General features: G+C 43.1%; 1 protein-coding gene across 1 annotated transcript; it reads left to right on the top strand.

The window, feature by feature from the left end:
* The first annotated feature begins 13,677 nt into the window (after positions 1–13,677).
* On the top strand, positions 13,678–93,479 carry LOC108680244 (reelin). The gene is made up of 69 exons (XM_047879756.1): positions 13,678–14,323; positions 15,795–15,992; positions 16,731–16,842; positions 18,771–18,881; positions 20,309–20,376; positions 21,346–21,460; positions 22,318–22,436; positions 22,673–23,033; positions 23,806–24,067; positions 24,942–25,132; positions 25,689–25,802; positions 28,649–28,757; positions 29,453–29,655; positions 30,228–30,416; positions 30,573–30,684; positions 30,791–30,965; positions 31,501–31,600; positions 32,675–32,818; positions 33,205–33,390; positions 33,648–33,894; positions 34,062–34,231; positions 34,507–34,680; positions 38,011–38,269; positions 38,465–38,591; positions 38,852–38,951; positions 39,914–40,070; positions 41,772–41,982; positions 42,285–42,436; positions 46,111–46,151; positions 46,604–46,764; positions 49,367–49,473; positions 49,861–50,060; positions 50,459–50,620; positions 51,012–51,131; positions 52,173–52,402; positions 52,821–53,163; positions 53,925–54,095; positions 54,468–54,738; positions 56,228–56,325; positions 57,063–57,237; positions 57,783–58,054; positions 58,465–58,570; positions 58,843–59,297; positions 59,870–60,090; positions 60,205–60,349; positions 61,981–62,198; positions 62,905–63,006; positions 64,001–64,030; positions 67,762–67,872; positions 68,336–68,513; positions 69,014–69,171; positions 71,269–71,426; positions 73,915–74,411; positions 74,769–74,865; positions 75,409–75,550; positions 75,977–76,062; positions 79,419–79,441; positions 81,771–81,932; positions 82,633–82,828; positions 83,247–83,577; positions 83,863–83,971; positions 84,550–84,667; positions 84,810–84,971; positions 85,232–85,473; positions 85,845–85,996; positions 89,587–89,878; positions 90,417–90,531; positions 91,292–91,416; positions 91,709–93,479. The coding sequence occupies exons 1-69, from the start codon at positions 13,678–13,680 to the stop codon at positions 91,764–91,766; spliced, it is 12,252 nt and encodes a 4,083-aa protein (XP_047735712.1). The 3' UTR covers positions 91,767–93,479.
* The last annotated feature ends 9,552 nt before the right edge of the window (positions 93,480–103,031 follow it).

Below are 103,031 nucleotides of genomic sequence, written 5' to 3'. Positions count from 1 at the left end.
GGGGACATCCCCCGTAGCTGGCTGTGTGTGCACCTCCACAGTTGCAACATCTCGGTGCTTGAGTTCTAGAGGAAGAGCAGTCCCTAACACTGTGAGGGCCCCCGCAAGCAACACAACGGGTTGGACCCCTGCAATCACTAGCATTGTGCCCAAAATTTTGGCATTTGAAACATTGCCATGGCTTACTAACATATGTTTCCACTTTGAAACGCTGGTAGCCCAAGTATACAAAGGGAGGGAGAGATTTAGTTGCAAAGATCACTTTGAACATTGATGTTAGGACCCTGTCCCTACCTTTGTGTATTCTTTCTGCCGAGGCGTCACAGTATCCCGCCAGTTGCAACTCATGAGTTAGATCCTCATCTGAGGTCTCACTACCAAAAGGACCCATCACCCCTGTTGACATTACTTGATTGAGTGGGAGACGGCATTTAACCTTCCAAGTCCCAATTTCTGTTGTGGAAAGGAGCTGAGGTATGCATGGTTTAGATGGGTTATGTTTTCCCATGTTAACAATCACAAGTCCTCTACTAATATTCTTTTGCATTCCCTTTATACCAATTTTACCAAAGTATGAGTTAGCTAAAGCTTTACTGAGAGATATGTCATTGGCAAAGAATTTTGATACTGGCCGTTCATCTGGAAGGGGCTCCACAACAATGACCAGATCATGGTTACCATTACCATCTGTAGGGTCTTCAGATAGATCTGGTTCTGGAGAGCATGACAAGGAAAGGACCCTCTGAGCAGCTGTAAGGACAGACTCTGCATCACTTGCATCATTCAGGCCTGATGAAGGCATAAATGATGGATCTGATGGCGATAGGCATGAGGGAGGGTCACGAGAGTGGAACCTCTGACCAGCTGTAATGACTGATTCCGCATCACTCGTATTGTTTAGATCTGATGGCTCCAATGAAGGATTGAAGCCCTCAAAATTTGCATCAGCACCTACATCATGCACATTCAAGTTCATTTTTTCCACCATTTTCACCATCTCCAAGCCCACCCCCAAGCTAGGGCCTTCAAATTCTACTGAACTGAGGGCATTGTTTGTCCTATTTGAGTACTGGATCTGTGAGTCTGAGCGAACATTGATCATCTGACCCCCTGGCAACACCGACATTGGTATTGGCTGGGACATATCCGACTCAGCCTCGTCATCAGTTGATCCAGATAATGAATTAACTATTTGCTTTTTTCCTACGTTTTCCCTTTCCCATTTTCCCAGTCTAAGTTAATTGGACCTACAAAACAAACTAAGAGATATTATATCAAAATTTCTATTTCAAGAGAGCCTTCAGATAGGTTACTCACCGATTTTCAAAGTGTCACAGCTCCTACCAACGTCCGTCGTCGACCGCAGCTCGAACCGGAATCTTAAACCGGAATCCTCGTGCTTGTATTTCACATCGGAGACTTGTGAAAACACTCGCTCCGCGAATGCATTAGAGACAGGTCAAAGAACACAAGTGATGCAGTAGGCAGCCAGTTCTATGAATGAGTGATGATTTTGAATATTAAATGGCACCTCAGAATTAAAGTGGCAGTCTCTAGAATTAAAAACCACCCAACCAAAAATGGTGGAGCTTGCGTCGCAGAGATCGGTTCGGCCATGGTTTTGAAAATCTCACTCGTCCTAGGTCATATCATAACTGATCAGTAATCAATCAAGGATCATCGCTCTCGTGCTTATATTGTACTAAGCACTTTTGTTAAATGTTAAAAATTAGATTGGGGTTATTTCATCAAGCGTTTAAACTTGTGGTTCCAAAAATGTCGGGAAACGTCTAGTCGCGCCACTGAAGGTAATCTATATAATCCACTCCTACACTGAAGGAAGTTCAAACTTTAGAGGTTCAACTTAATGCAGTAAATTTGCAATAAGCCAGAAAATACCAGATTTGATCTGGTATAGAAATATACCACCTGGCAACACTGAATTTGTTTTGGGAGCTGACCAAAACGGGAACGCAGCCGTGCACCACCAATTTTGTGCACCAATAAGCCCTGAATCGAACGCCTTGGATCTCTCCGGATATCCACCAATCAGCCGTGAACCACTCGGCTTTGTCTTCCTCCGGCCTCGCATAGGACCTGCCGTGCACCATCAGGCCGCGGATCGAATCTGACTTCCGGGCATCGTTAAATTACGCAACTTTACGTTCACCGCATCTGAGGTTAGGTTTCACATAGCATAGTTCCGTTCCAAAATTTATCGTATTTCGACAAGTGGCCGTTCGACCGAGGGCTGGTTCGACCCACGGCCTAGATACTGACAGCTTGAAGTGTTGAAGGCTACGTTCCGGAAAGCAGGACTCATGATGGTCCATTACATCCAGGGCAGTGGTGGTCTCCGGCAGGCGACCCACTAAAACCCAGCATCAAACTGGTTTGTCGGAACAGAACTTGATTAACAAATGAACAAAAACTTGAGCCAGACTGTACTTCCGTAGTCCGTACCAAGATCTTGAATTAGGTGCCCGGCCGGGAGCGCAGCCGTGCACCAATAAGTCCTGAATCGAACGCCTTGGATCTCTCCGGACATCCACCAATCAGCCATGAACCACTCTGCTTTGTCCTCCTCCGGCCTTGCATAAAACCTGCCGTGCACCACCAAGCCGCGAATCGAATATGACTTGCGGTCATCGTTAAATTACGTAATTTTACGTTCGCCGCATCTGAGGCTAGGTTTCAGATAGCATAGTTATGTTCCAAAATTCCTCGTCCTTCGACGAGTGGCAGTTCGACCGAGGGCTGGTTCGACGCACCGCCTAGATATGATTGTCCAGACTCCAGAAGTGTTGAAGGCTACGTTCTGCCGACGGCAGGAATCATGATGGTCCATTTACATCCAGGGCAGTGGTGGTCTTCGCCAGGGGACTCGCCCGGCCCCGTCCGTGGCCTAATCAACGTTTCTTCACCCTTCCAAGTTCCAACTGACCGGCGAAGCCCCAGCGAACTCATGGTGCCTAAAGTATAACTCCCTCAATTATGAATAAGTCAGCAGGAAAGACTTATCAAGAAGACTTATTAACTACTATGAATAAATAGTTGTGAAATTTTTACCATTTTTTCGCGTCGATTATTTTTCGATTAAAACGAAACATTAAGAAGATGGGACGCAGTATAGACCAATACATAGCCCTTGCCCGCAATTCAATATCTATTCCTTTCCGCTCGTAATAACGCTAGACTTAGAGGGCATATTAGCCTGTGTGATTAAGTGCCTAAAGCCATAGGTGCCATTTCCTTTCCTGGAAATGAATCAATCAGCCAGATAACATCAAGCCACCGAAGCAACAGCCGTGGGCAAATAGCCAAACTGTTGCGTGCTTGTATTAAACACAGCCTGGAGTCTTCGCGGCTTTTGAAAACATGCGCCCGACATAACAGCGCCGTTACGCCACAGCCACTGCTTCACCGCGCTCTACTCCACAGGCAGAAGCGCAAACCGCCGTTCCTATAACGCCATGCCCCGGCTCTCCCCCTTCGCAGCCAGCAGAAGGCTTTTCTCGTTGCCCGATCAGTAATGCGTCTGGCGCGATGGAGGGACCTAACCTAACCTAACTGATCAGCAATTGAAGAAAGCCTTATGGCTGCGAAGGGAGAGAGCCGGGGCATGGCGTTATAGGGACGGCGGTTTGCGCTTTTGCCCGTGGAGTGCGGCGGGATTACGCCAGTCCTGCAAATAGCAGAGCAGGTTTACGGTGATCCGGCGTGGTCTGCGGCCAGTAAGGCTTACGGCGTGTGTAAGAAGTGATAGTATGGGGTAAAATTCTGTGGAGTAGAACCTGTTGACAATTGACTATTTGATTCAACAGGCTGTGGAGTGAGGTAGGTGTTGCTTAAAGTTGGTGTGGGGAGATGACTCAGTTACCTACAGCTTCTTGGGTATGAGCTGAGTTTAGTTATTGCATTACAGGGTAGGCGTTGGCCCTAGGGCTTGTTTACGAGCTAAATTTGTGGTGCAGGGCTGCGCTCCCAAGAAGGGTGGATAGCTAGAGGTCAGCATAGCCCAAGTCCACAGTGCGATTCATATACCTTCCCGAGCGTAACGCAGCAAGGCATCTTCACGGCTTTCGACACATAGCGCCCACCACAACAGCGCCGTTCAGTCACAGGCACTGGTTCACAGCGCCGGAGCGCAACAGGCTACTCCTAACGTAACCAAACCTAACCTAACCTGCGCCTGTTGCGATAGGTCCTGTTGCGCTCCGGCGCTGTGAAGCAGTGGCTGTGTTGTGCTAAGCGAATTTACTGTTAGCCGGAGTTACACACAGCTCATTGATCCGAGGCTATGAGTAGATATTGCATGCTGATGGTTGGCGTTGGGCTCAGGGCCTGTATACTAGTCAATTTTGTTACCCACGGCTGCGCTCCCATTGTGGGTGGATAGCTAGAGGTCAGCATTGCGCAAGTCTACAGTGTGATTCATATACCTTCCCGAGCGTAACGCAGCCGGGCATCTTCTTATTTTGACACAAAGCGCCCACCACAACAGCGCCGTTCAGTCAGAGGCCGGAGCGTATACAGGCCGGAGCACAACTGGCCGGGGCGCAAAAGGCCCTACCGCAACAGCTACTCCTAAAGGCCCATTTACACTAGTGGCAACGACATGCGCTTTGAGTCGTTTGCTGCAGTGCCTCACCGCGCACAACCGTTCACACTACTTTTCTACTCGGTTGTTTGAGACCGCGCGCTTTGAACACTAGTTGCCACCTAGACGTCAATGTGGATGGATGTAACCGAATTTCAGCTGTGGGCCATTGTTCTCGGGTGTGCTGCGATCCGTCATTCTTCGCACTATGCCAGTTGTAAACGAGAATTTAGCATAGGCATCATAATTAGAGAACTAGCACATTCAAAAAGATACAGTTTATAAAAAATATAGTATTTTCTTAAATAAAAAGTTCCAATATTCGTACCGATATTATATCATCCTTTGAAATCGCTAAACGGTAATGCCTAAATTGTCAGGAGTTGCTAAAATCACATAAACTAAACACGTCATGTAAAAATAACTTACATCATTTGCATTTCGATTTTTGTAGTCCTTTGACCGAACACTATATGCATTCGTGTTTTCTATAAAGATCAATTAGGCGCTCTACTAAAGAGTGACTCCAAACGAGAGTGGTGTTAGGTAGTCGACATTTGGTGTGCCGGACCAGCGTACACAATAAACCTTACTAGACCACAGACAGCTATTTACTAACTAAGAATTTAAAAGCAAAGAATAGTCCACAAAAATTCATATCTTTATAGAAAACGTTTCGGAGACCAGCTCCATCGTCAGTTTGTAGAATCTAGAATCACAAATTAATACATTGGAACCATAGAACGAATTGAATTTCTTTAATTGAATTATTTAGATTTTTATTCGGATTTAAATTTTTATTTTAATTTAAATTCTTATTTAATATGCGATATAAGCATACAAGGGATATCAATTCCTTAATAGCTATCTACTAAGCGCCGCGCTTGTGTTGCATGAGGCATGGCCCCTGTCAATCGCTAGCTCGTCAATCGGTCAAGAAGCGCATGCAGAGGCTGCAAAGCGCCTCTGCAGGTGCTTTGAGGCACTTGACTCTCGTGTGTTGCCCCAAGTGTGAACGGGCCTTTACGTAACCTGCGCCGCCTGTTGCGGTAGGGCCTGTTGCGCTCCGGCCAGTTGCGCTGCGGCGCTGTGGAGCAGTGGCTGTGTTGTGCAAAGCGGATTTACTGTTAGCAGGAGTTGCCCACAGCTCATTGGTCTGAGGCTAAGTGTAGATATTGCATGCTGATGGTTGGCGTTAGGCCCAGGGTCTGTTTACGAGTCAATTTTGTTACCCACGGCTTCTCTCCCAAGCTAACCGAAATCGAAAAAAATTGGAAGTTTCGTTTTGTGGTGCCCAGTGGCAACACGTCTAGCGCATTGGAAAACTCAAATCGACAGTCTTGGGCGCATTATTGTTCAAGCGAGTGGCTAGAGCGGTCAGCCCATACTCCCACATTTGCTTCTTTTAAACTCGGCTGAGGTGAGGTGAGCTCTAATGATAGAAATCACTTGTGATAGGTTGGAGTTGAGTGCGAATAATAAATTTATATGCAGGAACATAATAAAGTTAAAATAATAAATGTAATTCTTTTCATTCTAGATTTAAGATTTTGGTGAATAAAAATGTAATGGTTAAAGGATTATTCATCTTACAACCTTTAATTTTAATAGCAAAAACTAAGCAACTAGCAATTCCCAACGACTGCCATCATTGCTATTAAGAATCATTTCAGGTTACGTTTTGAAAACTCCTGTACCATCGACATGTATTTGACAGATTTTATCTGTATCAGACTCGATATTATTCTGTTATATTGTATTATATTCTGTGTTTCAGACTCATTATTATTCTGTTGTATCAGACTCAATATTATTATTCTTATTATTATATTCAATATTATTGTTTTATCTGTATCAGACTCACTTAGTTGCTGCCCAATTCTTCGTCAGTATCTCCCATGAATAACATTCAGCTCGGTGCAGCGGGCACGCTCGTCCTGACAGCGACGTTGCTGCCTCACCAGCGTCCCACATGAAGCAATTTAAACGCGAACAAAAAATGACTATCTTGCAGAAGGCTTAATTTGAATCACAAGGCGCATGTTCTCAAGCATAAAAATTTAATTGAAGCTCTTAAGTATTACGTTACATGACCATTACCTGATTGTTGCGTGGAATGTCCAAAATATGTCTGCGACCTCAAGTCAGTTGATTACTGTTTTTAATTATAGAATTTGAATATGTGAGTTAGAATTTAATTATAGAATATATAGAATTCATTTTGTTGGCATTGAAGAGACTGCAGATGCACAGCCTTGAATCCACTTTCAAAGTGTTGGGCCTTAAGAAACATTCACTCTTTAAGTAGTGAGCAATTAAAACGAAGTCATCAAGGAAATTTAAAAAATTGTATACATTTCACCGCGCATTCCAGATTGTCTGACAGCATTCAAAAGTTGATAAGCGAGTCCGCAATGTAGTAGCTGTTCTGGATAGATGATTTGTTCGCACCCAATACACTATGAGGTAAGCTTTAGGTTCAATTTCATATATATTTCATTGCAGTATAAACTATGCAGATTTGCAATGGGCTCCAATACTAGCTTTGCAGAAATTTGCAACTGACCTCAAACTACTGAACAAGAATGAAATTAGTGCCGCTGAAAACGGTTGTATATATACTTAACTAGACTATTTTCATTTCACGGCGTTCTAACTCCATTGCTCTAAGCCTAATTAAAATCATGATGGAATCGAATTATTGAATTGACATACAATTAACCATTTTATCAAATTAAAGCTTTAATGGCTGTGACTTATGAAAAAATTCGCGTGTTGCCATGTTTGATTCGTTGGCTATGTTGAAAAATAAGTGAGCGAGTTTCCATTAAAATGCGTATAATTACTGGAATGTTGCCTATCCGATTGGCAAGTACAGTTTGGTCGCGTCTGCGTAATAAGAGATCTAATGGTTTCAAAGGTTGCAGGGTTTGACAAGAAATTACCTCCGAACATTTATCACGTGACTTATTTTTTCAATTTTGAGAACCGCGACATGATTAAAGCACACAAGCAATGTACCCTAGCATGAAAAATTGTAGATCTCTTGGCCAAGTTAACTTGCTTAGATGATTTGTTCAGCCGTCATAAAAAGCTTTAAATTGAAACACAGCAAGTGCACTATTATATGTTCATGGTTAGGTGGGTCGTCCTCAACCTTCTCCGGTCTTATCAATGTTTCTGATTATAAAATTACTCTCTAAATAAAATCCTTCGTTGTCTGCATGAAATTCCACTACAGCTACGTTGAATTCATGACCAAAATTTACTATATATTGGGGTTTTAGCAGTTGTGCCCGAAAAAGCGTGTACTCCACAAGTTGTAAGCCATTTTACAGTCAGGAAGGAAACAAAATCTAATCAATCCGAAGCGCATCCACGTGATGAGACAACAGGCAGATTACGCATGCAATCGCATGGAACCACGACAGAGATCGTTTACTTTCTGAATCGCCATTGCGGCTAATATAATGATAAAAACTTTTAACAGATATTTATTTTAATTTTCTCACAACAATTAATGTATACTCCCATGTGATCTGTAACTACTGAACACTACATGTGAAATCAGCTTATCAGAAAACGGTTGTGTTCCTAACTGAACTATTTTCAAACAACGGCGTTTAACGTGACCTCATGTGAATTGTCAATATTGTTTATGATAATGTTTTATGTATAGCAATGTAGACAGACATACGGTGAGTAGCATAAATACGCGAGAACTAAAAATTTGCCGATGAAAAGTTACACGTAATCGTGGAGTCAAACGTCAAAAAGGATTAAAGTGAAGTAATCTAAGCTCCCGCGTTAAAATATCAAAACTCACCTCTTAAAAAGAATTAAACTCCCATTTGAAGATGTTATCTCGAGAATGCCAATGATCGATTAGCATTAAAAATTGCAATACAATATTCTTTCATATTGTCGTATTGAACTGCGTCTCGAACAAAGAGAGTTGCGAGTTTTAGGGTAAACAATTATCATGCCACCCTAATCTAAGGAAGCACTAATTCTATCAATCAAAAATTTTTAGGTCGTCTTTCTTTGACCAATTTCAAAACACTGCTCATCTTCATAAAATAAAATATATATGATCGGTATATATTACATCGAGATGAATAAATATATTTTAACGTTCTGTATAACGCATAGCAAGGCCGGGTTCTACCGAAGTTTTATCAACCTCGTGAGCAATGCTGAGCGAGACATCCGAGTTGGTAATGTCGATATTGCTGGAGTAAACGCTGATAAAATGCAGGCCTTAGCAAACGGGGAGAATACGGCTATACTTCCGTATATAGACTGTAGCCTCGCTTGCGTCGCCGTATTACCGAGTTAACATTGTTAACATCTTCATTAGCATTTTTTAAATTATCGTATTGCGGTTTATAAATGCAGCATTTAGGGTGGATAAATTAAACTAAAAAACAGATTCAGTCATCCTTTTCTATAAACCATTCGAGAAGTATGGTAAACTTATTTTTTTTAATAACTAATATCCGTGAGGCTGACTAGGGAACCAAATTCTTTGATGACGGCTACGCTGAAAAGAATTTATGGCAATTACAAGACAAATAATAAAAACAATACCTAAAATATTATATTGGTGATATTTCTTCTGTACTGTCAGCGCTATATTATTAAGTCGCGTTGAAACTCAACATGTTTATTGAAACTCAAACACTGAGTCTAAAAAACTTTTAGACTAAAATTTTACCATATCTTGCGCTGAAGCGTGAATCAAACTTCGAATTCACGAGAAGTCTTCGCGCAGTTGATTGGTTGAATTAAAGAATCAGGAGGTCATATGTACATTCAACTATCGCAAACATGCATGTTTGAACACATGATAGAATAAAGTTAATAAGGGCTTGGAACATGCAGCCTATGCGGCCACGGATGTTAAAAAACATAACGAATTTTATTTGCAGTGCACACAGTGCTGACCGACGTTGCTCGTATGAGGCCAGTCCGGCAAATACACTCTTTGAATATTTCATCGTAGTTCTCTCAGTGTGACCATTACTGAATCTAGCGTTTCAGTAACGTAGAAGAATTCGATTTATGACTTACCAAACATGACATCGCGTGAGGATATAAATGGAGTCGCGGCATGAACTGCGTTTTTCAAATATTGCTGTGGATTAGTCGGTACTGCAAGTGGAGCCAGAGTGAAGCTAACGAACAGTTATCGAAGTTAGGTGCCACAGCTTTCTTACTTTATTTTAGCCAATGACGCAAATTCGGTACAAACCGCTTTACTGATAATTAGGTTTAAAATCAGGTGAGAAGATATTAAATCTTGTACAAGAGCTCACAGGAATTCACTTAAGATCTGCCTTTTCTTCGGTAACTTATTCGTTATACCTCGATATTGTATATTGATACAGTATATACAGGGATAGGACAAAATAAGGGAAACACCTGACACTTTGATATTGTAATTTTTAAAAATGTTGAACATGCGGATCTGTGATGATCTGGGGTGCTATTTCCTGGAAATCCGGCGGACCAATGATTTCTCTTAATTCGAGAATCAACAGCCGTGACTATGTAGGAATTTTGGAGAACCAAGTTCATCCAATGGTTAAGGCACTGTTTCCGGAGGGAACGCCGTCTTTCAAGATGATAAAGCATCGATCGCTACATTTTGAATTATTAAAAAATGACACGAGGAACATTCAATGAGCATCTCATTTGGCCACCACAATCACAAGACCTGAATATTATCGAGCATTTATGGCCGATTTCAGAGATGCAAGTCAGAAGTCGACTCCCGCCGCCATCGTCTTTAAAAGAGCTGGAGGGAGTTTTAGCTGAAGAATGGGCTGAAATTATTTTGGAAACAATTCACAACTTGTATGAATCAATACCTCGATATAAGGAGGCTGTAATTGCCGCAAAAGGTCAGGGGGGAATTGCCTACCTACGTCATACTAAAATATATTATGTTGATATTTCAGGTGTTTCCCTTATTTTGAGGGAACCCTGTATATATTAATAATACCATATTAATCCTAAAAATAATATTATTGCTAATGACATATTGCGCCGACCTGAGTGTCGTGATGTTTCAACTCGAAGTTATTCTTCAATGTACGGACTGCCGATGGCAGTTGAGCGGATGTCAACTACATAATTTGAGTTTTTCGTTACAGATTTTGGCACTGAATTCAAATTCAAGTTTTATACGTTAATATTTTTTTACTATTTTCAGCTTCACACCAAAATGACGGCAGGATTTAGTGAGCTGTTCGCCCTCGTCAGGGTACTTGCTTTCCCTCTGTGGACCATCACAAGCCCGGAGGTGGGGACTGTGACATCCTGCGCCCGTCAGTGCGCATACAGCGATGTCTGCGGGGGGTTCGTGTGGAACAAGTCAGTGGTGAGTTTGATATACGGTGACTGTAGTGAGTCAGTGCTGAGTTCAATGCATGGTGACTGTAACTAGTCAGCATTGAGTTCGATATCAGGTGACTGTAGCAAGCCATAGGTAATTTTGATATTAGGTGACGGTAGCGAGTCATCAGTGAGTTCGGTATAAGGAGACTGTAGCGAGTTAGTGGTAAGTTTGATGTATAATGAATATAATGAATTAGCGGTGAGTTCGATATATGATATGCCTGTAACGAGTCAGTGGCGAGTTCGATACATGATGACTGTAACGACTCAGTGGTGAGTTTTAAATATGATGACTGTAACGAGTCAGCGGTGAGTTCGAAATTAGGCGACTAGCGAGTCAGTGGTAAGTTTGATATGTGATGAATGTAATGAGGCAGTGGCTAATTTGATAAACGATAACTGTAACGAGTCAGTGGTCAGTTTGATATATGATGACTGTAACGAGTCAACGGGGAATTTGATATATGATGAGTGTAACGAGTCAGGGATGAATCCGATATACTGTGGCTGTAAAGACTCAGTGGCGAATTTGATATTTGGTGACTGTAACGAGTCAGTGGTGAGTTCGTTATATGGTGACTGAAACGAGACAGTAGTGAGTCCGAAATCAGGTGGTAGTGGCAAATTAGTTGTGAGTTCGATGTATGCATGGTGACTGTAACGAATCAGCGGTGAGGTCGATATATGGTGATTTTATCGAATCAGTGGTGTGTTTGATATATGATTACTGTAACGAATCAGTGGTGAGTTTGATATAAGAATACTGTAAGAAGTAAGTGGTGAATTCGACATAAATGACTGATCGAGTCAGAGGTGAGTTCGATATTAGGTGACTTTAGCTCATCAGTTGAGAATTCGATATATTATGGCTGTATCAGGTCAGGGGTTAATTTGATATATGGTGACTGTAACGAGTCAGTGGTGTGTTCGATATAAGTTGACTTTAGCAAGTCAGTGGTGAATTCGATATAAGTTGACTTTAGCGAGTCAGCGGTTAGTTAGATATAAGTTTTCTGTTACGAGTCAGCGGAGAGTTCGATATGAGGAGGGTGTAGCGAGTGGTGAGTTCGATAACTGGTGACTAAAGAATCAGTCGTGAATCCGATGTAAGGTAACTATCCAAGGTGAGTTCAATGGATGGTGACTGTAACAAGTGAGCGGTGAGTTCGATAAATGACGACTTTACCGAATCAGTGGTGAGTTTGATATATGATGACTCTAACGAGTCAGAGGTAATTTGATATATGGTGACTGTAACGAGTCATTGGTGAGTTTGACTTTTAATGAAAATGAGATTATACTGAAAACTTTCTTCAAAAAGATATGACAATTTTACATTCATATCATTTGCTGTTAAAAGCCTTGTTTATTTGCGAGTAAGGCAATCGAGGTACTTTAAATTTCGGAGAAGTCCTATATAGTCATGAAGCACATTTGGATCACCGGCATTTATATGGCAGGATAATGTTCGAATGACAATACTTTGGAGTGTAAATTCGTTGCAGATACTTGAACAAAGAAAACGTGTTTAGCGGTGATGTCCATACGGGACATGGGAGTAAAATGCATAATTAAAATGTGTATTTTTTATATATATCTGTGAGTATTTATGAACAAAAATTATTGTGATACAAATATTAGACAATTACATTTATTTTACTTCATGACTGTCCACGAATAGCCACTGTGCCTCCTGGTGGTGGACTCTTCCATCTCTGGGGCAGTGCTGGCCACGCGTTCAGCGGCCTACCGCCGCAGACGGTATCGGGATGACCTGTACATGTACGAGTCCAGCGCGACTAACTCCACTGCCATGTGAGTTACACTGTTGTAGGGTGTAAATTTTAACATTTGTATATTGTATTATTGTGAGTTCGCCTGTCTCACGCTAGCCTTGTATTAATTATTTCCTTAATTCATTAGGTTTTGTCATGTTTTCTCGTGTTTAATATAGCGGATTTCTCGCTGTGACGATGTGTCGTTAGTCAGTGGCGGGTTGATCCGGCAGTCTTTTAGCAATGTTACACGTGTGCGGATTTTTTAACCACGTTATGCTGGTCGTGCCGCCCGAACACTCGTTATCTGTGTAACTCTGCTTGTTAATGTTCTCTGAATAAAGCCCGTTAACTGTTATTTGTGCCACGTTTCATTGAACCAACGGAACGAACGACCCGACAACAATTGGCGCCCAACGTGTTTAACATTTCGAACTTTCGTTCTGTGGTTTTATTGGTTCAGATTAGTGAAGTGGTGGGCTTGTGATGTCAGAGACTAACGATAATTCACCGCAGTGTGAAGTGACTGGTAAAAGTAGTCGGAGTGCGGAACCTACTGATGATGTAGACCTCAGTAAAGTGATCAGAATTCAGAGTTTGCTTCTTCAGTTCAGCCATCCTCAAGTGAGAAGTGCACTTTTGCAGGGGAAGTTTAATGTCCCGGCTGATGAGACTACTCTACTCCAACAGATCGACCAATTAAGATGGAACCTGCTACCCGCGCATGATGTGAGTTCTTCCAAATGCTGTGATATAGCCGCCGGTCATTTTGCTGAACTTTTGGCCAGATCTCCACGTAGATTTGCGATTGGTGAGGGTGATGTCATGCGCAAAGCCTACAGTGCATGGTACGATATCCTTGAATTGCTCTCAGACGCAGATTTTTGGAGAAGTACGCCAATGGCTGACCGCTGTGTTCATTTTGAGAGTGAGAACAGTGATGACTCACCTGTGCTGGAACCTGACACGTTGAGCAAAGAAAGCCATGGAGGTGCCAGGAAGAAAATCCCTTTAGTCAAGAAGGAGGCTGGCCGCGGTATCTCGTCACAGAAAGTTTCTCGGAGGGCGGTTATCGAGACCATAACCATCTCGGATTCAGACGAAGATGCGTCTTCTTCGGAAGAAGAAATAGTGTTTAATTATAACCATAATGTCGTTTCAACAAAGGTAGTGAAACCTAACATTTTTGTTGTCGATGGTCAACAACATCTGAAAGATTTCTTATCTGACTACGAGCATTATTTCAACCGCAAGTTTGTTGGTGGCAGCTCGAGGGAGTGTGCGAGACATTTAGGAGACTTCCTGTCAGGTGAAGTGAAGGAAGTTTACAGCCGCTTGTGTACGTCGAGTTGCCAGTACTCGTATCTGAAGAGTGAGCTCTTACGTTGGTACAGGACGCAAAAGATCGGCAAGAGATCTTATTGGCGGCGTGAACTCAGGAAAGCCTCAATTGAACCCGGAGAGAAGCTTTACCTCTATGGAATGCGCTTGATGAACATGGCCCAGCAAGGATACGACAACGACAAGGAGTGCGCCCGTGAAGCACGTGAGCAATTCTTACGATCAGTGCCGGGTCAGTTTTCGCGAGAAGTACGAACCATCGAACGCCATAGTCGTATCGAAAGAGATTATTCATTCAAACTTCCCTGGAAATCGTTGATGGGATTGGCACGCGACATGGATGAAACCAGCGGAAAGACTGCACGTGTCGACCTGGATGACGTCAAAACGTTGGGTGTAAGATTCGCAGCCTGTCGAGTTGAGGATAATGTCTCTGCAACTCATGGTAATAGGCCTGAGGTCATCTCAAACAGCCGCGAGTCGACTACAAATCTGCGTTCTCCTCACGTGTACGGCGCCTGACCCGCAACGATAATTTTTGTACGTGGTGCGGGAAATCAGGACACCTTGAAGATAAGTGTCGAACCAGACAGTCGTGCTACAACTGCGGCGAAGTTGGACATTTTGCGGCGAAGTTGGACATTTTTCCGCTCAGTGTCCGAAGAGAAACCGATCTTTACGTTGTCCGCAATGCCAAGGCAATCACTTGGGAAAAGATTGTTCGAACGGACGTTTAAACAAAGACGCCCTGAACAATCGGAGTGCTCTTCAGGGCTACAAACATTAACTCCACCTCAGAAGACCTTAGTAAGATATTGGTCGGACTCAATCCACAGAGTACAAAATTGAACTGATGAACGATACTCCCATTTACGAGCGCCCAAGACGTTTTCCTAAACCAATTGAAGACGAAATTAACAAACAATGTGAGGATTTGCACGCATTAGGAATCATAGAACCTAGCGTTTCTCCGTGGGCGTTTCCTATTGTTCCCATCCGCAAACCTGATAAGACCATTAGAATGTGCATTGACTATCGTAAACTCAATAAAGTAATTAAAGCTGACAACCACCCGATTCCCAATTTAACGGATTCTTTGTATAGTTTGGGCGGTGCTAAGTTCTTTACGTGCCTTGATTTGATAAAGGGTTATTATCAGGTACCTTAGCATGAATCCAGCAAGGAAATTACAGCATTCACTACGAATAATAATCAATGGCAGTTCAGACGGTTGCCATTTGGGCTAAAGACGGCTCCTTCGGCCTTTCAGCGAACTTTGCAGAATATTTTATACAAAGAAGTTTCTAGCGATAAGGTTAAAATTTACATTGATGATATTCTCATTGTCGAATCTGATTTCATGTCTCATGTATCCCTCGTGCATAAAGTTTTATCTATTCTGGCAGACAGTGGCATTAAGGTAAAGCCATCAAAATGTACGTGGGTATCACGCGAGGTGGAATTTTTGGGTCATGTTGTGAGTGAGTCTGGCATTCGAAAGACACCAAAATTCGTTGAAGCAGTACTATCCTAGATCCTATCCTATAGGATCTATCCTATTATTACACTACTATCCTATTCGTCGGTCTAGTATCCTAGACCGACGACAGTTAGAGACCTGCAGAAATTCTTAGGTTTGATTAATTTTCAACGGAAATTTGTGCCATTTTGTTCAGACCTAATGCAACCTCTTTCTAAATTTACTGGCAAGCGAGGCTCGGTTAAACTCAAATGGTCCGATCAGATGCTTGAGTCGTTCGAGACCTTGAAGAAGCTCGTCGCCGAGGAATGCATATTAGCTTACCCAGACTATTCACCCAATGCTGAAAAGCTTGAGCTCTGGGTTGATGCTTCGGCCACAGGAGCAGGAGCCTGTTTGATGCAGAAGCAGGGGGGCGTTTCGAAGGTCATTGTGTATGCTTCTACGACGTTTCTTAAAAACCAGAAGAATTATTCCACAATTGAGAGGGAATTAGCTGCGTTGCGTTGGGCAGTTAAGAATTTGCGACCTTTCTTGTACGGGATTGATTTTATTGTGCATACTGACCACCAAGCTCTTGTGTATTTACATAACATGAAGTTGGTAAGTAGCCGACTTGCTCGTACTGTAGAGGATTTAGCAGAATTCAGCTTTGAAATACGGTTCACCCCTGGTAGGTTGAATGTTGCTGCGGACCGACTATGTCGATGGACCTCTGCTCCTGGTATCGAGACTGAGGGTGAATGTGACCAGTCATTACCTGCAGGATTAATTTTAGATGGTTCGCCTGCGCCAGGTGGTGGAGACTCTCTTTTCATTAGCCTGCAAAGAGTATTGTTTAAGAGTCACCGAGTGAAAGGTTGCCCTCAATCCCATGTAGAACTACGGCGGGTGCTTGTCGAGGATATTCTCTCAGATTTGAAAGGTTATAAATTGTCTGCCAACTCAGAGACGAAACTTGCTTTGAAATTAATGCAAATTCCAGGAAATTTGCCGTGTTTAGAAGTGTTATACGTTGCCAGCAAATTGTTCAATGTAAGGATAGACGTGTATTATTGTTGTAAGTCACCTGTAATTTATAGACATGACATGTGTAATAGCGAGGAGGTATTGTCTTTGCAATGTTTGGCAGGTATCCATTATAATCCTTTGATCGAATTGAAATATTTTTCTCCTCCTAAATTGGAACTTGCTGAGGAAACCGTTGCGGTTGATAGCGTGGCTGAACCCATTGAGGACGAAGAGTACGATCTTGACCTATTGTTTTGTAAGGTGGACGATTGCAGCGTCCCAACACTTAATGACATTCGCGTCCAGGGTGCGTCATGTTGCGCTCTCGTTGATACGGGAGCTCAAGTAAGTCTAATTGCTAAAGGTTTCGTGCAAACCCTTGCTTTAGGGGCTGATAAGATCTTAAATGATCATTCAATTGAGTTGGTAGGATTGACTGGTGCGAAACATGTTGTAACTGTTGCAACTAAACTCCAGATAGAACTGTGCGAGTTTATAGTTGTGCATGATTTTTGTATTGTCCCACCAATAAGCCTTTCTGAACTGAGCCGGCTGGCTCACAGACGTGGTCCATTTAATCGCCGAGGTTAGAGTTGTTGCTGTATTTATAATAAGGATGTTGCTGTGAAAGCAACATCCTTATATAGAGTCGGCGGTCTTGTTCCGACACTACCAGGGAAGAGTTGGAGCATCTTACTTAAATTGCGATTAACGGTGATAACTGTTTTACGACTGTCGATGACCCAGGGGTGTCGTAATCCCGAGTCATATACAAACGAAGATGCAGAGATTAGGAGCTTGCTGGTGATCCCGCTTACGAATTGAGCAATGATTTATTATTGAGCAAATTATTGGCACATCCACAATGATGAGCAAATTATTGGCACAGCCACAAATACAACAAAGCTTCAATCTCTTGCGACAGTGTTTTATATATGTGTCGCATACGGCTGCAGTGTTTATAGAACAAGGAACACCAAAGTGTACCAGATGGCCTCTAAGTGGCGCGTGCATTTGAGATTTACTTTCAACACATAGTACGAGTCGTGTCGTCCGGTTAATGAAGTGCCACATAGTCTTCTTTGCAAGGAAGACCTATTGAGAAGTCCAGGGTCGTTATTGCTGCCATGTCAGGTTCCAGACTCCAGGTAGGAAATAACCAAAACTCGTTGAATATCACCTTAATCGTTTGATCTCTAAATTGTAGTTGAAAGTTATATGCACAACGTTTACTATGCTCAGACTAAATCACACTATGCAAAACCCTTAAAAAATAAATGACGTGAACTAATTTCAGAATAGCTTACACACCTTGCCAGTCCGAGTTGCTGGGCACAAATCAGCACCAGTGGAACCTATTGTACGGATTAACCTACAAATTTCTCTGAAATTGTTCTGTTGTAGGGTGTAATTTTTAACATTTGTATATTGTATTATTATGAGTTCGCCTGTCTCACGCTAGCCTTGTATTATTTAAGTATTTCCTCGTTATTGCATTAGGTTTTGTCATGTTTTCTCATGTTTAATTTAGCGGATTTCTCGCTGTGACAATGCGTCGTCAGTCAGTGGCGGGTTGATCCGGGAGTCTTTTAGCAGTGTTACACGTGTGCGGACCTTTTAACCAAGTTATGCTGGTCGTGCCGCCCGAACACTCTTTATCTGTGTAACTCTGCTTGTTAATGTTCTCTGAATAAAGCCTGTTAACTGTTATTTGTGCCACGTTTCATTGAACCAACGGAACGAGCGACCCGACAACTGTTCCAAATGAAATGGTTGTTCAATTGTTTCAAAGCAATCAGACGGGCAGTTTCTTTTTCAATTTCCAAGCATCGATTGTAGCAATGTTAGTATGCAACGATTGTAGTCATGCTACAAGAGAGCAAGTGTAACAATGTAACCCGGGAACAACTGTTGACATGTTACGACGAGACATGTGAACATATTCTACTATAGAATAATTGTACCAATGATACAATGGACTGATTATAGCCATGCCACCCTGAACTGCCTGTACCTCTGTTACACTGAACTGACAGTACCCATATTGCACTCAACTGATTGTACACATGTTACACTGAACTAATTGTACCCATGTAACACCGAACTGACTGTACCCATGTTACACTGAACTGACTGTACCCATGTTAAACTGAACTGACAGTACCCATATTGCACTCACTGTGCTGCACCAGCAGTCGGCGGCCGCCCCTCAGCGGGAGCACACGTTTCTCTGGGTCGCACCTGCCGCTGGCTCAGGCTGCGTCGCCTTCCTGTAAGACAATATACCTAAGCTAATTCATTATTCTTAGTTATTTCCTTCCTATACTCTATAATCAGCATATACATAGTTCCATCTTTGACAGAGAAATCCCTATCCACTTTATATATCTTTTCCTTATTGGAGCAAAACTTGTATCCAGTTCATTTTTTCCACCTATCGTATTACCGGTAACCATTATCTTATATTGACTAAACCTGACCGCATGAGAACGTGTTTAATTTATATACCGACTCGTATTACTCGTGTCCAAATTGCCATACAGACTCGAATTGCTCGTGTCCAAGTGTCATACAGACTCGCATTACTCGAGTCCAAGTATATGGGCCCAGTGGTTACAGTTCAGAGTACCCGGATTGGAGCAGAGAGGCGCGGGTTCGATCCCAGCTCTGTGCGCCAGTTTCTGGTCAGAATCGGCGAGGAGGCCGGGCTATTAAGCACAGCAGAATTGGAGCAGTGAGCTGCGAGTTCGAGACCTCGACAAGCTGTGAATGTTCTGCGATGTTAAGAATCGGCGACAGGCCTACGGCCTAATAAACGCTGAAACCGCTATTATTATTATTATAAGTTGTCATACAGACTCGCATTACTCGTGTCCAAGTTGTCATACAGGCCTTACTTTCAAAACTGGCTAAGTGAACGTAAGTACTCACGCTCTATTTTCTTGTCTATGATTGGTGGATTTTGCTTGAAAGGCCGTCAATTATTGGCTGATGGAATTACGATCTCTTAACTTTTTTGAAAGTATAGGCCCAGACTCGCATTACTCGTGTTCAAGTTATCATACAGACTCGCAGTACCCGCAACCTTCCTTCGAAGAGCGATTTGGAGCTAAATATCGTTTTATATTTCATTACTAGTATACTGGAACTAAATATGGTAAATTATGTCATTTCATGGTAGAGCATTTTCGTGATTAAATATTGTTATCTTAGTTAATGATCGAATATTCTCGCGGTTGAATATTGTTAATTATCTTAGTCGCTGATCGAACAGTCTCGAAGAAAAATGTTGTTAATTACATCAGTAGTTGATCGAACATTTTCATCTTAGATAATTATCGAAAATTCTCGATCCTTTACATCGTCATTTATCTTAATCAACCATCAAACATTTTCGGATTCAAATATCATTAGTTATTTTTGTTGTTGATCGAACATTATCTTTGATAATGATCATTAATTATCATAGTAATCACCGTTAATTATTCATGATAATTTCTGTTAATTGTTGCACCATCGTCAAAGAATAAAAGATCAATTGCTATGTTGAAAATTTTCATCAAGAAAGTGCAAAAATTTTGAAAAAAATTTGTCTGTCGTGAAGCGCATTGATGAAATCTGAATTAATGTTCATGTGTTTGATGATCACGTTCATGATGTTGTTGGATGTGAGTTGTTTCAATGTTTGGTGTGGCCCAGGGCTACCGGGTCTGTCGGGGGCACGCTGGTCTACAGAGATATCAACATCTTCGAGGTCTGCGAGCAAGGTAACTCACAAAACCCTGGTAGATTGTACCCATGCATGTATAGGTACAGTAGACCCCATGTAGATCCCCAAGTAGACCTCTAAATATACCATTAAGTAGATCCCTAAACTGACCCCTATGTAGACTCCAGAGTAGTGCCCCCAAGTAGACCCCAACTTGACCACCATTTAGACCCAAAGACAGGGAGCTTAACACCCGAGTGTACCGATTCATGATATATATGTAAAGGGTCTTCAAGTAAAATTCAGCAAGGCTCATTTAAAGGCAAAGGTTTGAAGAACCAGACGATTTATTACAAGTTTGTGCCGTATTTTTTTTATTGTCAGTGCGCCGTGCGTTGCAGCCACGGCCACGAATCGCAGTTCGCCTAATGTTAGAGATTTGGGCAACCAAAGTTTAAAACAAAAGAGAAACATCTTGTCTGACTCAGTTTACCGATTTTTCAAACACTTTGACACTTAGTTTACTGTACAAACATGTTGACTGACTCATTTCACTATACAAATACTGATGATTATTTTTTTCAAAAACACATTTAATATACACATAAGCGTTCGCCTATAGCAAGCGTTCGCCTTTAGCAAGCGTGTCATGAACAAAGTCCCTCCCTATATTAGGTTGTGCTAGCTTATTTAGTTATAGTTTCATGCTCTGGAGTTAAGAGAAGGAAATATTTGCTACCAATGTTTTAATTCTGAAGATTAGTCTTACTACGTTCAACTGCTTATATATTTTGGCATGTGTTAAGAATAAATGATTTTACTCGTTAGTCATAACTGGCGTGCCACATAACTGACGTGCCACATTAGACTGATTCAATTTGCTGATAATAAAATTTCAATGAATATGATAATAGTAACAGTATAGCAATGAAAAATTACCAGTATAACAATAGCAACATAACTATAGCAAAATAACATTAATAAGATAACAATAACAGTATAACAATAACCGTAACTTGTGCTGCAGAGAGCGGTCCCGCTGAGCTGCAGGCGGCGCCCGGCCTCGCGTCAGGCTGGCGGCCGCAGTCCCACGTACTCCTGAGGGACTCCTTCGTCGCGTCCCAGCCCGACCCTGACGTGTGGTGGGTGTCTGGGACGTGTGGTGGGTGTCTGGGACGTGTGGTGGGTGTCTGGGACGTGTGGTGGTGTCTGGGACGTGTGGTGGGTGTCTGGGACGTGTGGTGGGTGTCTGGGACGTGTGGTGGGTGTCTGGGACGTGTGGTGGGTGTCTGGGACGTGCGGTGGGTGTCTGGGACGTGTGGTGGGTGTCTGGGACACGGCGTGTGGTGGATATTGGTGCGTGAATCTTATTGTATTCACCGCAGGCAAACCCAACCTTAAAGTTCGGCTTTGTAATCGCACAGCAACTGTAAACTTCACTGCGTATGTTTGTACTGCTACCCTTGCGAAATCCCTTCAAGCGTGCTTGGCCTAGAAAGTAAGTCACAGCAACAGCGATCATTATGCGCGCATTACCGTACGATTATAATGCGCGCATTACCGTACGATTATAATGCGCGCATTACCGTACGATTATAATGCGCGCATTACCGTACGATTATAATGCGCGCATTACCGTACGCACGCTCCCACTTCTGCGCACGACGCTCCATGGCCGAGTATGTAATCAACTGTGAAGAAGAATGCGATATTTTTATCGGCTTGTAAATTATGTGGTCGTATGTTACAAGACAACCGGGAATTGCTATTCCAGTTCTGCTATATATTTGCTATTCCCTTCTGCTATAGGCCGATTCACTATTGGCTGATTGACTATAGGCTGATGCACTATAGGCTGATGCACTATAGGCTGATGCACTATAGGCTGATTCACTATAGGCCAATTCACTATAGGCTGATTCATTATAGTCAGACGCTCGACTTTCTGGCTTGGCAGCCCAACTATTGCGATGAGTTCTCCCCTCCTCCCCCCCACCAGGTCGTCGGTGTCGGGGGGCGCCGTGCAGGAGGTCTTCGGCTCAGGCTCCGGCTCAGCCCTCGTCCTCAGCAGCGCCTCCGCCAGCCACGCTGAGACCACGCCCTTTGATTTCACTGATGGTAAAGCGGCAGAGGGAATGTGATTATGTTGTCAGGAATTGCAATTATAATTTATTTAGAATAATTATGAAGTTATTTTTTTGGTGTTCTTGCAAAGGTTTCCCTTACATAACAAAAGAATGAAGTATTTCGACTAAGAAATTTTTCAATTCCGTATAACAAACTAATAGCTTATTCACTTGTAATTATTTGTAACTTTCTGAATTGACAACTGGACAGAAAATTCACTCCCACAGCCGTGGACCTGCACTTCACGCTGACGTCAGGCCCGTGCAAGGAAGGCTCTGTGGTGCAGCTCTACTTCGGTCTGGTCGAGGCAGGCGAGCGCAACGAGCTACAGGCGAGCCCGTGGGACGAGAGTCCCCCGCCCCCGGCGTCTGGCCCCCCACAGGCGAGCAGTCCGGACACTTCCAGGTCCTCGAGAGCGCAGCAATTAAACGACGCCGAGAATTTGGAAATTAATTCGGCAAATAAAGCTTTTGCTGACGGTGTTCGTCCACCGCACGTCAGCGACAGTGAACTTGGGACGACTTACAACCATGCGAACTCTGACGATGGCCGACGGTGCGGCAGCTGGGTGCTGGAAAACGAATTCAGGTACAGCGCGCATTACCTTCCATGCTTGCCAGTTGCGCTTCATACTTCACATGTTTCCGGTGATGGAAAATATCATTGATTTTCTTCACTTGATTTTCTTCATTTGACAACCAATCAGCTCTGATCACTAAATTAACGATAACCAATCAACTTTGATTCTTTCGTGGACGATGGTACAGCAGCTCTGATTATTATAATATTTTAATCGAAAATCAAACGCATCTGAATCCATTCATATGGAGTCAGAGGCTTACTCATCAATTTTTCTGCACGTTACTCACCAAGTACTCACCAAGTAGTCTCCAAGTACTCACCAAGTACTCGCCAAGTACTCACCAAGTAGTCACCAAGTATATAGGCACCAAGTAGTCTTCAAGTACTCACCAAGTACTCACCAAGTAGTCACCAAGTAGTCACCAAGTAGTCACCAAGTACTCACCAAGTACTCACCAAGTACTCTCCAAGTACTCACCAAATACTCACCAAGTACTCGTTAAATACTCAAGGCTTTCTCGACGAGTAACATGAATTTTTTGGGATGGTTCTCACCGACACGAGTAGCCCATGAGAGTACGGCACACTTTATTCCATGACAGACACTCATCTAATCATCCTATATTCTTTCTCATGAATTCGACCAAATAGGCCTTTACCTGTAATTACCAACTAAATTAACACAGAAATGTTTTTCTCTTAATATTATTATCATATTGTAGAAATAGTTTTATCGTATAGTTTTATTTGTTATCGCAACACTCGCCTGTCTCGCCAGCGCCACGGCGCAGGGGGTGGAGCACGTGGTCTTCACCCCGCTGCAGCTGCGCCGTCCACGCGCCTGCATCAAATTTGTGGTCTTGCCTCACCAAGACCACAAGCTCGGCACCACCAAGTCCACCGACCTCTGCCTCGTCATTGATGACGTCATCCTCGGTGCCCAGACCAAAGCTTTGTCCGCCCACAACACCGATTTTGTTGAGGACTTCGACTCCTTCAGTCCCTCCAACTGGTTCTCCTTCCCACAGGGCTTGGTCGAGGTGAGATCTTCTAATTAAACATAATTGATTGAATTTAGTAATTCATACTATAGGTCCGCAAATAAATTATATTCAATTTACTAACCAATAATTTAATATACACAATTGAGTTGAAGTTTTTTTTTTGCACTCTATTCTACTCTATTCTACTCTATTCTACTCTATTCTACTCTATTCTACTCTATTCCACTCTATTCTACTCTATTCTACTCTATTCTACTCTAACTAGGCATCTGTTGAAGAGTCGCTACACTCGGATTAGAGTTATTGTCGGTCTGCTTGACCCCTCGATGAAAATCCGCTTCTAGTCATAATCTCCTTTCCGACTCAATAGAAACGTGAGAGTATGAAAGGCTTGACAAAGCCAAGTCTTCCTAAGCTTGCTAGCTGGGCCCGGCTGAAATGGGTTCTAGAGTTCTAGACGACGCCTGTTGCAGTCGGGGCGACATCGAAATTTTGTTAGGGTGGTAGCGCGACACGGCGAGCATCATTTGGTCCTGGTACAATTGATTCAATAAGTACTTTTTATTCTTTTCACAATGACGGAATCTTGCGGTTAAATTTACGAAACTAGAAATTTAAGCCACTGTTTATTGTGCAGGAGTTTCCAGAATATGTTATTTTTTCCTTACGTTCGCCTCTGTTAAGTATTGTTGGCTCAATTATGAATGCTGTTTCTATAGGGAGCATTCAGTTCTGGACAAGGAACATATTCAAGTATTTATAGAATAAATGGAAATAATGTTTAGAGATCCGCCCGATGCACATTGTGTGCAGTATTTCTAAGCAAGATTCACATTATAAACGTTTCATGACAATAAATATGATACTGGTAGAAATAGATCTAACTTCATATACCATTTTTCCACGTCAGCGCTCGTGTTCGTCAGACAGTGCGTCGCTGACGTTCCCTGAGGTAGCGTCTGGCACCGCGGCGCAGCAGCAGCAGCACCAGCAGCAGCTGCGGCTCAGGGTCGCCACCACGTCCCTGATGGACCTCTACGGCGACCCTCCTGACGCGGACCTCCTCTTGCATCAGAGCTTCGGGCAACCCTTGGGCGAAGGGTGAGGCTGGAACTGAACAATGGCGGCCCAGCATTTTGATCACGAATGTCAATAGGTGATGCAAAACTGCACTACAGCACGTGATTAGGCTGGTACAGCACGTTATTAGGCTGGTGCAGCACGTTATTAGGCTGGTGCAGCACGTTATTAGGCTGGTACAGCACGTTATTAGGCTGGTACAGCACGTTATTAGGCTGGTGCAGCATGTTATTAGGCTGGTGCAGCACGTGATTAGGCTGGTACAGCATGTTATTAGGCTGGTACAGCAGGCGCCGCCGCAACTCTACGGACTATGCGTCTCAGGTTTATTTTACTCTGCACCGCGAAAAGAAGTTACTTCTAAATTTCAGTTTCCTTCAGAAACGTGGCGGTAGTTTCCATATAATTGCTACAAATTCCTTGATATGATATAATTTTAATTATAATGTGTAGTAGACAGCGAGTTTGAGTTAATTGGTAAAATATCACGAGTAAAATACAATATTTAATAAAAGAATATAACAGATTATTATCGTGGGGTTTTAATTAATTTTCCATGTGGTGTCTATTGCATCAGCTGGAGGTTGACTGGGGGTGCGGTGACGTCATGTGGGGGGAGCGGCAGCCCCCCGCTGCTCGTCATGGAGGGGGAGGGGGTCAGGAAGATCTGCACGCCCCCAATTGACGCCACGTGCGTATTTGTGATCGTTTGCCGCAAGTTTTTTTGCATGAAATACAGTACCGCTAAACGTTATACCATGAAAACGACTATCTTTTTAACCTTAATTGGTCATTAAAATTATTTTGAAATCAATCAAATTGGCAGGAAATAATCAATTGAACTGATATATATTTTATTATAAATTGCCCTCGGCTGCTTTTCTTGACTCTGATGAAATACTTCGGTCCCTGCCTTCCAAAGAGGCTCCAATTTTAAGCGGTGATCTCATTTGTATTCAAAAGGCTCCTCTTTAATGGTGGTGGTCATTTTTTGCGGCAAATTAATTTTTTCTGCGGACTGCATTGTTAGGGTACGTAGTGTAATAGCGTGTTTTTACAGTTAGACATTTGGATTTTTTGGTTTTAAGTCACCTCGGACGTGACCTCGTTCAGGTAAGCACCGAAACTTGTTCATTGCTACATGATCCACCACGGAGGTACGCGTTACTTTATAATTTGGTCTGCTTATTTTTGTGATCATTTCCTGTTGCAATTCAGTGGTGATGTTTAGATTTGTTCTTGATTATGGTTATCAGTCGATAGTTTATTTATCTGGCTTACGTAATATTCGGCTTTTGGTTGCTCAAATATTGCTAGTTCTAAATTTTCACTTATTTCTTAATTTCAGAAAGGCTCCGAATCTTGAGACCGAAAGTAAGAACTTGAGCAAAGGGAACACACGGTTATATAGTTTTGTCTTTATTTGTATTTGTCGTTTGCTTATTATAGTTTCCATTTATCGTTCTTATTCATCCCGTTTTTACCACTATACCCACGACAGCATATTTTATTATAGTGGGTTTTCTATCTCTTTTTGGATACCTTTTAGGGGCTGGAGAGGCTCGTTACATTCGGCTTAATGGCGTTCATCGGTTACCTCCTCAAATTAGCTGCTAATTTGAAATATATTTGGAGTGTTTTTGTATAAAAATATGAATACAAGCGTTGAGTGACACTGAAAATAAGCCGCTGATCAAGCCCTGTGCTAACTCTGCTCAGACGCTGGCATGATGCCTCAGCAGGACCGTTACAAGCCCCTACCCTAGTAATGCAAACAATGCACGTGTAGGGAAACGTGTAGGGTTGTAACTCATGTATGCGTGGGTAATTTCTTGTGTTGGAACTAAACCGAGACTTTAAGTAGCCTCTAGACGATCAATATTATTGGTTTTTAGCTACGCAATTTGTTCTCTGTTGGCAATAATAGAAAAGTGGCCTAATATATTGCATGATTTAATTTTTTTTTCACTGAGCTGTCATTTGGCATCGTTGCTCAATATTCAGCCAGTTGATCTCTAGTGGCCGGATGAACAGTGTGCAACCACACGTGATCATCAGGGTGACACTTATGCAAAATATATATTTGTTGTTGTAGCCACTTAAGTGTATCGTGGCAGTCCGGCTCTGTGTAAAGTGAAGTGCTAGGTTATTATATTCCGCCTTATTCTCTGGTTATAACTGTAAGTAATTAACGTGTAGATGTTAACTTAAACGATTAAAAAAACCTAATTTTTTAGCTCAGTAACTCCAATGCACCGGCCGGCGATGAAACAAGAAATAACCTCATGACGAACCTCATCACCTGTAAGGTTGTTGCAGTCAAGTTACGGCACTAAGTTCATTTGTTAAGATTGACACGCGCTTCTCTATTTTTTTATGTTGTCTAGCCTTATGCAATGAAGTGTACGACTTAAAAAATTCATTTTCAAAGGCAAATTTCTTTGCTTTTACTCTCTAGTACTTTTGAAAATGAAGTTGAATGTTGTGCATCTCCTCATCACATATTTAAGAACACAACAGCAGGATATTGCAAGATTTAGGAAGAGATAAAAATTGTCTGCTTAAGGCATGCGCATTGCCTCAGTTGTCACTTGAGCTACCTATATTCAATTGCCTTGAGTTCTAATTTTTAATTCATCTCGAAAATTTGATCAATTTGTAGAACAGAAGGTTCTGCATTCTGCATTATCTGTTTAACAGTCATGCACGGTTAGGCCAAGCGGGGGGCACTCGGCCGTCGGCACCGAATGGCTTGTAAGTTGAACTCGTTTCAACTGCAAAGCCTTAATGACAAAGCAAATTAAAAATGGCTACTATAATAGCAACATAAATTTTGAAGATAGTTATGGTCGAGTTCTTTCGGTAATATTTTAACGCAGAGTTTTGAGGCTTAGGCAAAACAATTTGCTCGATATAAATTTAAGGTGACTTAAGCTTCATGACATCTGACAAGTAATTTAACAGATACACACAGATACACTAAGCGCACAACCTAGTTTTTTTCAGATGGAAATACTGTATGGATGGAACCTGGGAAATATATAAAAATAAAATAAAAAATTGTATTACCTCAGAGAATTTACTTTCGCAAAGTGACTGGAAATGGATATTTTGCCACCATTTTACATCTATCCCATATCCAAATGGTTCCTGATTGCTACCCGAGTCCATGTATAAATATTAAGTTTTTGATAGGATTCACTCTGAATTTCTTGAACAAAACTGTTCTTAATAGGGAGCGATAAGCAGTAGTCAAATATATAGATTTTATACATATATCCATGTGTACAACGAATATAGCGTATTCATTTGAAAAACCATTCCCATTCTCTCATTAAGAAGGGGGAAATTTCTAACGACATTTCAGATTCGGCCGTGTCTACCCTGGGAAGCCGGTTAGAAGCCGGTATCAAATACGCTCGATGTATGACTTCATTTGCTTGTAATTGTAGAGCTTGTAAGTTCTATTTTACCTCAGATGATTTGATAGTTCAAGAATTTCCCGCATTTACACGTCGCTCACGCTGCCCCGCGCAGGCTGTGCGTGGAGCAGACGACGCTGGGCAGCGCCGGGGCCGCCGTGTGGTCCGTGGCGGCACTCACGCTACTCCCCCACTTGCCGTCCGCCCCAACCAAGTACTTCCAGGTGAGTTCAGTGATGACATACCATTGTATTGTGAGTAATGTAATGCGTAGTGATGTTATGTATACTGTGCTGCGTGGTGATGTTACTAGTACTGTGCTGTGTTGTGATGGTATGAAGTGTAATGCGTTACTAGTACTGTGCTGCGTGGTGATGGTACGTATGAAGTGTACTGTGTTACTAGTACTGTGCTTAGTGGTGATGGTATGATTAGTATGAAGTGTACTGTGTTACTAGTACTGTGCTGCATAAAGTACTTCCAGGTGAGTTCAGTGATGACATACCATTGTATTGTGAGTAATGTAATGCGTAGTGATGTTATGTGTACTGTGCTGCGTGGTGATGGTGTGAAGTGTACCGTGTTACTAGTACAGTGCTGGCATCAACGCTGCTGGCAAGGCTCAGTCCGACTCGAGTATTCTGTTAAATATTCAATGATTTAGTTTCATGAGTTCTAATGAAGCAAATAGACAACCTAGCAGAGCTAAAGCGCAGGGCACTGCATTATTATTTTCTTGAAAGCTATTATTTACATTTTCCTTATCATTGCTCTCTGTCCCATTTTTTGTTTGCATCCCAGACTCTAACTTTATGTATATTATGACTTTATTTGCACATCCTTCTCAAGTATTATACATATTTAGGTTGTCAATTGTCTCATCTTATCATCCCGCACATCTCTCCCCCCTCTCCCCCAGGCGCGTGTGAACCTTGGATGCTCTTCGCTGCCCCGCCCCCTCTACGGGCGCCGGCCGTACCAGGCGCCCGTGCTGATCGTCCTCGAGGGCTCCACTGACTACGGCCGCACGTGGACGCCCCTGCACCAACCCTGCCTTCCTGGGGCCTGTGATGGAGCCGTACAGAGCCTCACGGCCGTCGTAGGGCCTGCCTACGAGCAAGGGTGGGTCGAACGGGCCCAGTGGAGCTGTGCCCAAGCTATGGCGGGTAAGGCCTGATACAAATTTGACTCCGAGATTGCTTACGCCGCTGCAAATTTGCGTTACGTTAGCGCCAGTGAAGTGCCGAAAGGCGCCTTGGGCGCCATCATAAGGGCCTCACGTGGCGCTGAACGGACACTACAGGAGGACGCTCGCAGCCACGGCTGGTACGTACGGCAGTGGCTGCACTAACTGCTTCAAGTTGTGTGTGCACTAACCGCCCAGCAGAGGGCTTATCTCTCTCACAGGTGGTCGCCATGGTACTACCTCACTCCTCCTGCAGGTGGTCGCCACAGTATATGGTACTACCTCATTCCTCCTGCAGGTGGTCACCGCAATATATGGTACTACCTCACTCCTCCTGCAGGTGGTCGCCACAATATATGGTACTGCCTCATTCCTCCTGCAGGTGGTCGCCACAATATATGGTACTGCCTCATTCCTCCTGCAGGTGGTCGCCACAGTATATGGTACTACCTCATTCCTACTGCAGGTGGTCGCCACAATATATGGTACTACCTCACTCCTCCTGCAGGTGGTCGCTGGTGACGATGCCGCTGCCGTACGCCGTCCTCGGCCCCCACACGCGCCTCCGCCTCGCCCTCCACGACGACGCGTCGGGCCGCGTCAGCGCCGCCGCCTGGGCCATCGATGACATCTTCGTCGGCGCCTGTGACGGCGGCTGCGGGGGGCGTGGCCGCTGCCTGGCGACGGGTTCCTGCAGGTGGGTAGGGGCGGTGGGGTACCCGTTAGGTGGATGAGATGGCTGGCTCCTGTTGGTGACAGAAATATGGTCAATTGTTATGGCTACTGAAGGTTTCTTCTGCCCACGTACTTGTTGTCTGTACCCTCACTCCCGTCACCCGTACCCGCTCCTCAGATGTGAGTTCGGATACACGGGCCGACGCTGCGACGTCGCTGCCCTGGAGCGCCCGCCCTTCCTGGCCGAGCCCTTCACGGCACCCGTGCAGACGTCAGCAAACCTCGCCGAGGTGACCACCTGAGCTGGGGACGTTGACGGGGACGTTGACGGGGACGTTGACGGGGACATTGACGGGGACATCATTGTGGATATTAACGTCCACTTCTCTGTGGCAGTTGCATCCATGCAACATCTGCCTCCAAATCACCATCATTATTATTATAAAAGATGAAGACGTGCTTATTTTGGATGAGCAGCCTGGCGTGCGGCAGCTGGAAGTGGATGACATGGCTGCTGCTTCCCTGCACAGCATCCAGTTCCACATCACTATTGGTGGTGCTGGTGGTGGAGGTGCTGGAGGCTGTCTCTTATACACATCTAGNCGTCTCAGTCACTAGGTAGGTGTAGCTCGTCTCAGTCACTAGGTAGGTGTAGCTCGTCTCAGTCACTAGGTAGGTGTAGCTCGTCTCAGTTCAGTTTGTTCTCAGGTTATAACAAGTTCACGGATCGTTTCCTCTTCATTTTGGCATCTTAGAAATTGTTGATCTCTCATCAATCGGAACTGTTTGGGTGTGTGAAGGCGAAGTTGCCTGACTCGTTAAAGGTGCTTATACGCGAGGCAAATAGTTGCGTCGATTAGTTGAGTCGACCAGAGTTTTGCAGGCTGAGAGCCGAGGAGAGAGAGAGTTCTACCTACACGAGGAGAGAGAGAGTTGCCTATACACGAGGAGAGAGAGAAATAACCTGAGTTGCTCTGGGTGCACTGCAATAGCTAGTTGCCTCTGAAGACGAAAATTATCACAAATTTTAGTTGCGTCGACTTCTCGACGCAACTAATCGACGCAACTGTTCGCCTCGTGTATAAGCACCTTTATACCCTCAACAGGGATGAGTGAGGGCAGCGTCGTTGTTCAGTACTCCACCGACGGTGGTCTGGAGTGGGCATTGCTGCAGGAGCTCGTGCCAGACCTCTACCGCTCTCCCAGGTGGGACTGTGGCATCTATCTAAAAATATTTTATTGGCGTATCCTCTTGTTTCCTGTGGATTCGAAGCCCGTAATTGTTTGTTATCCTGCAGATGTGCAGCAGGTCATGATAGTTGTCTTGAAAAGTGATCGGTTTCTCTGGTCAGCGTCTCCATTATTGCCATCTGCTCCCGGCTGTTCTCGTGGGTGTTAACCATACCCACAAGCATATTCGCTCCGTTCCTTGTCTTACTGGTATTATTCCCCTCCATTTTCGTGATAATTATCACCGCAAATAGCATGCTCACCCCAACCTTGTGAGTGACATGCTCACCACTCCCACCACTCCACAAACAGGGTGATTTATGAAAACTCCCTGATTTAGAAGCTCAATGAAAAAAGAACTAGTGAAGATATCATTACAATGTAAATTTTATTGAAAAGATATTACCTTAAGTTAGAATAATTACTAATTATTAGTAATGAAAAGATATTACCTCAGTTTTAAAGTTGACATCGGACAAATGACGGCCCCCATTGTCAATGCACTCAGTTAGTCAATTTTTTAATTCCGTTCAACTCGCTGAAGCATATTGACTGGTATGTTTGCGATGGCTTGGCGTATGTTGTTCTACAAATGAGGTAGGGTTATGGGACAGGCCTTGCAAACAATTGATTCAAGATAACCGCATAAAAAATCACACGGAGCCAAATCGGGGAATCAGGCCGGCCAAAGAAGATCATCTCTCATGGAGATGAGACGTTCTGCAAAATGTTGTCTCATACCGAAACAACTCTGCAAAACGGCCTTTAGAAAAGTACGCTTTGATAGCCAACGCACGCTACTTACTTGACAACTGACTTGACAAGACACTAAACGTCATGACCTTGCCTTTCATAAGAAATTCTTTACATTTTTTTCCTACAACATCTGGCTTCTTGGCACAAAATACAAAACGGGAAGTATTCCTGTTACTCCTACTTGCATCTCCCTACCTTTTCCCCTTCTCCTTGTCCCCGCCCTTCCAACCAATTGTCTCTTCCACAACTCTCGTTATTTTATAAGTTTTTTTGGTTCTCTCCCTCCTCCGCCAGACTGTTCCGGTCGACCCTTCCCCCCGAGCTTGTGTCGGGGGGAGTCGTAAGGTGGCGCATCTGGCAGCCCCGCCACGGGGACGGGGACCAGTGGGCGCTGGACAACCTCCTCATCTCCCCCAGCCAGCACACCAACCTCCTCATGTCCGACGCCCCCGTCAGTTGCCTTCCATGCACCCAACAGTGGCACTAACTCCTATTTTTACTCATAATAATACAGAATATTATGAGATCCTAAAAATTATGAAGCGTCAAGCTTACTATAAAGTCTGTCTCTTATACACATCTAGATGTGTATAAGAGACAGCTCATGTGAGGGGTGGGGCACTCATGTGAGGGGTGGGACACTNCATGTGGGGGGCAGGACACTCATGTGGGGGGCAGGACACTCATGTGAGGGGCAGTACACTCATGTGAGGGGCTGGACACTCATGTGAGGGGCAGGACACTCATGTGAGGGACAGGACACTCATGTGAGGGGCAGGACACTCATATGAGGGCAGGACACTCATAACTCATCCCCTCGTCAGCCACGTGTCCCTGACGCTGCCACCGTCAGCACGGGGCGACAGCTGCAGGTTCAGGCTGTCGCAGCCACAACACTCGGGCGCTGACCAGGACATGTGGGCCGTGGATGACCTCACCGTCACATCCACCGCACTCGACTACATCCAGCTGCACTTCGACGACATCCACGCCGCGAATGACTCGCTTAGGTCTGCGCGTCTCACTAATTGTTCATCCATCGTTTAATCATTCATTGAATCGCCACGAATTTTTTCTGCAATCAATATTTCTGTTGCCTCAGTTTGAAATATTTTCGGTTGATATTATAGGTAATATCTAAGTCTGCTATCAAGTTTTTTTTTATATTATTTTTTTTCTTTGTCCTCGTATGGACAAACATGCCTTTGGAATATCATAATCACAAGAATTTTGTTATCTATTTCTGCATAAATTTGATGGCCCCCAGATTCCATCTGGGCTCACTGTCGTCTTCGTGTGGACGGAACGAAGTGCTCGTCTTCCCTACGAACTCCAACTCACTGCTGTCCACTTTCCCTGGAACGTCCACACCCCCCAGCAAGAAGAGGCTCCTCGAGACCAAGTCCCTGGCCGTAGGACCCTCCTTCATGATGCAGTTCCTCCTCATCATCGCCTGTGCAGGACCTAAGAGCGACCACCCGCTGGACCGGCGGGAGAATGGCGCTGAGAACGTGGTGCGTGATGCGTGTTGTGCGTGAGACGTGTTGTGCTTGCGACGTGTCGTGCGTGAGAGGTGTTGTCTAAAAAAATGTGTTGTAACTGTTATTATTCGTCGGCTGTATCTTGTTTATCGTGTAATCTGTAAGTCGTTAACTCTATCACCTTCAAGTACCTCCTGCAGGTGATGCTCGAGTACTCGCTGAACCACGGAGTGAGCTGGCAGCTGGTGCAACGTCCGTGCTCTCCTTCGACCGCAGGATGTAGCTCCCACTTCACCCGCGGTACCGTCTACCACTCCACCGAGTTTTCCCGCTGGGGGAGGGTGACCCTCCGCCTGCCCCGGCATACATGGTGGGTACCATCTACACACCACTAAGTTTTCCCGCTTCGGGAGTTTATTGACGTGTGCAAAAAGCTATAGCCGGCGCGACGATTCTCAACGAAAAATATTCAATTCTTAATTATATTTGGAAAATATCCTCACAACATGAGTGATGTTTTCACGGATGTTATGAGAGTTGAAAAATAAAGGTTGAGAAACGATCATTGCATAAATATGCAGCAAATAATGGTTCTTATAATCCGTTTTTGATGAGCAATGGATGAACTTGTCCCGTGTATTATAGGTCGCCTGTGACCCGTCTTCGGTTGCGGGAGGGCACTTTGGACGCTCAAGGGCAACCATCCTCTGAGGACCTGGGCGCGGGCACAGTCGAGTGGGCCGTAGACGACCTCTACATCGGCCATCGCTGCAACGGCTACTGCTCAGGGCACGGCCAGTGCACTCGTGACGGCTGCGTGTGCGTACATAGGACTACCTTTGCTATGATTGAGTTGGGAACGGTTTGGTTGGGAACTGTATCAGTATCTGTGATTATGTTATGCGATCGTGGTTGTGTCTAGTGGCTGCATGTGCTCTGTTGTTATACTTATATCGTCCTGGTTGTGTTTGATAGTGGGGCGGTTTGATCGTGGGGCTCTAGTTCTACGGTACCTACGGAGGGGGTTGGAGGATATCTAGTTCGGACCAGATGCCTTGGCTAGAAGTACCCAAGACTGACCCCAAAGTTAAATACCTTAATTTTATTTTGACCTCGTAGGTAATCTAGTTGTGTGAAAAGGTCCTGGCCAGGAAACTTGCACTTTATATGGAGGAGGCTGAAATTTGTAGTGTTACAAGACGGTTTTCGCACCTGCTGGTTACACATAGATCATCACGACCACATTGTGGGGGGGGAGGCCATCATCCCCCACTACTGGGGGAGGATGCCATCATCGACGTGGTATATCTGGAATTTTCTATAGGTTTTAACAAATCGACCACGAGATGCTATTAAGAACTTGTTAGTATTAGGAACTATAAAAAACACGGTGAAGCTCTGGCGGTTTGAGACTCAAAAGAGCGATGCATGAGTCAGAGTAAAATGCCTTCCCACAGCACGTGAAAAAAGCGAGTGTTGTGGTACTTGCCCAACCAAAACGCAGGAAAAAGACGCGATTGTTTATGGTTCTAGTATCGACGAAATGGAGAAGCAGAAGCGACTGATGTGAGCATTAGCCACGACATAACGCAAGAAGAGGCTGGGTTTAGGATGTGTTTGCTCCTACAACACGGAAGGTTAGGGTGAGAGGTGTGGGTACTAGCCACACCATAACACAGACAAAAGCCAAGGAGTGCGAGAAAAACACGACACGAGTGGACATGTGATGTGGGTTATGGCTACATCAAAACGTTGTCAGAAACTTTATTGGATAGAAACACTGCCTGCGCCTCTTGATTATGTCCGCTACTGCATTTCGTGCTCACGACTGGTTTAACCTTTTAGCGCCTAGCTGTACTAATCTGTCGTCTCTCATAAAGGCAATTTTTGATTATATTCGAAGCTCATTCGTCCAATTGGACAAATATATTGGCGGTAATTTCAAGCTTCGCTATGTCCAAGGCGAGGTTTTCGTCGCCTGTCTGTTTTTTTCAATGAATAAATTTCGGCAATGTGATATGGATGCAATGTAGTATGTAAATACCAAACCCCTTGTGAGTCGGTTAAGCTTGTAAGATTTGGGCACAAATACGGCAGGAGGTTACCAGCATCAGATATTTCTCTCTTATTCGAATTGCAACTTTTGCACTATCATCAAGATCGATAATATCAGTAAGAATGTCAGTTTTCAAGGAGTAACTCAAATAACGGACCTTTATGAACAAAACTCTATTCGTAATGGTCTGGTCTGTTGCCGATTTTACACACAGCAGAATTCTTACTGCTTGCTGGGTTTCATACCCGCATCTCGCTGCTCCAATCTTGCTATTCTGAAACATTCGTTTTCTTTGCCAATTTTGACCAGAACTGTCACAGGAAGCAGGGATTGAACCCTCACCTCAATGCAGCAATCCTAGTACTCGGAACTGTAAACACTCGGCCATTCTGCCCATGAGATAAGAGATAATTACCAGATAATATTGTCACGTATATATAGGTTTAATCCTTTGGCAACAAAATTAACGAGTTGAAGTTAGTAAAACATTACTCATTACGGCAAGATGCATAGCCCTATTTTATGGCACACCTGCAAAGAACCTTCAAATTGTAGCGCAGTAAAATGAGATAACGCTCATTTGTCTTTAAATAAAAGTCTTCACGCATAATTTAGTCTAATACATAACACTAAACTTAAGCACAGTAAACCAAAGAGCACCGTCTGTGCATATTCAGAACTATATATACCATGAGAGAAAATGCTTCACAAACCTTCCATCGCACGCGCAGCTATCTAGTCATCAGTGAACGAGACATAAGTGCTGATGAGGATTACAGACGGACAGGCCATCGAGAGCCTGCAAGGAGACTTGCGAGTTGACAATCTAGGTCCAGGCTCCAGCTGATAACATGCCATTCAACGGCACCAACGTTGAATTACCAAGGTACTGAGTTGGGGCGGAAGTCAGAATGCAGCAATACTATCTGGTATTAGCCGGCACCGAAATTGTTGTAGTGATTCATGCGTGATCACGGAATAATGATGAGCACTGAGGTCACGTCTGGTGACTCCATATACTAGCTGCAATAGATGATAAAGGCTGATGACAGACAGGGCGACCTCGCGGTCGATCAGAACCAGAGGTGCGGTGCAGATATACACTTGAAGGCATTTGTGATCCTTCTCCTTGAGTACTGCTGTCAACTTTGCACCCCGTTCACGGTGGGTGCCTTGCAGCCTTGCAATAGTTGAAAAGCGGTCCAGCGAACCTTCACGTCAAGGATCAGCGGGATGAGGGAGCTGGTCTTCTCCGGGGGAGGGTGAAGCGCCAGGGTCTGTATTCAGAGCAAATTTTAGAGGTATGTCATTCTGTACACACAAGAAAATTAGGCTCGATCGGGCTCATATCTTGAAAATTACATTTCACATTGAGAGGAGGCGGAGACTGTGCAAGTGTTAGACACCCCCTTCATGTAACCGAGCTGCTGTCAGAGTTCAGGGGGTTCGAGCAAGGATTTAATCTCCTGACGTGTTCGAGGCAGTTCAATGAACTAAGGCCGTTAAGTTCGCTCCTGAGACCTTCAGTAGACAACTGGATGGGTTCATCAGCACAATCCCAGATAGTCTGTTTCTGCATCACTACTATCAGCAAGAAGCAAGCAAAAGACATCTTGCATCAGCTTGTCTAAATGATGCCACGTAAGTCACGTAGTGTGTTAACTTCGGGAATTACGTTTTTTATTGCGCTTGAATTTTATTATTATCGCAATATCCCTAACTCAGCGACAATTTCCATCACTCACCTCAATATCCATACTCATCACAAAAACCTCACTAACTGACAAGGGATCCGGGCTCATCGACAATGCCCCTCACTCACCGAGAAAATCCCTCACTCATTGACAATATTCCTTATTCGCCACAATATCCCCACTCACCACAATATCCTTTACTCACCAGAATATCCCTCATTCACCACAATATCTTCCACTCACCACAATATCCCCAACTCACCACAATATCCCTCACTCACCACAATCTCCCCCTCTCACCACAATATCATTCACTCACCACAATTTCCCTCACTCATCTCAATATCCTTCACTCACCACAATATCCCTCACTCACCCACAATGTCCTCTCGCTCACAGTTGCGACCACAATTTCCACGGACTGTCGTGCATGCCTGTCCACAAGCTGCCCCGCTCCGTTGATGTAGAATTTGACGACGTCGTCACGCCGTCCATCTCGTCCCCTGACGTCCCTAAGAAGCAAGACGACCACTCGTCCATCCACCGCCCCAGTGATGACCTCACCCGCCATGGCCTAACCGTGGTGGGCGGCCACCTGGTGGCCGGTGGACAAGGATGTGGCTCCGTTGTGGCCGCCAACAGCCTCTACTTTGGCGCGGTGAGTACCCGACGTTGACGTTGTCTTTGGGGAAGTTGACGTTGACGGGGACATTGACGGGGACGTTGACGGGGACATTGAAGGAGACATTAACGAGGACGTTGACGGGGACGTTGACGGGGACATTGAAGGAGACATTAACGAGGACATCGGAACTGTTTGGGTGTGTGAAGGCGAAGTTGCTTTACCCGTTAGAGGTGCTTATACACGCGGCAAATAGTTGCGTCGACTACAGTTTTGCAGGCTGAGAGTCTGTACACGAGGAGAGTGTTTTCAGTACAATACGCCGGCGCCAGTGCGACTTTGGGAGTTATCGAGCAAGGTGTGTGCAAGGTAAAGGCAAGCGAGAGCTCGACAGATGTGTGCGCTACAGTGGGCAAGAGAGATCGAATCAGCTATACTCAGTATGAAGGCCGAGCCGCTACTGAGCATACTAGACTGTCAAGAAACAACCTGAGTGGCTCTGGGTGCACTGCAACAGCTAGTTGCCTCTGAAGACGTAAATCATCACACATTTTAGTTGCATTGACTAGTCGACGCAACTATTCGCCTCGTGTATAAGCACCTTTATACCCTCAACAGGGATGAGCGAGGGCAGCGTCGTGGTTCAGTACTCCACCGACGGTGGTCTAGAGTGGACGTTGCTGCAGGAGCTCGTGCCCGACCTCTACCGCTCCCCCAGGTGGGTCTGCGGCATCTGTCTCAAAATATTTTATTGGCTTATCCTTTTGTTTCCTGTGAATTCAAAGCACGTAATTGTTTGCTATCCTGCAGATATGCAGCAGGGTATGATAGTTGTCTTAAAAAGTGGTCGGTTATACTCTGGTCCGCGTCTCTATTATTGCCTTCTGCAAATCATTCATCCCGGCTGTTCTCGTTGGTGTTAACCATACCATACCCACAAGCATATTTGCTCCTTTCCATATCTTATTGCTATTATACGCTATTTCCCTCCTTCGTAATAATTATCACCACAACTAGCATGCTCACCTCCCCAACCTTGAAAGTAACACTCACCTCTCCCACCACTCCCCATACAGGGAGATTTACGGGAATTTCCTGATTTGAAAGCTCAACAAAAAAAGGAACTGGTAAATTATTAATGTCACTTATTTGCTTAAATCGCAAGTTGACTAAAAATTTAAAAGCAAAGAATAGTCCACAAAAATTCATATCTATATAGATATAGAAACGTTATAGAAAACGTTTGTCTCAATTCTCTGTTTAAAAATGTTAACGATCTTGTGTTTGGTTTAAACCGTAAATTTTTCAAATCTCTTTTAGAATTATCAGTTCTTAACTCGTTTTTCATATTTGCTGGCAAGTTTTATAGACAGATTGACGGTTTAGGCACTGTCTCTTATACACATCTAGNAATGCATAGTGGTAACTAAATAGGCAGGACACTAAACTTCATAAACTTGCTTTTCATATGAAATGTTTTTTGCTATTTTTCTACAACATCAGGCTGCTTGGCGCGAAGTACAAAACAAAAAGTTTCTGTGAATCATTCTGTACCTGGGTCACTCCTTCTACTTGCATCTCCCTTCCATTACCGAGGCTCATTCTCCCCGTCTTTCCACCCCACGTGTCTCTTTCACAACTCTCGTTATTTTATTTTTTCATTTTTCTTTTATCAACCAGATTGTTCCGGTCGACCCTTCCCCCCGAGCTTGTTTCGGGGGGAGTCGTAAGGTGGCGCATCTGGCAGCCCCGCCACGGGGACGGGGACCAGTGGGCGCTGGACAACCTCCTCATCTCCCCCAGCCAGCACACCAACCTCCTCATGTCCGACGCCCCCGTCAGTTGCCTTCCATGCACCCAACAGCAGCACTAACGCCTACTTTTACTTATTATACTGAACAACTTATAATTATACTGAACATTATGAGATCCTAAAAATTACGAAGCGTCAAGCTTACTTCAAAGTACCAATAATAAGTGATGAATGTTTCATAGAACTGTGTAGCCAAAAAAATTTGTCTTGACTCTTCAATTCCCTGCTAGTGCTTTCACTTTCATCGCTCAGCAATTGATTTAACTACCTGATGGTTGATGGAATTCTTCAACTCATCTCCCTGCAATCATCCAACACTCAGCAACAATCGGTCTTTACTCTGACCGATTAACCTAACGTTAGTTAGCCTGGCTCGAATGGCCTGGTCTGTTTATTGACACGTACGAGGTCTTTGTAAACTGGAACTGTGTAAAATGAACAGGCGAAAATAATAAGGGGTTGTGGAACACAATAAAAAGTTACACCAACATTTGAAGGGCGGGGCACTTACGAAGTATCACGACTAGGGTTCATCTGCGGGCTTTTACGAAGGAAGAAAGCAGTCACGCGACTGATATCGCACTTGCTTTGGCTTTCAACCGGCAATTTTCGGCAGCTCCTCCGGCGCAGCGCGTGTGGCTGTAGTTCTGATACAGAGGCGGGCGAGTAGTGCCCGAGTGTGGGTCTTGCACACGCGTCCCTTTAAAGTTCCTGAAGTCTGACTCTGCGCTTCTTCGAAGTGTTCTATCTTTTTGCGTTCCAGGTGCCGGTGGTCGTAGGAGTGTCGTTTGGTCTGTCAACAAGATGGACTATGACGTGGGTGCTCAGTTAGACACGAGAACTTCTTTGGTCTGGCTGGAGGATGGCAAAACGCTTCCGTGCGTTGTTATGATTGTTATCATGTGTATCTTTGACATCGTAGTTCGAGGACTTGACTATACCACAGTTGCCTCAATTCACCACGAGCGTGTTAGGTTGTTGCTGCTATTGGTTTTACCTCGTCCCAAGTCCTACTTTAATTCCTGGCGGTTGTAAAACATTGTCCCTCGCCTACGCGCTTCTCGCTGCGAGTGCTCGCTGGCTTCGTCAGAAGAAACCGACAGCGCTACATGCTACCTCGCCAAAAAATTCCCATCTTTCGAGTACGTCTATGTTTCATATCATCCACGTAGGCAACCCACGATAGTCACCAACTCTCGCTGTCTCCTAACCTCCCCAACTCCTTCCTCCTAACCTCACAACCTGTCCTATACAAGGCTATACTATTCATAATATTACGTAGCGAGCGAATCTCCTACGCATCGTTTAAATTAAAATTTCCCACCAGCAGCAGCACTGTCGCTTGTGGCCAAATTTGCCGTACGCACTACACAACCATTACTTCTATTGTTATTCCGTTAATGGAAAATTAACTTAGAAGTAGTTAGTTCCAGTGACATTAGATAGCATTATATATGAGTCGCACTTGCTGTCTTCTTATAATTGGATATTAATAAATCATTAATCACAGTATTACCATTTAGTAACATAATTGGAAGCCTGCAACATCATTTCTCTCAGTATTCATTTTATTTAACATCATTGGATGCTCGTAACATATTTTTTGGTAACTAACGCCTCTCTTCTAACGGACGAATTACCATCCGGCTACGAACTCTTCAGTTCAGTATGAACGTGTTCAGTCTGTAGTATGAACTCTGCTTGACAGCAGCTGTTGTGCTTTAGGAAAACGCATTGACGGAGTCACCGTGGCTGACGATCACTGGGCACCAGCTTCTGCCTTACTGCCCAGAGACTGAGCTGTCAGAGACAGACGCTGCGAGGATGAAGCTGCATGCGACAGCCGCTGCCAAAGCGAAGCTGTCAGAGGCAGACGCTACCTGGGCAGCAGGAGTTGCCAGTTTGTCTACCAACGCGACCTTTGGCGACCTAGTCGGTGAGTGCCGAGACCCACTGTAGCTCACGGATGTTTAACATTTCAGTACAACTCATTGGCCAATAAATCGGCTACGGAATGTAACGATGTCTTCTTTGGTAACAATTTTGAGAATTTTAGATTGAGTAAAGTTTTTAGTCCTCATATGTTTGTCTTCTTCTTGTAATTTTTATTATTTTCAAAATAAAGAGTGTCAACGCTGAGCTTTTCTCGCTGACAAGTTAGTGCCTCTGTAATAAATTTTTATTATTTTATAATTTCTCTTTATCGCATTCATTTCAGCGCCTGATTTTCCGTAGCAGAATATGACGCGAAAAAAAGCAGCGAAGGTCTCTTGGGCGAGGAGACGCCCTCTGGACGGGAGATGTCCTTTGTGATGAACGGCCCTGAGCTGGTGAGGGAAGCCGCCACCAGACCCCTCAACTTGTCCGAGGGAGACGTCATCTACTTCATGGTGAGTGCTGCAAATGTCACTAGTGCTACCGTTATCAGATCACCATACCGAGAACATAATACATCGACATGTATTGTGTGAGTGTGCTGTGCCATGAGGAAAGTGACGGCAAAACTGGAGGCGTGACAGTGTCCATTAAAGAAGGATCGAGGAATGACAATACGAGACGAAGAGAGGGCTATTGAGAGGCCTAATGAGAGGCCTAATAAGCGGCTCTGGTGTACCAAACATTGCCCACAACATCGGCGTAGGCGAAAAACGTATCATTTAAGTAATAATATTTTTTGATAAGAGAGAAAGTTTTGGGCCCCGATGATTGCTATTGCTTGTCGGATTATATGATTGCTGCTGTTTCCCCAATGATTGGCATTGTTTCTCCAGTGATTGTTATTGCTTCCCGAAGATTGCCATTACTTATACAGTGATTGCTCCGATGCCGACCTCTGCTAGAGTGGTGCGAGTGGGCTGAGTAGGGTGAGTGGGCTCTGTGAAACATCGTCTCAAGTAACACACACAAGTTGCGGCAATGCAAATTAAAATTCACTTCCTACAGCCAACATAGAAAAAAACACTGCTTCAGTTGTCAAGAAGTGCAGAAGCTGAAAATTGTCGTTGATGCTGCTGAATGTGATATTCCTCTGATAACGAACTGCAACTCTGTGTTGATTAGCCCAGAGGAAAAAATATTACCTTCATCAGGTCGTCGAACATCATCATCAGCAATTTCCTGGTTCAAAGAAATCTTTTATTGATAGACTTTTCAGTGACTAAACAACTGTACTTTATTCAGTGACAGTCGTGCACCGTAGCATTTCGGTGGTGTATTACATTGAATAATATTTAGTTTACTTACACTGTTAAGCATTTCATTGAAACCGTTACCGTAATTGATTTAGGCTTCATTTGTAGAAACTCGACATTCATTGTGCATCTAGTAAACGGAGTTGGATTATTAAAATTTTTGGTTTATGCACTCTGCCTATATAGTTGAACGAATCTGGGCCATGAGACCAGTAAAAATCCATTTTTTTGGTTGGCATCAGAAAGTTGTGGATTCACCTGGATAGTCCATAGTCTAGGACTAGTGAATCCACCATTCACCTGGATAGTCCTGGTGTGTGGGGATAAGTCCATAAGGAAGTTGTGGATTCACCTATACAGGCTTTCTCCTACCTGCAATAGTCTTAGCTTTCTGATTAGTATTCTATGGTCAACTTTATTAAAAGCTTTTGCAAAGTTCAAGAAAAACCCGGCAGCGTCAGCTTCCTCCTCCATGCAGTAGGGCTACAAGGAGGAATGGTCGTGTTCCACTAACTACGACGAACAGGAGCGATCTCGCGGAAAACCGTGTTGTACATTATTGTACACTGTACAGTAAAACCTCTTCGCATACACTGAACCAGTCTCTTTGCCACTACCTTCTCAAACACCTTGATCACGTGTGAGGTCAAGGTCACTGGACTGTAATTTTCAGGTTTGTCTTTCGGATCTCATTTGTGAATTGGTGTAACCAGTCCCACTTTGAGGCCCTTGGGTATAATTCCCTCCATCAACGAGGCTTTCCAGAGCATTGTGAGCGGAACCTAAATTCAGTGCTCCAACACTCTTCTTCAGTAGCATAGCTGGAACTCCATCGGGTCCTGTGAACTGAAAACGTCGACAGTACTTTGATGTTTTTTATTCGTGTCTTCCCCCACCAGACAGATTACGTTGAATTGTACAGGAAATAGATTTAATTTGTTGCTGTATATATTATTTACAAAATGCAATGTATTAGGTTTAGGATTTTGGTTGATCATTTTCAGTTTTCAATTACTTTAGCCGTGACCTCCAGCAGCAGGGTGTTTTATTTATCATTGTATCTCGTGATCTTGCGGTGGAGGTTCGTTAATCGACAGCTCTGTGATTTTATTTGTGATTGTTCAATTTTAAAGTGAATCGTTTCGGGTTATATTGATTAATTTTGTGTGTTAATTTGTTATCATATGTTCATATACTTCGGTTAGGTATTTCAAGTGTCATTTTTGTTCTTTCTAACGAAGGCCTAGATTTTTGGACTTGAATCTTATGGATTATATTGGAAGTGGATTGAAACGCACGGTTATGGTTAGATTCTTATGGTTAGGCTTGTTAATAGTATTAGGGTTGTAGGTTGTTAGGATGTCAGGTTTATTGTTGGTCTTTCTATTCATTCGTCGTTACTTATATTCATTTAAACCCTGCTTATTCATTCAAAAATTCGTGGTTTATGAAGTATTGGGTGAGGAACGATCACGTGCATTGTGGAACTCTTGTTCGTTAATAGATTGGAAGCTCTCCAACAGAATTAACGTTGAATTACACGTTTCCCTCGGTTGAATCACGTTAATTTATTGTTTTTTAATGTCATTAGCTTTGTGAACGTTCCAAAGTCAATGTTCTACAACCCGTTGCTAACCACTGATTCAAACTGCGCTCCCAGTAACTCTCGTATCATGCCCTGGTCATCTCCAACAAGGACATCGTTATCCTTCAGCAAGCCCACGGGTGCCTTGAACTAGGCGTTTTCAAATAGAATATACTTTGGGTTCACTTTGATGACCACAATCGCTGGTTCATGGTTGAACTATATAAGGTTGACCCACCAGAACATCCACCTTTCAGTTCAGCTTTTTTATTACGTCACGTAGATCGAGAAACGTAAACAAACCCGTCATTCCCATGACGGATTGGTCGATTGGTTTGATCGCGTTTCGGTGATTGGTTAATGCCTATGACGTCACTGAGATCAGTGATGTCACAGGCGAACAACAAGCTCCATCCGCGAAAATGGGCTTCTCATGGGTCAACCTTATACTAGTTCAACCATGCACTGGTTCCTCGGCAGCTTGTGCTTCCGTCCTGTGTTAAAGTCCCGCAACCTTCGCTCAGCTGCCTTTTGGAGCTCTACTAGTCTCAGTCTCTGTCTCCTCAAATCACAAGATGATTCGGCAATTTGTTTATTTAATCGCGTGCGTTTTCTCACGATAATTTTTGGTTTCTCGAAATACTATGAACTTTAGGGCCCATTCTTTTCGGGGTTTATGACTGACACACACCTGCACTGTCCCTTTCAGAGTGTGTAAATTTCATCAGCAATTAATTCTCACATGAAACTATGCACCCCAATAAATTACTGGGGAGTTCATTCGGAATTGCATCCTTGCCTGTTCTTTGAAGACGGAAATTGAGCACTGCCAGTCTCTTATAGTCTTGGGCTCAGTTCCAATTGTCTTTTCCACCAACACCAAACGGCGGTTGGACAGCGAAGTATCCTCAATCCGAACGTCATTCACCATTCCTTCATTGTTAGTAAAGAAGACATCGAGAATATCGCGTTTCCTTGTTAGCTGCCGCGCATGTTCCGCCGAAAACTGCAACAGTTTAGCATCCCGACTTCTTTCGAGGAACCCAGCCTGGCAGCCTCTAACTAGTCTGATCACGTCCGACGAATACGAGAGAGATAAAAGTTTGTCCCATCGTCAGATCGGGATAGGATCTTCCAGTCTATAGCCTCCTTGATCTCCACCTCCTTGAGGTCTTGTTGAAATAATCTGATAGGCAATCAGGTGGTCCATGGACTTGGGTTACGCAGAGGTCGACTTGTTTGTTGTGGAGCCATCGGAGATCGAACTCCTCATACGTACTCAATACAGGGTGAGCGGGCTGAGTGGGATAAGGAAGAAGAGTGGGTTAGGTGGGGTGAAAGGATTGAATGAGATTTGTGGGATGAGCAAGCTAAGTGGAGTGAGTGGGGTGAGTAGAGTGAACGGGGATGTGTGGGGTAAGTGGGGGGATGAGATTGCAGTGTGTTCGGGCGGTGGTCTGGCGTTGCTCAGTGAGAACAGCGCTGGAGATTTTCCTCCCGAATTAGTTGACATTTCTTTGTGACTTATGACCCCTGAGGCTAGTGAGGGGTGAATCACTGTGATGGAGGGACATGAGAGTGCCGTTAGGATATGGTTGCGCTATGTTACCTTACCTTCAAGGTTACTCTACCATATATGGTTGCACTGCTCTGCCAAATACTGTTGTACTACCTTACCTTTAAGGCTGCACCATCATAAATGCTTGAATTACCCTCCCTTAAAAGGTTCCACTGTCATATATGGTTGCACTGCTAAGGGTTGAACTTCCCCTCCTCCCCAGGCCGGTGGAGCTGAGGTGGCGTCAGGACAACCCCACGGGGGGCAACACGGGGGAGTTTGCTCTGCGGGGGGTGTACGTGGGGGCGCCGTGCCCCCGACACTGTAGCGGCCACGGCCAGTGTCACCCAGGGGGGCGGTGTGTGTGTCAGGCCGGCTACACTGGTCAGTGATACCATCACTATCACCACTATCATCACCATCATCACTATTATCATCACCATCATCATCCCTTTGCTGGGGGCATATTGTGAGGAAGGCGTTGTCAGGCGTGCTTGCATTCAACGCAAGTGGCGCTCTTGTTTGTTGTGAGGTAAGCTTATTTTTTGTTGAGGCGTGCAGCTGTGGAACAACACCTGCACGCCTTGTAATTGTGATAACATCGCTACATGTTGTGCAGATGTATGGTGATGTGTTGTGTAGAACAGGGGTCTCCAAACTTTTTTCACCAAGGGCCAAGATCAAGCTTATACTGAAACCTTCGCGGGCCGGAGAAGTTCGTGGACGGAGGGGAGTGCAGCACAAATTACGAATAAAACGCGATAGTCAAAATTAGCGCACGAACAACTATTTTATTCTGCACTTCGTCTTACGAAACAACTGTACACTATTTTTCATCGCTTATTCTTCGCTTAATCTTAAATCCTTTTCATTAATTAATTGGCGTGATATGCACGGCTCCTATATACAGAGGGGACATAATAATTATGGCTGTAATTATTAGAGAGTAATCTTAAAAAATATTCAACGTGAAACAGCATTAATGAGAGGCATGGAATTATTTCTTTTCATACAAAATCCCATTGAGTTCAGGATCAAAATTACCTCTTCCTATCATCAGAATGGATTGTAAATGTTCGTCGGATAAGGCTGCCCTGTAGCTAGACTTGACATACTTCATCTTAGAAAATGTTTGTTCACAAAAATAGGTTGTGCCATAACCGGAAATAGAATCACAAGTAAAGGCTTGTAGATGAGCAGATTCATCGCTTGGCGGACACTCGTAAAGTCGATCAGTTTACCTTCTCTGAATCTGTCCTTCAACGCGTCATTGGCTTGCGGATCAATTACTTCCAATTGAAGTTCAGACGGCAAATCTTGAATGGCACAATCAAATAGATTTTGGAAAATTTTTAATTGCTGCAGTTGCAAAACGTTCTTCAGATTGCTGTTTCAGATTGCAAATAATGCCTTCTGAAAATCTTCTTGCGAACGAAGATTGAGTTTCTCTCTCAAACTTTTCACAACATGGAAAGTGTTTGAAACAGTTCTTCATCAACTGGGTCTAAAACAAAATAAAGTAACTTATGTCGAAACGCCTTCACTTGGGTATACATGTCGCAAATGAGAGCTGTTTTGCCCTGCAATTTCCAATGAGTAGAGGCTGGGGTCGATTGTTTTCATTCCGAAAAATTTCAATTTCTGCTCGGAGTTAAAAAAATCGTGACAACACCTTGCCACAGGTAAGCAAGTTCCATCACAGAAGATAAATCCATATATTGGCCACACAGTGCCTGCTGGTGAAAAATGCAGTGAAAAACCAAACGCTTGGGACAGCCGCTATTGCAGCAGCTTTGTAAATTTGCCAAACTAACCCTTTTCCAGAGCCGCACATGTTTCTTCCATCATCGGTTGTGACGCACTTGAACAGTTTCCACTCCAGGCCGTAATGCAGGAGAGATTTCTCGACTTCTTCGAAAATTTTCTCGTCTGTTGTTGTACCATGCATTTCGTGCACAGCGGCCAACTCTTCAATCACTTCAAAATCTTTGCTGCACCCCATGAACAAACAGCAACTGCGAGGTAGAAGTGACATCAGTTGATTCATCAAGCGCGAGAGAAAAGTACTTGAATTATCTGGCTTTTTCTTCGAGTTGAAACCGTATATTTATTCCAATATCTTCTACTCGACAGGCAACTGTATTTGCCAAAGGGCTTATGGTTTAAGCAAGTCTACTTTTTCCTGACAGAGTTTGTTGGCTGCTTCAATGATGCATAATTCAATTAACTCACCATCGGCAAAGGGCTTTCATCGCTTTGACAAAAGATGACACACGGTAACTTGATCTTGTTGCAGCTTCATTCTCGGCGTTCTTTTTCTCGAACAAAAATTATTGCGCTGCCAAGTTGTGTCTCGTCGCTTTCAGCTTGTCTGTGCAAAGCTTTCCTCTGAGTTATGAATAGTTTGATGAGTGTTTTGCATCATAATGTCTCCGAATGTTGCACTCTTTCAGCTCTGCCAAACTATCGTTGCATATTAACCATAATGCTCTGTTGCCAACTTATCAGACTCGATAAAAAAGTAGTATGCACCCCTTTTTTCCTTGAATTCACGGCATTCGGAGTCCACATTTCTCTTCTTCCCTGTTCCTGACATTACATGTCACATGAAAAACTTCCAAACTTGGGTTAACACTGGCAAGCAGACCAGGACGATAATGTTTTCCTCAATCAAAGGGTCTTGGGTGGTTCATGGCAACGTTTGTAAATATTTTATCAAATTTTAGAGACACCAGTCACGCATTTTTCCTGTTTCTTAGTTCATGCGTAAGCGTAACCAGAAATAAACGCCACGCTCGACTTCTGCACACATTATGTTGAAATATGAGATATCCTCGGCGTGCAGGATGGAACCTAGCCGAGGGCCGGATCCGGCCCGCGGGCCGTAGTTTGGAGACCCCTGGTGTAGATCATGCTATATGCAATAGCTGCCACACCATACGCATCACAGCTGGCGACGGAGACCGACTCTTATTGTGCTGTGCAGGCACGACGTGTGAGCGCGGCCCCCGCCCTCGCCCCGCCTTCCTGAGGGACGACCCCACGGCCTACGCTGCGGGGGGACCGGGGGGACCTCCTGCATGGGGGGCCTGGGTGTGTTGGGGCTGGGGTGCTGGGGCCTGGGTGTGTTGGGGCTGAGGTGCTAGGACCTGGGTGTGTCGGGGCTGAGGTGCTGGGGCCTGGGTGTGTTGGGGCTGAGGTGCTGGGGCCTGGGTGTGTTGGAGCTGAGGTGCTAGGACCTGGGTGTGTGGGGGCAGGGGCTGAGGTGCTGGGGCCTGGGTGTGTTGGGGCTGAGGTGCTGGGACCTGGGTGTGTTGGAGCTGAGGTGCTAGGACCTGGGTGTGTTGGGGCTGAGGTGCTGGGGCCTGGGTGTGTTGGGGCTGAGGTGCTGGGGCCTGGGTGTGTGGGGGCTGAGGTGCTGGGGCCTGGGTGTGTTGGGGCTGGGGTTCTAAACTGGGCGCGGTCTCCCGCTCTGAGCAGGGATCCAGAGCTGAGGGAGGAGGTGGGGAAGCAGGGGGCATAGTACGAGGGCCAGAGGACACCCCCTGGCGTCGTCTCATGGGGGCCAGCGTCGTGAGGGAGGCGTGCTCCCCCAGCAACCTGGACGCGCCCCTGCTGCTCTTCGCAGGCGACTCCCCCAGACTCGCCGAGCTCAAGGAAGTGGACACCCGCCGCATCAAGTCAGTTCTGGTGGACCTGGGGGAATGTGGGTGCTAACACAATTGTAACGCGGAGTGTCTGCTGTTGATGTTGTCACAACTGTAACGCGGCCGAGTCTACCAACCACCCATCCAGTGGTTAGCTATAGCTGCTGAATGACGAAAGTGATTGGGGGAGTGAATCATGAGCGCCACTACCCTCATTACCTCGCTACCCCCACTACTCTCATTACCTTCACTACCCTCATTTTCCGCACTACCCTCACTACACTTACTTTCCGCACTACCCTCACTGCTCCTACTACCCCACTACCCTCACTAGCCTCTTTACCGTCAATGCCTCACTACTCCCACAACACGCACTACCATAACTACTCTCACTGCTCCTTCTACCCTCACTTCCCCTCGCTGCTCTCCAGGTCTCTGGAGTTCTTCCTGCAGATAGGGGGAGGAGGCTCCCCCCATAGCCTGTGTCGGGAGGGCGTGTCGCCTCGGGACGACGTCCTCGTACAGGCGTCTACTGACGGGGGGCTGCACTGGCAAACCCTCGCTTTGGTTGAACCCCATATGACCTTCAACAGGTGAACCCTAGCGACAGTAGAACCTCACTTAACCTCCAACAGGTGAACCCTCGCAACGGTTAAAACACAATCGTAACGCGGGAGGTGAGCCCTGGCGCGCAATAGGTGAGCCCTAGCGATGGTTGAACCCCACATGACCCTCAAAAAGTGAACCCTAGTGCTGGTAGAACCCTCCGTAATGGTTGCCCAAAACATGACCCTGAACAGGCAACCGTCTGTCTCGTTGATCCTACAACGGACCTCGTGGAGGGCTTCAACTCCCGCGTGCTAGGAAGCCCTCATGTGCCGAAGAGAATGTCTGTTTTATCTCCTAAAAATAAGTGTTGTGATAAATGAAATCTTGATCAAACCTCTAACAAACTTTGATTTGAGGATATTTACCTTCTTTCAGAAGTCGTCCGTTTTCCATTGATCTGCCTGAATTCGCGCGGTCGCACCAGACATCGGTGCGGTGGTGGCAGCCCGACGCCCTCACTATGACCGCCACCACCACGCTCACCGAGACCGACAGGTGCTCTATAGGCTTCCAAGTCGGTGCCTTGCTTCGATCAATTCAGTGACAACGGTCAAGGCCGTCGATACCTTACAAAATGATTCTTAAGGATAAAGTCGGTATTGTTGCTGAGGATAAAGTCAGTGTGGTTCCAGAGGATGAAGTCGGTATGGTTCCTGAGCATAAAGTCGGTGTGGTTCTTGAGGTTTCAAGTTGGTGTGGTTCCTGAAGATAAATTCGGTATGGTTCCTGAAGATAAATTCGGTGTGTTTCTGAAGATAATGTTGGTATGGTACCTGAGGATAAAGTCGGTGTGGTTCTTGATGATAAAGTCGGTATGGTTCCTAAAGAGAAAGTCAGTGTGGTTCCAGAGGGTGAAGTCGGTATGGTTCCTGAGGATAAAGTCAGTGTGGTTCCAGAGGATGAAGTCGGTATGGTTCCTGAGGATAAAGTCAGTGTGGTTCCAGAGGATGAAGTCGGTATTGTTCCTGAGGATAAAGTCGGTATGGCCCCTCATGATAAAGTCGGTGTGGTTCCTGAGGATAAAGTTGGTGTTGTCTCATTGCTGTTTGTTCTGGTCGCGGTTGTCAAAGAGAATTGAGCCGAAACTCTCCGGTCTGGCGGGGCATTCGATGCGGGTTTCAATAATGATAACGAGTTGATTTGGATTTATTTGGTGCGAGTCATCTTTGGATGGATTATATTTGTCTGTTTGCTGGCGTGTTTGACGATTTCGGCTTTTGTATTTTGTTGGTTTTATATGTCTGATAAGGTTTTCTGTTTGTTGAGAATAATCATTTTCTGTCAGAGCAGTTGGCGACATGTGTTCTGTGGTAGAGGCTGCAATTCTCACATTTCTGATATTCAGGACCGATTGATGTAAAATGGCACATATATTAGCAAAAACAGTGAGAGGATAGAGTTGCAAGGCCAGTTGCAAGATTTTAGTGGATCGGTTTTACTTTTATAAAACGCGGCTTGATCCAAACATTGGGCTCAAAGTTCGGTACTAAAACTAAGCAGCAATCACGAAGGAAGTGACCAAGTTTTTCACTGCAGTGGCAGTTCGTCCAGCAATGCGCGCGCAGAATGGCAGCTGGAGGGAGTGCAGCTACTGGCCAATGACACGCTGCCCTACAGCCTCTCGGGCAACCGCGGTGCTCCTTACGGTTCAGCAGCGGCGGGTGGTGAACCGCAAACTTCCGAAACCTGGTTCTGGCTCCGCGGGGGCCGGGAACAACGAAGCAGCTGTCATCAGAACGAAACTCTCGTTGTTTTTGACGGCAGTTGTGAGTTTCGTACAAAATTAACGCCCTGTTACGCAGAATTACTGCGGATTTATTTTTCTGTGAGCTTATCTGTCGTAAACTTGTAACTTTCTTCAAATTTTAGCCTTAAGAGAGCCGTAATTTTACGGCGTAAACGAGTTATAGTTTAAAATAATTCATTATAAATTAATTTTCCAGTCAATCTTGATAATACTGACTAGTAAAGGCCTTTGAAGCGGATATGCTATCCCACATTCTTCATCTCATTGATTGTCATGGCAACGAATATTTCCTTATGCCAACGAATGTTTCCGTTGCGGAGAAATAAGGCTGTTCAAGGGAAGTATATCCTGTGTCAACTTCATCGACAATTTTGTTGGTCTTATCTTAACTGAACTCTGGTGCTGAGCCTCAAACTGTTGGCGCTCACATCCACCAGATCCACATTTCGCGGAGACCTGGGACGTGGAAGCCACTGAAGCCACGATGATCCAGTTCGACCTCTACGGCCCCTGTCCCCCCACCCCACCCCCCTCCAAATCCCCCCGCCTATCCCCTGCCGTGTCCGAACCCATGCTCGGAGATTCTCCGGCCATCTCTGTGGCGGTGGAGTACTCCACTGACTCGGGCAACAGCTGGTCGCTGGTCCGTGAAGTGTGCGCGCCACCTGACACCACCTGCGCCAGCTACGACCACGCCAGCGTCTTCGAGGTGCCAGGAGAGACCACGGCGCTGCCACGGCACCGACGCCGCGCCACCGTCGAGATGCCGCGTGAGGCAGCGTGAGTCCCGGGGGGGGAGGAAGTACCGGGGGGCAGGAGTGTGGGTACGGCGGGTTGTTTTGTTTGGGGGGAGTCCTGTGGGATAATTGGCAGAAATCTTGCGTGTTGGCTGTATACAAGGGTGAGTCCAGCGTGAGTCCTTTTAACAGTAATAAAAGAACAGCATTTATTTTTTTAACAGCATTCATATTTTGTATTGGTTTTATTCCTACGCATTTGGTTTAAGATTAAATTTGGGACAACAAAGCTTCTGACATGTGGTGCGGAAGACATGGGAACAAGTGTTCATCACAGTTACACACCATCACAGTATACACGCCCTCCCTGATGCGATGAAGAAGATGTAGGGGCCTAATCATTATTAATATGTCGAATGATTAATATGAATATTAATATATGACAGTATTAATATGCATTAGGATATATAATAATGTTATAATTAACATAATTATTAATATGAAGACGTGTTGGAGCTGTTGGACCTGCAGCAAAGTTGTTGGACCTGCAGCAAAGTGCAGGTCGATGTGACCTGCACTTTGTCCATCGGCAGAGCGACTTGTTGCTTCGAAATTTTTGCTCTATTAGTTGAATTTGACGTTAGGAATCTATGTCCTATATGACGTTAGGAATCTATGTCCGTTGACGTTGGGAATCTATGTCCTTAAATTTGATCCCCAGTTATCCCGGACAAGACGTGACTTTATTCTTCCAGTCAAGGAATCACTGGCGCTTGTAAAAAAATAAAATGTTATCGCCTCCAGGGGCCAAGCACTTCGCGTGCGACTACGGGCGCTGCCGCCCCCCTCAGGGCCCCCTTCATCAGGTCCCCCCTCGTCAGGGGTTACTTGGGGGTTGGGTAACGTGTTTCTGGGGGACGCTTGTCCGTGGATGTGCTCAGGCCACGGATACTGCAATCAACATGGCGTCTGCAGGTCGTTATGATAAATTCTTAGTTTGCTGTTTAATAAAAGATGTCGGTTGATATTGCTATTTAATTAATATTTAATATGCATATTGTTGTTATTTGAATTCTAGATACCTAACGTAGCGTAAGTAACGTTCAAAGTGACGCAGATTCTGGAAATGATCCCACATTACATGATGAATTTGATGAAAAACATATGGCCGGTCACGTCGACGTCATTGCCAGCAATGTGCGGCCAATAGGGCGCATTATTGCTATCTTATTGCTCGCACATCAAGTCTCTGCCCTCGTGTCCCGCAACTGCAAGTTTGTCTTATTGCTCGCACATCAAGTCTCTGCCCTCGTGTCCCGCTATTGCATGTTTGCTTCGCGTCCCCAGTTGCGACCCTGGCTACTTCGGGGACGTGTGCGTGCCGGCGTCGGTGCTGCCGTGCGAGCTGCTCGACACCTTCAACCGTCACCACCATCCCCCCGTGGGGGGACGAGTGGTCCCCTCCTATAATTCCTCCAGCTTGAGTCGAGAAGCTGGTGGGGGAATGAGAGACGAGGAAGGGGATACATCGTCTCCCCATTGGTTGACCATGAGGGGAGCGAAGGAGGGGCTCGAATGTGGAGTGCTCATCGGTGGAGCTGCGCTCGTTTTTGTCGGGGTGAGTGATGGAAATTTGAGGACGAATGCGCCTGTAAATATGCGTTAAGTGCAGCCCTAAATGTGCGCTGAATGCAGTAATAAATGTATGTTAAATTAAACTGAGTATATTAGCTCAGTGGAGCTGTAAATATATGCTAAATGCACCTTTCGATACATGATGGATGCCTGAGATCCTAGAGTCAAATGCTTGAGATATTCCTAGTTTCAAACGCTCATTATACATTTTCCATCAAGAGGCTTGCAGTTGCTGCCTCAATGTTTCAATTTAACGTATTAATTTGATTATTATTAACAAAATATTATGGATATAAGTTTATGCAGGCAATGCGGACTGCATTGGGGTTAGGCATGCAATGTTATGCAAAGGACATAATATGAATTAATTCAGCTTATGAGTTGAGAGGATTTACGCTGGCTTTGGCAAAATGAAAATCAGTTTTCCATAAGACATCGCAGTGTATTTAATAAATTACGAATAACGTTTTCATTTTAAGATAAGAGGAAGATTATCCAACACTTAACATTGAGATTGTGGATTAACACAAGAACAAGCATTAGCTGTCGTGGATACTTAGCGAAAATTCTACCTTAAAGATACTCTGAAAGTTATTATATTGTCTTCACAAAACCAATGTTTGATAAATTGTTTGCTGGAGATGAGAGCTCCACGTAACAGGCCGCGGTGTGTAATAATTTAAAGTCTATTCAATTGAAGACGTAATGAACAATAGGTAAAAATGGTTGCCTATATCTTATCCGGTAAATGTCGCGCTTCTGTAAGTGTCGCTTCTGAGAGCGACCATTATAGAACCTCAGCCGCCAAACGATAAACTATTCTTTGTTTCCATCTTGATAGAGAACTTTTCCGATGAATGTTCTCAGTCAAGATCATCGAAGATAGGAACTGCATGATAAACATGATAGAACTGCAACAGATATGATAGACCGGAAGGTGTTATCAATATATCTATTGAAGAAAAAATGGTTGTAGCTTGGGGGGTAATTATGAAGAAACGATAATGCTGGTCAGGTGTTTTATATTTGCTTTTAAATCATTGGATGACCTGCGATTCAAGCAAATGAAGGATTCGATTACTCATGCAAGTAACAGTTCGCATACAATATTATTCAGACGCTATTTCCCTGGAGGTGGTCAGCTGTGGTGAACCCTTGATACAATGCTGTAGCTGACGCTGAACGACGGTGTTAAATAACAATGCTACGTTATCTCGACCCTGATGATGTTGCAGGCAAACTAAGTCAGGACAACAGCACTTGAGATAGCAGCTTCAACAACATAGGCTTCAACACTGAATAGTATTAACTTACCACTTGCTAATTCATATTAAATTTGCACGTAACTAACACCAAACTAACGATGCCAGCATACACAAGCAGCTGCTCATGTATACAAATATAAGTAAATCCTCCCAAAAATAATTTGCAAACAAACAGCAAAGAGAAGAACTAAGTCACGCGTCCTACAGGAGGGGACGCGCGAGGCCGTGACCTATGACCTTGACATGACCTCGGCACAGTTCCTGCAAGTAACCATCTTCCTCGGCTGCCCCTCCACCCGGCAGAGGTCAGGTCAAGTCCTTCCTTGTATCCGTGATCTATATTATTTTACAGTACTTCTCTTTAGCTTCACTTCTTGTTGTTTGTCTGTCTGCTAGAAATCTCATGATCGATATTGAACACACTTCTACCTGTCCAATCGATCTAAAATTTTGCACACTTGCGTAAAGTTGGAGACAATGCATGAATTAATTGACAGAATAAATAATTTTGAAAAATTGAAAAAATTTTAAAAATAAAATTAAAAATTACTTTTTTAATATTTGATAATATAATTAGAAATTCATTGTACATGTGCAATATCGGAGACACTGGATTCTTTGCAAGCGTTGTCTTTAAAAATAATTTTTAAACGCATATTTTTTATTTCTTAACTCGTTCTAAATTCTTAGCTCGCTCTCAATTCTTAACTCAGTTCTCAATTTCTTAACTCGTTCACAATTTATTAATCTGTTTAACATTTCTTAACTGGTACTTAATTTCTGAAATTTTTTTTTAACTCTTTTTTTCAGTTCTGAACTTGTTTTTCATTCATTAACTCTTCTCTAATTTTTTGAACATTTTTCCTGATTTTTTTGATTATATAATTTTGTCAGGTCGTTGTTGATTTCTTAGGATGCAGTCGAAGATAAATGTTTCGATTTACATATGAATCATTTTTAATTAATAAATATTGCTGAATATCATCCGTTATCTTCTGATGACCATGTATCATTGGCCGCCGATTGATCAATTCTGGATCAGTTGGGGTGAGGACTCGCCTGATGGAGATGACAAGTGGAAGCTGAAGGCAGCGCCGACGCAGGAGACCGCGGGAGGACCTTCCTGGATCGCAGAGGACGACTCCCTCAGCCAGAGGGATGAGGGCATCCTGGTGCAGTTCTCTACTGATGGAGGGATCAGCTGGACGCTCCTAAAGGTGAGGATTTAAAGATAATGGCCAATAATTGGCTATGTTGAACAATACTGGTCCATATTAGACCTGTCTCTTATACACATCTNATTAGGCCATGTCGGTAAATATTGGTCCATATTAGGCCATGCTTGTTAATATTGGTCCATATTGGGCCATGTCGGTATAAATCGGTCTATATGAGGCCGTGTTGATTAATACAGATTTATACCGGGTGATTTCGATCAAAATTGATCCATATCGGGTCGTCAGACCATTGAAATCCACTAACTTTTGAGTCGTCAGACCATTAAACATGAATTTTTGCTTACAAATGAAATTATTTTTATTTCAGTATTACATGAATTTACAATATTTTTACATGAATTAAGAGAATTTGGTTTCTACTTTTTCGTTTTTAAAGTTTGAACAGAAGCCAAACATGTGTTCCGTTCAGATCTGTTGAGCTCCATAAGGGAAAGTTATGGAAAAAGTCGCAAATAAAAAATAATACAAACAAAAAAATCACGTTTGCTAATCAATTTAATCTATGGCTAAACGACATATTCCAGGAGATCCACTTCGCTCCGTACCGACGTCCGCGGTTCGTCAGCATCGATCTCCAAGATTTCCCGATGTCGCAAACTAACTCCACCCGCTTCCGCTTCTGGCAACCCAATCACCCCTCGGTAACGGGGCTGCGGGCCTGGGCCATAGATAACCTCTACATCGGCGGGGCCCCTGTGGTCCCCAATGTTCTTTACGAAGACTTCAACGGGGCCCAGCCAATCAGTGACGCCTGGATCGACTGGCCCGGGGCAGAGATCGGGCAACTGTGTCCCACGTGAGACTAATTTAGTCCTGCGACCCGATGTAAAAAATAATTTAAGATTTGCTTTTCCACTTAATTATTTTTATTTTGGAATGATGCCTACACTGATATTGATTGACTATTAAGGAAAGTGGAGGAGGAACAATATTGCATACAATTGTGACAGCTGTGAGGTGATGATTCCCGCTTGTTGCAACGGTAGAGCAGGTGACCTGCGTCAGGTACACTCCTGATACCAGAGCAGGTGACCTGCGTCAGGTACACTTCTGATGCCAGAGCAGGTGACCTGCGTCAGGTACACTCCTGATGCCAGAGCAGGTGACCTGCGTCAGGTACACTCCTACTGATGCCAGAGCAGGTGACCTGCAGCAGGTCTATCCCTGAAGGCATGACATCATAAGTTGCACTCTCTGGCACGGCAGGGACTCGCGCAAGGCCCTCGTGTTCGGTGCGTCCACGGCCGGAGGACAGCGAGCTCTCTACTCCAGGGACGTGTCCATTTACGGCGATTCTGTCCTCCAGTTTGATGTGAGTGTTGGTAGTGGTATATATTTTTCTGTCAAATACATCTTTCTTCGTCGCTTACTTCTTGATTAATTAAATGTTATCAAATATTTGAATTTGCATGTACTACTGAGTTCGGTCCATTAGTTCTGATTTTGTATTTGCTGCGAATGCTGATAAGTTCTATTGTACTTTCTATTTTTTCTGCACCTTCGTGTCAATCAATTTTGGTGCATAAATTATTTTTCGTTTATCCACAAATTAAGTATTTTTCTCTCTCAATGTTGGTGACGCAGATCAAGATTGGGTGCGGCAGTTCGGAGCCAAGCCTGCACAACGTAAGCCTGCAGTACAGCACCGACAGCGGCGCCACGTGGCAGTCCGTCCGTGACTTGGCCACGTCCTCCGACTCTGATGAGTTCACCAGACCTCCCAGGGACACCCACATGCCCGACGTGCCCCAGGGATACTCGCTGCCAAGAGCAGCAGGCCGCCGGATACAAACTTTCGGGGAAACCTGGAATTATCTTGGAGATTTTGAGGAGCAAAATGATGATAGCTCTTTACGTGGGAGAAAAATTTCTGGTCGGAATGAGGCTGGTAATGGGCGTGCTGATGGGGCGGGTCTGCCCCGACACCGCGTCAGCCCAGACTGCCTGCACGAGCTGCGGGCGCCGTCGGTGTATTACTGGAACAGCGCCCCCAGCTGGCGGCGCGAGGTCATCCTGCTCTCCGCGCTACAAATATGCGGGTGAGGCTCGGTGAATGAGGCTTGATTTTGTTACCGCGATTGCAACTTGCCATATTCAAAAATTTTGTTTCGGGATAGTTTTAAAATATGTATGTATATCATTTCAATTTGTCAGCACTTTGCGCAAGTATCTGTTCATATTATTAGGGTTCAGGAAACTTTTTTCATTTGATTGGCCTTTAATGAAGATTTGCTTGCGTAGAATGCATAATAACCACGAATTTCTACACTCGTTTCTGATACAATTTGACTGCTTTTTATGCTGTAGTTTGTCTACAGAAATTCGAGTCATACTCAGCTTCAGCTTGGGTAATTATTGCCATATTTACAAGCGTCTTCTTTAGCAAAATTTTTTGAGCATTGAGAACAAGTTTGAAGTGTTGAATGATATTGTACACTCGCCAGGGCTCATTGTAAAGCTATCAAAGATCAGCGTTGGCTTAATTAACGCCTGATACCTTCACTCAGAGCTACTTGCAGCTTAATGCAGCTCTGTACCGTCAGCAACGTGCAGCTTAATGCAGCTCTGTACCGTCTGCAACGTGTAGCTTAATGCAGCTCTGTACCGTCAGCAACGTGCGGTTCCGCTGGATCGAGCTGGGCGACGACGCCCGCCCGCTGGTGTGGGCGCTGGACAACGCATACGTGGGCCCCGCGTGTATATACAACTGTAACGGCCACGGCCGCTGTGTTAACGGCGACACGTGTGTGTGTGATGGCCCCCACTACGACCAGGAGACTGCATGCTTGTCCTCACGCCCCAACCCCGACACCGTCAAACTCTCCTTCGAAGGTAACACCACGCACGCCTCACCACACTTCAGATGTGCTACTATTAAATGGAAATAAACAGTTTCTCTGTAAGAATGCGAGTTTCATTCATCAGCTGAGATTGTATGCGCCACAGATGACACCAACAGCCAGCTGGTCCAGAGGATCAGTGGTGCAGAGATCACAGCGGCATGCCCAGTGGTCAGCGGCAAGTCGCTCGTCTTCAGCGGGGACGGCGAGAGGATGATCCTTACAAATGATCTGGACACCAGCGACGTCAGGTGGGATAATGATAGATGATCTATAGATAATGGTAGCTGATCAACCGATAATGGCTGCTGATCTACTGAAAATGGTAGATGATCTAATGATAATTGCAGCTAATCAACCGATAATGGCTGCTGATCTACCGATAATGGTTGCAGATCCAACCATATCGGTATAACCAATAATGACCTTTCATTTCTTAAGCTTTTTTGGCTTAATCTTTTGTTCAAATTTCAACGATGGAAAATATTTAGTTCATTATTATTTTTTATTATTCCGTATAACAATTCAATCAAATTTATGATAATTGTACATATTAGTTATAATGAATGCCATAGGTTCTGAATTTTCCATACGATATTCGTCTCAGCGCGCGTGTTACGTGTGGGCTGTCATAGGACGGGAAGAAAGAAGTGGCCTGCGAGCTGCTCTTTCTAATTTTGGTTCAGTTATAGTGAAGACTAGTAACTACTGATCATGTTTCAGTAGATGTATGGCTTAGAGGCCTCTCACTAATGGGTATTTGACTGTTAATGCAGCCCATTGTATATCTTTTTTCATCGTCACTGTAACAGGTGTGTTTTAAATTGTCAATAGTTCTGGAATAAATAATTTTGAAACACGCATGTTGAATTTGAGAAACGGTGCCTTTCATCACCAAATACTACAAGTGATGACTTAGTAAATTCAGCCTTATGTGGCCATCTGATAATTAATTAAGGCAGTGATCGATAGGTATAGGTATATAATAGGTGTTAGGTATCTCTTTACCTATATTATACCAAGCATAAGTATAACAAGGTAAGGTAGGTTTTACGTTAGGTGGACGAAGGTTCGATCGTTATTTCATTGCTCATTTGGCTGATTTACAATATGCAATATTGCTGACTTGCTTTAAGCACGTGAGCTTCATTTAATAGAAGTTGATGCGTTGTAAGAGGACGACCGACCAGGCCAACGAGCCCTGCCAGGCCTACCAGCTATCGCGACGGCGGTTGCCGCGATTGGCGGAACCGCTGCGCCGAAGCCCCGTCACCAGGGCTGGCCGAAAGGGAATTTAGGGCAAAAAAACATGGATATATATATACTCCCGGCCGCCCACCGCTATATATATAGCTCCTTCACTTACTTTTGTAATATAAAATACAATACGGTGGAATAGTTAATGTTGAGGGTTTGGGGAATTATATAATAACGTTCGCCGACACAACTATAAAGCAATTATTAATACCGTAAAATATGAATATGTACAACAAATTAGGACTGAATTTAAGATGGTTTATTACGGGGACTTCATTAGAATTTAGAATGCATATTTTTACAGGACACACCGGTCTCGTGGAAATAATAACACAGATAATTTCTTTCACTCAATCTCGTCTCTCAACAAAGGACTGGAGACAGGCATTACTGCATGACTGTATAATAGATATTTTCACGACACGGTGAATGCATGAATGTAAGATTGATATTTTTACCACATCGTGAATGCATGAATATAAGACTGATATTTTACCACGTCGTGAATGTATGAATGTATAATAGATATTTTCACGACACGGTGAATGCATGAATGTAAGGATCATATTTTACCATATCGTGAATGCATAAATGTTTAATAGATATTTTTCACGTCCCGGTGAAGTGTGGTGCAGTTCTACCTGCGTCTGGGCTGCGAGTCTGCAGCAGAGAACCGCGAGCTGGCCGCAGCAGAAGTGCAGCCAATCCTCCTGCAGTTCTCTTCTGACGGAGGAGTAACCTGGGAACTCATCGCTGAGCTCACCAAGGACCTCAAGAACACCAGAGACCTCAGGACTACAACAAGCTCCATACACAGCTCGCATTTCACCGTACCTCTGCCAGGTATGACGTAGGATGTGATTCAAGGTATAAACATGTTAATTTGTCATAAGCTGTGCGTACCAACTACGTTTGTACGCACAGCTTGTGACCCAGGTGCTCTGGGTTCGATTCCCGGCATGAGGTGAGGATTTGACGGCAGCGTGTGATCACAAGAAAAAATATGTACTAAATCAATACAAATAATGCAATGGTCTAAAAGAAATATCCATGAAGATGAATCGACTTGGAGTGTTTTTGTAACGGATGATTTTTGCTTGAATTCAAGTTTTTTAATTAGACAATAAGTTCTATAGGAAAGCAGGAACCACGCTAACTTATTGCGAGAATTCCAGCTGCCGGAATTGCAGCAATTGGTTTTCATTCGGTGCATTTAGAATTTCTAATGTGCCATGCAATTTTGTCACCTGTGTTTGAGGAAGTTAAACTAAGGGAAGTTTGGTTTGTTCTTACTTTTATATTCGGTCATGAAAATGTTTGAATTATGCAAAGGTAGTTGAAGGTTGAATCATGAAAATGATTGATTAATGCTAAGGTAGTTGAAGGTTGATGAATCATGAAAATGGTTGATTACTGCCATGGTAGTTGAAGGTTGATGAATCATGAAAATGGTTGATTGATGCCATGGTAGTTGAAGGTTGATGAATCATGAGAATGGTTGATTAATGCCATGGTAGTTGGAGGTTGTTTGTGTGCTCGTCATTTTCAGACGCTGCGCGCACCAACGCCACGCAGCTGCGCTGGTGGCAACCGTCCGGTGATGGCCGCTTCGATGGCAGCTGGGCCATTGACGAGGTATTGCTAGTTTATTGCTGGGCCATTGATGAGGTATTGCTAGTTTATTGCTGGGCCATTGACGAGGTATTGCTAGTTTATTGCTGGGCCATTGACGAGGTATTGCTAGTTTATTGCCTGGGCCATTGACGAGGTATTGCTAGTTTATTGCCTGGGCCATTGACGAGGTATTGCTAGTTTATTGCCTGGGCCATTGACGAGGTATTGCTAGTTTATTGCCTGGGCCATTGACGAGGTATTGCTAGTTTATTGCCTGGGCCATTGACGAGGTATTGCTAGTTTATTGCCTGGGCCATTGACGAGGTATTGCTAGTTTATTGCCTGGGCCATTGACGAGGTATTGCTAGTTTATTGCCTGGGCCATTGACGAGGTATTGCTAGTTTATTGCCTGGGCCATTGACGAGGTATTGCTAGTTTATTGCCTGGGCCATTGACGAGGTATTGCTAGTTTATTGCCTGGGCCATTGACGAGGTATTGCTAGTTTATTGCCTGGGCCATTGACGAGGTATTGCTAGTTTATTGCCTGGGCCATTGACGAGGTATTGCTAGTTTATTGCCTGGGCCATTGACGAGGTATTGCTAGTTTATTGCCTGGGCCATTGACGAGGTATTGCTAGTTTATTGCCTGGGCCATTGACGAGGTATTGCTAGTTTATTGCCTGGGCCATTGACGAGGTATTGCTAGTTTATTGCCTGGGCCATTGACGAGGTATTGCTAGTTTATTGCCTGGGCCATTGACGAGGTATTGCTAGTTTATTGCCTGGGCCATTGACGAGGTATTGCTAGTTTATTGCCTGGGCCATTGACGAGGTATTGCTAGTTTATTGCCTGGGCCATTGACGAGGTATTGCTAGTTTANACTTTGGGCCCTGTGCTGACTTTTGCAGGTACTTTGGGCCTTGTGCTGACTTTTGCAGGTACTTTGGGCCCTGTGCTGACCTTTGCAGGTACTTTGGGCCCTGTGCTAGCCTTAACAGGTAATTTGGTCCCTGTGCTGACCTTTGCAGGTACTTTGGGCCCTGTGCTGACATTTGCAGGTACTTTGGTCCCTGTGCTGACCTTTGCTGATACTTTGGGCCCTGTGCTGGCCTTTGCAGGCACTTTGGTCCCTGTGCTGACCTTTGCAGGTACTTTGGGCCCTGTGATGGCCTTTACAGGTAATTTGGTCCCTGTGCTGACCTGCGCAGGTACTTTGAGCCCTGTGTTGACATTTGCAGGTACTTTAAGCTCAGTGCTGACCTCTGCAGGTACTTTGGAGCCTGTGCTGCTGACCTTTGCAAGTAACTCTGACCCAGTGCTACTCAGATAAATGGCAACAGACGCGCAACACTTTCCAAATAATTAAATATTAATCGATCGTCAGCTGAGTAGTGCCCTCGTTTCTCCCAAAGCAGCCCTTAACGTTCTTCTTCTTGGTCATCTTTAAAACTCTCTCACCATCCCCACCGTTAAGCACCATCTTTTTAAATAGCCCTGCGATCAACTTATTGACATGACTATTGCTTTTCTTCTTTACCGACCTCCTAGCAATCTTTACCTAGAGGCACAAATTCAATCCTGGCCATTCTGCAGTTAATGACATTCACACTGCGCGGTAGTCGATGTCAACCTGTCTAAAAACTATAAACTGTCGACTGCTCTTCTCGATGATCGCGGCTGCTCCCCTTCATCATACCCGGCCCGTGTGTTGTGCTATTGCTGCAAGGCAAATAAGCTCACATTTCAATCCCAATTTATGATCATGCGCTCGGAAGTTTATTAGTCATCGTTGGTTATCTCTACTTCCCTTTTCAACTTACTATTTTTTTTTTTACTACTCAATAGTGGTCCCTTACATCGCTGCCTGAACGATAATAACAATAATAATTGTTCCCTTCCCGAAGACCGAAGTTGCATAGATGGACCTGAAAAAGTACTTTACATGGGTCTCGAAATGATCCGCCACCAAGTAATTGTGAGTGACTCGACACAAAGCAAGAATACACCTCTCAGTCTCGATTTGCAATGGTCTCATTTTACTTGATGAACGCTAAAATGTCTTTTTAAGCCACTTCTCAATCCTTTATTGAAGCATCCATTCCTCTTCCTTCCTTCACGTGCCCCCAAAACTACAGGTATGTCACGCTTTTTCAAGCATTCGCAGGCACCGATTTCGGTTTCTCAAATGTTTCTCTCATACCATTTCGGTTTCTCTCATACCATCTCTTTCAGAATTACCACACTCCCATTTTTGGTCCTTCAATCAGCTCACATATAGTACCTCCCGTCTTTCGTGTCACCATTCCCAGTTTGAAAGACATCCAGAAATCGGTTTTGAGACTTTCCTTAAGATGCCTCAAGATGGCCTCCTTGGCCTTGAACCACACCGAGCCTGACGCTTTTCGCTCACTTAGACCTCGCATATTCGTCAAGACACAATATTCTCGATGAAAGCTTCATAAAGAATAGCCATTAGTTTCACTCTTAATTATTATTAGTTATTGCCTTATTAGCCAGTGGTGGGCACACCACTGGCTGGTATGCATACCACAACGGCCAGTGGTGGGCACACATTAGCCGTTCCCTTTCCTTAGTAGTTTTGTCAAATTTAGAAGTCACAGGCCTCGCTGGAGCGCCATCTCAGTAATCCTTCTCCTTCAACCCCGGCCGTCATGTCGTCCTATATAACCGCCAAGGTCCAGATGCCAGTCCATAACTACCAGTTAGGCCGCCTGATGCACGATACTGTTGCTTGCTTCTTGTTGCTGGTAGTATTGCAAAGGCAGACAATCAGGAATTGCGCACAAGAATACGTTCAGTCGTTTTTGAAGATCTCAAGAATGAAGTTTCCTCTTCTATAGCTCCTTTTGAAGGACCTTGTTCAACCTTGGTTCCACAATAAACTCTTCCGTCAGAGACTAAAATTCAACCTCGGCTCTGTTGCGTGATGGAAGTATCCTGCACACCTTCCTTCTTAGCTCGTCCTTCTCAATCCTGACGGTCTCGCTTTCAGATTCCAAATAATTTCTACCTAAATTATTTTTTCTGTACAAGTGTATAGCAACAGCCAGGGCGTCATTTTCAGAGAAGCCAAATGGACTTATTGGACTGGAAATATTCACTCGCACCATGAAGAATGGCGAAGACTACACTCTTCTTCTCAATTGCTCTAGATCAGTGGTTCCCAAAGTGGGCAATATCGCCCCCCTAGGGGCGGTGGAAAGATCTGGGGGTGCGGTGAGGAAGAAAGGGGCAGTAAGGAGGCGGCAGTCCGCGTAGTCGAAGTCAGAAGTTCCCATGTTTGTTTGACGATTTGTACACAACACGTGCAGAACATGGCTCCCACTCAAAGAAATTTTCACGAGCTAAAAATCACCGTTTAGAAGTTTGGAATTTATATTAAAAATTTCGTTCGAATTTGTTCAGTAGTTTGGAGGAAATTCTTTGATCACTGCGAATTTCGGCCCATATCGCCATATAACTCCCGAATGAAGGTGAAATTTAACATTTTTTCACGAGCTAAACAGCACCGTTAGGTCCTAATGAATACGTATTCCAAGTTTTATCGAACTGCGTTCATTAGTTTGGGGGATATTCCTTGGTCACTGAACTTGGAGATTGGCCGTGAGACCGGCTGCGAGACCGGCCACGGGTCCGGCCGTAAATTTGTCCGAGCCGTCTTGAATTTCTAGTGCTGAAACAATTAAAACTGTAATAAAGTATATTGGTTTGCTATACGGGGTTCTATTTGTGAAATACACATAATTTGTGTTTAACCTTTCTCTTTTAAAATTGCACCGTACTAAATATCAAGAAAGAGGCGTTTGTTTTTTATACGTGTCTGTGGGGAGGGGGGCGCTAGAGATTCACCGGGGAGGCAAAGGGGGCGCCAGCCTGAAAAAGTTTGGGAACCACTGCTTTAGATCTAGAAATAACCATGCAAATAACCATGCACAGAGAGAAATAGGTGGGTCTGGATGACCCACTTACATGAGTCAACCGCGTCCAAATATCGATGCACTTTTTAACTCACTTGCCCGATTTTTTTAGTCATACTGCCCCTTCAAAATTCAGGCATGACTCACTTGTGGCATCAAATCGCTCATGACGCCACCCGTACATGGAGACGTAGGGAGCATCTGGGTGTCAGAGCGATTTAACGATAAAAGTGAGTCATACTTGAAATGTTAAGGGCCAGTAATAGGTCAGTATGACCCACAAATTGGGCAAGTGAGTCGAAAAAGGACATCACTATTCGTACGCGGTTGACTCGTCAAAATGGGTCATCCAGACCCATTTGTTTCTCTCATTGTGCACACCGCTCTACCGCTCGCTTTTTTGGGCCTTTACTGCTCCTGCTCTATTTAATCCTATTTATTCAGCGTTTTGCGAATTTCAAGCATCACATGTTATGAAAGGCAGAGACTCTCTCCAAACTACTCCACACCTTTTTATCTTTTCCTCTTTTTCCACCACTTTCCTCATCTCCTCTTTGTGCAGACCAGCACTGTACTCTGTTCAGGCTGCGGTCTGCTTGACTTCACGCCATAATTTTCCCCAACCCACTCCTCTTTTGTTGCATTTTCAAGTCTACCTCCTGAGCCGCCCTCGAGCCAATACGTCGGCACTACAAACAACAGAATTGGCTGGTACAATCGATATTTAGCTGACAACTGTCGGTGTTTCTTGTCAATCAACTGACAACAAATTTTAATATAAGTAATCCGCGCATATTATGAAATAATAACGGGATTCAATTATTTGACTAGGACTTGTTCTCCTCATGCAGGATCTGGAGCCTGGCACTCCGCGGAGAGTCCTGACCTTGTTGGCACTGCCGGCACTGTCTTACAGTTCCAGCTGTCCACTAACTGCCCTCCTGACACTACTTCGTGCTTCGGTCAGAACTCGTGCAGTTACTCAGCAGTTGTTGAGGGTGACATTGACATATTAAGAGTGACAATTGCATTTGCTGTTTCCTTTGTTGTTTGTAGAGTTGTTATGAGTTATTATAACTGAAGTATTTGGAGGACATCCAGCCACTGGGTTAGCATTTGTTACAGCAGTTGTGTTAGGATTTACTGCAGCAGTTGAGAAATATGTTGGTGTTGCAGTTGTGCTTGTTGCTGCCTAAGTGCCCGCTCCTTAGTGCTAGTTGCTGCCGGCAGTGCCCCCTCCAGTTAGCCGAGACAACTGCATATTAACTGCTGCCCCATTTTGGCCTTATTATATATGCATGCTCAGGAATTGCGTTTATAGTTGCCACGTAAAAAGTTATATATTATACATATTACATAAATGATATATTATAAAAATTAGCAATGTACAGAATATGTGACAGAATATTCACCACTTCCACCCAGATATCCTGGTGGAGTTCTCGGTTGACTACGGCAAGCACTGGCACCCATGGTTGCCACCAGCCCCCTCCCCCCCCGCCCACAACCCCCTACTGGACAGCCCCCCCTCCTGGGCCTCCCCCCTGCACACATCTGACCTCCAGCCCCAGCTGGTCACCCTCCCCCTGCCTCCCCTCGCGTGGTTCGTACCATCCTCCCTCCATTATTGTTCCCTTCCATTTTTCCATTGTTTATGCTGCAATATTCTTCCTATTTTACACTCCATTATTCCTCCTCTATTATTTCGTTGGCCCTTGTCCATCCCCCCCAACCCCAATATACCTCCTCAGTTATTCCCTCTCCACGACTGTTCTGCCACAATCCCCTCCATTATTTCCCCTTCATATTTTGCCCTCTACTACCCCTCCTCTATTTTCCCACTACAATAATTCCACTTCATTATTTTCCTATATAATTCCCCAAATTCATTAGCATTATTTTTGCTCAACATCATCCCTCATCCGTTACTCCTCACCCGTCACTCCTCATCAGTTATTCCCACTCTGTTACTCCTTATCCGTTACTCCCACTTTATTAAACCCCCCAATTCTCCCCCCTCCGTTTAACCCCTCGATAAATTTCCCTTCATTTATCCCCCTCCATTCCTCCCCCCAATACAGCCCTCCTCCCCCACCTCCCCAGGTCACGCACGATGCGCGTGCGGTTCTCGCTCTCGTCCCCGCCGGGCGCGGCGCCCCCCACTTGGGCGCTGCCCCACGTCTTCTTCGGCGGGTGTAGCGGGTGCCACAACCGCGGCCGCTGTTCCCGCGACGGGTGTGTCTGCAGTCCCGGCTGGGCGGGTGAGGTCAACCTTCCTCAGATGATAGCTTAACCCTCTACCGCCTGACATGAGTAACCGGAGCAATATTGTCACGCGCCTACTCTCCAAAAAGATACCTGCTATTGAGCGCAAACTGACTTGCACTGATGGTTGCCGCCACGTACAACAACTTTAAAATGTTCTCTTTTGCGTACAAACGTCCTCATGGTGCTAAACTCAATAGTTTACGTATAATTTAAGTTGAAAGTTATGTTTTCGAAGAGTGACATACGGCGGTAGAGGGTTTAGGCTCTGATCGAGAACCGCGAGGCTGCGAACAGGCTCGGCTCTTCCCTATGAGTTTCTTCACAAATTAGAATAGACTTTACTCCACTCGTAAATGATATGGCGATATGAATTTTTCCATGCTTACCCAGCTATTTATTTACAAAAGGTGGACAGTAATAAAAAATATGTAAACCTTGTATTAAACGAGTTGTGATGAAGGTAATTTCAAGAAATTTTTAATAATAATGTTCATCAAGTCTGCGACTTCTACACTTTTTTCGAGATGTCAACGGGTTATAATTTTTATTCTCCACTGAATGGTATGCTCGGCATTTCTTGATCAGCCTTTTTGTTGTAGATATTACCTCCAAAAAACTATTTATGAACGAGCATGCTCCTACGTGAAATGAAAATCCCGTATATTGACTAGGCGTTGAGGAAAGTTTGAGAGGAAACAAACGTCATAAAAGAGGGGTGGCCAGGTCCTTGTTGTTCTCGGCGGTCTCCACGACGGGCGGTACGGAGAAGGGGAACTCAATGAAGGGCGAGGAATAATACGTGACCAGTGATCGGCCGAGACCAATTAATTCTAGCCGAGCGCTGGCCATTACTCGTCCACCTGATAGCCGCCCATTGCCCCAAAAAGGGGGCTGGCTCGGATATCATATATTACACAGACTACAATCTCATGAGTAGAAACTGGCCGAGCTAAGGACAGAACAAGGATTTCACAACGTTGTCGCTAATACTTCGTTCTCAGACTTCGCCGCAGTCTGACTACGAGCTTTAAAGAAGGGATCTGAGTAATGATCCTCGATGATACTCTGATTTATTTGCACTACATTCAGGTGGAAGAGGATACCCTGGACCTGTTGGGGAGGGATGATACCCTACCTGTTGGGGAGGGATGATACCCTACCTGTTGGGGAGGGATGATACCCTACCTGTTGGAGAGGGATGATACCCTACCTGTTGGAGAGGGATGAAACCCTACCTGTTGGGGAGGGATGATGTTTAAGCAATACAAGTTATAAGTTATAATGCTCTTACCATGAGGCACCGTGGGAAGTAATGCCTTCCAAAGGTCCATTACTTCCGTGCGAAGTAATGGACCAAAGCATATTACTCGTAAATTTACTTAAATTTCTAAGGTGAACCATAAAGTAAACTGTTCATATGATGTTTGGAGGGCATTTAATCGGCCAATCCTGTTCAGCCAATACTCTTCAGCCAATACTGTTCAGCCAATCCAGTCAGCGTCAGCCAGACTGAAGCTGACTAAGCGGAGCCTGTGTAGAGCGATAGGGGCGTGGGAGCAATTCTTCCTCGGAGTCCATTGTATGAGGAGGGCTGGTCAGGACCTTGTTGTTCACGGCGGTCTCCGCGGTGCGGGAGGCGATAGTTCTGCGAAGGGGCTGGCTTTGTTGTTGAAGGGTCTGCCTGTTATTCAAGTTGTTTGGTATGAAGACGGTGTAGACAGAGATGTCGAAAAGGTATGTGTGAAATTGAATGCCTCTTGGGCCTAAGTGCTTCGAAGGGAGGATCTTCAGACCATTCGCCCCCACCAGGCGTGTGTGTGTCCTGGTAGTACCAACTTAGGAAGGGAGTTGCCCAGCTGCAGTAGAATTGCTTGCCGTGCTGAGACCTAGTTGGTGCAGCTGATCCGTGAAAGGGAGGCATCCCTTCCTTCCGCGACTTCCTTAACGCGTAACGAGCTTTTTGTAACGAGTAACAAACCCCCTGCAACGAGTAACAAGCTTCTAGCGAGTCAAGATCCCCCTAATGAGTAACAAAGCTTAACGCCTAATGAGAAAGGAGTCCCCCAACGAGTAACCCTTGTTTCCTACAGGCTCCACATGTGCCAGCCCCACTGTCGCTTTACCGACGTTTCTGTCGGAGGAGTTCGACGGTGGCTTGACGGCGAGCAACTGGCGGCGGGTGGCGGGAGCGACGGTATCTTCCGAATGCGATGCTGGCGGGGCCGATGATGTGCTGCATTTTACGGGGGTACGTCAGGAGTGGGGTACGCAGGGCGTGCGGGGTGCAGGTTGAGGGATGTACGCGTGGTGGTGGGTGTTCGGGGTGCGTGGGGTGACGTTCGTGTATAATCGTTCGTGTTCAATCTGCAAAAAGTATGCAATACTTCATATGTCCATCAATAAAATAAATGACGGTTGTTCCTTCATCTGCCGTACACGGATCTTTGAATGTACCACTATAGCGGGTATACCGGTACCGCTATAAGCTAAGCGAAGTGCAAACAGGGAAACCTATGAGTAATTAACCAGCGGATGGCATGAACAGTGTTTTTGTGAGTGAGGTAAATTTTGCACCTGATTAATAAACGAACTGTTATAAGGCTAATTGCATAACATGATTTACATAATTGAATGAAGAATATTATTCAAGCAAATATTACAAATAGTATGAATATAATACGAGATATTTAAGGTCTTACCCAAACGTTGGCGGGCAAGGCTGAAGTGAAGTGACTGGTAACTTATCTAACCAAGAAAGAAAGTCAATGTATAAGAAGTTTGTATGGTTGGCTGACTGCTAACTATTTGAGGAAAAATGAACAAGAAAATGAATAACAAATATCGGTGGTCTCCACACCACCTCGTAAAACTTGGTCAAACTAGGGTTTAATATTAATGTAAACACCGTGTGCTGCATGTATGTGGAGATGAATTCACTGTTAGCAAAACAGAGCTTCTGGCAGTCGTCCATATTTAGCCTGCAGCCTTCTACGACCCAGTGCGGCTACCTCATTTTCCCTTCCCTTTAGCGCTACACACCCACCATTCCCTCTAGCGCTATACCCACCATTACCCCTTAGCGCTACACATCATTCCCTTCCACGTCTTCACACCCACCACTCCTTCTGCTCCTAGCAATCTTACCCCTCACCTTACTTAGTCTTACTCCCACCCTCACCCGTAATCTGACTCTCAGTACGACGTCCATCCCCATAACACCCCTTAACCCTAACGTCTCTCTTGCTCCTACCTCTGACGCTCACGTTGCTACTGCTCATGTCCCCACGGTTGAGGATCTGGAGTAAGTTTTGCCGTCATCATTTCCGACCTTTCTATCCTCCAAAGATGTTGATATAAACTTATGGCAGGCCACCTCTTAGGAAAGGTATTTGCAGGAAATTATATTGAAAGAAATGTAAATACGGAAAGAAGGGCGAAGGATGTACATTTTCACACCCCAAAATCTGCCATAAATTCTCCAACTAATGGCTCTGTCATCTATGAAGAAGCAAAATAGATAGGATTGCTAATTCCAACACCCCAATTAAGTTATCTTGGAGTGTCGTTATCGTGGCGCATATGCGCTCAGTCCTAAGTTAAAATAAAGGCACCGGTGTGTCCACTAAAGGATAATGATGTCGTTGAAGATTACTAGGGCATCAGTAATTTTACATCAGGGCATAGGGGAGTGTCAATTGAGTTTTGCGCTAAAATTGAGGAAAATAGACTAGAGGCAAGGTATGAACTAATTTTATTAAATCACTATTCATTCATCTTGAAACTGACTTTAAAGACTTCCGACCCTGACTTCTTCCTGGCATCTTCTACTCCAGCGCAACTGCAAGTCTGTTGACATGAAAGTATAGAATTAAGAAGACAGTACAGATTTAATAGAAAGCAATTTAGATTCGCAATAGATTATTTAAATTTGAATTCCAAATTGAATAGTGTCTAATTATTTAAGACGTTGGAGTATTTTATTTATAGGAAGGTGCTCAGAGGATCGGAAAATAGTTCCATACTGAATGTTAGCAAGTGCATTCCTGGAGTAGTGCCGTGATCTCACCTCAAAGGCTTTCAGTGCAAAGATTCACGGATCCCCGCCGTGGACGATTTACGGATCACCCAGGGCTAACCGCCAAACTAAGCAGCTAGAAAGCGCCATGAGCTGTTGGCAACGTGGCGCTCTTCTCCGTTCCCCGTACGTGGCAAATAGTTCGGATAAAGCAAGGCGCGCTTGGATAAAGCAATTGAGCAAGGCACGAAAAAGCGTGAATGAGAGTGTGAAGAATGTAAGTAGGCCCATGTCAAAACTGCTGTGCTGACGTGCGAAAAGCTGAAGGCAAGTGCGACCGAGTGGTCAGGTCTGCAGAGTGCTGCGGCTAAAGATCTACTGGCCGGCAGTTCGACATAGCCTAATGCAGAGTGACTACAACAGTATGGAAAATGGTGTAGTCACGGTACTGGAGTGAATTGAATTTGGAACTCTAATTTTTACATCTTGATTTAATTGGTAACAAATTCCTAAATTGCGCAGCAATTTTGTACAAGCTTCATTCTGGAAATAATTTTTGAAATCAAATTAACATTTACACTGCATTACTTTACATCCTAAATTTCAATTTTAAGTTAGGATGATACCTGATACTTTTTTATTATTTTTCAATTTCTTGGTAGCGTTGTTTATCTTGAATAATTTATTGTATCTTTCGTATTGATTATTATTTTGTTTGCAGTCGTGCAGTCGCTACTTAGAAACTACGGACCTGAACCTGCAAGACGCCCACTACGTACAGTTCCTCGTAACTTCCTCATGCGGCGCCCACAGTTCGCTGTACAACCAAGAGTATGCGCAGCAGCGCTCATCCCGTGCACAACCAAAGACCCAGGACTTATACGACCAAAGACCTTCTCGATCGTCCGACTTCTATAACCAAAGACCTTTTAGATCGTTTGATGACAACATCGGAACATATGAAGAACCAGACTTGGAAACTTTAACTTCGAATTCTGTGAACTCGGAGTTCATTCGAACGCGTTCTCGGTCACGGCGGTCAATTGTGAGTGAGCAGCGCAGAGCGGTCGACCCCCGACGCCTTAGTTCGCCTGACACCGAGGAGGCGGTGCCGGTATTCAACAACGACTCTCAGATCCTGGTGCAGATGACGTGTGATGGCGGCATGACGTGGACCACAGTCAAAGCGCTTGCATTGAGACACTTCACGTCACCGAAGTTGGTGGATAGATGCTGCTTTGCTGATGAAAGAGGGAAATGACATTCTGGAGAGATTTAGTCTTGTTGCCCGCATTGAGAGGTCCGAGTGCTCTTTGTGTCAGCATTTGTGTCTGCATCATTCTTCATTTAAAAAATTACTACACGCATCCGCCGCATAATAATAGATCCAGAACTAAATCATTCATTTGGCTTTCATTTATTTCTCCAAAATAAAATGTGTTAGGGAAGAAATCATCAGCAAAATTATTTAATAACACTTCAGCTCAACAAATTACTTTTTTTCGTATTTGCTTTGTTTCAATATTAATATTTGTTTCAATTTCCTCACTTATTCTTGCCATTCCTTCTTCTCAGGTATGTGTGGCTGGAAATTCCGGAAGGTCTTCACTGCAACGGCGGCCGCGTCCGCTGGTGGCAGGTGAACGGTCTGGGCATCGCGTCTGGCCGCCAAGTGAGAACCCATGAAATAAATGTTGTGATTTCATTTATTTTTGTGAGTTCATTGAAATGTTTTCAGCTCTCGTGGTTAATAAGATGTATGGCGTAATACATTGAAAATGAATCAACCCATGTCCTGTGTTACTTAAGTTTGCTGTTGCTTAGGCCTAACTTACCTCTGTCCTATAAGCCATATGTAACCCAAGTCCTGTGTTACTGAAGCCTGGCTTACACAAGTATTCTGTTACCATGTACCTGTGTTGCCCAAGCCCTGTGTCCTCAGTTACCCAGGTCTTGAGTTACTTAGGTCCTGAGTTACCTATGGTCCTAAGTAAACCAGGTCCTGTATTAACCAAAGCCGTTTTACCTATGCCCTGAGTTACCAAGGCCCTGTATTACCCAGAGCCTGTTTTGCCTAGGCTCTGAGTTACTCAGGTCCTGTATTACCCAGAGCCTGTGTTACCTAGGCCATGAGTTACCCAGGGCCTGTCATGCCTCTCCTTACCTGTGAAGATGCGTCTGCATATCCTCGTGCAGTAACCCGCTTCTTGCGCAGTCTCGCCTGCCGCGACCAGACTGGGCCCTGGACTCTGTGGTGATCGGGGGGCGGCGGTCCAACCCCCCCTCTGCTCTCGACGCCCCCACCGTGGACGACTTCAGGGCGCCAGGGTGGATCATGATGTACAATGTAGCCAGAGGTGGATCATGATGTACAATGTAGCAGAGGTGGATCATGATGTACAATGTAGCCAGATGTGGATCATGATGTACAATGTAGCCAGAGGTGGATCATGATGTACAATGTAGCCAGAGGTGGATATTGATGTACAATGTTGCCAGAGGTGGATCATGATGTACAATGTAGCAGAGGTGGATCATGATGTACAATGTAGCAGAGGTGGATCATGATGTATCATCATGTACGGCCTCAAGGTTATCAGAAGTATATTTTTTGTTGTGTCGCTGGACCGCTGTTGTATGTGTTTGTTGTGTCGCTGGACCGCTGTTGTATGTGTTTGTTGTGTCGCTGGACCGCTGTTGTATGTGCTCGTTGTGTCGCTGGACCGCTGTTGTATGTGTTCGTTCTATCACTGGACTCCTAACGATGAGTCACCCCCTCCCAGGCCGCTACTGCAGCAGCACTGATGAGAGTCTGACCGCCAAGTCTGGGGTGGCGGAGGCCGCCGTTGCTCAGACTTCAGACATCAGGGTGAGTAATTGATCTGAGCTAGTCATTTTAACAATTACAGGGGAAACTGTGTCTCGGAGTCAAAGAAATGGTGACGATGGATATACAATGACTTGCCTTATTGCAAGAGGTCGCATGTCGAGTCCACACAGCACATGAAGGATTGACTGTGTGTTGGACATGAGTGGTGTGTGTTCTGAACGTGTGTGATGTGTTACCTGGACATGTGTGCTGGACTTTGTGTGAGTATTGTTCATGATGGCAAAGCAGAAATCTATAATAAATCTTGTTGGTGATCGTGAAAGCTTCAAAATCTCATTCAATACCAGTGTGTGGTGATGGCGATGTGCTAGGTGCGCAACAGCTGTAACGAATTGTAAGATAAATCACGTTCGAGATGCCGCCAGTGTGCTTGATACGAAACTGATGTGGAAAAGTTTCGGAGACCAGCTCCAATATCAGTTCAAAACTTCAACAATACAAATATAACAGATCGATCAAATTTGCACGGACGATACTAATGTCTAAATTGACAGATAAGTAGGCTCGATCACGTCAAAACCAATCGATAAACTATTCTAAACAGAAAAGGTATTAGAGTATACAACATAAAGTTTAACTTTTACAATATGCTGGAATTTTACGATTCCTATATCCTATATATGAGTCATCAGCTAGAGGAGGAGTCTATAAAATCTGACAACCGCTCATGGACACAAAAAAGTCGTCTTGTTCGGTGTGCACTGAGCAGATGCGCAGCTGGAAGAGGCAGGTGACCAAGCAGGAATCTAGAATGATAGCTCATGTCACGGTGTTCGGCAAGTCTGATGTAGAAGTTACGTGACGTTATACCGACGTAAACTGATGTGCACTGAACACAGTTGGACTCGTAATTCAGAGAGAACTGAATTCGGGAAGAAATAACATCCTTATACCTGAAAAAGGACTGAATTTTTCTATAATTGTTCCATTAATACATGCACGTTAACACTCGTAAGATATTCCATTAATATAAACTTCAAAATTGTCGATATAGTTAACGATGTGGAGCCAGAGGAGCGGCAAGGATCAATTTATTATTTTCCTGCTGCTAACCGTAACAACAATTTACAAAAAGGTTCGACATTTCCCTTGTCATGGGTATGTGAACGCCTGCAGGTTCCCATCTAGAGATAAAAACCAACGGTCATGTAAAAATTTTTACTTTATATGCATCCCCTGAGTGATCTCATGTAATTAAAAAGGTAACACGGATCATTTCTGAGACACATGTTAAGGACCGGGCACAAATTGATCTCGCTGTCACACAACACCTGACGGCATCCTCAAACCTATGTTCACACAGATCCAGTACTAGCCGTAACCCAATAATATAATCTCTACGTCCGTCAACACTCTCTAAAAATTCTTTACAATTCCAATTCTCAACATTAGTAAATTTACAACACATATATATTCTATAAACCATACAACAAATAACCGTTTTGCTTAAAACCTCTATAACCTCTTTTGCTTGCGTTATGACGAAATTCGAAGGCAACCGTTCCAAATGTAACATATTCAAATATATAAATATATTGAAAATTTTATGGCATTGCGTGGATGGTAGAAACAATTTTCATAACCACCGGGTATTTATGGTTGAATCATTGCCAATTTTAATAGAAACGAACAAACCAATAAAGGATGTGCCCAAACCAGCTTCTTTACGTCCCTTTTCATAAGAAGAATGCAGCCGTTGGCCCTAAGTTTGAGTACCAATTAGCCCCAGAGTCAACGTTCAGCCTAAAAAGGCACAGCTACACTTAGCCTCAGAACTACCAAGTCGCCGACCATGCTAGCAACACCGCATGCCGCACTAGCTCAAAATGGCTTAATGGCATAGCGCCGTGTGTCCGCAGTCACTAATCAATTCAGCCTGGTGTTGAAATATTTCAATCCCAGCATGGCCTAACCTCCACTTTTACACCGACTCTTAACCTTGCTGCAGCCAATGACCGTCGCCTGCCCCACTTGCCCCACCTCTCTACCTTGATGCAGTCAATGAGGTTAGGTACGGTTAGGTTTATTTGGATGAGTCGGGTTAGGGTTGCAAATACATGAAGATAATACGCTGTTGTATGTGGCTGCAGACTTAGCGGCAGACTTGCAACGCCTAGGGGATCAAACACTCAACTTTATAGGCTACCCTACCCTCATGCGCTACTAGCAACGTTCCTGTGTCCGAGAGCGACATGAAGATTGTGGGCTAACTATATAGTGGTTCATATTTCGATATCAGTTAATCTTGGCATAGCTTAACCCTCATCGTTTTAAATTTATGACAGGTTATAACATTACTAAGCCTTTAAATCTGGCTAGTTTATTTTTGGTCATAAAGTGAAAATCTGGTGGGAAAATCTGGACGACATCATCCGTAGCAATAATTTATTTATCGCCTTTCATATTAAAATTCCATCACTGTAAAATAACGCGTCGCAGGATGTCAAATACTTGTACAAAATTCTACATTTTATTCAACATCCCGCAAACTGTTTCCGAAACAAATTAAGAAATCTTAGATACACAAAAAAGTACCACTAGTAGAATCACGATACAATTGCGTTTAGTAAGTCGATATTCCACTAGAAATATTCAATGACAAAAAAACAAATATTCAAGATAAATAAATTGCCTTTTACCAAATAGTGCAGTCGCCAGCCACAAATAGCGACACAAATTTAGAGTCGAGCAGACCTAGCCTACCTAGGAAATTTTTCCCACATTAGTACTGAAGATGATCATTCAAATTCCGCAGCTGGTCACCGAAACATGGTCCGATACTGTGAATTTACATGCTCTTTTTAGTTAAGTTAATAATTTGCGATTAGGCAAACTATGTAATTACGGATGCATTATTTTCAAGTGAAATCTGGTGATGACGATGTGCTTGATATCTAACAAATAAAACCAAATCTTTGAGTGCAAAAGTGATGGTATATTTATTCAGCCTTGTTTAAACATTATCATTTTCCGTATCAATATTGATTTTTGTAACTTCCGTCAAACTTTGATTTTCCTGCTGTGAATCATTTCATAAAAAAACGTATCGATGATTTTAGTCAAGTGACAAGTGTACTGTATTATGTCCAAGTGTCCTGTGTCACGCCCAAGTGTCCCGTGTCACGCTCAAGTGTCCCGTGTTACGCACAAGTTTCCCGTATCACGCACAAGTGTCCCGTGTCACGCCCAAGTGTCCCGTGTCACGCCCAAGTGTCCCGTGTCAGGTTCAAGTGTCCTGTGCCGTGTCCAAGTGTCCCGTGTCAGGTTCAAGTGTCCCGTGTCATGCCCAAGTGTCCCGTGTCAGGTTCAAGTNTGTCAGGCGAGTTGTCTCTTAGGACCGCTCACTGCCGCCTGTCAGGAATTGGATTTCGATATAAAAAGGGAAACATCAAACATTTTGACATCGTAAATTTTGATCATGTTATAAACAATGAAAACGTGACATGTTTTCATTTTTTATTGTTTTTTGTTGCTGATAAATGATATTTTATCATTGCCCAGAAATTTCTAGTAAATTTTTGTGTCTATTACCTAACCGATAACCTATAAATGGAAAACCTTTCTAGCTTTCAAAGAGGCCAAATTGTTGGTGCCCGTGTGGCGGGTACTAGTATGGCAGAAACTTCCCAAATACATGACGTTTCTAGAGGTACTGTCTCAGAAGTAATGACTGCATTTGAAAGAGAAGGAAAAAATTCCTTAGTAAAGAACTGGTCGGGCCATAAGTCAAAGTTGTCTGAGAAGGACCGTCGGTACCTAAATCGAATTGTGAGGGACAATCGAAAGACTACGACTGTTTAAATTACTGCAGACCTCAATGAACACCTACAGAACCCAGTTACCGCCATGTCCGCCGAGAGCTGCACAAAATTGGATTCTATAAAAGAGTTGCACTTAGAAAACCTCTGGTTTCATATACAAATGCTTCAAAGCATTTAGAGTGGTGTAAAAACCTCCAGAATTGGTCCCTCGATCAGTGGAAAATTGTGATTTTCTCTGACGAATAATCGTTTACTTTATTTCCAACCTCTGGCCGAGTTTACGTTGAAAGACAGCCAAAAGAGTAATTTAATCCCGACTGCCTCCTCCCAACCGTAAAACATGGCGGGGATCTGTGATGATCTGGAGTGCTATTTCTTGAAAATCCGGCGGACCAATGATTGGAAAATGGAAAGAATCAACAGACGTGACTAATTAGGAATTTTCCCGCCTGACTGGCGGCAGAGATCTAATGGTTCAAGCACTGATTCCGGATGGGAACGCCATCTTTCAAAATGACACTACCCCGATCCATGCAGCTGGAATTAGAATGGCACAAGGTCGAGCATCACATTCGGCCACGACAATCATCAGACCTAAATATTATCGAGCATTTATGGCAGATTTTAGAGATCAGAAGTCGATTCTCGCCGCCATCGTCAGACTTCTGATCTCTAAGTCGATTCCCGCCGCCAAGAAGTCAGAGTCCATTCCCGCCGCTATCGCCTTTAGAAGAGCTGGAGGGAATTTTACCAAAAGAATAGGTTAAAATAACTGTGACACAATTCACGATTTGTATGAATCAATACCTCGGAGAATTGAGGCTGTAATTACCGCAAGTGGTGGGTCTACACCATACTAAAATATGTTTTGTGGATTTCTCAGCTGTTTCTCATATTTTGTCTAGCCCTTGTATATATTAGTGTAATTAAGAAGGAGCCCTTTGTTCAAGCACGTTTCAAGCACAAACGGTTGCGGAGATCGCAGTCCCCGGCTGCAGTATATTTGTATATGACTTTAGACTGCTTCAATGAGGACGGTCTTGGTCCTGTGTTGTTTCTTGATATTAGGCTTCTTACTTTTGGGTTCTTGTAATAGATAATCCATTGAATGCGGTTGTTTTCTCTTGTGCATCTAATGCTATTTTTGCTAAAGTTTGTGATTGTCTGCTTGTGTTGTATGCCTGGCACTAAATATACAGTATAGGGGAGAATAAGTGGGAGAATAAAAAAGAATAGGATCAAAAATTTCTATTTGATGTTACAATTGGTCAATCCTATCGCAATTTGAAGGAGTCAATATAGTTTTTTAAAGACTTTGAAATAAAATTAAAATGAGAGTTTATTCGTTTAGAAAAGGTCTTAATTTATGTATAATACATTAACATTTTTTACTATTACCAGGATTACGAAAATTGGGGATTTGGGATAACAGGATTTCCGAATCACAGGAGTTATAATAATATAATAATATCGGTTTCAGCGTTCATTAGGCCGTGGGCCTGTCGCCGATTCTTAACATCGCAGAATATTCACAGCTTGTTGCGGTCTCGAATGCCCAACTTACTGCATCAATTTTACTTGCTTAACCGCCCGGCCTCGTTGCCGATTTTGACCAGAAACTGGCGCACAGAGCTGGGATCGAACCCGCACCTCTCTGCTCCAATCTTGGTACTCTGAACTGTAACCACTGGGCCACCCTGCCCAGTTATCAAGGCCTCAAGCTCGGGTAACGCCGGTCTGACCTGTTAATATCTTATTTAAGGGGAGATGAAAAAGTGGGCGATGAACTCATAACTACGCTGCACATGAAGATGTCTTCCTTGTGTGGATGCAATATAGAACAGGCATGTCTTTCATGTACAAGACAATAGCAGATGTTGTTCTTGTATGACGTTATTTGGATTGTATTTTCTCTGGCATTTGCAGGGTGGAATATTCCCTAGATCACGGCTACAGCTGGTCTCTGGTACGAGACACCTGCTTGCCTGGGGACCCCAGCTGTCAGCAGCTCGACGACTCGTCCATATTTTACGGCCCGCTGCCCTGGACACGAGTCGTGTACTTGCTCGACAACGTCGGGCCTGCCAAGTGCGACGTCGCCCTAGACTGCATGACAAATAATTAATATTTAATTGGCTTTTAAATTAACTCGGTCGTTACAGGAAGACTGCCCTTTACATTAACACTTTAATTAGAAAAACATTTTTTTACATTAACACTGTCGTTACAACATCACAGCATTTTACATGAACAATGTCGTTACAGCAACACTGCTTTTTACATGAACAATGTCGTTACAACAACAAAGCGTTTTACGTGAACAATGTTGTTACAACATCAAAGTATTTCACATGAACAATGTCGCTACCTCAACAAAGCATTTTACATGAACTGTAGAATAGAATTATTCTACAGTTTACATTCACCTCCCGGTAAGTCCACTTGGCTACTCGGCCGAATCGCCGCTCTCGCCTTTCATTGCCAAACGTTCTACAAAGATATAGAGCTAATTAGACGTTCTACAAAGATATAGAACTATTTTTGACGTTCTATAAAGATATAGAACTGTTCTAGACGTTCTACAAAGATATGGAACTAATCTAGACGTTTTACAAAGATATAGAACTATTCTAGACGTTTTTTGAAGATACGGACCTTTGCTACATGTTCATTTGATGTAAAGGTCACGAACAGTTCATTATCTAGAAATTGGAAAACTAAATTAATGGCATGAGATATGGTTCATGCCTTCAATATTCGTGAATCAATCGTTAATTTCGCTGGCCAGGTACGTCCGGTTCCGATGGATACAAGAACCGACGTCTGATCAGAGCGGTTCACACGAGTGGTCACTGCGTCGTGTCTACATCGGCAACGCCTGCCTCCAAAACTGCCTCGGCAGAGGCTACTGCATGGGTGCCTTATGTTACTGCGACTCCCAGTATACTGGTCTGCACTGCCAGTACCTGCTGCAGGACAATGTCGTGAGTATCATTAATGCACACTGTGTGTTGGTAGACATCTTATTAACTTCGCTCCGTAGTAGGACTATCACCTCCATGATGAAGTCTGGTTCGTTGATGAAAACTTCTCGACAAATCAGGAGCGGATTTTTTTCTCTCAAGTTTTCCTTGAGAAGAAACCCCGTTTCTTCTTCTTTCTTGTGAAGAATCCAAGGTGTTTCTTCTCAAGTTTTTCCCTTCTTCAACTTGGCAGGTTTTTTTCCATGGGCAAGGGACAGGATATTTCTTTGCGGATCCTCATTTTTTTCATTTCTTTAGGAAAATAATAAATTTTTCTAACAGTTTAAAGGATTAAAGTTTTGACATATACGGGCGGAATAATAATGAGCTCAAACTGAGCTTGCCATTATTTATTGCCGGAACCGTGACTGGCGCGCAGCCATACATCAGGGACACATTTCCGGGCCCCGCGTTTGCGCCACATTGGGCCCACGTCCAGGGAGGCCTGCACTCGGGGGGCTGCGGGGACGTCATAGAGGAGCCCCCGGCCGTCTCCATGGAAGGCCGCCACACCAGGAGCATCACGACGGTGCCCGTGGACACCCGTGCCGCCAAGTTTGTCCTCTTCACGGCCGTTATTGGAGGACAAAAAGGTAGCCAAAAAGCATCCACTACCCTTCTTGAAAATGAGGTCTCCCAAAGCACCGACGTCTGCCGGAAGCCTTCCGCACGACTGCACAACGTCTACCTGCAGTACTCCGTGGACGGCGGTGGGTCTTGATGGGTTGCGAGATCAAATCTTTTTTCATTTCTGAAACTCTTTTCCGAGATCGAAGTGGAAGTGAAAATAATTTGTATCATATGCAAGTATGAGTTTCTTATTGTGCTATCATTGACTATTGCAAATGGTAGTAGAATTTTACAAGTTGCGAGTGCGTAGAACTTGAGAGTAATAGAGATGCTACTCATAAAATAGAAATTGTAACAGGAATCATTGACAGTTTTTATAATCTAAACGTACTAAATGTGTATTACTTGTCCCATTTCATGACCAGGCATCAACTGGCAGCTGCTCCGTGAGCTTGACCATGAACTCTACGGCACTCCTCGTGAAGACTATGTCCTCCTGCCCTCCAACTCCCGTTCACCTGCCACTCTCTTCAGGTAAGCTCTCCTCTCGCCGCCCATCGTGTCCATCTCTTATAAATTCATCTTCTATTACCAGAGCCAGATCCACTTCCCTCGATCTCGCTGAAAACATAGCATAGCTTTGTGTCTCTATGTGCGCTCTTTTCATGCAGCATTCGTGCACATGTTTCGGCTAAACTTCCGAGTTTTGGAATAGCAAAAATTATTGTCTTAGTGACTTAACTCTAAAGTTTTGTTTGTATATATCAGATGAAGTTTCGAGTTTTGTTCTGGATTTTAGCAAAATAAAGTATGTAATTTCGTTTAAGATATTGCTACATTTTCATGATTTGTTCTACATATTAACCAAATTTTCAAATTTTATTATATATATCAGCTAGACTTTCAAATTTTGCTGTAGATATCGGCCAAAGTTTCAAGTTCTACTGTAAATATCGGCCAAAGTTTCAAGTTTTGCTGTAGATATCAGCCAAAGTTGTTTTGCTGTAGATATCAGCCAAAGTTTCAAGTTTTGCTGTAAATATCAGCTCAATTCTTAAGTTTATCCCAGTTTCACCTCACCTCTTGTGATGACATCGTGCATGTCTGGCCAGGTTCTGGCAGCCACGTCAGGCGCCCCCCGCCCCCGCGTGGTCGCTGGACGACGTATTCATCGGAGGCTCCGAGATCGCCCATGCGCAGCTCATCGACGACTTCAGAGACGAGCCTCAGGTTCCCTACAGTTCTATATATTAGTTCAGCAACGTTTCGTGCAGCAATATCAGGTTATAAATATTTCGTTCTGCAATATTAGGTCATAGATGTAATTTTTTGTGTTCGTCAGCATAGCGAAGGTGTAAATTTCTTGGTGCAGGTGTCGCAGTGGCTGTTCGCCCCACACAGCACCACCAGCTCGGGGTATTGTCACGAAGACAGCAACGCAACCTCCCTCACTTGGCCTCACCACAAGCCCGGCACCCGCGCCATCACCACGCAGGAGCTCATCGTCACTCACCACACACTCCTCCAGTTCAAAGTATAACAATTTCATAAGTAAACAAATGCAGCTTATGGAATAGATCTCATTATAGGTAGAGCATTTCCGACCTTCAATGCACTCTGAGTCTTTAATTAGATTTCTATACTTCTTCAAAAATCTTCTCATTAGAAGTCATGGTATGTGTACATATCTCAATCTACGTTATCAGTCTTCTCGTTATAAATCTACTGTGACTAAAAAGTTGTATCCGTTTCATCAACATTGTTTCATCAATGGTTGTATTTTATCCCTCATAGATCTCAATTGGATGCGACGCGAAAGTTGAATGTCCGTCAGAAACGCCCAGCGTCTTCCTGGAGTATTCCAAAGATGGCGGTGCGACGCCGTGGAGTTTAGTGTCTGAATTCTGCCTGCCGTCTTGGTCACAAGACACCGACTGCCTTCCGTACGAATACCACGGGCCTTCCGCGTACCAGCCGGACGTGTACCAGACCTGGACCCGCGTCACCATGCTTCTGCCGGAGAAAACTTGGTCCAGGTTGGTTATGTTAACACTTTGCTGAACCTTTTGTTAACAACGTAGACAAGTAAACTGTTAAATGAACCTTTTGTTGAAGACTTTAATGTGTTGACCGTTCACTAAACCTTCTTTTGCACTCTGTTTGTCGACCGTTTATAGAACATTTTGCTGAAGACTTATTTACGTTAAGTGTTTACTGAACCTTCGGTTGACGACTTCGGTCGTCGGTTGAGGCAAATTATTCCTAAATCAACGGGAGATTTCTTCAGAGCTCTCTGTCACGAAACTGATATACACGAACCTAATACTGGTGGAGAATTGTATAGAAAATGACTAATTATTTTGATATTTTCGAGCGCAATGCAAGCTTAAAGTTTATATGCGCTCAGTACAACACAGCTGCGGTGGGTTCAGTCGCCGTCCCCCCGTCCCCTGCCGTGGTCGCTGTCGTCTGTGTCTGTCGGGCAGGACTGTCCCGACCACTGTCACGGCAGAGGGGACTGCCTGCAGGGACGGTGTCACTGTGATCCGGGATATTACGGTACTGTTTACTTATTAAAACGCATAAAAATTTTTAACTTTTCTGGGTCCTTTGACTAATATTGTTTAAAAATTCATCAAAGTTTGTCATTTTTTCTGGGTCCTTTGCCTAATATTGTTTAAAATTCATCAAAGTTTGTTATTTTTATGGGTCCTTAGACCAATATTGTTTAAAAATTCATCAAAGTTAGTTATTTTTTCTGGGTCCTTAGGCCAATACTGTTTAAAAATTCATCAAAGTTTGTTATTTTTTCTGGGTCCTTAGACTAATATTGTTTCAAACGAACTTTCAGCATTATCTTGTCCTTATTTTTTTTATATTCGGAATTTTCTGTTGCGCCTGAATATTACCGTTGCTACAGCAACAAACGTTGTTGCTTCATGAGTGAGACATTATGAGACATGGTTGCAATATTTGCTAAACTGAACCGTTTTAAAAACTCATATTTTCTTATTTTTTTATTGATAGTTGCAAATACTGTCGTATTTGCGTGTTTGTTATAAGCTAAATGACGCGCTGATGTGGGCAAAGCTACAACTCACATTCAACTCAAATCAAAGGAAGATTATTATGAAGCGCGAGAGAATTAAAGTTAATATTGTTGTAAAAGCAAGCAGTCCAAAGACTTTTATTCCGTATAAAATATAAAGAGCTGTACAAGCTCCGTCTACTACAAGATAAATAACGCGAGATAGAAAATAAAATCAAGTGTTGACATAATAAAAGTGGAGGACTTATAAGAACCCTTCCTTTGTTGCCAGCTCATAGGTTATGGCCTATAGAGACAGATGTGTTCCCAGAGCAGCAGTCATGACAGTAGTTGTTGTGGTGTGTCTGTAGATATGTATATATCACCTCGACTATTATACTATGTACCGCATCTGGATTCGGGTAAAAATAAATGCAATAAACTCAATGCGGAGGTAAAATATCACAGCTCAATAATATTATGGAGTTGTAGTGTGTCTATCACGTCAACAGGACGTAAAGTATCACAACTCAATAATATTATGGAGTTGTGGTGTGTCTTTCACGTCTACAGGAGGTAAAATATTACAACTAAAAAATATTATGTTGTTGTGGTGTGTCTCACGTCTACAGGAGGTAAAATATCACAACTCAATAATATTATGGAGTTGTGGTGTATCTTTCACATCTACAGGAGGTAAAATATTACAACTAAAAAATATTATGGAGTTGTGGTGTGTCTTTCACGTCTCAAATAGTAAAATATTATGGAAGAGTCTAAGTCTTTCATCGAGAGCTTCAGTTCGCAGTAATTTTTTCCCATTACGTTGGTGAATCAAACGCTGTGAGGGTCCGGGAGAATTCGATTGTGGTCATTGGAGCTCCAAAATACTTAAATGTGAATGGTTTCGTTGTGTCCGGATATGGAGTTTAATGATTCTTTATTAAAGGTCCTTCTTAGGTTTTTCGTCATCAGTTTGGTTCGTGTCAGTGATGATCGTCTCTTCTCGTCGTCATCAATTAATATTGTTCGAAGGTCGAAGACGTTGCTGTCTACCTCGAATTTGTTAACGTCATGGTTCTGGAAAAAGTTTTAAGTTTCGGCTGCGTGAGGTTTTGGAAGCTGGATTGTATTAACGCATGTTTAGCTGTGTCTGCATATTTTTGTTGTGTTGTGTGTTTCTTCAATCACGAGTTGTTTTTTGCGTTCTAGTTATGATTTTATTCCTGTATATTCGGTCGGCAGTAAGAGTCCCGTGCTCTTGTTAGCAATGAAGGCATTTTGCGTGCTGCATTGTGCAGTAGGTGGAGGGATGCGCACTCAGAACAGGATTGTGTGGCGGTCGGTTTTGAATGTGCTAGTTTTCATGTATATATGTTGCACATGGAGCAAAGAAGCTGAGAAGTCATTTTTCTTTTTCGCACTAAGTGGAGGTAATAATGATGTAGCCGCGCCTCATGCGTCTCTAATTTTTGTACCGCGATTTTCCTTGTCATTTTTTTGGCGATCATTGAAACAGTTATTTCTTATATTTATGGTCTTAAATTTGTACTCATTCTTTCATTAATGTTTTTGTCTTTCGATCTTTACTAGCATTTTCATTTAGAGAAAAAGTCTGTTCACCCTGATCATCCGAAGCGCGTCACTTTCATTATGTTAGTCGTGAAGCACTTTGCGCTTCACTGTTGGTGAATTTTTTTGTGAAAAGTGGTTAGATTGTGACATGTAAATTTGTGCGTAATATTTGTGAATAGTTATATTGTGAGATCTAAATTTGTGCTGTAATATTTGTGAATTGTAATTATTTTGTTTGGAATATTTCAAGTTAAGTATTATAGCCATATCCTAAGTTTATTTATTATTTTTGTTGCAGAATCCTATTAGTTCACTACCACGAACAATAGATTCAGTCGGTGCCGTCCGCTGGGTTTACTCTGGTTCACTCTAGTTCACTCTGAGTTTCTTTTGGGTTCAGTTTGAGTTTTCACTGTTCCCTTTACCACGTTTTACCGTAGCCACTAGTGCCTTACCAATAAAGTGTCAGAAATTCTCCACGTTCACTTCCCTGCACGGTTAAAGTTTGGTTGTCTGACTGGCGCTGAAGTAAGAGCGGCAGGTACAGCCGTCGCGCTTACAATGATGTTGAACATCTGCATGAAACATTGAGCATAGATGTGCTTAATGCTATGCTATGTGTTTAGTGTCCGTCGTGATTGTTTTCATAACCTGAGTATCGTCATTTAGTTAGATTATGTCTTGTATCTCTTTACAGCTTGACCCCATTGATATTTCGTCTTTAATTTTTGTCGGAGTCTCTCTGATTATCTATAATAGACGATCGAAAAAGGTGCGTTAGGATGGGAGGTCTGTTGCAATAATTGGTTGTAGGTTGATTTTAATAAAATGATCTATCACTTTTTTATGTCAATTGGTCTTTGACGGATGCGTCGTCATTAATTGCGTAGAAACTGAAGCAGTATCGCTCAATTTCATACGTTTAGCGCTGGGGACGAAAGGCCGCTTTAAAAATTTCGCGCACGTCAGTACGGAGTGTGGGGTCGATTTTCTCGAGTTGAATTCATGTTGAAGGTAGATAGCGTGCTTTCGTCTTTAGTTAATTGTTCTTCATATCGTTGATATGACTTTGAAGGATAAGAATTATGCTAGTCAAGGCCAGGAAGAAGGTTTGGTGCCCCTATTCCTCGGATACAATGGTTATTAACGGAGTGTGGGGTCGATTTTCTCGAGTTGAATTCATGTTGAAGGTAGATAGCGTGCTTTCGTCTTTAGTTAATTGTTCGTCATATCGTTGATATGACTTTGAAGGATAAGAATTATGCTAGTCAAGGCCAGGAAGAAGGTTTGGTGCCCCTATTCCTCGGATACAATGGTTATTGCCGTGGCCTCGCGGTCACTGGTTAGTGGCCGAGAAGACGACTCGTGAGGCAGCAAAAGTTGAGGTAGCCTTTAACTCCATAATATATAACGCTATTATTAAACTTCTATTGAGTTACTTGCTGATTTGCAATTTTGTTGGTGGACCGTCAAATCAAGGTTAATACGTCACGTGTGAGCACTGCAACCCTTCAATAACGGGATGAATTTAACCCCCATTCAACAGGCGAGAACTGTGCGCCGCGCCCGTCCAGTAGCACGGAGCCTCTACCACAAACTCTCGTTGAGGGATTTGAAGGGAACTTGAACGGCTCATGGAGCCGGGTTTTGGGCGGGTGGACGAGCCGTGGAGGCTGTAGTAGCCTGGCTCCCTTCGGGTCTGGCAAGCATCTTTACTTCGGCGGGTGTGGCACCCGGAGTGCCATCACCCAGCCTCTGGACACCACCCGCGCTGGCGCTGTCATGTTTGTCTTGAAAATCGGCAGCGTCGACGGACCTCCAACCTGCGCCTTCGACAGGTTGGATGTCTTAGCGTTCAGCGTAAATGATGGATTTATCTTGATAAATGTTATGCCTATCAATTCCAATAAACCATACTTTCTAGGGAATGATACAAAATAATTTGATTTCCCATTTTAAATTAAATTTCGTAATTCATTAATGAAAATTTGAATTAAAATTGAGGCCGTTGGTAGAATCATTTGTTGTTGACGTCATTGTTTATAAACTCAAACTAGCAGTCCACTGTTCTTAATGATAACAACGACTAACACTGAAATTGCTGCTAGACATATTTATGAGTTTGCGTCACTCCAATATTACTGTAAAGATTCAACTTAGCGTAACAGATAGCATTCGTTGTACCAGCAACGTATTTATAACATTATTATACTCATAAATGCATTGACGTTCCATTCGTCAGCAACGTATTTCTTGCAATATTGTACCCATGCACTCTCGCTCTTCGCGACAATAGCGTTCTAGAACAATAGAGAGATGCATCCTAACAAGAACCAGTACTGTATATCGTCGCTACGAAAACAATCGTTATGCCAGCAGGACTGGCGCTGTAGGCAACTCGCTGGACCGCGGTGTGGTGCTGCAGTATTCCGTCAACAACGGCGTCATCTGGCGGACAATTAACGTTCACGATCCCTCCGAGTACCGCAAGGTGAACCTAGGTTCTCGGTCAGGCATTATATATAAATTCAACATTTCGATAATCCATGCCTTGATTAAATTGGTTAATATGCACATTTTAGTGACGGCGTCATGCTTCTTATAGCCTAGCTGAGATGTTGAAATCAGACCATCCCATGTAGGTTTAGTTTTGGGAGCTTAATGTAGTCTTGGATATGTGAAAGCGAATTAAATCATTGCGAATCTGTTCTTTTTATTTTATTTTATTTTTTCAAATGATATCACTTTCCATATCCTCAATTCTGTCGGTTGTTGCAAGAACATAACATTATCGTGCGACTCATAGCCGTAGGATTAGGCCTGGATTGACTTGTTAACCCTCCACCGCTGTATGTCACTCTCCGGAAACACAACTTTCAACTTAAATTATACGTAAACTATTGAGTGTAGCAACCTGAGTACGTTTGTACGCAAAAGAGAACATTTTAAAGTTGTCGTACGTGGCGGCAACCATCAGTGCAAGTCATTTTGCGCTCACTAGAACGTATCCTTTTTGGGAAGTAGGCTTGTGACAATATTGTTCCGGTTACTCACGTCAGGCGGTAGAGGGTTAAAGAATTACGACCGTGACGGTTAGAGTCAAATTGAGCGATAACTTGATAAATACTGTACACCTTAAATTGAGCGATAACTTGATAAATACTGTACACCTTAAATTGAGCGATAACTTGATAAATACTGTACACATTAAATAGAGTTTCATTAGCTAACATTACTGGTGAACACAACAGCCCCGCCGTGTGGTGTACAGCCTGCCGCGTGAGGCGCGAGTGTACGGCACTCAGCTGCGCTGGTGGCAACCACTGCACGCCGAGACGTCAGACCACTGGGCGCTGGACAGCGTCGAGCTCGAACTGTGAGTGCTCACATCGTGCGCGCAGCTAACGTATACTTATGATTTCGTTGATAAATGATTGACTTTGAAGGTTGATAAATGAATTATTCTACATGATAAATACATTTTCTGTATGATACTTTTCAATTGCTTGAGGTACAAAATGTGATAAATGTTTCGCGTGAATACGAAATCAATAGGTCACGACAGTGAGATTCCTGTTGGTATACTTTCACTAATAAATAGTCTGTTGCCACACGCAGCTTTTGCAGAGTAACGCTAGAAGTAATAAAGAACATGTGATGTCTTGCAGGTCTGCTCCGAGAGACACCAGTCAGTTTTCAGTTTTGCACGGTCAAGAAAAAGTGTGAATAAAATCTGTGGAATGAAAAAGGGATATTGATGCTTGAATGTGTGATGAGCATGGATTCCGTGAAGCTTATGACCTTATCGGGACCAAGACCTCCTTCGGTTACATGCCTCAGTTTCATATTAATAAAAGTTTTAGTTATACTAATTAAGCTTGGAATTCAGCTTTATTTAAGTAAAGTCAAAGTCAATATGTCATCATATTAAAACATCAGGATTAACCAGGTCAACTCTAAAAGAGATTACATAAATGATATATTTCTATTATTGTAGGACTAAGAGCAGATTGGGGTATCACGTCATACTTTCACATCTGAAGGATTGTCGGTTTGTAGCTAAAATATTACATTTATATATTAGGTTTTAATAGAACCCCAGTATCGAGCACGTTTTACAATGGCAACTTCCTATGGCCTTCTTTCAAATGTCATTTGTGTTAATTGTGGAGCTATGTACCGCATTACTGTGTGGAAAAGACGATTATGTTATGGTATTAGTTGCCCATAAACTTCTGAACTCAACGAACATTATCAATAGTTTTACCACCACACTATTTTATTCCTTTTATATCATAATCACGACGCTGTAAGTGAGATTAAAGAAACCAAACAATTTCGCCATAATACGCGCATTCCTCAACAAAAATGGGGTAACACCTAGTCTTCTGCGCAGGAGTCACGACATTTGGTTTAGTGTTATCCTTAGCCTGCTTGATCGATATCAATTTCTTGTCAAAATCTCCTTGCCGACTTTAATGTGTCCTGAGAGTAAATTGGCCTAATTGAAATCATACCGAGCTTGCATGCTGCTTAACGGCTACACTTCAAACACAGCCGAAGCGGACATAGAATGACAAATTAATTTACGTCATTTCCGAGTCCAAGGCGGCACTTGATTGAGTTGGGCCCGAATCCATATTTTATCAGGGTTGAAATACTAATGCCAGTGAAATACTAATGCCTGTGCCCACATAGTTTTACAAAGATTTCGTTAGCACTTTCAATGCGCGAGACGCATATTTTTTGCGGTTGCATAATTTAAAAAAATGATATGAAAATATGGAATAATATATATTTCGTTTACTGAAAATAAACCCTAAATAGAAAACCTATGACAAGATTTCGATATTGCTTCTTAACATCCGAAGAGAGCTAGTGTGGCTGCAAAGAATTATACGTAATGTGACTCATAACGTCCGCTCCAGAGATCGGCTAATACTCATAATGAGGGTCATCAATAAAGTCACTTGAATTACATTTGAACTGATATAGTGTTAGCGTAAATCTTAACTTGAGAAATGCATAAAAAATTTTTGTTCTCATGGTTGAACAATGACATGGTTAAATGGGATACGGCTGCCGAAGAAGTAACTTAATTACTATCACGCAAGCCTAGATGACGTTACTGTGACGCTGCAAGTTTATCGGTCATACCAGTTAGGTCAGCATTAAATCCTGATTCAAGTTCTGTAGGTATATATAAGCTTTTAATAATCACGAAGTGACAATTATCCTTGGGAAGTCGGGCTGGCGTTACGAACTGAACCAGCGAGTGATACGTCAAGCTTGTGCTCCCTCCCTACTTCTTAATTGTCGACCAGCCGTTTCGAGGTGTATAAAACTATGTTTTTGACTCGGTATCTATTGTGATCTCCAGCGACATGGAAATTGTAAATTATAGCTTATTTATAATTTATAAATAAAGTTTCAAACAAACATGTTTTGTTATCACAATTTAAAATGCACGTTTCACGCGATAAAGGCTGTTTCTGAACACTGGGTGGGGCTGGTAAATGAAGCCAGGTTAGAACTAAAATACAACGGGCTCAAGATTCAGAAAAATTAGTTGAAAATTTTCACATAAAATTCCGGTTTTCTAAATGAAAACGAGTAAATATAGCGAAAATACGATCACAGGGCTTCTTAGCAATCATACAAAAATTTATTAACCAAACTGAAAATAGGCCAGTAATTTATCAATTGATTCTTTTGATTAAAACAAGTATGCTGAAGCTACCAAAAAAGAAAATACGATAGCGGGCACTTGAGTAGACCTCCAAAAAATTTAGACTTGCACTTGACATATTGTTTCTAATAATTCAGAGAAGTAAATTAAGAGACTGCATCAAGGTGCTCAGCCGCGGTAGTCTTCTTTGGAGATTCTTAACTATGAATTAGACAGATAACTCCCCTCAGAAGTAAGATACAACTCTGAAATTTGGAATGCTATCCTGGCTAATCATTTTAAATTTGCTGACATTAAGATAAATTATGTAAGCTTTGTATTACCATGCACTGTTACCGCTAACGAAAATTTTGAACCAAGAGAACAATAAGCCGCACGACTTTAACATTTTTGCGATACCAGTTGGTTTAACTCTTTATTATTCATTGATCGCTATACCAAGCATTTCAGAATCATTCTTCTAGTGGTAGTTATATTAGTTTTTACCAACAAATCAGTAAATTTTCCGTAGATTAAATATATTAATATAAGGTTACAGTGATAATGAGATAAATACATTAATATAAGGTTACAGTAATAATGAGATAAATATATTAATATAAGGTTACAGTGTTCAGTTTGAGTTTAATGTGCAGAGTGGAGGAGACTGAAGCGTCTTCAGAGACTCTCGAGGCTGCCCCCTGACCCCCCATTCTGATCTAGCCCGACCGGTAATATTTTCTAGCCCGACCGTGTAGTTGAGCGGAGAACGCTTGAAACGGCGTCGAGAGAATTGCCATTTATTCATCAATGTCAGGCTGTTCTGCGGTGAATGTCCATGTTTTATAGCCATGCATGTCAGGTAAACGTGTTTTTTATTTCAATCTCATAAACGTCTCAGAGATCCAGTCACAAAATTTCAGACCCAGAAACTTACGTTCGATATTTGTGGGGAAGACTAAGGTCCATAATAAAAACATTGCCACGATACTCGTGATAATAAACGGCTAAAGCAGCGACAATTTGCTAAAACGTGACCGGTGGCCGAAAAACTCAAAGATGTGCAGAGTCAAACACTGAAGCTGGTCAATGACGTAATCTGTATCATTAAAAGTCGAAGAAGATTGAACGTAAATTCACCACCGAAGCAGGGAAGTTCATGACTTTAAAGCAAGTTTTTTTTTCTCCAGTAAAGGAAGTATTTGAGCAATACGATTAGTCGAGAGAGTAACATTGAAGAGAGGATCTTGGTTAACACACCTGCGAGATATACAGATCAGTTTTTCCTATTTCGTCCGAAGTGACTCCCTACCTAGCTTAATTTTACACACTAACCAACAGGCGGAATGTTTCTTATAAATAAAGGTTTAGTTCTTCGTAAGCGTTTTAATTCCTTACGAGAGAGCGCCTTCGTACTGGCCACCTCGTTTCATTGTACTGCTCTACGCTAAACCTAGAAATCTTCACCGTTCTTTGTGCATGACATCATATAGCTGCTCCTGCGTAACTCGTTCTTTCGAATTATGAGATGCTTTCATAGATTATTCAGAATTCGCTGCTGTTGGACTGAATTTTTAAATTACGTGGCGTGTGAGCACACTCCTGTGATACATAATAATAATGTAAACAATGTAGCATAAACTTAACTTTAACAGCTAGTGTTTATTGATAAATAACCTGATAAATTTTGGTTTGACAACATGCGCGGATGAAGAATTTATGTAGTTGAGGCGACAGGCTTTCGAGCGGTCGGTCAACTTGTAATCCTGTACAATACGCCTGCACCACAAGGCTCTCGGAAATGGTGTTGTGTAAACGACGGCAATCTTAGTTCGGAGCTTGAGTCAGTTGGCACTAATTCCTGGAGCAGGTGGTTCATCACAGATTCTCCATTAACTCATGAGCAATTAAACGATTTCGTCTGTGACTTACGTTAAAAGTGTGAAAAGACATTATTAGTACAATTAAAAGTACAAATTCTAGGTGTTGAAAATTTATTTATTTATAAAACTGAAAACCTGCTGCACCAAAAAGACTGAAGTTTGCCGTTCATGCAATCGTTGGAATGAATTTGAAAACTTCTCTTTTTTAGGAACTTCAGGAAAAGGAACAGCACGTAAATCGTTAACAAGAGATGAGGTACTTTTCATCCCCTTCGTAAATAGGGAAGTAAAACGTCTCGCGGAACCCCCCTCCCAGCTTCCACTTCCAGACTAGGGCTAGTGCAGTACTTTTAATTGAAGGATGTACATTGTACAAGCGGCAAGCGCCTACGTAGGTACACTTCCCATGGAACTTGCCACGGTCATGATCGATGCATGAGGCCATATGCCACGTAGGCACTTCATACAACTCTCAGCAGGCATGAACTTTCGCTTTTGCGCATCCAAGCTTCGCTGCTCTAGCGCATATTGATTGCAGTTAATCAGTTCTGCCCACTAAAACTGGTGAAATTTGGCAAGATATTCGGAACAAGTGAACTACTCGGTTAATATATCTAATTAATAAATAATATTATTCTGTAATTAACATAATAAGTGTTAAGCGCAAAACTTCTGCTGTAACTTCTGGCAACATCGTTGATCAAGTTCGAGAACCAGTTAAGGTCCTTTCTAAATAAGGGAGTCTGGACTCTGGATATCTCATGAATAACAACTGGGTAAGTGGAATAATAATTTTGTAAGCTTATCGTAGGGAAAGCCATTTGTTGCGATGAATATGTCTATCTCTATAATGTCGCGAAATGATCGTATTTAAATATGCAGTTGCAGTGTTACCTCAGGGCTCAGGCTCAAGCTCAACTCTAGCCTAAACTAAAGGCTAGTTCTGTTCCGAGTCACCGACCTTGCCAGGCTTGCCTAGGTATATACCTACCTCTACCTGGGAAATTGTATGAAAGAAGAGAATTCTGGAGTACTTGATAAGCAGTGACCTTATTATGATATTTAATATAAATGTATAAATGACGGAACTTAACTAGTATTTCATAATAGAAGCCAATTAAGCCATTCAGTTCAAAATTCAAATTAGCCTATAACATTTGGGATTACTCTCCCAGTCTCCCTTTTCATTTTTGAGTCCTATAAGTAGACCAGTAAAGTATCATGGTCCATTCATGGATACCAGCATTATAGGAATACACAAGAAATTGGTTTATATAGGTAGCTATTGACTATTGAGTAAATGAGGAAATTAAAAATGAACCGATTTTAAAATAGCTATCTCTGGTTTGTCACTATGCTTTACTATATGATTTATGCTCCAGCCTCCTTGGCATATGCTGTGTTGTTGCTTCTCAAAGTTGCCAACTTGCCACAAAAGCAGCAGAGCCAAGCCTCGGCCAAAGATGTTTATAGGATTCAGTAACTGGAGTCTGGAGGTTACCATGACCCTTTTGCCACAAAGCAAATCTGTAGCATGTAATTTCATATTGAGATGATCTGGGGTTTAGGACCCAAGTTGCAAGTTCCATGGTGAAGTCTTCCACCCAGTGTACCACTTTATACTGGTGGCTTGCGCTAAGAAGAGCTAAGTGCTTGGATAGGATTTTAATTAGCAAGATTTAAAGTAAGTGAACAGTCAACAGTGGATACAATAATTTGTAGCCTAACAAGTTTCTTGTAGTGATGCTTCATCTATCAAGCCAACTTCTGTGATAAACTGACTTTATTTGCTGCCTGTTAACTGCAATTTGAATTCTTACTATTGCACTCATAGCTCATTGTTAGTCGAACCACTTTAATGTTCTCAGAGATAAAGGTTTATTCCTTTTATTCTAGGATAGTTTATTTATTTTCACTATGGTTAGTTGCATACCTAGGTAACTTACTGCAAATGTGTATCATATCCTCTCAATTCCCTTTGCTTATTTGTTTCCTACCTAACTAAATTTATTATTATTGCGTGCTGATTATTATTTGTAATTTACTAAATTTTATTACTTATAATGGAATTCAGCCTCCCTAGTCCGTCTATTAATTAGGGCTATTATTTTCTCCCACAGTTACTGCTGACCCATCTCATGCTCCCTAATTTACATAGTAGGCCTAGTAGTTTATTCAGTTCCTCACTTCTTGATTTGCATCTAACTGATCTAAGCTACAGCTTACCCTTCAATATCCACCCTAGTTTATACCTAACAATTTGAGCTGTCTATCAGTTGTCTTGACCATTGTTTGGTACATTTAAAATGTTGCCACTTGATAAGTTGCTTGTTTATGCACAATACATAATTCAGTTTACTGGTATTTGCTGCTGTTTCATTTTACTCCATCAACCACTAACCACTTTAGTTACAAGGTTGCCAGAGACATATAAAGTGGGTCCTTCAGACCACACCAGCATCCACGCGCTGGCAACAATATTTTGTAATCACATTTCCTGCTCTTAATATCATCATTTTCTTATTGAATGTGTTAGCTAGCAATTTGTCACATTTGGCATTTGTGTTAATTTGCCAAGCTAGCCCTATAACTATATAAGTTCCATGTTGAACCTACCTGCCATAAATTGCTATCAAACTCTTGCAAGGAATCCGAGCAAATCAAGGAATTGCTCTCAACCTCAAGTCAAATGACCTGTAAAAGTAGATGAAAATACTGTATGGCTGGATTTACTATTCCCACTATGCCACTATCAATCGGTACAATAATTGTCCTGCCTACAACTTATCTTTAGCTAACAGCAACTCTTGCAATGTTTTATTTTATTCTGGGAATGTTTGTAATTAACAAATGACATTGATCATGTTCCAATGATAAACATTGTTTGCAAGTCTCTACATATGATTGGCACACATACATATTACATGCCCTAACTACTGTGACACTGTCCTTGATTGCCTTTATTCTGGCCTTGTTAGCAGCCGTCATTTTGGCCATTAGATCCATTATCATTCCCCTAACTTTCTCAGCCTGGTGCTGAGTTCTAACTTATATCTGGCCATTATTCCCGTCTGGCATCTGCTGATTGCAACGCCCCCTGCTACTAATAAAATGAATATTTGATGCATTGCTGATGGCCATGTGTGACAGTGTCACTGAATTTTGAAGTTGTTTTCTGCCACCTTGGGAAATGTGAATTTGTTAAAAATTTAGCATTTTGAGCCTCATCTAGATGATTACAAGGCTTTTGTGTATTTTTTATGAACTAATACATGAAAGGCTAAAAATACATTGGATTTATACCAAGTTCAGACTTGAATTGGATTAAGAAAAAATGAAATTCCTATCAGGAAATATTCCCAAACCAGAAATTTGGGCAGAAACCACTTGTGAATCCAACAGAAATGCCTGTGAATCTAGCCAATTTAACCCATTTGTATGGCCTTTTCACAATTGCTTCCATGGCAAACTAGTTGGGAAAAGAACTACTTTTTTCTCTGAAATATAGCGACTCTGAAGTCTGCCTCTAATATATAATTTCAGTATGTGTAAAATATTGTAGCTCTAATGTCATGTTTTTTATTTATTGAAGTAATAGCAGTTCACAAGCATGTCATTTCATAACATTTTAACTTCCGCAGTACTTAGTACCACACTCCCTCCAAAATATCCTGCACAACAAGTCAGCCCAAAACGTTTTGTTGGAGATTGCATCATTGCGGTCCTGTCTGACTGCATTATTACGTGTTCAGTTGCCTGTAATGTAGAGACAAATGTTATTGTTGCTGCTTCTAGGGTAAAATTAGAGGTTTGGAGAAACACATGCACAGGACTTTGAAAATGAGTTAGTGGCTCATAAATGGCTCTTCATGGTTGGGATATGGTGGAGTTCACTGGTTAAAAAACTGGAATTGTCACTTTTATTACTTTACTAGACCACAGCTTGAAAAATACTGCTGCATGTCAGAGAGTGGATATTTTCTTCACTAGGTGGTCAATTCTCACCTGCAACTTTTGAAAATCACCCATGAAAGAATGGTGTTCATCTGCAATTTTAGCAAAACTGTTGTTCCAGATTGACTCTAAAATCTATCAGCTGCAGTTGCTTATTATAGATTTATCATTTAGGGTTTTACAGCTTGATAGTACAGACTGTACAGTTTTATTACCATTCAAGATTTAGTTTTTATTAGCTATAATTTATTATACAGGAATTGTGCAGGCTTATTTCTTTGAAAACATTTGGCATAATATTTAATATGAGAATTTTGAAACTGGCAGGCAGAAATGTGCCATTTCATAAAACTTTAGAAGCCCATGGTTGAGGAGTGAGGACATTTTACCAATTTATTTAGTTTTGATGGATCTTGACTTGTTACTTCTGGGAAAATTGGGAAAAGTTTATATATTAACCTGCAATTTTGAGAATTTCCATATAATAATTATTTTTGAATTTTATAATAAATGAATTGTATTTAAATAATATATATAAATAATTATTTTGAATATATTGGAATTATTTGCCTGATATTCCAGATTTGTATTGTGCCAACTTTCAATAGAAAGTATCTACTGTATTTTAGAAACAAAATTAGACCACAACTGCTGGTGTGATTGAAGCTTTTTGGTTATTTTGTGGTAAATGGAGCCAAATATCATTGTTGAAATATTGTCATCCTGGGACTGGACAATTGAGCAAAAGTCACTGGCAAATTAGAAAGATAAGTCCACCCGTGCATTTACCCTATGCTTAATTTGCATTGAAAAAAGAAGGCACATTTTTGTCTACAATTTCAGAAAATTGTCAAAAAAGGTCATTTTTTTCCTGCAATTATCAGCAAGAATTTTGAGCAGTAATCCAGGTTGTGCTCCTAAATCAAAAAATTATTTTGAAGTGGATTTGAAATCTTTTGCAACTCTTAGAGTTAATCTGTAATATTGGGCAGAATTTACCAAGACTTTGTGCATATTTTTTGAAAATGAAAGTGTGCTGTTTTTCTTAATTATTACCAGAGTAATTGGGCTGAGTTCATAGGAGCAGATGAAATGGTCTATGAGCTCAGGACTTTGCGATCATAGTGGCAAGCCATAGATTTTTTAGAATCAGTTCATTTTTAATTTCCTCATTTACTCAAGATTTAAGCCTATATTTTATACAAGATAATGATGGTATCCACGATATATTACTGTTCTACTGATAGGACTCAAAAATGAACTTGAGGAAGAGCCTAATAAAATCTCTCCTGCCACTATGGACCTTTTGTCTCATTCATGGGCATCATCTGAACTATCCCACAGTTTGGTCCAAAGCCTATATTCATATAAGTCTATTTTTATTTTCTTCAAAATATTGTGGCTTGTTGATATTTGATCAGAAAATATGCAACTGTTCACTAAAATTTGTCCACTCCTATTGAGTATCATTTCCTAGCAAATTTCTTGCATGCAAAAGGTTTCTGTTGACATATTGGTTGTTATGGTCATGCAAGGTAGCATTGAAACTACAATGGTACAACATGAATAGTATAGGATCACATGATAAATTGTATATACATGAATGAAAATATTTTTGGGACTTACTGGGATATNATGCTGGTATCCATGAATGGACCATGATACTTTACTGGTCTACTTATAGGCTGTCTCTTATACACATCTAGATGTGTATAAGAGACAGCCTGTACATTAACCTGCAGCTCTCATACCTGTACATTAACCTGCAGCTCTCATACCTGTACGTTACCCTGCCGCTCACTAACCTGTTTGTCAACTTTATGGTGCAGTATAGGCCTACCCGCCGCCGCTACGGTGCAGTATGAAGAAGATATTATTGTAGCAATCACTCACCGTCCTTCACTAAGTTGTAATATGGCTTTGCTGAGCATGTGCAGGCTCCTGTTGATGCTGCCACCCTCCATGCGTTGGCTGCCAGAGGTTCCTGCATGCCCGTGTCTTGTTACTGCAAAAGCAATTCGTGCTGCTTCTTAATTTTGATTGCCATCTTTTTTGCTCATTTCGATGACTTCCTCCAAGTCATTGTTCATCATTTTCTGTTGACTCGATTATCTGCACATACAGCCAACTAAATAAGCATTGTAAGAAAACTATACCTTACATGAAATACCTTTTATATACCTTTTTATAACTTTTAAATTCAGCTGCTATTATATACATAAGCTACCAGGCTGGATTTATTAAAAAACATAACTATAATTTCAATGAGGGCATACAGTGTGGAAAACATCCACTATGCAAGCCTCAACCTGGTTTTTGAAGCCACAAGTTAGTACATTTTGCAGCAATGGAAAAATTCTCTGATACAAGTTAGCTTTAGAGCTTTGAATTTGTCTTTCAAACCAGACATTATACATTGAATCTCATTATATCCCAGGAAGTCCCAAAAATATTTTCATTCATGTATATACAATTTATCATGTGATCCTATACTATTCATGTTGTACCATTGTAGTTTCAATGCTACCTTGCATGACCATAACAACCAATATGTCAACAGAAACCTTTTGCATGCAAGAAATTTGCTAGGAAATGATACTCAATAGGAGTGGACAAATTTTAGTGGACAGTTGCATATTTTCTGATCAAATATCAACAAGCCACAATATTTTGAAGAAAATAAAAATAGATGTATATGAATATAGGCTTTGGACCAAACTGTGGGATAGTTCAGACAATGCCCATGAATGAGACAAAAGGTCCATAGTGGCAGGAGAGATTTTTTTAGGCTCTTCCTCAAGATCATTTTTGAGTCCTGTCAGTAGAACAGTAATATATCGTGGATACCATCATTATCTTGTATAAAATATAGGTTTAAATCTTGAGTAAATGAGGAAATTAAAAATGAACTGATTCTAAAAAATCTATGGCTTGCCACTATGATCTAAGTCCTGAGCTCATAGACCATTTCATCTGCTCCTATGAACTCACCCTAATTACTCTGGTAATAATTAAGAAAAACAGCACACTTTCATTTTCAAAAAATATGCACAAAGTCTTGGTAAATTCTGCCCAATATTACAGATTAACTCTAAGAGTTGCAAAAGATTTCAAATCCACTTCAAAATAATTTTTTGATTTAGGAGCACAACCTGGATTACTGCTCAGAATTCTTGCTGATAATTGCAGGAAAAAATGACCTTTTTTGACAATTTTCTGGAATTGTAGACAAAAATGTGCCTTCTTTTTTCAATGCAAATTAAGCATAGGGTAAATGCACGGGTGGACTTATCTTTCTAATTTGCCAGTGACTTTTGCTCAATTGTCCAGTCCCAGGATGACAATATTTCAACAATGATATTTGGCTCCATTTACCACAAAATAACCAAAAAGCTTCAATCACACCAGCAGTTGTGGTCTAGTTTTGTTTCTAAAATAGATACTTTCTATTGAAAGTTGGCACAATACAAATCTGGAATATCAGGC

Source organism: Hyalella azteca, unplaced genomic scaffold (assembly GCF_000764305.2).
Source record: "Hyalella azteca isolate HAZT.00-mixed unplaced genomic scaffold, Hazt_2.0.2 contig3755, whole genome shotgun sequence".
NCBI lineage: Eukaryota > Metazoa > Arthropoda > Malacostraca > Amphipoda > Hyalellidae > Hyalella > Hyalella azteca.
This window is presented reverse-complemented; position numbering and strand designations above follow the sequence as displayed.

Coding starts and splice junctions, on each gene's coding strand:
- LOC108680244 (XM_047879756.1), top strand. CDS start 13,678: ATGGCTGACCGCTGTGTTCATTTTGAGAGTGAGAACAGTGATGACTCA. Junction 60,091..60,204: donor CGTCAAACTCTCCTTCGAAG/GTAACACCACGC, acceptor TATGCGCCACAG/ATGACACCAACAGCCAGCTG. Junction 74,412..74,768: donor AGACACTTCACGTCACCGAA/GTTGGTGGATAG, acceptor CCTTCTTCTCAG/GTATGTGTGGCTGGAAATTC.